The 135,000-nt window shown below is 42.0% G+C and overlaps 7 protein-coding genes across 16 annotated transcripts in view; 3 read left to right on the forward strand and 4 right to left on the reverse strand.

Moving 5' to 3' along the window:
• Window positions 1-17,607: 17,607 nt before the first annotated feature.
• On the reverse strand, window positions 17,608-19,665 carry c1ql2 (complement component 1, q subcomponent-like 2). The gene is made up of 2 exons (XM_048234891.1): window positions 18,741-19,665; window positions 17,608-18,234 (listed from the first exon to the last, which is right to left on the reverse strand). The coding sequence occupies exons 1-2, from the start codon at window positions 19,320-19,322 to the stop codon at window positions 18,055-18,057; spliced, it is 762 nt and encodes a 253-aa protein (XP_048090848.1). The 5' UTR covers window positions 19,323-19,665; the 3' UTR covers window positions 17,608-18,054.
• Window positions 19,666-31,172: 11,507 nt separating this feature from the next.
• Window positions 31,173-44,058, forward strand: steap3 (STEAP family member 3, metalloreductase). Its single transcript, XM_048234635.1, is given in 6 exon segments — window positions 31,173-31,397; window positions 31,687-32,245; window positions 32,508-33,035; window positions 35,204-35,368; window positions 43,434-43,565; window positions 43,567-44,058. Coding segments are annotated over 5 exon segments (1,464 nt in total). The 5' UTR covers window positions 31,173-31,397; window positions 31,687-31,759; the 3' UTR covers window positions 43,720-44,058.
• Window positions 44,059-45,965: 1,907 nt separating this feature from the next.
• On the forward strand, window positions 45,966-48,309 carry dbi (diazepam binding inhibitor (GABA receptor modulator, acyl-CoA binding protein)). The gene is made up of 4 exons (XM_048234636.1): window positions 45,966-46,063; window positions 46,449-46,566; window positions 47,140-47,202; window positions 47,303-48,309. The coding sequence occupies exons 1-4, from the start codon at window positions 46,055-46,057 to the stop codon at window positions 47,380-47,382; spliced, it is 270 nt and encodes an 89-aa protein (XP_048090593.1). The 5' UTR covers window positions 45,966-46,054; the 3' UTR covers window positions 47,383-48,309.
• Window positions 48,310-48,920: 611 nt separating this feature from the next.
• On the reverse strand, window positions 48,921-58,797 carry LOC125288820 (secretin receptor). 2 transcript variants are annotated; one of them, XM_048235478.1, is made up of 14 exons: window positions 58,263-58,797; window positions 58,070-58,166; window positions 57,802-57,897; window positions 57,147-57,253; window positions 55,236-55,345; window positions 54,978-55,110; window positions 54,480-54,633; window positions 54,252-54,312; window positions 54,096-54,165; window positions 53,875-53,966; window positions 53,018-53,156; window positions 52,887-52,928; window positions 52,270-52,460; window positions 48,921-48,962 (listed from the first exon to the last, which is right to left on the reverse strand). In XM_048235478.1, the coding sequence occupies exons 1-13, from the start codon at window positions 58,308-58,310 to the stop codon at window positions 52,296-52,298; spliced, it is 1,314 nt and encodes a 437-aa protein (XP_048091435.1). In that variant the 5' UTR covers window positions 58,311-58,797; the 3' UTR covers window positions 48,921-48,962; window positions 52,270-52,295. The 2 variants fall into 2 exon arrangements, with proteins under 2 accessions (XP_048091435.1, XP_048091434.1); XM_048235477.1 differs by lacking the exon at window positions 48,921-48,962 and having other exon boundaries at window positions 50,529-52,460.
• Window positions 58,791-83,738, forward strand: cfap221 (cilia and flagella associated protein 221). 5 transcript variants are annotated; one of them, XM_048235473.1, is made up of 24 exons: window positions 58,791-58,822; window positions 59,189-59,358; window positions 59,495-59,595; window positions 59,711-59,797; window positions 59,923-60,018; window positions 60,294-60,394; window positions 61,346-61,449; window positions 62,371-62,530; window positions 64,451-64,562; window positions 64,788-64,908; window positions 65,153-65,261; window positions 65,368-65,455; window positions 66,130-66,219; window positions 66,540-66,635; window positions 67,087-67,183; window positions 74,116-74,207; window positions 74,366-74,527; window positions 78,047-78,337; window positions 78,681-78,839; window positions 79,622-79,722; window positions 80,674-80,769; window positions 81,099-81,200; window positions 82,465-82,521; window positions 83,357-83,738. In XM_048235473.1, exons 2-24 carry the CDS (start codon window positions 59,226-59,228, stop codon window positions 83,481-83,483), a joined length of 2,682 nt encoding a protein of 893 aa, XP_048091430.1. In that variant the 5' UTR covers window positions 58,791-58,822; window positions 59,189-59,225; the 3' UTR covers window positions 83,484-83,738. The 5 variants fall into 5 exon arrangements, with proteins under 5 accessions (XP_048091430.1, XP_048091431.1, XP_048091429.1 ...); XM_048235474.1 differs by lacking the exon at window positions 58,791-58,822 and adding an exon at window positions 58,831-59,078; XM_048235472.1 differs by lacking the exon at window positions 58,791-58,822 and adding an exon at window positions 58,831-59,043.
• Window positions 83,739-85,791: 2,053 nt separating this feature from the next.
• Window positions 85,792-89,043, reverse strand: LOC125288674 (GTPase IMAP family member 8-like). Of its 2 annotated transcripts, none has more exons than XM_048235222.1 (5): window positions 88,884-89,043; window positions 87,800-88,489; window positions 87,178-87,497; window positions 86,703-86,863; window positions 85,792-86,336 (listed from the first exon to the last, which is right to left on the reverse strand). In XM_048235222.1, exons 1-5 carry the CDS (start codon window positions 88,912-88,914, stop codon window positions 86,072-86,074), a joined length of 1,467 nt encoding a protein of 488 aa, XP_048091179.1. In that variant the 5' UTR covers window positions 88,915-89,043; the 3' UTR covers window positions 85,792-86,071. The 2 variants fall into 2 exon arrangements, with proteins under 2 accessions (XP_048091179.1, XP_048091178.1); XM_048235221.1 differs by having other exon boundaries at window positions 87,800-88,492.
• An 18,135-nt stretch (window positions 89,044-107,178) lies between these two features.
• The window catches only part of LOC125288407 (gamma-aminobutyric acid receptor subunit gamma-3-like), a 47,870-nt gene continuing 20,048 nt past the window's right edge, over window positions 107,179-135,000 (reverse strand). Inside the window, exons 3-9 of one of the 4 annotated variants that reach the window (XM_048234750.1) lie at window positions 133,653-133,720; window positions 126,403-126,623; window positions 124,185-124,267; window positions 117,743-117,880; window positions 114,178-114,330; window positions 109,983-110,185; window positions 107,179-108,800 (exon numbers count right to left, since the gene is read on the reverse strand). In XM_048234750.1, the coding sequence (XP_048090707.1) occupies window positions 108,510-108,800; window positions 109,983-110,185; window positions 114,178-114,330; window positions 117,743-117,880; window positions 124,185-124,267; window positions 126,403-126,623; window positions 133,653-133,720 (1,157 nt within the window). In that variant the 3' untranslated portion in view covers window positions 107,179-108,509. Of the gene's footprint in view, window positions 108,801-109,943; window positions 110,186-114,177; window positions 114,331-117,742; window positions 117,881-124,184; window positions 124,268-126,402; window positions 126,624-132,966; window positions 133,033-133,652; window positions 133,721-135,000 lie in introns of those variants that run through there. The other 3 variants (XM_048234749.1, XM_048234752.1, XM_048234751.1) reach the window with 3 other exon arrangements.

Raw genomic sequence — 135,000 nt, forward strand, 5'->3', positions numbered from 1 at the left:
GGATGAAAGATCGGCACCTTCAGCTTAATCTCTCAAAAACAGAGTTTTTGGTGTTTCCAGCTAAAACAGCTATTCCCCAACAGATTAACATCCAGCTTGACTCAACTTCACTGACCCCAACTAGATCGGCACGAAACTTGGGCGTTGTAATTGATGACCGACTTAACTTCTCTGAGCATATAGCTTCTATTGCAAAATCATGTCGGTTTATGCTTTACAACATTAGGAAGAACAGACCTTATCTGACACAAGATTCCACACAACTTCTTGTTCAGACCATGGTCATCTCTAAGATGGACTATTGTAATTCACTATTAGCTGGCTTACCCGCTTGTGTAACAAGATCATTACAGCTGATTCAAAATGCTGGAGCACGCCTGGTCTTCAATCAGCCAAAGAGGACACATGAAACTCCTCTCCTAGTTACTCTCCATTGGCTCCCTATAGTAGCCAGAATTAAATTTAAATCTCTCACTTTGGCCTATAGGACACTAACTAGATCTGCTCCTAGTTATTTTAATTCAATAATCAAGCCTTACATCCCCAACCGCCCACTGCGGTCTTCTGGTGAGCGTATGTTGTGGGACCAGTCATGAAAACTGGGTCTAATTCCAGACTCTTTTCTTCAGTGGTTCCATGTTGGTGGAATGAACTGCCCAGTGCTCTCCGTTCCTGTGGTAGTTTTGGGTCGTTTAAGAGGGTCTAAAGACATTCCTATTCAACATATACTTAGTTGTTTAAGCTTATGTGTTATGGTTTATATAATGTTGTTTTATTTTAATTGGGCTGTTAATTAATTTGACATTATTGTTTTATTATTGATATTCTCCTTAATGTAGTCTTAGCATGTCATTGTTTTTTATATTATTGATTGAATTGACATTATTGTTTTATTATTGCCTTTCCCCTTTTTTACATTGCTTTTTATTAGGCTATTGCTTGAATTGATATTATTGTGTACTACAACTATTCTCCTTACTATATTTGACCTACATTTTAATCTGTTCCCTGTTCAATTTTAAATATTATTATGTTGTTTTGTATTTATGTGTCGCTTTGGACAAAGGCGTCTGCTAAATCCATAACCATAACCATAACCATAACCATAAGTGGTTTATGTAAGTCAAATTGTATGTGATTGCAGTGGATATTGAAATTGATATATTTGGTTAATATTAATATTAATTTGACTTTGATTGATATTTAATTTGACATTTTAGAAAGGTCTGCACTGTGGCATAAACTCACAAGGCTCACAGATAAGATGATTATCAGATAAGATGCCAATGTGGAAATGAAGCAAAGCAGCACCTCACTGTCTCTAAGGTTACCTCTCTGTGTTTGGAGTGGGAATGACTAACCACCCCTTTGCCGCTCGCTATCAGATCCCATCCGTCACTCTCCCACCACGCCATGAGCTTGGGCACGTTTGTGGTGCCTCTCCCCTGACCTGGGGTGACAGCGTTTGACCTGGATTGAGCTGGGTCTTAGGCGCACCAATCATGGCATTGGCAGCGCTCCTCTCCGTCTCTCTCTCTCTCTCTCTCTCTCTCTCTCTCTCTCTCTCTCTGTGTGTGGCAGGTTCGGGCTGGGCCACGCTTCTCTCTCCAGCTGCCTGCCCAGGGGCCCAGGTCTGTCAGGCCACTGTTATCTCCCTCTCGCCCCCATCACACCGAGCAAGCTGACCCTCTTCTGGACACTCCCCTGCCGGTGCTGTCTGCTTCCTCCCGAGAACCCTGACTGTTTTGCAAAAATCGGCACAGTAATGATCACCTATGGTGAGAGAAGCTATATGTTATCAACTGTTGTTGTATGCCCCTTTTTGACAGTGTTACAGTATATACGTATATTCAGTATAATGTTGTTTTAGATGAGGACATTGAATAGATAACACTTCAAACATGGTTCATAAAAATGTAGAATAGAATAGCCCTGAAAAATTAGTTCCTAAAGCACTATAAATATATTAAATATTAAAAGTGGCGGTCTCCACTGAGAGCTTATGCTGGTCAGTGGTCAGTGATTCCAGCGGAGAGGAGGAGAGGCTAAGTGGAGATTATTTAACTCTTTCCCTTAGCAGCTCTTTAGGAAAACAGGCACGGCTCTCTGTCAAGGTGCTGGCCAATATTAGTGTATTGCATTAGCGCTAATAAAAAGCAAAATCCTCTGTCCACAGATGCAGATGTCTGGCCTCAGCAAACAGTGGGAAAGGGAGGGTGGGGGGTGGCAAAGACAAAGGGACTGTTTGGACAGTGCAGTGGCCAAGCTTCTGTGGCTTAGCGGGGCCCAGTCTAGTATGCATTTGAGATGGTGGGGTGGATAAGCCGAAGGAGAGGGGAAGGGAAGAGAGGCTGGAACTGCATCATGTACCCTGGGGAGAGAGGATGAGAGGGACAGGGAAAGAGTGAGAGAGAGAGAGAGAGAAAAGAGAGAGATGGACAGACAGAGACAGAGGGAGTTGTGATAGAGTGAAAGACAAAGCAGACCAGAGGAAAGGCGAAAAAGACACAGAGAGAAAACCAGTGGGAGAGTGAGTGTGTGTGTGTGTGTGTGTGTGTGTGTGTGTGTGTGTGTGTGTGTGTGTGTCTGACAGGGAGAGAGAGAGAGATCGCGAGTAAGAGGGAGGGGGTGTCAGAAGGCACAGCTGGCAGATGAGAGGGTGAAGATATGAGCTCCCTCTTCTCTCTATTTCCTCTTTTTTCATTCTCTCCCTCTCACACAATTTAAAGCCATATTGGCAATATTGGATTATGCAGATACCCATATATAGGTCCACATATATACTACAAAGCATAGATATCTCTCCTCTGTCCACTCTATCAGAGGGATGCTGCTTATCCATCCCCTTCTGAGCCTCTGGTGGGCTCAGTGGATGTCTGTCCCTGGAGGGTGGGCTGTCTAAAGTGCCAAAGGCCCCTGGAGGCTTGTCCACCCAGGGACTGCTCAGTGCAGTATGTGTGGACTGTCCACTCATTGTGTTTACAGAGTTTAGAGTGTTATTTACAGTTTGACCAGGCCTGCCGCCACAAGGCATTGTTTACTGCCATAGAGAGCATTTAAGTGTGTTGTTCATTATGAAGTACTGTAATACTGTCAGGGAGGAGCTCTTGTTTTCTGATAAACAACAAGAACAAAAACAGTGCAAATAAATAAACAGGGTTTGAGGTCAGGGTTTGTTTCTGTCCAGCAAATCTAAACTTGGTGATCAAATTAGTACATGGCTGCATGTAACAGATAAGAGATTGCAAGATATCGAGAGGGATCAGAACAACCAAGAAATCAATGGAAGTTCTGCATGTCCTGGACATTATTACATAACGTGGCTGTTTGGAGAGGCCACTCAGAGGATTGAAGGTCATTTAGTGTCTGACTTTGTTAGCTCTGTGGCAAGAGCCAGAACATGATTTAGAGTGACAATTTGGCTGAATTCGCAACTCCATACGCCCATATTGAAAAAAAAAAAACATGCTAGATTCATCTGTGTGCTAAAAGTAACTGGCGCCCTGAATTTTATCACGAACCTGGTCACATCTGTGGCTGTGGTAATTTGCACTGCCAGTGGGTTGGGGGAATTATTATTATTTATTTATTTTTTTTAAGCTTGTGCTCAGTACGTTTATAAACAAAACATTAACAGCATTCCAGGCAGTGTCAATCAAATTGACCCAGTTGCTCTAGCCAGCAGTGAAGAAGCTGGGGTGTTTTGTTTGTGTGTTCTGTTGGGGCTTGATCATGCTTGTAGCCCCTTCAGCCCGCTTACATTCGTAACACTTACATGTTAAAATGTAGCAGATTGTTTACCACAAATGCCAGTGAAAGATTGTTTTTACACCCCTTTTTGTGCTTGGAAAATGTCATTTTCAGGTAGCTAATTAATAGAATTATAGAATATTCGATAAAGGTATGATCAGCATCAGGTTTTATCGGCTTTTTGAAGGACCTCTGACTTTCTGTCTCTCTCTCTCTCTCTTTCTCTCCCTCTCTCTCTCTTCCTCCTTCTCTCTCTCCCTCTCCTTTTCTCTCTCTCTCTCCCTCCCTCTCTCTCTCTCTCTGTCTCTCTCTCTCTCTTTGCATCTCAGTGGTCATCTCCATTCAGGCGTGCAGCGTGAAAACTTGTGCTGCTGTAATTGGTTGCTTCTAATCAAACATATTTTGCTCTTTGCAGCTCTCCCCATTAGTGGCCGGGGGAGCAGGAAGGCTACTCATCTCCTATGCAGTGTGGAGTCACTAACCTTTTCCCTCTGCCCCCTCGGGATCAGGACCCTCATTTGTATACAAAGAGTGTCAATCGCAGTGTTAAAGGGCGGCTAAACACTATTTGTGTCGACGGGAGTTTTGGGCGAATAAAAAAAGAGGAGGGGTATTTCAAAACATACCTAGTGATTAAATTGATGTCAATCAAGTGATACATTACTGTGTATAGGATTCAAGTTGTGACTGAAGTCACAATGAATGTATCAACAATTTGAGTTGTGTCGGGAAAAGGCGTTTTGTAGTTTATGGTGGATGAGCTGGTTTTTGAGGATAGCTTCTAATCCAAATGTTTTTCACTTTTTTGTCTTTCATATGTCTCAAAAAGATGACAGATTGTCACATTTCCTGAAAATGAATTCTGTATTCTGTGATGTGCTCCATCTTCAGTATTTATGTATTGTGAAATGACACAGTTGTTGTGAAAAGAATGTTGTCATTGCTTATTTTAGACATCCCTCTCATTGTCTCTCTCTCTCTCTCTCTTTGTTTCCTCTCTCTCTCCCTCCCTCTCCCTCTCTTTCTCCATACCCTTCCCTCTGTCTGTCTATCTTGTTCTATTATAGTATAGCTGCCTTAAGGCATTGTCCTGCGCTATCCTCTGTGTCACACTTTTAGAAGCTTATTGTCCTGTGCTTTCATGTGTTAACCATCAGATTTAGGTAAATCATGTTCAAACATAGCCTGTGTAAAGATGCCTATATCTTCAAATACGCCTATACTGCCCTCCAGCATGCCCTGCTCTATTGTGACGACCTTCAAATGTCAATTTGTGTTTTCTTGTCTATGTCTGACAGCAGAGGCATAGTGATAGATGTGGTGATTTGGCTGAATAGGTAATCAGTGTGACTAGAATGACTGCTTAGTCATAATCATCATTCTCCCATTGCATGGCAATCTAGGTTCACATTGCCCCTTGACTAATTATAGCAGCTTTCTTCTACCAGGACCAGGCCAGACTCCTGACACTGGGTGAGAGACAAGGACCATCGTCATCATCTCCAGAAAAACTTGTGTTGGAGAGAGAGAGGCTTGAGTCAGAAGGGCCCGCAATGATTATGTGTCACAGGGAGTGTGAGAGATGCTAGAGAGAGAAATAGAGATGAAAAAGGTGTTGCCACAATTTCATATATTTATTCTGTACAGTATATATATATATATGTACTGTATATATATATATATATATATATATATATATATATATATATATATATATATATATATATATATATTTAGAGAGAGAGAGAGAGGGAGAAAAAAGCTAAGAGACAGATGGGAAGGAAGGACAGGTAAAGAGAGAGGGCATTCACGCGAAAAATGCATACTGGACTGATAGCAGCTTCCTGATATCACCACAGGTGTGTGTGTGTGTGTGTGTGTGTGTGTGTGTGTGTGTGTTGTGTGTGTGTGTGTGTGTGTGTGTGTGTGTGTGTGTGTGTGTGCATACTTTCTGGGAGAGGTGTTCGGCCTTCATGATGGATTAGTGCATCGCCTCTGAGTCGCTCATTATGCACGCCGCTCCCTGAATGGAGATGTAGCGCACTTCTGACAGGAGCGCTCGGGCCTCAGCCATTCCTGCGTCCGTGAATCACTTGATCACCATTCCAAATCGGGCCACGGCGCCCAGATATGAGGGCATAATTCAGCCGTGGGCGCACATCTCTGCCCCGCTGTCCGACTCGGGAAATGGAATTATTTCCCGGGCCGGAGTGTGACAGTAGGGTTTGATGAGTGTCCTGCATGTGAAGAGGTTCCCCTGGAATGCTAATGTACGGTGATGTGGAGGATAAGGGGGTGGGAATGGGGGCTTCTTCACTGGAAACAATGGGAACCCATGCCACGGCCCAGGGGCTTGGACATGGATGTGGTCAGGTTGAGAGGTCAGTGAGTCAGAGTCCAATGGCTCATCGCTGATTTCGTTTTTTTCCCTTTCTGTTTCTATATTCTTTCTTTTCTTTTTTGTGTTAGCAAGCAGCTGTCAGCATGTGGAATTACACACTGTCATGTTCCTGTGCCATCTGAATACATTTTTCATTTGGTATTCAAATCAACAAGGATAGTCTTGTGTTCCCTATTTCAGTTGAATTGTTTGTTTGTACAAATGCATAATAAATCACGCAGAAGTATTACTAGGAGAGCTTCTCCGCTTGTGTATTTATAGTTCATTGTTTTTAGGGTCAGGTGCTTGATGTACATAGCTAAAAATGTTTCCACGTCTAGATTAGTTGTGGAGTCAGCACTGGTACGACAGTCTACTCAGAACTCATTTCTCTTCACAGTCACATCCACGGTCATTTGTATTTCATTTAAGTGCATTGTCTTTGTTTAACAGCTACTGCAATTCTGTGTTCAATTTACAAGTGCCAACAAGTGAAATGGCTTTCTAAGTCTCGTCCTTTGAAGTCCTTCAAACAGTAACAGTATGGGTCTGCATGCTCAGATATGACAGGCAGACATCAGGCTGCATTTGAATGCCCGTCAGTGAGCCTGGGACTTGACTAGCATGACTTTTCAATCAGAGCACAAGCTTGCCTTGTGAAATGAGTGGAAAGGATGAAATGCTTTGTTACACTAAGAAAGGGTTGAACATGAAAATGAAAGAGACACTCATAGACTCAGAATGGATAGACACTGCAGCCCTAAAGAGGGATTCGATAATAGAGGTTTGAAACTGCCATTACCTGACTTTGAAAAGCATTAAATGTCAATAATGAATGAAGTTTTGCGACTCTGTGTGCCATTTATCAGGACACCAGGAGAGAAGGTAATAAAAAAGGTTGCCGATAAAGACCCTGCTCTACTTCTTTCAGTTCAGGTTGTTCAGGTGCGGAAATATTTATAGGAAAACCTGGGGCAAGATTTCATATTCTCCAAGATTGAGACCCCAGGCCCACAGGGTGCACTTTAGTTGAAAGTGAAATCTCCAACGTGTCCCCAGCATCTCCGTTTTGCCAAAAAGCATGTATTAAAAGTAAGTGGACAAGCATTTGAGGGGATTAAAACAGTCTAGAAAATTAATGTGGACAGTGAATTACTGTCCATGGTTGGCATAATTCACACCCTACAAGCAAAGTCGCACACACCCCAAATGAAGGAAGTCTGTTTTAAGAATTTAGCAGTTGAATCCTCAGATGTAACCCCATTCGACACATCATCATGCATCAGTGCAGCAAAGCCTCTTGGTTGGCTGATGTCAAACTGTCATAGTGGACACAAGTCCTTCGGACATCAAAGACTATTTATCTTCAGAGCAAGTTGTTTGCAGCTCAGCAGGCAATTATCCATGACATGATTAGTGATGTTACTGTGAATGGTGCAATCCAATCAAGTCCAAGGCTAAACGAGGCTTACAGACTTCTGCCCATCATACAGACCAAGGAGTCATTTTTATATCAAGCCATCAAAATGTGATAAATCACATTCAACACAAGGCAACAGGTTACAAATTGACACTCTGATACAAAGCTTGTGAAGTGCGATGAGTAAGATAATAGTTGAAAATCATCTTCATCTCTACATTTGCTCTTTGTTAAAACATGTATTTCCACTGACACTCTCTGATGACAGCTGCATGGGATGGAGGAACATGTTATTTCTTTTTGTTGTTCACAAAGCTACTGTATTTGAAACACGCAAAGGCTTATGATGGGAAATTTGGAAATTCCGACTTCACTCTTCAGTTCTGAGCTCCTCAATTCTGGAGCCATTCTGAGGGTGAAATATACTGTGCTTAGTTAAGAACTGCTTTGCCATGAAGAGAGAGAGGTCAAGACTCTGACACACACACACACACACACACACACACACACACACACACCAACTCGTCTTGGGATGTGGTTGGATCTAATTGAGATCTAATTATTCAGTGGAGCTGTTCCTCTCTTACAATGCTGCAGGTCAACAGTGCTGGTTCACAGGGTCGCGCAGGGCAGAGCCTCTGGCACATGCTAATGCAGGTGGCTCCATTTCTATGGTGACACACATTACTGGGCACACAGCCGGTATGTGTGTGTGTGTGTGTGTGTGTGTGTGTGCGAGAGAGAGACAGAGAGAGACAGAGAGATAGTGCTTACTTTTGCTAATTATAATGTTTATGTTCTGTATGAAAATATTAATCATTTCTCCATCTCTCTTTCTCTTTTCCCACTCTTATTCACACGTTGTAGTCATTTTAATGAGATTCTGATTTAAGTATTCATAATGAAATGGCCTTTTGCTCGTGGACCAATGTACTGTTTGATGCAAAACTGTGGGCTATAAATGTGAAATTAAAACAGCACGTCCAAAACAATTTGTGACTTTGCATATGAGATAAGGCACATCATCATGTTGTGTTTTCTGACAGCACCCATAAAGCAATTTAAAAAGCAATCTGATCATACTTGTGTATGCTCTTAGATGCTCAATTATGACTAACTAAATGATTGGCTGAATCTGCCCAAACAATGCTCTTCTTTGCTTGCTTAAAAGGCTTTGTTTCTCTTATCACAATGAATCTGCCTTTTGAACGAAGCTAAAAGATGACTAGTACTGCAAAGCTTCTCTTAATCATGAGAATGAACCTGAAATTAGACGTATGTGGCAAACTGTGGAATTTTCCCCTTCCATGGCTACCATATCTATTTAGACATCTTTTAATTTACTACATTACAGAGCAGCACACAGCATGTCAGCACCATGTCTAAGAGTAGATCTCTGCCTTTAGGCTGTGTCATCACTTCTCTAATTCCAATTTAAGCTGTCTTCATTGTAGTATAAATTAATCTATGCACACTGTGTGTCCTTAGGGTAATTTAAAGATATGTAAAGCTTTTCACATCACTCTACGCCAGTGGTTCTCAACCCGTGTACAGAGACTTACTGGTGTGCTGTGAAGCAAAGTGAGGCATGCCGTGGGATTTTTAGGGAACCCAATGTGTTTTTATGAAGCTCATGAAATAGACTAAAGGGGCATTTTAAAATGCATCAATGACAGCATCTTAATCATTAAAATGCTTTTAGGCAGGCAGAGTTTTTTTTATTCAAACAAGTCTTTAGTCGGCTACCATTCTCAGTTTGATTTCATTGTGTGAAGCTGAGATCCATCTCATAACTTCTTGTAGGCAAGCGCATCACAATATTTTATTAGCTACGGTTGTTAGGATATGTTGCAACTTACATGAGTCTCCCATATGACATTCAAATCTCATCTTTTCACTTTAAAAGACATTTCATTATACAGTTCCTGCAGAATGCTACAGTATCAGTAGCATAAGGAGAACTAGCGTGCTAGCATGGCTGGTCTGTGTTGTCGTGAGTCTGTATTTTCACCTGCAGCATCACCCAGAGATTATTGGCATACACGCAGTAGGTGGAGTTGGATGCGGACTCCTTGGCACCTAAATGGAGGGGTCAGGGGCCCAAGCAAGTGCTGTGGCTCGCTTAATGAGTGCTGTCAGTGGACACTCCATGTGTGGGCACTTCCCCATTCCATTTGGTGCTGCGCTGATTGAATTAATCATGAGCCGCTCACCCATTAACCCGACACCTCTGCTCTGTCCCACCCCACCCACACACAGACACACACACACACACACACACACACACACACACACACACACCCCTCCAGTCAGATGTCTCACCACCAGTCGCTAGACGGACCACAGACATTAGCTCCTAATGATCTCGATGGGTGTGTGTGTGTGTGTGTGTGTGTGTGTGTGTGTGTGTGTGTCTTTGCATCTTGCAAGTGTAGGTACGACTAGGAAAGTGAAAGAAAAAAAAGGAAATCAGTATATTCAAGGCATGTTTGTATGCATGTGTATGACTATTATGTATAATTAGAAATCATAATTAGAATGGGGAGAGAAAGAGGACATCACTGTGTTCAAGGTGTGTGAGAGTGTATGTGTGTGTGTGTGTGTGTGTGTGTGTGTGTGTGTGTGTGTGTGTGTGTGTGTTGTAGTAAGACATTTTGGCCTTAAAGGTGTCTCACCATATAAGTGTGTGTTATATTTAACCATTTACCCTTTTGGTATGGTCTGTGCAAATGTTAAAGAAAGAGACGCTGCTGTAAGCAGAAAGTGAAGGAGAGATTTATGAGGTAACAACTGTGGAATTTCATGTTCAAGGTGTTACGCAGCCATGCTGTGTGTGTGTGTGTGTGTTCAATGCTGAGTGTATGTGTGCTGTGTGTGTGTGTGCCATACGGTATGTGTGTCCTCCAAGGAGGCTGGGTAGGCCTAGTTCGACGAGCTGGCGCCCCTAAGACCTTATTTACTGTCTTGGGGTCAATCTTGACTGGATTCCATGGGCCTTGGTTGTTATGGGATACAGCCTTAAAGATATGGTTGACTCTGGGGTAACTATGTCGTAAACACGTCTGCGTACCATTAATGGAGATGTCATGTCTTGTCTATACTGTCAGTAGGGTATAAAAAGTGTTTCCTTGTTTGTAACATCAGACTGCGTCTGTTAGCAACACGACGTAAGTCTCCGAATTCGTGAATAAAGCTCTCTGAGATTTCTGACTTCACTCCTGGCTGACTGAGACTTCATTTCTGAGACAATTTCTGTTCCTACAGTGTGTGTGTGTATACATGTCAGCTTAATAATTTTAACATGATTGTAGGTCCATGGATTCTGCTCTACCCTCCTCACACACACAGAGCCTCATCTGGAGGAAGTATAACCTACTTAATGTAAATGTCAAACATGTCTTTAACACTTGATCAAGGGGGGCCTTCACTCATCTCTCTCCCCTTTCCTCCTCAAGCAATAACACTGTCTGTCTCCTCTTCCTCTTACATGTTGCCCAAACACTCAATCTGTCTTCACATGAAATTGGTTGTTTTAATGAGGCTTCCATGACTTGGGGCTAACTGATAGCTTTAGTCTGAGTGTGTCTTCCTTTTGTTCGATTTTTATTAAATTTCCTAATTACTCAGACCTATGCAGTCAAGGGAACGCCAGGCTTATTTGGTGAAGCAAGGCTCCCTGCTTTATTCACAGCTTGGGATCCAAGGTCTCTTATAAAAAAAAAAACGATGAAGAAAACATTTATTAGTATTTGTCTGTGGGTATGGCATCAACAACAAGTGTATTGTTTGTCTTTGCAAGTGTATTGTTTGTCTAATGGGTCCCTAATTAGTAGTCTTTGAGATACTTTCATAAAGGCCTCAAAATGGTTTATGTAATAATAGTCACTCTTTATATCAATTTACTGTGGGTCAGCCTATCAAGCAGTAATTTATTAGCTGTACTCTCAACTTGTGGTCAGCTGTGGGCGGTGATAGCGTAGTGGGTAAGGAACTGGGTTAGCATGTAGTAGCCTGAGAAGTTGTGGGTTCAATTCCCGGCTTCACCATTGTGCCCTTGAGCAAGGCACTTAACCCCAAGTTGCTCTGGGGACAATTGCCCTTGTAATGAAATAGACATATGTAAGTCACTTTGGATAACAGCGTCTGAAATGAATAAATGTAAATGATGTGACCTGACCACAACCCAGACATGTATCCCAGAGAACAAGACTTCCATTTTTGAATTCTACAGTAACATGAAGTTCAAAAAGATGTGTTTTGGACGCACCATGGGGTATTAAATACACAGAGACCCAATGGTATGGCATTATGTAAATGATAAACAACCATAATGTGTGGGGTTAATGTGAATCACCTCTATTAAAAAGGAATGGAGGAATTATACATGTACTGACCTAAAAGAAGATGTCAATGTTTCTTGAACATGTTTACTGTATTTTTACCGGAGGGCTATGGTAAAGTTGTGCACAGCCATTAAGTAGCATACACTTATATCATACTACTTGTAATATCAATCCAAGAAAAAAACTGAGTTAATAGCTCACAGAAATCTCGGATTGGGATGTTGAGACACTCCATGTTTGTTGTGACATTGCTGCGGGTCACAGGTAAGCGAAGTGGTTGTGGGCAATGGGCAGGGCAGATTATTTATTCGGGAGACTGCAGCGACATGACTGAATGGGCCTCAATGTGAGTGGCAATCAGGGAAACAGACACTGACACCACTCCCAAAAATAAGTCAGAGTGACAAATGAGACATGGGGGCTTTTTGTGCTCTCTCTCTCTCTCTCATTCTCTCTCTCTCTCATTCCCTCTCTCTTTATCTCTCCATTTCAGCCCAAAGCCAGAGATTGGAGGCAGGAAACAAAGTACACAGTTGTTAAAAGTAAATAGACAAGGCATTGCTTTTCACTACATTTCCGATTTTGAATGCGAGTAGATAGAAAACAAACAACTGTTTCCCGCTGACACTAATCAGCACTGACAACAAGGTATTACTTGATACTATAAGCATTGTTCTGCACACCACCTGCACAAGAAGAGGACAAAGTAAGGCAAATAGGAATTTGCATTCTTTGGAGTGACAATGTCCTGAGGTGGAAGGAGGATTTCCCTTGACAATTGCATTTATATAAATATGCATTGGAAAAACAGCATAGGGACATGCATCCATGTGGATGTGAGAGATTAATAAACAATTCTGAGTTTCTGCCTAATTATAGATCATAGATGCCATTATAATAACACATTTGACTTGACACTCACATACTCTTTAAGTTAAGTTGAGGAGAGTTACAGTATGTTAAAAATTATTTGTTTTTGTAGAACTATTGCCACCATGATATCTCTTTCTGTGGTGACAGGTCACCATCGCCATTCCTTGTCCACTATTTGTAGAAATCAGCAGTGAAGCAAGCCTGCATTGTGCTCACTTGGTGCAGCAGGTATTGCAGTAAAAGTCAAACAGTGGGCCTGAACTTCAGTCTAGGGCTACAGAGAGTCACAGAGAGAGAGAGAGCCGATGACGGCGGATTGTGAATACGAGCGACTCTAATTGCCGCTGCACACCGTCAGTAAGTCACCTGTCACCATGAATCTCGTCCCCGGCACGGAGCCAGCCTCCGACCCTCCCAACATCTATCCCGCAGTCTGCGGCGCGTCCTGTCAACCTTCCCATCTCTCACTCGTCTCCTTCGGCTCGCTCATATGGCTCAATCTGCACTCCCGACTCACCGCGGCTGACACCTGGGATTGTTGATGGCGCAGCGTAAGTGCCAGGTATCCTTGTTCACCCATGCAGAGTTTGCTCTGGAATAAGCCATCATCCGCAACAGAACTTCTAAAAGATTTCTTCAATTGATAATGTTATAAATGTGTCTTAAGTTTAAGGTCATAGCACAATCAGAAATACTTAGCATACAAATGACATATAATTTTATTTCAATACTGGCAAGTGATTTGTATGTAGATTCATGATTGTTTTTCTATTTCCACAAAGGAGGGACTGTCTCAGTGTTGCTCTTGATGTGAAAGATACTGCAAGGCATTAGCAACAAATACTGTGTGTGGATTGTTTGGCGATGAAGGGAGGCTAATATCAGCATTCGCCCAGTTGTGTGTCTCATTAGGCTGTCTGGAGCTTGGTGTTGTGGGCTGTCTCCCTGCCATCGCTTCCGGTCAGGTTCCAGAATCTGATCAATGCACCTTATGACCACTCATGCACATGGGATTCATCTCTCTCTGTCTCTCGCTATCTTCTTTCTCCCATACTTTTCTTGCACACCACCTCAATTTGCTTTAAAAGACCAAATCAAAACCTCCAAAAATAATTAGCTGGGGAAATTAAAACTCACTGATATTCCCTTATCTGTATACTAGGAAAGGCTGATTGTACATTGAATAATAGTCTAATGATTAAATTAACCCTAATGTTCAGATCATAACTATTTCCATTGTCATTGTATTTAACTGAGCTGAAGATCACCTAAATATAGCACACCCTGTGTTGTCCTTAGCACTCTTCTTTTCCACCTTCATTTCTCTCGCATCCCTTAGCTTTGGGTCAGAAGAAGCAGGAGTGGATTTGGGTGTCCTCAGGTTGGCCACATTGTTATGTAAGAGGATAGCCTGGGTGCCAGCCGAAGGCTAGTAAGATGAGGGGTGGAGGAACATTTTTTGCATTTGTAGAAATGTCCGAAATGTCAATTTCACACACCTCAACTTTATACTTTTTGTGTGTGTGTGCGTGTGTGTGTGTGTGTGTGTGTGTGTTTGTGTGTACTTGTATAAAATGTGTTCTTGTGTGCATTATGTAAAACAGGTTCCAGAACCAGACAGTTCTCCAGGCCTCCATACTGTTAGTTAGTTCAGTGTAATTTGTTGTCTATGCGCAATAGTTCTCTCCCCAAACATTGCTATTTCATTTTTAGTGTATATTGTGAGATACAAGAGGCTATCACACATTTGCTCCATGAGGAGAGACTGTGTGACACACACACACACACACACACACACACACACACACACACACACACACACACACACAAACCCATAGAGAGAGAGAGAAAGCAATTATAGCAATTATCTAAACTAGCTTGTGCAGTTGCCCATAACTTCTGTTTGTATTTCAGACTATTTGAAATGTGTAGCTCCATTACCAGTGGGGAGAGCCTGGGTGGCCACTCCCTAAATAGGTTCCTTGTATGTAATTGCAGCTTTAGTTTGAAATATCTGTTTGTTAGAAAAAAAAGAGAGAGGATATGATTATTGCTTACAGTTGTTGAATTGGACTGAAACAATATTGGTGGTCTAGTTCTAGTAATGTGTTGTAAAGTAGAGCTGCTCAGCCAGAGAGCTTTATTGGAAATAGATAGAGCGCAAAGTTTAGGCACTGTGATAAAAATGCAGCGTTTCTTTCAAGTATCATTTAAAGGGCTGGTTCAGGATTTTGGACATAGGATAGCCTGGCAACCACCCTGAACCACCCCTTTAATATAAACCATCCTCCTGTGACATTAGTTAGCAAACCTCCTGTAATATAGTATCAACAAGGAGAACAAGGGAAGAGGGTGTGTTCTGAATTGGCAAATATATCTCATGATTTGTGTGGTGATAGCTGTACATATCCAAGAAAATGTGACCTTTCGGGAAATTATATTGACCACAATGGGAAGGTTTAGATAATGACCCACTTGTCTTGTTTATGTCCGTTGTCTTCTTAGAAATAAACAGATTTCGCAGAAGAGGAGATAGGTGGAGAGTATTCATTTCCACTGGAATTAAACCTCCGTACCTTGAACTGTCAGCCCATTTTGTATTAAACAGTCTGCATGACGAGAGAATAAAGTTGTGCTTATCTTTCTATGTCAGCAATTGATGGCCTCCTTATTCCCCTATCAGCCATCATTGTCATGCGGAGGTGGCGGGGTCAGTGGTATTTTTAAATAATAGCGGAAGACATGGCTGTCTGTGGGTCGCTATCCTGTTGCCTTTCCTGTCTCCCCTCCCAGCGACACTGTCATGTCACCTGAACACCAGGTATCGTACTCCCTCTTGTGCAGCGTAATTCTCAGAGGAAACTGTGATGTCACATGAAAAATCAACTCTCTTTTCTTCCCCCTCATCACCATGTCATCTTTCTTTCTTTCTTTCTTTCTTTCTTTCTTTCTTTCTTTCTTTCTTTCATCCTCTCTCTGTCTTTTCTTCTCCCCTTGTCTGTTCTTCGCCCGCCTGCTTCACCTGCTAAAGGATGACAGGGGGTTAGGGGAAGTGTTTGTGTTTGTGTGTGGGTGTGAGGATGGGTGTTGGAGCCGAGGAGGCGGTTGGTGGGGGTGGGGTGGGTGGGGGTTGCAGACTGTCATGTCTCTCCTTGTCGCTGGCTAAGCTGTTTCTCCCCAGCACATGTTGCCATTGTCTGTTTGTCTCCTGTCATTTGTGTGACCCCTGCTCATTTCCCCTAGGATGGCAGAAGACATTTCCACAATGTTAAAAAAATATATATAATGTAATAATAGTCCCATAACCATAACCATAACCAATATATAGTCTTACAATCTTTATTTACAAATGCTTGTGACTCATCCATATAAGCATTGTAAAGTGCACTATTACAAGAGATTATTTTTAATAAAGCCAGAAAAAAACAGGGGTAATTGTGAGCAACAACTAGCTCTTCGAAACGCCTTCCCAAGATGGAAATTACACTTTTGCATCCGGACGTGGGACCAAAGCAGAAATGGGGAACTTAGAAGTGTTTAACAGTTCAAGCTAATATTGGCTTTGCTTGATTGCTGTTTAGTTGATGTGTCTCAACAAACAGCTGGCCAATCACACAGCAGCTGGATCTTGAGAATGAAACAGACAATTTATTGGGCACTGGAAAAAAGAACGGCGTGCTGTGTTGACATTGCAATGCAACCTATCCGGGACCATCCACACATTATTTGCATTGCTTGTATTTGCTTTAGATTTTCACTGCCCGTCATAAATCAAAACATCTTCTCCTCATTCACCAACATGACCTCATATAATCCTCCAAGGGTAAGCACTATGCCCACATCTCATGGTAAGTTGGATGCAAACAGGCTTGCTATAGATCAGTGTGACCATGGTCAGGCTTTCCTGGAAAGGTGGAATACATTATGATTTATGTAAACAAAGATCCAAATCTGTCAAGAACATCAGATTTACATCTCAGTAGATGTGGACCTGTCTCCATGGTTAGGCTTTCAATGACCGCCAAATGCTGTGGGAACTTTTTTGAAAGGTGGCAAAGCAGCAGGCTGCTCCCCCGTACAGAAACTAACAACGTGGGCACGCATAGATCACAGCCGGATGGGGCCTGCCATCCCTGGCCCCTTCCAGCCTTAAAATCCTCATCAATCCATCATCCACTTTAGCCCCTGATGTCTCCTCTTGACAAGTGGAGCAGTGGAGGAATGAGGGCTGAGTGGTGCGGTGGGGTGGTGACAACGACAGGGAATACAGATGACACTGAGGGTGGGAGGGAGGCTCTCATTTGTACACTTTATGGTCAGAAGCTGTCTCGCCAGTGGGCGACAATTAGGGAAGTTTGGTGGGGTCTGGATATGGCTTTGTGTGTGTGTGTGTGTGTGTGTGTGTGTGTGTGTGTGTGTGTGTGTGTGTGTGTGTGTGTGTGTGTGTGTGTGTGTGTGTGTGTGCGCATACGTGCACGAGTGTGTTTGTGCTGGTTTTGGTGAGACTGTGTGTTTTGTGTGCTTGGCCTTGTTTTTGGTATGTCTCTGCTTGTGCATGTGTGTGTGTGTGAGAGAGAGAGAGAGAGAGAGAGAGAGAGAGAGAGAATGTGCTGCTTTAAAAAATAAAAATCCAGGTGAAAAGTATAAAAACATGAAGGTTCTTGAATTAGCCCCATGACAGACTACACAGGGCCTGAGCCCATTTGACAGCTGTCGCTGAGTCATGGAGCCTACTGTAGTTAAGGGCCAGTAGAAGTATGCTGTTTAGGAATACAGCATGAGTAATACACAGAATTCACCATTAATCAATTCAGCCATTGGTCAAATAACTCAACACAAGATACAAAAACAGTGTTTATTGATGTACATACTTGGTTAATATAGTTATAATTTCATATGAAAGCATTAAAAACATAATATATTCTCTGGGGGACATCACACATGGTTTTCTTTTCCTCACAAATATTGTAGCTTACATATAATTGTATATCACATATAACTATTCATAGAGACATATTTCTTCTGATTACAACACAGAGGTCACATTCAAACGAAATAAGCAGCTATGTCTCCTCATGAACTACAGTGAACAGTGGGGTAAATTTAGACTTGGCCTGTGAGCTCTCTGGTCTTCACAACGTAAAATCAATAACAATATCACAAAAATAAATAACAAGCAATAAAAAATAAATCCTAGGACGTTAACCGTAGGGTACTTTGGAGTTCTGAAGCATTTCTTTCCAAAGCAGGGAGAGTCACGGGTGTTTGGCGACGCTCTTTGCGGCGAGTTAATCGGGGTATAAAATGAATCCAGAGAAAGTGCTGTATTTGTTGTTGTTGCCCCCATGAGCTTTGCCGCCGTCCAACTTGACGTAAATTTCATCGCCCGAATCCAGATGCAGCACGACACTGTTACTTGCGTAATCGTAGTTTTGGTCTGCGTCTTGGGCTATTGCGCTTGCACGGACCTGTAGATTCAAACGGAAGCCGTTCAATAATTTTGTGTATCTGATGAGTTCATCATAATATTGTTTGTTTGCATTTTATCTATATTATATGCACTAAGGAGTAAGGTAGTTATAACATTAAACTCGTTTTTAAAAAACTATAAAATATAGTGCGCTCTACTCCACTTAGCCTATCCTGTGATCAACACAAAATATCCGATGTTGCATGGTATAATCTTCCAAAATGTCAAAGATCGCAAATATGCCTGTCTTTAACACTGGTAAATCCAGTAATCTCATTATTTAGCAGACTGAACTGGCAGACTTATTTTAAGAACAGAGGAGCAGATGCTCTTACACTCTGCGCACCCGTACACTGAAGTTATGACTTGTGAATTTTTCTTTCAAACTTTTCCAGGCTGTGTTCGGATTAAAATGTCGGGAGGACGCCCCATTAAGTACCTAACAACACCACCTGCAATAACAAATCGTTCTGAATTAATCCAGATGAGGAATGAAGATATTACCTGTCCGTTTTTGCAAAGATCGGCCCACATACTTGTCCCGTCTCCTCCACGCATTAGTACATGGTAGGTGAAGAAATAGATTCCGGAAACCTGACAGGTGAACTTGCCCGTAGATGGATCGTAATGGTTCCCCAAGTTCGTGACCACATCGTCGAACTTTAGTACTTCATATCCTTCATGTGGGTTCTTCAGTCCAACATAGAATGCTATTTTAGAGCTCCCGATAGCCGCGCCGACCTCTCCCGTTTCGGTCTGCGCTGTGCCTGACGTTAAGGAAGGGAACCCGGGCCTCCCAGAAATGCCTTTGTCCCCGGGAGGTCCTTTGGGACCGGGTGGTCCCGGCTCCCCCGGTGGACCTCTCGGTCCTGGTTTCCCAGGCCTCCCCGGTTCCCCTCTAGTCCCTTGCACAAACGGCGGAGACGGAATCGCGCTTAGGTCCTGCATAACCTCCATGGCGGTGGCACTTGCTTTCGGACTGTACGGATCGCAAATCATCCGGCAAGTGCCCATCATCTCGTAGTGCGCAGAAGTCTTGGAACTTTGCACAAGCAGTGGTATGGCGATAATCAGTGCTAACACCATGACGATGCCGACAACAGCAGCAACTAGTCGCTTCCTCTGGAGAGCCCGAGAAGCCAGCGATAGAAAGTCGGGGGGGCTTTGAGAAGTAATCGTGAAAGGCTTTTTTTGTGGTGCGTTCCGAAAAGAAAAAAACTTGGTTCCGAAGCCGAGAGGGTGCACAGGAGGAATGGCAGTTTTTTCAACGCCACCGTTCTGTCGTGAGTGAAAAGCCTTAGGCGGTCATGCCAGTATCACAACGCTTCAGAGAGCAGACAGAGGGGACGCATGCTGGCATGGCTGGACGGGCAGTCGCTTCTCAGGACTGAGCGTGAAGCGCTCCAAGCAATCTCAGCCCCTCGCCCCTCTGCGCGCTGAAGAGAGAGAGAGAGAGAGAGAGAGAAAGGAGAACGCTTTTCTGACGTAACTCCTTGAGAGACAAAGCCTGTTGAAATTTGGATTATGGTCGAAAACAATAATCGTGCAATCTTTATGTATGATTTACAAATCCCATTTCACAATGGGAGGAATATTGAATTACAAAACAGACCTCTAATACTTGTCAGGTGTAGGACTGATGATCCGTGCATCGCCGCCACAATATTTTAGAAGGATTTTCAAGAGTGTTTTCTTCGTGACACAACTCCCGAATCACTGGAAAGCGACACTGGGTAGAGTTTTTTTTTGCCACCGCGCCACCTTGCTGCGCTTTATGAACGGGCGCTGTCCTTTCAGCACCACCGTTTGGAGATGTTAGTCCACTCAGTTATGCGTTACCGACTTTAAGCGTTTCTATTTTCATAATGTCCTTGCTGTATGGAAATACAAAAGTATTTGGTATAAGAGTACGAGATGGGTCTGATCCATTCTTTCATTAGAAATGTGATGAAGAGTATTGAGTGGCCTAACCTGTTATTGATGTCTATTATTGTGCATCATGGACATTACACTAGGCTCTTGGCAAACATAAGGTCACTCTATCATTTATTGTCAAGTATCATGCTTATATCTGTTACCAACTAACCAAGCAAAATCACCATTTCACACTGTGTACTCCCCTAATCTCTCATAAAGTGATGATTTCACATCTGAAACAAATCTGATAATCCTTGTCTTCTGGTGCAGAAGGTTTAACTTTTCACACCCCATCCTCTCAGTTAAGCTACCAGTTATAAAAAAAACCTTGCCATTCTTTCCCTGGGTTTGTGACATTGTAGGCCTATCTCAACAATTGTCATCCAAAAACACACATTTTGCGCAAATTATGGGGGATTGGGGGACTGAAATGCCACAGACTGAATTGGAAATATGTCCATGACAAGCTACATCCATTTAAGAGGTGCAAATTAGAAGGAATATCCGTGCTCAATAACCTGAAATGTTTTTGGGCAGTGCGTAGTTTGAAGACTTGGTATTCTTGACATTTTTAAGCATATTTAATCTTCTGCATGGGGCCTCAACTGTAGACGAGTACTATCGAGTGTACATGGCTGATTTAATGTGTGTCTATTTTTTCCTAGCAGGAAAGCTTTTTCTATGGATCTTGCCATGATCTGATTCACCTGCACCAGGTGTGTTTTCCATCTATTCCACATATCCATCCATCTACATCAGTGTTTTTCAAAGTGTGGTCCGGGGACCACTGGTGGTCCGCAAGCTATCCCAATTGGTCCGTGAGCAGACGTGGTAAAATATAATATAGATGAGTTGTTTGCAATATTGAACCAACTTGTATGTAAATCCAAACAGTACTGCAACACTGCCATGTAAGCGATGCCAGTTTGAATCCTCTGACACAATAAGCAAGGTGCAAAGACAATAAGCAAGGTGGTTCAGTGAGTAGGCCTATTGTGCTAAAGTACTTTTTTTTAGGTCTAAAGTTTGAGAAACACTGATCTACATGACATTCCCACAATAAATGTTCATGAGAGAGATCTCATATGAACAAACAATATCAAAACATGAGGTGTATTGTTAAAAACACAGAGAGGAAAACAAAGTGTGATATTACACCCAATTTAAAGTCTCACTGCACTGTCAGTTTGCTATTAAAGGATAATTCCGGTGTGATATTGACCTAAAGTGTATTGAAACATGATACCGAGTGTGAACGTATGTCTCATAGCCCATCTCGGCTTGTCCCCTGCACTCCAAAAAATCTGGCTAGTTAGCCGATGCTACCAACAGCTTTTTCAATAGTGGTGCTTCGCATCGGGCTAGCCATGCAAATAAATCACTGTTTTACACCCATTTACGAGGGCTCAATGTATCTCCACACTTCATTGGTAGACTTCTGAGGGCCCTGACATTTAAAGCGAGACATTGAGAACTTTGAAAAAGCACTGGTAGTTTACTTACAAGGCGATTTATACAGACAGTATCTTCCGCGAAGTTTAGCGTTTGCAGCCATCTTGAATTTAGTCACGATAAAGTCGAAAGCAACGAGTAAGAATGAACAGGTATGATAAGGGATCAGATTCCAAAAAATAATTCAGTGGAAATGCATGGATTCCAGTTGCTGCTACTGGAAGAAACTGGAATCCATGCATTTCCACTGAATTATTTTTGGAATCTGATCCCTTATTGAAAAAGCTGTTGGTAGCATCGGCTAACTAGCACCAGATTTTGGAGTGCAGGGGACAAGCCGAGATGGGCTATGAGACATACGTTCACACTCGGTATCATGTTGCAATACACTTTAGGTCAATATCACACCGGAATTCTCCTTTAAGTTGTGACAGATAATGGGATGGGTGAGATTCTTAGAGGTAGGTGTTGTGAATAATCACAGGTCTTGCATTACAGCACTACAATCTCACATCCTCACAGTTTATGTAATCTGTTGTCACATATATTCTGTGTGACATTTTGGAGTATAAGGAGATGGGGCCATTAATATGCATGTTTTGGGACTTTTCATTTATTGTTTCTGGATCCTGATGATCGTTACCAGAGTGATGAAGCATCTAGGCTGGTAACATCAGCCTTAAGGCATCTGAAGAATGGAAGAGGTTGTCCGATACAGGCTACCATGGCTAGATGCATTCTTTTGTCACTGTATCAAACACTGGTTTCAACTGTTCGATTCTGGAAGATTGCTATGTGAGCAGGTAATGCTTAGAAGGGTCGTATAATGGAGGCTGCAACCCATTTGTCTTGGGATTCTGATGGTGTGACTGCCTGCCCAAGTTCCACTACCTCCAAATGACTCTGGCTGTTTGATTTATTGTTTAACAAAGTGTTAGACAAAAAATTGCATGACAATGTGCGCATTACTGTTTGCATATGTAGTCATTTCAACATCCCATAAATGTAGCCATGCAGATGCAATTGATTATTATATTAATAACCGTTTGCTTAAACTGACAGCCCAGTTGATAAATTAAATGAGGGGTACGCTTCATCCACACAGCTTATGTAATACATAAACACACATAAACACACACACACACACACACACACACACAAATGCACTCACACAAAAGCGCACACACATGGGACACCACAGACTTAATGCTGCAGCCGATTGACAAACAAGTGGAAGATATGAGATCATGGCTGTGGTTGACACCCTGTCAGATCCAGGCTTATCCCCACGGGTGTGGGTGGGTGGACTGCAGCGGAGAGATGCCGCCTTTATCTGCAGCGTCGGCCAGCGCAGGCTGTGTGTCAGAGCCCCTGCGGAGCTGCATGTCCCATCATTAAACCACAGTAATCTGCAGTTGAACAGGTCACAGAAAACAGAGCGTCATATTCGCAAGGCATCTGAGTGGATTATCCAGAATCTCTCTGTGGGCTTGCATGTTGCTCATGGCTTACAGTGAAATATGTCATTTTAAGGGTTTAACATTCAGATTAGAAGAGCTATATTAATTTGCTTAGCAGTTTTAGTGTCCACACGCATACAGATCATGTGTTACCTTAGACAGGTAAGTGTCTTGATGTGGGGGTAAAACATATTTGAAACATTACACTAGCAAGTCTGTTTGAATATAGTAAGGAATGGTGGTTGTGGATCATGTATAATGTGATGTATATAAATTATGTATTGCTAGGCTTTGTAAGAAGAATGAACTCATATAGTTTAATGCTTCATAATCATTATTCCTGATCAAAAATGAGCTTTATATGTGGAATTGTGAATGTGTCAGATACTGCATGTGATAACCTCCTGCATACACGCTAATATATACCGTGTATACATTCTGATATTGGGATTCTGATATTGCTCCAAGTTATTGAATCTTATATCAAAGGTTCCTTATGACAAAACTTTGTGTCTACCTCAGTAGTCTGAGCATAAAAGGTCAATTTCATCTGAGAGTTCATGCATGGCTTCAGAGTGAAATGTACATTCACCGCAAGGTTACTTTACTTCAACGAAAGCACCTGTTATACGACGACACATAAAGAGTGGCCACAGGATTGGGGGCTTCTGTGACATTTCAGCCAGTTGTCACAATGAACAAGGGCGATAAACACACAGCATCCGTTTCCGCTGGAATTCAGGTCAAGGTGTCCTGTGCTTGCTGTCACATCGGCTGAAGTTTCAACTCTTACCTTGTGCCACCTGACCCGCAGCACACTGTAGCCAGGGCTTTTGTGTCGAGCGTCAGCATAAAACTAGTGCCGCCACCACCGCTTCTCAGTTCGCATGCATTCACTCACACGGATGGCAGAGGTGACCTTTTCTGTGGAATTTGCACACCTTGGGGCTGTGTCAAATGGGGAAGGTCACGCGCCAGCCTCGCCTGTGTGTGTGTGTGTGTGTGTGTGTGTGTGTGTGTGTGTGTGTGTGTGTGTGTGTGTGTGTGTGTGTGTGTGTGTGTGTGTGTGTGTGTGTGTGTGTGTGTGTGTGTGTGTGTGTGTGTGTGTGTTTATTTGTGTGTGTGTGTGTGTGTGTGTGTGTGTTTTTGTGTGTGTGTGTGTGCGTGTGTGTGTGTGTGTGTGCGTGTGTGTGTGTGTTTGTGTGTGTGCGTGTGCGTGTGTGTGTGTGGACTTGGACGTGGACCGCAGCGCATCAGAGACACGCCAGTCAGGGGCTTATCCAATGACACAGCCCCAGAGGATGGGATGGAAGCCTGCAGGGCACACATGGTAAGACAAAAGCAGGAAGTCATGGCACGGAGAGAAAAATCAATACCCATACTTGCATGCATGGCTTGATGTACAGTATGTCCCTACAGCCCTATAGTGATTTGTCACAGTCATGAATCACAAATTGAACTGAATTAGGACTAAAAAAAAGCAATGTCTAATCAGCTGTTGCCAATTAGCTGGACCATACCACAAAAATAAACAGATGATGTTATAATCATCCAGATGTCAAATCTCATGTCGTATCACACAGTCACGTCACAGCAGTCTTGTCAATGCATGACTGCAATGGTGTGAAACATTTCAGTCACAAAATGCAATGCAAAATGTGATGTGCTGTGGTAAACAAACAACTGTCCAATCCAGTGTGAAAAACAACCTTTGATGCCATTTAGGACACTCGTCCAGAGCCATCTGAGCCTCTCACCAGCGAGCGTAGTCTTCCTCGGGGGCGTCCGACCTACCGATGACCCCCACAGTTCCAGTCCCCTGGGAACCGAGCGTGGCCGTGCTGTACGTCGTGATTCGGTGACATAACAAACAATCAGCCGCATTTCCTCTATGATGTGTCAGGCTGTTTCCCACGTCAAGGACATTCTCACCCCCGAAGACAGCTCTGCCCACGGGCTGTGGAAACACCTCCCCAACCCCACCCCTCTTGCCCCCATGCCCCCCACAAGCCCCCATCCCCACCCCAACAGCTGATTATCATCCTAAACAAGTGACCGAGGGAGGGGGGGTGGGGGTAGAGAGTTTGAGTCTGGGGGGTAGAGGAGCGTGAATGTTTGCGTCGCCATCCGTCAACAAGCCCCATGACTGACAGCTGAGAGCAGGGGAGAGAACGAGACTCCATTGTGATGGGGAGGAGTGAGAACAACACGGGGGCTTCGTCCTCGTGGACGATTCGGACTCGGCGGCACGCGGGCACGCACGTGAGCTGGCATATAAAAAGGTCAAATTAAAAGATTCTGACACCAGCAGCAGAGGCGGGCATGGCTGAGGACAGCTCTTTGGAAATAAATAAAGGCATCTTCGGGGCCTTTTATGACTCTGTTTGGGAGTGGGGGGTGGAGGGTGAGGGTGAGCTTGTCCTATCTTGTCTCTCTGCCTTTCGCTTGTCTTTGTGGATAAGATCAATAGAATTTGCAATGGTGTAATGTGACGGAGAATGGACTAATCATAAATTCCTCACTTATCTGACACATCATCATGGTGGTGCAGAAATGAAATGGTCTTGGTGGATTTTTTTTTGCTTTGGTGTTGTTCTGACAATAATATTTTACACAAATGTCAATGTCTGACAATGATAAAAAAAAATGTGAATACAATCTTAGGACTTCAACAGCCTATAAATGCGTCCTGTGCTCTCGTAAATTAAAGTGTAAACAATACACTTGTAATAAACAACTATTTAGGAGAGCAGGATTCTCAAGACCATCCTCCAGACTGATTATAAGTGCTCTGCATGGTCTCCCTCCACACCAGAAACAGTGGTGGGTGAGATGTGTGGGGTTGGTGGCTAGCTGCTGCCCTTCATCATAAGCTTGTTGTCTATTCACTGTCTGGCTTGACCTATATGTTTGTTTATTTGTGTGTGTGTGTGTGTGTGTGTCTGGGAGTCTGTTAGCTCCATCAGCTGAGTCACAGGCCCTGGGCTGTGTGAGTGTATGTGTGCCGTGCCTTTGTGTAGTGACACATCTTAACTTCGCCAGACAGATTTGGGCTCGCTACTGAAGGTTCCTTCACTATATGTTAGGGCAGTGCGCCGGGCCCACTTGCGTCAGTCCGTGAGGGGAGACCAGACAGAGGTGACCCACATCGCGCCTAGGCTATGTCTAACGCTGTGTTGAGGTGGTTTGGAGGTTAGAAAATGTATTTATGAAAGATATTTAAATATGATAAAAGCTTGCTTGATTGGTGAGAATGAGAACCGTGTTACTACTACCTCACTGTGTTAATAGTCATAATGACTTCATTTTTCCATCATTTATCTAAAATGCTGTGAAATAAATAAATAAGAGAAGAGAAGTGTTAGAAAATAAATACTGGTCTGCAGTGTGCTTTCCCAGTCGTTTACTTTATATTTGGCAGCAAAAGACTGAAGGTGAATCTTTAAATATGTGCTTTGTTTTCGGGCAGCTAATGGTCACCTTCTCACAGAGGGCATCCCGGATCACTTAGAGGATTGTCTGTGCCATAGATGAGTGACTAAATCAATGCACACAGTCCTGTTTCTAAAACAGAAAATATGTGACAATTTTGTTGATTAAGTAATGTCTGTGATGCATGCACTTTGATTTTCACTTCACACAATTAACATTGTGAGCTCATTCATAGCAAGAACACATTTGCTTGATGGCACACAGTATTTTCACAGCCACATTAGACATACTGAGACCACCACAACACTTGCCTCAGTTGGCAGCATGCGACAGAAGCAGTGCACACAAGCAGCGGAGCTGCTCATTTACTCCCTAATGCAGTGTGGCTTGTCACTTCAGCTTACAGAAGTGTGAACAGTGGCTTGGGAGCAGAAGCCTCAGACTATGGAGTCTCACTACAGCCACCTTATCCGAACCAAGGATGCCATCAAGGTTATGCTAATGCGGACAAGCAACTTGTGGGAGTGAAGTGGACAGGGGGTACAAGTGACAAGTGGGGGGATTTTTTTTATTATTATTACTTATTTTTTGGATGGACACGTTTGGCATTCAGTGCAAGCTGAGGCAGAGCTGTTGGCTGGGATGAGGGTGGATGAGAGTTCAATGGTGCAGCACGCACATCCAAATCGTTGAGTACTGGGTGCTGGACAGGAAAGCACAAGCATGTAAAAGAACGTTGAGTCCGCACAGAATCTGCCTATTCTGCAGATTCTGGTGTGCGGACTCAACATCCTTTTACATGGGATGAGGGTGGAGCCGCGATATAACACGAAACCCAAGGCAGACTCGCCAGTGAGAGGCCTCACGCAAATGAATGCAGCTTCAGTGAGCTTGTGGCAGTGACACATCCATATCCACATTCCAGTCCATCCAATTCTATTCTATTCCATTCTATTCCAATCAAGTCACTAATACGACAGGACTAATCTGTGGATGTCTCCCCACAAAAAAAATAGTGCTGTGTCTGACCATGATACTGTTCAAGGGCAAAGAGAAAAGACAACATTGCAAATTTGAAAAGAGTGGGAAAAGCCTGAGAACTGCCTAACAGCACATTTGGACCCATGAGCATCTTTCCAGCTACTAGTGGGGGTGACCAATAAGATGCTGGTGGTCCAGCCATGCACATGTCCACCTTTGAGACACAACATAAAGGGTTTAACCAGATGGAGCGCCTCCCTCCCAGCAAAGGCAGCCTGATGTAGTGGTGATGACAGCCTCTAACCTGCGGTCAAAGTCCAACTTTGGCATGTTTTCCAGTCACTCTCTCAGCCTAGGATTTTGACTAACCTACATTAAAATGTGAATAAAATACATCATCCTTATTTTAATGGTGTGCTGAAAGAAAAATAAATAAATAAATACCATTACATTTGTCATTATTGGGTGAATCTCCAACTACAGGCACTTTTGTGTCCTTTTGGTTGTTTTTGTGGAAAAATATAATTTTGTTTCAGTCGTGTCAATTTGCAAAGGCCAGATCACCAGCATCCTATAAAAAATTAATCAGGCCTATATATTCTTATTTACTGCTCTTAGAGGGGCTTTTATCAGTGGATTTGGCTGTTTTGAGCTTGTCCCCAACCCAGACTTGTAACCTTTAACTGTTAAAATACACTAAAGACAAATTAACCCTAGATGATTTTGTACCATGTTTGTTGCAAGAAAGAGTTAAATAAACACATACCATTTCAATTTCTAATACAAATAATATATGTATACTATTTTTTAGGGAAAACATCAGTGTCCCCAGGTTTTCCATCATTTCCACCACACAAACTATTTCTAAGTAATTTCTTACTAAGTAATATATACTTTTTTACCTAAAAATGTTTATTTGTTTACCAGGGGAAAACATAGTGTTACTAAAGAAGAAAGGTTGATGGCAAATATCAGAGACATATGGTGATCAGAAACTGAAGAAAAATCATTGTAACCATCACTTGAGAATAGAGTATTTTTATTCGACGTCATTTCCACCACAGCTGTAACTTTGTCAAAATATGCAAAAGAAGTGAAAAAAAAAGCATAGTTGTGTGTATTTTGGATACATTGTGCCCTATCTCCAAAAGTATCTGGGTATGGCAATGGAATGTGATTATATATGGCTGAAAACTGTGAGAATGTCATTTCCATCACAGTCATTTCCACCACAAATTGAGGTCATTTCCACCACAAAGTCAGCTGTCTTAGTGATGCAATGTCATTTCCACCACAGTACCCACAGTCATTTCCACCACGAAATGACCATCACAACATATGTTTTAAGGGAATAAAACATAATTCCAGGTGACATAGACTTATACTATTTTCAGAAACTATAATCCATACTTCATTATTAATAGAAAAACATATGAGTGACTAAATAAAGAGTATTTTTGATTATGAAAAACATAATTCATTGTACCGAGCAACTTCAAGCAATATACATTTAGTTCACAAAGTCTTAGGATTTGTTATGTGGTATGATTAGGTAGTCATAGACATGGTAACTGATATATAATGTAACATAATGAATTATATTGTATAATCTGCAAATAAAGGACATAATTTGAGGTGTGGTGGAAATGACATTTTTTTTGGACATAATTTGAGGTGTGGTGGAAATGACATTTTTCCCTTACGATTTAGAAAACTGATAAAAAATAACAATATTCCATGTCATGCAATTGTGCCCAGTATCATACTTTGTTTCAAGCAATATTGATGAGTGTATCAATGATTTTGAATGTGTGTTTGGAGATAATTATTTTTCTAAAAGTTGAAAGGCCAAAAGTGCCCGGAGTTGAAGAAACACCCTATTACGAAAATGTGCCATTCTATTATATGTACGAAGACATGGGGTGATATGTTTATATGTTTTCTTTTAAACAATAATGTCTATTATTCCACTGCTTGGTTGAATTTCCCATTGTCCTACGTAATTTAGAACGACCATTAACCGTATGTTATTTGCACACCTATGAAGTAGGGGAGACCGGGTATGGTTGTAACATGGAGTTGTAACATCACCAATTCCACCAATCAGGGATAGGATATGAGCCATGTGACAGTTTCTGACTGCTCAGACTTCCTTAACGATCACACATGGACATTTTCAAGTTGTTAGTGCCATTTATCCCGGAGTAAGGAGAAAAATTCAACATCTGAGGTAAGAAAGTAACTTTTTTTTTATTATTATTTTTTTCTAGTGCTTTTACCATTGTAGATACAGTTGTATGAGTTACATCAGGTCAAACTATAGTTTCTCTAGTAAAGAATGGTGTAGCTCTCTCTTGCTAATGTCAAAGCACCATGCTAATACAGCTAGCTAAACAATGGATGACAGTGGTGGGGTAGGTTGTAACACAATTTTTGAATATGTTACAACCTGTGGAATGGGGCTAGTAGACCCATTTAATGTCTGTTTAATTTCATCTTTGTGTGTGTGACTGTTCAGCCCTCTCTCTCTTTCCATGAGAGACACAAATACATACACACACAAAAGTATAAACGCTGTGTTTTTTATATTTAGTTTAAAACGTTAATATGATCTTCATTCTCTATGTGAAGAACGGATTGTATGGTATACAATATGTTGGTGAATCTATTTTCACACCCTGTGTACCCTGTTTATGCAATAAATCAGTACATCAAATGGAATTCCATTGTTTTTCTGCATTTTTTTGTACCTGTTACAATCTACCCCAGTAGTGGGGTAGGTTGTAACAAAGGTACACACTGTATTTGTCATAATCTCACAAATTCTGTAATATAGTTGAAGAGATTTAAATGGTTGCCACTTGTAGTAGACAAATGTGGTTACTTTGCCAAAAAAGTTCCAGAACTGTAGCTTTAAAAGAAATGGTAGTTTTAGGTGCTGAAGAAAAATGTGTTACAACCATACCCGATCCATTTTGTTGGCCGTATCACACTTTTATATTAATTCGCCGAACTCATTGTGAAGTTTAAATGAACTGTCACGTTGCATCTGAGCTGTAAAATGCGAGAATGCAGACGTTCAGAACATGGCAACAGTGTTGCATATGACGGAGATGGCTTTTAGCTAGATGGATGACAGCAGGCTAAGTAAAATAGCGATGTTTCAAAGTTAGAAATTAAAGCACTTACAGTACCGCTTCGCGTCGGGGCCGTTTTACAACCTCGACCGTGCATTAACTTCTGTGAACAGACCACCGTGTCGTCCATTATCCCTTACATAATACTGTTTTTCTCATTGGTATTTCATAATTCCATGGTATTCTGCAACTTTCTCCTGGCAGGTTTCACTTCACTTACTGAGATCATCTCACCACTCCCTTTATCTGTCAGATATTTAACCATTTAGCATACAATTTTCCAGTTTCTAACAAGTGATTATTTTGCACAACAGTGAGTGAAAGCCTACTACTGTAGCCTAAATTACATTAAATGTATCTCTTGTTCGTTTCTTTATTTATCAGTAGTCAGAGGACAACAACTGACTTGTGTATTGGACCAATATGCAGTGTAGATAGACCTGTAGAGAGAGAAGACTTGAAGGCTCAACCAGTCCCAAGTTCTCGTGGAACTTTTTATCTCCTGCACACAGAACGATGAAGGGCGGGGTTTGTTCGTGAAACGTCACGGTGTGAAAGTTACACAGAGCGGAGGAAGCGGAGCTGGCAGACAGGCAGGTTGAAAGGGAACCAAGGCGAAAAGTCAACTTAGTGTAAAAAGTTAAATAGGTAAATTATGTAGCTGTAGTGGGTGTTTTCCCTCATTATATGTTAACTATACTGTACACATGTGTTAAGTCATTTGGTGTCAGTTTCATAAGCGTAAATATTGTCCGACTCTGAGAGATCAATCAAGGACGTGGGTGAGTTGCTGCTAACTGAATTAGCTGAACGTTGATCATGCTGACATACAGTTAGCCTAGTTGCTGACATTAACACTACAGTACAGCTGTAACGTGAAATACTATGTCGACGGGCCTATTTGACTTTTGGGTTACAAAATCATTAACAGTTACCATGATGAAGACCTGTTTTATGAATATGTTCATACAGCACCATATTTAGTAGCCGATCTGAAATTGGCATGTGTCTAATGTTTTGGGTCCGTAAGCGAAGCATTCCACTTACTTACAGACCTGCTTTGTTGAATAGGCTACATTTGGGGCATTTACGCTACAGGACGAAGAAGGGAAACAGTACAGCATACCCAGACTCTTCCACAGTCATGCCTCAGGGAGATATGAAACAACCTCTTCTGAGATCTTCACGGCGCCCGCAAGGCCCCCTATCTGACGTTGGTACTGACGCTCCTCTGGTGGGTATACTTGGCACGGGGGATTTCTCTCGTTCTTTGGCACAGCGGTTGGTGGCATCCGGCTACCGGGTGGTGGTCGGAAGCCGCACTCCCAAACGTTCCTCTGGGCTCTTCCCTGAAGAGGCGGATGTGACAACCCAACAGGAGGCCGCTTCACAGGCCGACCTGGTGTTCGTTGGGCTGTTTGTGGAACACTATTCGACGCTAAGTGAACTTAAAGAGTCTCTAGCAGGGAAAACATTGGTGGATGTTAGCAATGGTATGCGCATTAATCACGACGGGCCCTCCAACGCGGAGCAGCTCGCAACACTCTTCCCTGACAGTGTGGTGGTGAAGGGCTTCAACGTCATCTCCGCCTGGACTTTGCAGACTGGGCCAAGAGACGGCAGTAGACAGGTGTGTGCCAAAAGATGTTAATATCATGTTCTGCTATTAGATTCAAGATATTCTGTTTATTTGTACACGTAGGTACAGACAGTACAGTGCATAGTAATTGTTGTGCAAAGCTCCGAGAGTCAGCATTTAGAAAAGAGATAAGAGTAAATAATGAATGGAGAATACATAGACTCATTTCTAAAAACATAAAAGCCCATATATCTGGACTAGTTATTATGTTTTGTACATAATGTTATTATTATGTTATTATTACATTCTGCAGGTGCTACTGTGTGGTGACAACGTGGCGGCCAAGACCTCTGTGGCCCAGCTGTGCCGGGACATGGGTTTCATACCTGTGGACCTGGGCCGCCTCAGTTCGGCGCGAGATATCGAGAACGCCCCTCTGCGCCTCTTCCCCACATGGACGACACCCGTGGTCTGCGCCCTCTCCCTCTTCTTCTTCTTCTACTTCTTCAACTTCCTGCATGATGTCCTCCACCCTTACGTCGTCAACGGCAAGAACGTCTTCTACAAGCTGCCCATCGACACTGTCAACGTCACGCTCCCCGCCGTCGCCATGGTGATGCTGGCGCTGGTGTACCTGCCGGGTCTGCTGGCGGCGTTCCTCCAGCTGAGGCTCGGCACCAAATACCGGCGCTTCCCCGACTGGCTGGACCGCTGGCTGCAGGCGCGCAAGCAGATGGGCCTGCTGGCGTTCCTGTGCGCCGCACTGCACGCCATCTACAGCCTGTGTCTGCCCATGCGCAGGTCGGCCCGCTATAAGATGCTCAACACCGCATACAAGCAGGTGAGTGAGAAATAAATAGTGTCCTTAAATAGTGTGGGCCTCAGAGGTATTTATTTACTGAAATGATGATGTGTGTTGAATTGATCTGCTTGATTATACTGTATGAACCAAAATAACACTCAAAAACACAAGGCTGGTCTATCCAGCTGTGCATGAAATCCAGTGAAATCATATTGAAGACAACTGTTGTACTATCATACACAGTACTGTCATCAAGTGTCATTGTTGATGGGCTAACACAGGTACAGGTAATAAAATGGTAATGGTAAGAAACTGACCCAATCAATTGAATGAATTTGAATTTGAATTGAATGTATAAACCTAACTAGGCTCAAGCATGCCAGATCTACATGGCCTATTTGTTTTCTATCCTCTATACACCATTTGACCTTTGGATTCTTCTAGAATATTCATTTCTGAAGGTCGAGAATCCGCTCAGACATTCAGCTTGTCTCCTGACGTGATGGCGTCAGGCTTTTTCCCTCTCTCTCTGCTCAGCTCCTGTTCCTGCCACATCCTCTTTCCCTCGTGTCGTCTTTGTCATACATCTGTGCCCCCACACTTTGGCGCCAAAAAAGGGCCTGGGGCCTGGCACTGGTGTTCAGCTGCTGTCTGCTGTCCCCCGCCGTCCTCCAACACCCTCCCCCCCCGCCCCCCACCCTGTCCCACTCTCCAAACCCCCTCCAACCCCCGACCCCACCCGCCTCCATCTCTCCCTGTGATAATGCTGAACTCTACCGCACTGCCAGTGGTTCCCTGCTGCCCCCCCCGACTAATGACACCCAATGCACGCGGGTGGTGTGAGGTTGCGCTAATCAACACCCCAATGGAGGCTACTGCGTTAGTCTGAGTGATAAGCTACCCACTGTTGCGATGAATGTTAAGGAGTGTTGCTTGATTGGAGATTACACAGATGTTATTACAGCAATTAGCTTTGTGCATCCCATGCTGTATCGGTGGGCTATTTGTGACCTATGACGCAAGACTATATCGCACACACACACACACACACACACGCACACACACTGCACACACTTGGAGATTTATTCTCTTTTATGAGAATTATTACTGTCAACATTTGTCGTCACACACACTTGTTCACTCTTTCTCTCTCACATACACACACATACATGGACACACAGCAGCCTTTTCGTGTTTGATGCAGACCCCAGATAAGTTATCTACCCCTCACTCCTGCATTCCCTGTCTCTCTAAAGCTCTCTCTCACACACACACAAACACACACACCATGTCATTCTGGATGTGGGAGAGACGGCAGGGTAAACATAGGATCCTCACCCCCATCCCTCCCCGGTCTCCTTGGGAACTGAGAAGAGGCGCTGCATGGCAATCACATCCTTGCTAATTAGCAGCACACGCCGCTTAGAGCCCCTGTCACACACACACACACACACACACACACACACACACACACACACACACCACACACACACCCTGCCCCAAATCTGTGCCTCACTCACCCCCTCTAGGTGTCAGTAATACTGCCTGTGCTTCTCCTGAGGCCTATAGGTGGACAGACCCACATTCAAGTGAATGATAAGTGAACACATGTTGTGCAGCAGCTGAAATGTGTCACCCCAGCTACTCCTCCATGAAGGAGGCTTTCTCCAGTGTGTGATAGTTTCCACTTATCTAACCGATTAGACAAGGAATGGAAAAAAGTTTTGTACTTTATTTTGTATTTCATTCAATTACTAAGCCCAACCTGTTCATTAGGTATTACAGTATTTGCACTTGTAAGGTATGAAAGGTCATGGAAATTTCATTTAAGGTTAGAAAAGTCATTGAAAAGTTTTTTGAAAGGTTGACAATAAAATCGGTGGGGACCCTATGGTATACATTTGTAGAGTGTCTGTCTGTATGAAACTGCATTAGTCATTTGTCATTTATTTCCCCAGTTCTAACAGTTTGTTTTCCCTTTGCCACTAATTTCTTCTTCTTAGCATTCTTTGCTCTGAACTCTCTATGAACTCAACATGGTATGTACTGTAGGCCTGTGGTGGCTGTACTGAACAATGTCACATGTATAGTGTTGGTGTCAATGTATGTTTTTCCTCATCATGCTAATGTATATGAGTGTGTGTGTGTGTGTGTGTGTGTGTGTGTGTGTGTGTGTGTGTGTGTGTGTTGTGTGTGTGTGTGTGTAGGTGAAGGATGGTCCGGCTGAAGTGTGGGATGATGAGCAGGTGTGGAGGATGGAGTTGTACATCTCGGTGGGCATCCTGGCCCTGGGGCTGCTCTCGCTGCTGGCTGTGGCCTCTCTGCCCTCTGTGGGCAACTCCCTCAACTGGAGAGAGTTCACCTTTATACAGGTGAGCCTGCCAATACTGTAGAGCCTGCAATGTGTGTGTGTGTGTGTTTGTGTGTGTGTTTGTAAAATGCAGTGTCATACAAAGTCTGTGAGCAGCTCATGCTTTGTGTACGTGTGTGTGTACATACAGTGGTGGCCAAAATATTGAAATTCACTGTTTAAATGATGAAATAATATAAATCAGTATAATAAGACTATTACTCCACTACTAGCCTGCCAGTGGTTTGGTTGCAGCTGCAATGCAGTTCAGTTCTTCATTTTACAATGCTGAGAATTGTGTGAATGGTCATGTGATTTGTGTGAATGGTCATGTGATATGTGCTTCAGGGGTTCAGTGTTCTGAATGGCAAACATGCATCTGGACATAGATATTAGAAAGCTAGATACCGCATTGGGCTCGAGTTCTATTAGGAGGCATTGGGGGTGTGAATCTGTCATGTAAAAGACGATCCGATTCACATCTAGATACATGGGCACGATTCGATACAAGAAAAGATACATGTTCATAAAAAACGATTCAGTACGATTCGATGCGATGCGATTCGATGCAATTCGATGCAGTTCAAGAATGGAAAGCATTCTGAAAGATTTATCATTTGCTCAAGGTGAACATTAATTTTATGTTATTAATTATCATGGTCATGGTTGTCAATTAGACAAAAAATTGACTATCTTTATCAATTGAATATGATTATCTAAACTGAGGTTTGTATCATATACTGTATTGAAATGAAAAAAATAATAGTCATTTCAGTCAAACACAGCAGCCAAATACAACATAAAAATACATTTTTATAGACATTATAGATTGTATAGAGTTATATCTCATTGTTTTCAAGGAGTTGTAGCCTATTGTTAAGGTAAGACAATACCGAAATAAAATAAAACAGTGCTTAAGACACTGTGGGCATTTTCTCATAGCCTACAAGAATAAAATAGGCCTACATATCAATGAACTCTCTGGGCTTATTTTGTTCCAACGGTAGACCTAATATGCAGAAACCAGAAACTCAGTGCCACAAGTCAAGAGTGAATATGAACAAAATTATAATAATTTGTGCATCATTTTAGCAGCAAGGGCCAAATTATTCTTTAACATTAAGGAAATCCCTTCAACAAAAAACGTAAGGCTACTCAGACTATCGTTTTCGTGCTGGATTTTGAAAAACAGTGCGAGTTGTCACATGCTTAAGTTGCAGTAGATGTATGGGTAATGAGGTCCTTTGACAACTTTCGGCAATGAATGTAGCCCAAAACAAACTGCATTAGCCACAAATTCGTGCCACGTGTAGTTTCAAAACCGGAAGTGGGATGAACGCGCTGCCTGCAACGTAAATGAGAGTCTGAGCGAGGAGAAAAGGTTATGAACCGATTCGTAACAAGTAAATCGATATAACGACCGGTTCATTTCAGTTTTATTCCGATGCATCTGCAGTGAGAGAGTGTGGATGTAGCCTCAGTATTTTGTAGAATTCACAGTTTGTGGACAGGGAGGGAACACATGGCATGTTGTCTTAATACTTTTGGCCACCACTGTGCATACTGCATGCATGTACTTCATACACATCATTTAAAGTACGTCTGCAAGCTTTCAATCTTGTCCATTTGTTTAGTGTTGAATGCTGGTCAGACCAACTCAGCTCGTTGACCTTCTCTGTTCGTTTATGAATCCAACGGAGTCTTGACGGACAGAGTGTATGCTAGGGTGGAGTTTAGAGATAACACGCGCAGCTTTGTGAGGTCTCTGTGTTCCAGTGAAGTATGTAGTTGTTTTATCTCCTCAGCCTGGGTGAACAGTTGTGTTCAGTTGAGGTCACCATCCTCTCTGCGTCTGTCTTTCTGTCTCGCGTGCCTGGTCTCTCACTCTGTTGCGCTCTCTCTCTCTCTCTCTCTCTCTCTCTCTCTCTCTCTCTTTCTGTCTCGCGTGCCTGGTCTCTCACACTGTTGCTCTCTCTCTCTCTCTCTCTCTCTCTCTCTTTCTTTCTCTATCTCTCTCCCCCTCTCTCTTTTTTCTCACCCTGTCTCTGTCCCTCACTTCCGCTGTCTTCCTCGCTCTTTTCCTCTCTTGTGGCCCCCACACGAACAGCCGCTCTCCTCGCTCTTCTGTCTCCGTCTCGTGTGTCCCTGGAAACGCACAGAGGTGAAACCCGCCATAATGCTTTCATTTAGCGGGGATTTGTCATTCTCTGCCTCAGATGTTGACGCTGTTGCGCTGTTTGAACTCTCTCTCTCTTCCTTTCCCTCTCTCTCTCTCTCTCTCTCTCTCTCTTTCTCTTTCTCTCTCTCTCTCTCTCTCTCTTTCTCTTTCTCTCTCTTTTGCTCCTTCATGTTTATGTTAAGCTGATCCAGACGGCATGAGATTAGTCACATGCAGCTAGATCCTGGGATAAAACTCGGGCTCTCTCTCTCTCTCTCTCTCTCTCTCTCTCTCTCTCTGTCCCCTTTCGGTTTTCTGTTTCTGTTTCTCTTTGTCTCACACTCTCTCTTTCTTTTGCTCTCTCTTCCTCTCTCTCAATCTCAATCCCTCTGTCTCTTGCCCCCCCCCCCCTTCTTCCTCCCTCTGTCTTCTGCCTTGTCAGACCTCCTAAGGCGTTAGGAAATATCTCGACACAATTCCTCGGGTCACATTGGGTCCGTCAGGTCCTCATAAGCCTGCGCTGAGGATTGCGTGACAGCTGTCCGGTCTCAGGCTACTGGACGTAACATTGAAGAAATCATGGTTGTTGCCATGGAAGTAGTTTCCAAACAGATATAACAATACACTGGCAACGTAGTAATGTAACACAGTGTATGGATCCGTACTTACAGCTTCCATGATGAAAGATGAGAGTGAGGTTTTTGCAGACCAGTTTCTTATTACAAGGATAGCCCCACACATATGTTGCATATCTCTCTTTCATTTATTCATGTCACAGGGCGAAAAGAAGCGCCGATATCTCAGCACCAGACATTGTCAAGATTTTTTTTTTTGCCCAGCATATTTGGACCATACTGCTCACACACATTAAAGCTCAAAGCTAAAGTCCTCCCTCCTCCTCCTCCGTCTCTGTCTCTAAAAAGCCACGTCATGTGATCTGGTGCCTGGAGCCCACAGACTCACCAGGGGTTGTAATGGAAGGAACAAGCCACTCCCCTCTCCACCCTCCCCCTCGTTAAGCATTAGGCTGGTGGGTTGGGGGCACAAATAATTACCTGCTCCTGTGCGGTCTGAGCGTGCTCGGTGTCGTCACGAGTGTGAAGCTGGAGGGGTCTCATTAGAGGAGAGAGTTCGGCCCCAGCGAGGTCACTGCAGCCTCCGCCTCCCCCGGGCCCCGATTGTGTGGTCCTGCACGTAGGTGACCTGAGGTCAGTACAGTACACGCCACAGCCAGGGAAACCCGCATCGAAGAGTGTGTGCTTGCTTGAGTTTGTTTTTAAGTGTGTGTGTGTGTGTGTGTGTGTGTGTGTGTGTGAGAGAGTAGTAGTTCAGTAGTTGTGACAGTGAGAAGTCACAGTATTCTGTGTTAAGGAGTTTAAAGCCTACAGGTGGTTGAATTCCAAAATTCAAGGGTATGTCAGGGTTACTGTATGCTGGGCAGTAATGTACAGTACATCATGGACGATATATAATATATATCATTTAAATCATAAATATATCATATATATTTATATATATATATATATATATATGAGTGGAATAATTGCGTTTGTGGGGCAGTTAAGCACAAAAATGGATAACTCTGTGATAAAAGCATCACATTTGGTATAAAACCTCACAAAGGGGGTCTGATCAGATTTAGAATCGTAGGTGCCTCGGATTTGGCCCCTGGGGGCTATAGATATACTGACTAGATGTGGCCTTGGGCTCTCAGCATGCGTGAACACTGTCGCCATCTTAGATCGGGGATCTGAAGCTCTAAACTAGTTCTCCCGTGTACTCCAGTATTACCAGTTTAGCAACTCTTGGCCATCCCCAGCAACAGAAAATCTTATCTAGCGACAAATTTGGTGACTTCTCGCAATGATGGCAAACTCTGTTTCGTTGTTGAAATGTCAGAACTACTTTTCATTTGTGAATTAAGCTACATTACATTCACCCAAAGCGTTGCCCCATGATTATGAAAATAATGACTTGCCTATGGATCAGACCATGTTATTGCATGGAAGTAGATTCTCTATAGATCTAACAGCTCAGCTGCAGCAACTTCTGGTGAGATTACAACCAGATCAACGAGACGAGAGGTAGCCTCCATCAGAGCCTGTCTACGGGGAGCCTGTTCACTCCCATTTTATCGAAACCGGTTGCAGTTCACCCATAGTTCCCATAAGGGCAGTCACGAGTGAGTGCAGAATGAATGAGTGAAAATATGGAGTATATAGAGTTTATGGGGATAGACGGCCACATTTCTTTTTCTTCACTTGCTTATCGCATTCTCTGCCTCAGTGTTGTTAGTGCAGGACAAACAGACTGAGGAAGCCGGCTGAGGAAAACAAATAGATATATTCTGTCACTGTGTCTGAGTGGAATAGATCTATATTGCGCTGGGTAGCCCTTGCATCACATTGTATTGCATGTATTAAGAATCAGTCCAAAATAAACATTTACATTTAGTCATTTAGCTGATGCTTGTATCCAAAGCCACTGACAGAGCTTTCAATTAATTACAATTTAATCAATAGGCCAAAATCATATATGTGTTTTTTACAATATCTTTGCCTGAGGTTCCTAATTCAAGTCCAGTGCAGAACTGAACAAGAGAATAATTAAGGCTATGTTATCATGAGGTTCCAGTATGTGAGAAACTAGATGTGCCCAAATATCTTCAACCTCAAGTAGTGATGCACGATATATCGGCCGCCGATATAATATCGGCCGATATGGTCATTTTTTTACACATCGGTATCGGTCCGATGTCAAAATAGGGCCGATGTGAACATGCCGATAATCATTCCTGTGTATTTGACGTGTGTGTAGTGCAAGTCCAAGCGTGTTATCTGTCTACACTGAATCCAGTTAAATATGCCCTTCTATTGCATCATATTTCTTATTTAAAATAGCAGGGCAACAAGACTGACAGAAAGAAGACACTGGGCATCTGACAAAAGTTCTTTCAAAGCGTTGCGTTGTATCGCTGCTTTCGCATTGCTTGCAGTCAAGTTGATGGCTGGCTTTGCATGTCATGTCACGCCTTGCACTACATCTCGCGGTAGGCTAAATATAACTGTGTATCAGGCAGAATGTAGTTATATGGTCGTAATAGGAATTTAATAGGGCTGTAACCATATGCGATTCAAAACTGAAATCGCAACACTCATATCCACAAACCTGTGTTGCGGTGTGAAAAGGCAGAACCGACACACCCTTTCTAGTGTCTAGCAGTGCTTTGCAGCTTACGCGGCCGCATAAACAACACACATCTCCCGCTTTACTTGGCGGTAGCCTACGTTGCTTTCATTGTAGACTTTACCAAACAGTATAAACCCCCTGTTAACCTTTCCTGCTTTGTTTCAGACCGTAGTCAGAAACGCAGGGGAGATTCGTTATTCGAGGGCCGATGTTAAGATAAAATAACGTCGGGTCACGGGTCCCATTTCGATGAGCAAAATACACGAGCTGAACTTTATGGAGTTTTATTTCGGACAGTAACACCGCTCACACTGTGTACAGACTCCAACTTGAACTTCCACACTCTCTGCTCCAGTCGCATGCATACACTTCCTCACTCTATCTCCCTCCTTCCCAGCTTCCCCCACACACACACACACACGGAGCTCTCTTAAAGGAGCCGCAACACCATTTTACAACACCCCTCTCTTTGCCCCGCTCTCTCTCGCTCACTCAATGGACACGCCACACTTCGCCAACGCAATCCAAATAAAACATTACAATCGTGAAAGCAAGGACTCATAGAAGACGACTAGCTAAATTACTATTAAATCTGCTTAGCAACATTAGCATGCTGCACATATTTGTTTAAAACTCTTGGTTTCAAGTTGACTGATCATCTCAATACCAATGTTTCCCAAAAGTGCCTGTACCAAGGAGAACAAATATTACCTTTAAACTTAAACACACATGGGGAAACTGAACAGTCCAATCAGTAGACTATGATAAGCTAGCCAACTATGCTACTATGCTACTTTGTTTACAATATTTCCAGGCTTCAACCACACAGCTGAATTAAAGAGGGAGAGTTGTAAAATAAATAGTAGGCCTATAGTGTGCCATACCTACCTAGGCTAATCTGCATAAAGTGCTGTCATAAATATCAGACATTCAGTATTCTCTCTTTTTATATCAGGATATAAAATAATACAGATATATTCTATTATATTGTAATCCTCTGGTGTTCTAAGGTAGGCTATTGAAACGTTATTTTAAAAAATGCATTTTGGAAAATAGCTCTTTATTTGATTATCATAAGAATGTGTTTTCTAAACAGATATATCGACATCGGTAAATATCGGTATCGGCCATAACAGCAAAATTAATATCGGTTATCGTATCGGCCACAATTTTCACATCGGTGCATCACTAACCTCAAGTATGCAGCTAATCAGGATAGAATTTACCATCTATTGATGTCATTGTGGTTCATTGAGATATCTGTAATTATGTTTCCATTAAAGACTGGCATAGAGGCAGTAGAACTGGTTGCCTTTGTCGGTGCCCTTATTTCTTTGAACACAGATAAACTTGCTTGTCTTTACTAGGAGGGCTTCACACCAGGGCTGAAGCAACAGCAGTAACTAAAATATTGTGAGCTTCATTGAGCATGGCACTTCTCACAACAACTGTTGCCTAATTACCAATTATACTACACTTGTGTGTAGTATTTACTATTTTACCAGTGTGCCCACACTCACATCTACATCTTACAGTCTGTATTGTGTATATATTTGTATATACTGTATGTATTTGGGCTCTTATGTTTATGTTATGTTATGTTTTTTTGCATTTAATTTGATAAGATAGTGGAGAAAGTGACAAGAAGCAAGTGGGAGAGAGAGATAGGGTGGAATCGGAAAAATGACCACAGGTCAGATTTAAACCTGGGTCCCCTAAGTGTGTTATGAGCACTATAGCCAGCTGCGCCACAACGCCCCCGATAAATATACAATTCAACACCAATATCAAAATAACCTGTTTCTTTCGACTTCTTTTTAAAACATGAATTTGATTGATTTATGGTAAAATATGAAACTGTATTAGTTGTTAGTTTCTGTTTTCTATTATTTTCCACCAAATAGAATCCATATTTGTCGGCCCAGAGGCCAAATCCGAGATGCGTACGATCCTAAGTCTGATCAAATCCCCTCTCTTTCTCTTCCAAATTTGATGCATTTATCATAAAATGATAAATTGTTATGAAAATTTGAGTTGAACCACTCCACTATGTTTGGGAAAAAAAGAGAATACCAGTAAGTGTGTGCGTGTGTGTGTGTGTGTGTGTGTGTGTGTGTGTGTGTGTGTGTGTGTGTGTGTGTGTGTGTAAAAAGAAAAATGTAGTCTCCATCCCTGTGAGGCAACAACAGTCTGGGCCATTTTGAGTCTCGAGTCTGCTGCATCTCATGCCCTCTGGTTGTGCATTCGGCCTCTACTCTTCTCTTCAGGAATGTTCCGGATTATGTGTCTGAGCTCCACCGAGTTCAAGAAGTCATAAAACCATACTTGTCTTCATAAGTGTGTGTGCAGCTCCAGATCATGCATAAAACATCTCTCTCTCTCCCACCCTCTCCATTTCCTTTTGCCCTCTTTTTCTCCTCCATAGTCATCCCCTTCTCCTTCCTTCTCTCCCTTTACCTCTACTCTCATTCCTTTTTTTACCTCTTCTGTTCTGCCTCTCTCTGTCCCACCCCTTCCTTTCTTCTGCCTCTCCAATTATGATATCATAACCCCAGCCCCCCCCCACCACACACAGACACACACACACTCCCTCAACTTACCTCTCTCTCTTTTCTGATCCCTCCTTCCCTCTCTCCTTCCATCTTATTCCTCCCCTCTCCTCAGTTATGTCCTCCCCTCGTCTCTGACCCCTCTGGAGCTCCACCCTAACCCCCGTCCTCTTTGTCTCTCTCCTCTCCAGTCGCGGTTGGGTTACGCCGCCTTGGTGATGGCCACGCTCCACACGCTGCTGTTTGGCTGGGACCGGGCCTTCACGGCGTCCCAGTACCACTTCTACCTGCCGCCCACCTTCGTGCTGGCGCTGGCGTTGCCATGCGCTGGTGCTGCTGGGCCGCCTGGCGCTGTCCGTGCCCTGCGTGGCGCTCCGCCTGGCCCGCATCCGCCGCGGCTGGGAGCAGGAACGCTGCATCCGCTTCCAGCTGCCCGAGGAGGCGGGGAATGGAGTCGAGCACATCAGTGACGTCTGAGACCTGTGTGTGTGCGTGTGTGTGAGGGAGTGTGTGTGTGTGTGTGTGTGTGTGTGTGTATCTGTCTGTGTAAGAGACATAAGAAGAGAGCAAAGTAAAACTGGACATTGGTGTATGTTGAGATATTACATAGCGATATATATAATGTAGTATTTTTGAGACAGAGGTACTGGTATTTTCATATCCTTCACCGCACTGGCACAGTTCCTGTAGGAGTTTGGTCAGTTACTTCCTTTTTTGTCCAAGCCCCAAATAGCCCTCTTGTGGCGTCTACTGGTGTTATTTTAGCTGCTGTAGGAGGATTTTTCTGAATGATAAAAAAAACCTGTTGTGGGACAATGAATCACTTGTTGTCGGAAAGAACACAGTGTTTAAAAACAATTATGATTTTTTTTGTGTAAACGTTCAATCATTCAAGACCCATACTGCACACAGTGCCTTGTCTAAACCTGCAGCACAGCCAGTGAACGCATTGGACAAATGCGTACCAAATTCCATAACCATAACCATGACCATTTAATTGGGCACTTTTGACACTTTTGCTCATATTAATGAGTTTCAGTATGTCAGAGACTAGAGACTTCTGTGATCATCAAAGGTAGCTTGGCAAAAACTTCACTACAAGTAAACGACAGTCATCCAAAGAAATGAGGAAATGACACACTTGCTATAATAACTATTATAAGTGCCTATCTAAAAATAGCAAGGATGAAGTTGTTTTTTCAGATTGTTATTTATTACTGATGCCAAAAGCTCACCGTGTTGGGTTGTGTAAGAACAAATGATTGTATTTTAGGCCTTATATCCTAATCACCAGAATATCTGAGATTCATTAAGAACAACTTGCTGTGCTGCTGTTAGTGTAGCTATATGATGTTGTACACGGCCAGGTCTCACTGTCCAACTGCTGCACGTGGCTTCTGCTCCACATCAGGAGACTAGCAAGTGCCGGCCCTCCAGCCGTGCCCGTAGCCGGACTAGGCCGTGGTCAGTCGTGCGGTCCTGGGGTTATTTGAGGACTGAAGCGTGGCGTGAGAGCGATAGCCATCCTCACCAGAGCCTCGGACTATCTGCATTGTGAGAGGGGGTTCGTTTCGAAGCACCAGCTCTGCATCGGTGGCCTCGGCGCAGTCGCCCGCCGCGGTCACATCTGTCGGTTCCCATCGCTCCAAGTGAGAGGTCAACGCAGAGCACTGACTTTGCTGAGGGGATGGAAACTATACCAAGGAGGCGTGTTGTGATGTCACATGGGAGACCTACAATCCAGTGTAGAATTTGATTGACTAGCTCCCCTTCTCCACATTTTGATTCACGTGGGTCACCTATCTAATGCTGTCATATGTCACATGCAGGTCACAGGTTCTAGGCTACCCATGTCTAGGCTAACCATATCAGGGATGTAGTGGAGGCTAAACGCAAGTAAACAGTTTATCCACCTCTGAAATTTCAGAAATAGAGTTTATCCAGCTCTCAAAAGAGTTTATTCACCAATTGCAACTTTTAACATTCAAAAATTACACTGCATTATCTGCATTCACAATATGTACACTCTAGGAACCATTTAAAACCACTGGTATTGTTATAAACATTGGACTATAACCTCCACCATCAACAAATATGTTCTGAATGCCTTTTTAAAAAATCTGATACCGCATGCCATGGCGCAGTCCACCTCACTGTGATCACAGAAATCATAGTTTACCCACCTCTTATTTTACCACTACATCCCTGGTTGGCATGGTGATTTATCTGGGACAGTTGTTGGGGAAACTCCAGTAGGCCAGTCTACTAGTCAGTTACATTTAGTTTTGAAATATGTCCTTGGATTTAAATGATGAATAGTTTACTGTTAAACTGTTAGCCTAACGCAATGCCAAACCTGTTCCTGCACTATCTGTTCCAATCAAAGTGAAGCTTTTGTAAATTTGCCTACTTCTAGGGCTTACCTGCTGTTATATTTCTTACGTCTTTGGTGCAGACATGAAATGCTTTGATTACATATGATTTACTATTGTATACTATTGAATTGAATGTTTCTGCTATTAATGTATATGATTTGTAAAAAAAAAAATCTACATAACAATGATATGCTTTCCTAGTCTTTGCACTTTACCATTCAAACAATGCTTGTGAAGTTTCTGATTTATGCTTGCCTAATTCACATCATAGTATTCGTTCGTGTCAATCGTGAAAAATAAAGTTAGTATCTCCTGCCCTCGAGTGGTTGGTCTGCGGTACTTCACCCATTGCACTTCCTTCTCCCCTCCCATTTGCATTTATTGCCACTTCCTGATTCCTTGCATGTGGTTTTGAAAGAAGCGTTGGACACGGCAACATGTCTCAAGTGAGTCACATCTGCAAATAACCTGATTTGTTTGACGTTAGGTCTCATTTAGGACAGTGTAGCTACTAATTTGGCGTATAATTTATTGTAGATCTAAGTTCAACACAATATTATAAAGCTTTATGTAGTCGAATAACGTAAACGTTACCGGTCTGAGAATGAGAACGTTAGTTAGGCCTAGCATGCATGATCTCAGCTAGATAACGTTTCGTCCACTGTCATTTACAGTATCTAACAGATTATTAGACCGCCAATTATGTAAAAATTATGCAAAACAATATGAATAGCTTTAATAAATCGCCAGTGTAGCTTACGTTAACTTATTCGACTAACACATTTGTATACGCAGAATGCTATTACATTTTTTTGTTGTATGATCTACTAGGAAGATTTCAATCAGGCCGCGGAGCTGGTGAAGAAGCTGAAAACACAGCCTGACAATAGCGAACTTCTGCAGATCTATTCATTGTACAAGCAAGCCACAGTGGGGGATGTGAACACAAGTAAGTTTGCATGACATGAGAGAGCATTTTGCATGAGCCCGTACATGATCGTTGTTGGATTCTTCTGTCAGCGGGGGTCGTGGTAAACGTGTCGAGTGAGATTGTTATTATCAACTTTAATGGGAAATATGAACATTTAACCTTTAAAATATACAAAGTCATTATCAGAATAAGGCCAATTCGATTTCAGTCTAATGACCCTCTTTCGCAATGCAAAAACTAGGGCATAGGTTGCCTATTCTTACCAAGGGGAGTAGCGACGCGATTGGATGCATTCCAGTATTGGGTCACTGCAAAGTTATAGGATACTAAATACGATCAGAAGTTGGTTGGTGTGATACATTTCAAGACGCGGTTACAGTGTTGATTTAAACGAACACAGTTTATATTATAGCGAATATTGTCTTAAGAGATTCTGTGTTTTCTAGGCTGGTTGTATTTCTTAGATTGTATTGAAATCTTACACAATGATGCACTGATCTGGCGTCATAGTCTGTTCTTACCACTAGAATGCCAGAAATGCCTTATCTGATTGACTTTATGTGGACATAACCTGTTTGATCATTATTACAGGCCGTCCAGGAATGTTAGACTTCGCAGGGAAGTCTAAATGGGATGCCTGGGAAACCAAGAAAGGTTAATACTTACTTTGGAGTAATGCGTTGGTATTAATTGCATTATGTTAATGAATTAGAGTGATTTCCTGTATTGGCTATGCTGCTCCTTTGATTTACAGGGATGAGCAAAGAAGATGCTATGAAGGCCTACATTGCCTTGGTAGAGGAGATGAAGACCAAGTATGGGTTGGCCGAATGAATGAAAGCTGTCCGCCTACGCCACCATGGTCCCTCCGGTGCGCCACATCAAGGGCTAGATTTTATTGAAGAAGTCTTGCATTTCAAAAACACAAGACTCCTCAGGTAGCCATGTAGATTCTGATAATTCAGACTAAAATAGCAATTGCAATTTACCGGTATCTATCAGTTTATTTGTAATCATGAAGTTATCACAATGCCAGTCTAAAATCGGATACATTGGTGCTTTACTTTGTTTTGTGCATCAATGTGTGTATTGTGCATCTGTATGTTTTTAATGCTGGCTTACTTTGACATTGCGAAAGAACTTAACTTGGTTAGTCAAGAGGGCTCTAACGGTAGTCTAAAAGAGAAGCCACATTGTTCCACCACAACATCAGTTTATTCTGGTCACAGAACGGTCACAAAACCCCATTGTTTAACAGCATGCACATTTTTCTGAATGACTTGCGCTATCAACAACGTAGGTTTCGTATAGTGCCTAAACTGAGGAATGAAAAAATGGGGCAAAAAAACAGGCAAATTGTGAGTGTCCCCATGTGATTTCTCTTTTGTATTACATCAGTGAGATGACACTAAGTAAGAGCTCTGCTTTGACATTTTTATACATTCCAACATGTCAACATTCAGTGCCTGAGAGTCTCACCTTTTAGAAAATAATAATCAATAGTGTAAGCAATAGGCCTATACAATCACAAACATGCTATTTTTTTTTTTTTTTTTTTTATTGTTGCTAATACTTAAGCTGTACTTAAAAACAATTAACAAAATGCCATCGAACAAAATGTGATACCTAGAAAATGTGATTTATGTAATATTGAAATAGTTAGAATAAAATTCATGGCTCTGTCTCTTGGCAAAATTTCACTTTGTGAAAGTGGGTGCGAAGATGTCTGAATTTGTAGGCAATAAAAGACTGGTTCTCCAATAATTTCTTCAGTGCACTTTCTAAGCAGTATCTTGCATCTATTTGAAAGCAGCAATGCATGATATATCATCATTATCAATCAAGAGCTAGTGTCTGGATTATTTTTTGTTTTTAATGAAGCGGTTTGACCTGGAGGACTCTAGCCATTTTGCTGTTTAGTTTCTTAATTCACAAAGGTCTTTCATGAACACTCCAAAGTTGCATTTGCTGGTGCTTCATGTAGGTTGTTTTTTTGCCACTGCTTAATCTTCCCAAAGTGTGTCTGGTGGCACATACTCAAACCAGTGACTGACTATTAAATATACCAAAGGGTAATCCAAGTGATGACACTGGAGATGACTATCATAAGGCCTAGCGTACCTAGCGTTCATGGGCTTCGGAAAAACCTTTTTCCGAGTGAAAACATAATCATTCCGCGTCATTCACGTCACGTAATGTGTGAGTCAGAGGTCGGGAACTGGGGCTAGATTTTGCCAGAGAATGTCTAATAAGGGGAGAACTGCCACTCTCGGAAAACTTCCGGTTTCTGAACTGGATGCAGTTCCTTCTGTAGTTCCACATGAGGGCGCTCGTCCACGAGTGCAGAATGCATGGAGGTATATGGAGCTGTACCCCTCAAAATCCACTCAGGGTTCCTACGCAGTATGGAAAACCTGGAAAAGTATGGAATTTGATTTTAGTTATTTCCAGGTCTGGATGAGTATGGAAAAAAGAAACAAGGGTATGGAGAAATATTTGTGTTTCCAGACTATTGCATTTGCAGTACTAATCACTTCACTCAGGTCATAATGAACCATTACTACTGTTGTGTAGTGTAACTGTCAGTCCCCATCATCAAGATACAACTAAAAATGACCCAGCTAAATGGACGAATATTAAGTGTCATTTTTTAATTCACTTCAGTTGTCCATACCTTTGTTTTCACCGAGTTATCCCAAACCAGAAGTGGCCGCAATGTCGAATATGGTCAGAATTTTTTTTGAAATTTGAGTATGGAAAAAGTATGGAATTTTGAAATGGAAAATGTGTAGGAATTCAAGTCATTTGAATATTGTATTCGAATGGGGAGGCAAAGAAAATACACTTGGTCGAGTATTATATTTTTTAAAGTCACTTATTTGTTCTAAAAAGCCTTTCAAACGTGTCAATGACGTCACTCATTAACACAATGCTAGCGTGTTATGGGCAACAACGACCCAACCTGTAAGAAAACAAAAGGACATAAGTACTCGTTCATTCAACTTTTGACCTATAACCCATATTGAAGTTATACAAACTACAATCAAATCTGAGATTTGTCAACGACAATCAGGTGAAAGAGACAAATTTAGCCGTCTAGCTCCTTTGACTCCCATTCATTCTGCACTCATGGCGATCGCCCCCAGTGGAAATCTGGTGGAACTGCAACCAAATTCGGTACAATGGGCTCTCCGTAGACGGGCTCTGATTTTGCTAACAGAGTTGCCCAGTTAGGGGCTCGTCATCACTTTTGTCGTCACGTTGTAGTTCGTTTGTAGTCCATGTGGCCTTTCATGTCCAGCAGTTTTAATGTGAACTTGGGAATTTGCCGTTTTTGTCACTTGAAAGCTGCATATCTTTCTTTCACAAGCGTCTTACACTATATTTTAAGCAAATACAGTTGTTTGTTTAGGAGTGTAGCCTATGTTTTAACCTTTGTTGTGGCATCCGTGTTTGTCACACATTCCGACGGCAAAGCACATGAACACTTGCTGTCGGGAAAAACAAAGTAGCCACGGGGGCGGTCCTTGTCATTTCGAAGTGCCCTGAATGCACCATTAGCCATGGTATCTTATAGGCCTACTTTGATCAATGGTATTCTGCTAGGTGATTGGTCGTGGTCCTGTAGGTGGCACTAGTGTTGAGATCTTGGTGGTTATTGCTAACCTGACCCTAGCCAGATGAATGTCGTTCCGCTTAGCTCCGCCTAGCTTCACTCACATCCATCTGGGACCTCTTCCATTGAGAGTGATTTCTCCAACCAACTTTATGGTTTAGCCAATCAGGACGCAGGGCGGGAGTTTCATAGATGTGACATAGCGTAGAAGCGACTGTGAGTCTGTTATTAGCATCACGGGTTGGCTTCGATGTGAGTGGTTGAAGTAGCACGTCAATAGATGACGGACAAGTGGCTTATTCAATCATATGCAAGCATTTTTTGATTAGGCCCAGCCTTCTGAAGCAACACTTCAATGGATCGGTTCCAGATGGATGAGTGGAGCTAGGCGGAGCGAAATTCATCTGGCTATTGCCAGGTTAGGTTATTGCACCCAAGTGACGTGATCTGAATGTCACTTTTGTAAAGTCACTGGTTGCATTCGGTTTGTATTTTTGGCTTAGAGTAAGCAGTGCAAACCCTAGAACAATCCGATAAGGGTCACTACCAACTTCCCTCAGTTGATGCTAGTACTTTTTCAAAGACAAAGTAAAAAAGACATGCATTTATAATTCGGCTGTGTCCACAAAATATTCAAATTTGATAATATTGATCCCACAGATACTTGTTGCAAACTTGATTTTTGTTACTTCTCAGCATCCAAATACACTACTTCACCAAAAGAAGTTACCAACTACCAACCATCTTTCATCCAGTATTGTTTTCCAGCCCTGTCCCTTGCATACAGAGATTTGTCTAGATTCTCGGAATGTAATTGTAATGATATTCTTTACAATACATGACAACCCCAATTTTTTTGTAAAATACGTTGAGGACCTTTTTCCTAAATTGTTCCATTTTTGCCACACAGTACAATACCTGCTCATCTTTACTTATGAGCTTTGAAGATCATTTGAGACAGCATCCAAACTTTTTTGGAAAAAGGATTATAATACAAAAATAACGATAAACCAAATAATGTTTCTTTTTTTTGTAACAGAATGGCGAGCTAGCGGATCGTGAGGAGATATTTGTTGAATATGACAAAAAAGTGTCACTGATTACAAATTGCTTAGAATGATGGATGGTACCTTTGAATAAGTGTAATTGGCATGCATAAAAAAATAAATAATTTTGATGAATAGTCATGGATAGCATGGAATGCCATGGATAACACTGGCAGTCTGGATTATTTCAGGATGTTTCATGATGTTTCAAATTCCAGGTTGACAATGCCAGGAACCATTTGCCTCAGACTGTGAAGAATGGATCAGGGAGAATGAAGAATCATCTCCACAGATAAATTGCATTCGAATATGCAAAGTATCTCATTAACTATGCGCAATACAAAAATGTCCCAAGCAGAAATTAATTCTACATGAAAAAGTACTTTAGAAACAACTAAGAAAAGTTTGGTAGTGCCCATTATCGGACTGTTATAGGTTTTGCCCTGTCTAGAAAGGTTCCTACAGAGCATGAATGACACGCACTATTAAGTAATCTTAAAAACTCTTCAGATTCTCTAAATGTTTGTAGGTGCTTTAATGCTTCATTTCACATCTCCTTTTGTATAGGGTACGTTGAAGCATCCTTTAAGAAAGGAAAGGTGATAGTGACTGCCAACAATTCTCTGTACCAGGTAACAAAAAAACGATCAAGGTGGAATACGTCAATAAGACTCACCTTATGTACTGTAAGTAGAGTCAGATTCTTTTAAAGCAAAACTCTCACCAAAATGCAACCTAGGGTCTCTTTTTGTACTGTAGACACAAAGTTTACTAAAAAGAAAGGTTTTGAACAACTCACTACTTGACTGGCAAGATGGCGGCGAGCGGAAAAAACAACAGATTTGACTAAAATATGGTCAATCTTAAAGGTGGCGCTTACGTCATAATTATGCTTTTAGACACTAGGTTGCATTTTGGCGAGAGTTTTGCTTTGAAACAGTAGTTGTTTTTTCCTAAATCCTCTTGATTCATCCTCATATCCTTTCTTTGACCTCATGAACATCTCATTGAAATCAAAGGAAAATTAGTGAAAAAAAATGCTAGGATAGAAAATCCGACCGTGCTGGCATGTTCTGGGCGGGGGGTCACACCAGGCTGAGCTGCTGGCTGGCTGAACTCCTGGGCAGCAGGGCCACCTGTGTGAGTGGACACCCGCTCTGGCTTATGGAGCCGTGGTGCAGGCCAGGAGTGCCGTTGAACTTCTGCTTCAGTCTCCACCGGCGCCACTTCCTCTGGATCTCATACTGTACCTGTGGAGTCATAGGAAATGAACAGAGTATGCACCACTTTTTCACATTCTCAATTACTAAGCCATTACGTAATGCAACCTTATGCTTTACTGCTTTTTCACATTCTCTGACCGTTATGAGTATGTGCTGCAGCAAAGTGTTTGCCATTTTGTTAATCTTACTATAACACAATTGTTATTGACTTTAGTGCTTTGGAGCTGTTTCGGAGGCTGAACAGTCCAGTTATGTATGGTTTCAGGTGATGTAATTGACTGTTCAGAGGAGTCTTACACTGTATGCCAGTATAACTACTGCATAAAATTAAAATAAACAACCGTCATTGTCATGTCAAGAGCAAACTACAAACAAGAAAAATGGAAAATACTTAACTTATATTTAAGTTATAAATAGTTTCGAACACATTTCAGACACCTTTATAAAACATACCTCTCCATTCAGGAAACAGTAGAGAACTGCCACTACAAAGCCCTTGAAGAGAAAAGCGGAAAAATATTGAGGTGTGTAAGCATTTGAAGTGTTAGAAAGGTTGGAAGGAAGGAACTGTTAGCTGTCATTACCTGTGTTGAGGCGAGTGCCAATTCTGTGAAGTTCCATATTATGTAAATTAAACCGTCTACTTTGTGTGGTAGGAATGCAAAGAGAATATAATACAGTCCAAAGAGGGCCACCAGGAGAAATGTGGACTTGGCAAGCCTCCTAGAAAACACATAAACACGAAGGTCCATAAACATTACATTCAATACATTCATAAACAACAGATGTCGGAAAGACATAGATAAAAGGAGAAGAACTTACTGCAATTTTGCAATTCACCAAGAGATGCATTTTTATAGCAGCATCTTATATAGCATTTTGACATTCCAAGTATTAAAATCCCCTGTTATACAATTCAATTATTACTTATTTTCAGTTATTAAGATTAGTTGTATTTTGTTATAACATTTTATATGTTGGTTAAGATTACAATGGTGGCATAAAATGCAGCACAAAAGAATGGCATAAAATAATACTCTTGTGTTCTATTTATTAATTTCTGATTGGACGAGAGGCATTCCATGAGTCATCATGACACGAGTGGCCATGTGACAGGACATCCCCACTTAAGACTTTTTACCGCTAGTAATCACTCCACATATTGCATTGAATTATCCAACATGAACATTCCATTCATTCAAAGCGAGAGAACAGCGATTTCATAACGTCACCCTTGAGTGAGAAAAATGCAAAGTAGGTGGCTAGCAGATAGGTCGTACATGAGCTTTTTTGGTTACAAAACCTGAGCTTGGAATGTAATTGCCTCGTACCTACAGCCGAAATACAGCTGTGGCGATGTCCTTCACCAACCCCACTCCCACCCGTGTTGTATTGCTTAAATATATCACAACGATGTGGTGAACAGACTTAATGAACTTACTTGTACTGACTGAATTCATTTCCGTGAACATCAGACATCCTCAATTTGCCAACCAGTATTCTTATGATGTTCAGGAAAAAGAACAGGTTTGCCTGTAGATTGAACAGGTTATACTCATTTATGGGGACACAACAGATTTATCAACACAAGCGTGGATACAAATCCAATGCTTATGTAATTGAGGCAGTATATGCCCATAATACCATTGCAACATTACTTACTACAATAAATAGGAGGACGGGAACTCTGAGAATCCACCATATCCAGTCACTATCCCTGGTCTCCCAACACCTTTCATATAAAGATAGAGTTTTGTAAATTACCAGTACTACATTTAGATTAGTAATATGTGGTTGGTGTTCTTTATTTCAACTTACCCTTCGTTCTCATAAAAATACTTTGCCAAGCCCCAGGTTCCTACTATAACTACTGGTATACCTATCAAAACAAGAACAGATCAATTTCAAGGTATGTGTCTATATAGCTTTCTACATTCCCATCAAGTGGTCATAATCAAACTCTGAACTTGATTCAAAGGGTTTCGATGGAGAAAGAGGATAAGCATTTAACTTAAATAGTACACAGGGCCACCATTTTGTACTCACCCCACCCAAGGAAAACATAACACCAGAAGTACTTCCTCCCGGAGAAGAAGGACACGCTGACCAGGGTGTGGAGGTAGTGTCCCTCCACGAGTAGCCAGCTGTAGTTAGCCATGATGCAGTAGTGTGAAACCAACAGCACCAGCTTGCACGGTAACTGAGAGGAGAGAGGTACTAGATAAGGCTGCTTTTGTGGTGGTTAGTAAATGTAGCTAGCTGTTATTTAACACCCATTGATGTCCAGACAATATTGGAAATATTTTGGTACACATGTCAAACAATTTGATGGTGCAAAGTGGACAAAATATGTTGGAGATGGTGAATTGGATGGTGTTATGTGTAACAGATGACCAAGAGATTGGCATAAAAATAGTACTTTTAAAGAGGAATTCCATCAGATTTTGGCAAGATAGTTTGCTTACTGTAGGCTTGCCAATGTCTGTTTTAAAAAGACAATGTGTCAATGCATTTTGTAAATTGTATGTAGTAGACACAGCGTACTGAATAGGAGCCACATTGGTAGATGGCTTCACTGGAGAAGAGCACGGAATCTTTGATGAAAATAAAGGCTGCTCGGAAGATGAAGGAGAAAAAGAGTTGGATGTGGATGTAGTTCCTGGTGCAGTGCAGTTTCCTGAGAGAGAGAGAGAGAGAGAGAGGAAATTATGATGAGAGAAGGTATCTGCGTGTGTGTGTGTGAGTGAGTTTAGAGTATAGAAAGTAACAATGACGTCATACATATGAAAAATGCTAACTCACGGGAACAGACAGAGGATGGCAATGGCGATGACTAAACAGATGAGAGAGACCGCATAGCCAGCGGTGTACATGGCCTTCACATAGGGCAGATATGAATGGAACTGTGGAGTCTACGGAGGAGGAGGAGGCAATTAATATCAGGTCAGCAGCTGCAGCTATGATGCAGTGTTATTCACATGTACAACTGCATGTGTCTTCATGCGTATGCAAAGACAAAGAGACAGAGAGCGTCTATCAAACCAATTTTTAATCACAAGGGCGTGTGTAAGTGTAAGTCAGAACATAATTGTTATATTGACCAAGGGCAAGTTGTTGACGTGACCTTTTGCATTACACTTTTCTCCAGGTCATTTCTTCAGGTATCACTATACAGGCCATTACTCTATCCAAAAACATTCCTGTTGATGCAGTAGTTGTGCAATACTGTTGCATTTCGAAACAGGGAAAGAGCAGTGAGTTTAAAAATCCCCACAATCAGAACCATTGGAGACATTCAAAACAGCGATCAATTATTATTATTATTATTATTATTTTGTTTCTTTTGTTTCCTTCTTTATTGTGACAAGCCACATCTGCAATCAGTTTGTACAACTACCTGTTCAACTTGCCATTGTCCTTCAAATCTTCAGTTAACTACAGTAACTCCACTCCTGTTTGGGGCTCATGTCTGACACACAGTCTACCACAACCATCTGATTAGTGCAAGATCCACAAGCTCCCAACTGTTTTTTTTTTTTTCAGTTTTTCAGTTCTATTTGAAATGTAACAACTGTATAAATGAGCTCATAATACATTTTTAGGATCCTTGAGAACCATGAAACAGTTTAACGAGTTCACTTAAATGTTGCAGGTTAAGCCCTCTGTTGGACTGCTACCAGAATGAGACCATCAATCAAGGTAAGAAGCCAGATTGAATTTTAGTGGCATTTTTTAGATAGCTAGCTTGAGTATATGGCTTAATGGGGGCTTGTTGGTATAACCACTATGCAAGTGGTGTGATCCTAGGAATGTCACCGTTCTCTCAAAGTCCTGCTCGCCTCATCTAGAACATCTAGCGATCGTCTGTTGACCCTTCTACCTGCCCCTTGTAGTACTCTGCAGAGAGTAGTGCGCTCAGCTGAACGTACTATAAGAACTCAACTCCCTGCTCTACAAGATGTCTATTCCAGAAGACTACTCCTAAGAGCCCAAAAGATTCTGAAGGACTCTTCTCATCCTAACAATGGATTATTCCTACCGCTGAAATCAAGAAGACGCCTATGTAGTCACAAAGCCAGAACTGAGAGACTCAGGAGAAGTCACACACACACATGACTTTACAGACCTTTTTTATTTACATCCCTCTCCTATGCTACATTATTTTGATTTTTATTTATTTTCTTTTTTTTCATCACATCCCCAAAAAACACACACACACACACATCTGACTTTCTCCAACTTTTGCACATCTCCATAGAACTTTTTATTTATTATTTTTGATTTCTCCTCCATCTATCTACCCATGTCCATTATTTTGATTGCCTAGCCATATTCTGTGTTGGTGTCATCCCCCCCCAATCCCAATAGCCCTTGAGCCGTGGATCCCCACCTTGGTAAGGGTGTTTCTTGTTGCAGCCCCCCCCAATCCCAATCCTCCCCACCTTTCTTATGCAGCCCTAATCTACTAAACCCCTCTTCTACTGCACTTTTTACCCCACCCCCATAAATGCACAAATAGGCTGACACCAGACATAATTTCACTGCATTTATTACTTCCAGTAACTATATGCATGTGACAATAAACTTCCTGTATCCTTGTATCCTTGTATGTTAATGAATTGCATAGATAAATTATTTGTTATCATTTATTTGTCCTTTATGAAAGATTGTTACCACACACATATACATGCCAAACTCTCAGTAAAGATTTACCTCACTGAAGAAGGTAAAGGACTCATTCATGGATATGTCACAAGCAAGTTCGTGCGGAGGAAAGGCCTCGGACCATCCCTGCTCGGTGCAGTTCCTGTAGATAATCCCTAGAGCAACAAGTCAGCAACGATACAAGACCGTTCCAGTGTGTGTCAATTACGGCATGAACAAAAATAAACAAAGATTTGTATAATAAGTTATCAATCCAAATACTCCAGGGTCCCATGAGACCACTTCACCACATAATATACCCAAATAAGGAAGATTCTGCATCTAAATTAGATTACCCTTATTTTCCCATTTAAGAAGTCTATGAGACTGCTAACCACACCATCAATCTCTTTAAGAGTGTTTTGAAAGCAGTAGGCCTGCACAGAACATGAACAACTCAAATATGTCCTTAGTGTGTCTTCTTCAAAGTCCTTCTCTGAGATGCTGACATCAACTGAACTCTTATTTTCAATGAGACTTGCTGCCACCAATATGTTTGTGCAAAATGTGCATGTCGAGCCCAGAGTGGCAACCAGTCTTGTAGCTCCCATGTCTAAATAGGCATAAATACTGTGCTGCACATGTCAAACAATTCTTGGTGAAGTGGTGTGAGACTCTGGCAGTCAACCAGACAGTGATATTTGTTTTGAGGAGAATTTCTTACCCTGTGTTTTGAGGAATGCTGGACAAGGTTGTGATATAGTCTGACCAATCTGAGATGGTGGCCAACAGTTCAGGTCATCCCACCAAACTGGGCAATCTAGTGGACACCAAAATAATAGATAAAGAAGAGATAAAAAAGATGCCATCCTGATTTCTATTTTATATGTACTGATGAGTTTATCAGCTCACAAATGGCAATATTTGTCATGGTAAAAAAATAGAGAAAGTTTTTTTTTTGTGCAAATTAATTATATTTCTATCTAAGCTACCTGGTTGAATTCCTGTCAGGTTAAATGCAAGCAAGTCATTGCAGGTTTCCTCTTCTTTTATGTGGACGTCCGGAGGCTCACATTCAAATGTATGGATCTTGATACCAAACAAAACATTACTTTTCACATAGTTAATAGGCCTACAAAATACCCTTAATATTTTGATTAAATTTAATAAAACATCATTGCTTACCTTAATTGTGAAAAGGGCAAATACAATTCCAAGTAATATGACTCTCATTTTTTATTTCAAATCAGACTATGCATGCATGAATGCTATATGGCTCACATCTTTGGTGTTTTAACAGTAGATCCATGGTAAATTTCAAAAGGAAGATTTTTGGAAATGCATTGAAATGCAAATGTATTTTCTTAACCTACATCGTTGCAATAAATCCGGATAAGAGGCTAAGAAAATGCATGCTTTCAATTTTTAAAGCCTACTCCAAAACGAATAATTCGGATGCAAGGACCACGCTTGTTTTCTTCAGATGCTTTCAGAATGTAGATAAATGACAATATTCCAAGATGCAAAAAAAATCCTGAAATGGTATTTTCAGATATGAGTGGCAGAATGCGTAACAGTTTCACATTTTGCCAGTTAGTTTTTCTGACTTGTGCCGCACTTCAGAAGACCTGTCATTACATGATCGCTCCTCCTACATGTTGATCGGACTGCCCTCTTTTACCCACCCTCGAGCAACGCGGTCACCATGGAGACGAGAGTGTTTGCGGGATAAGTGCAGGGAAGAGGTAGGTGTAGAAATCTGCAGTGTCTAAAGTCACAATTTGGACGGTTATTACTGATAGCAAAATCGAAACATCAACGAATTCTTATCATTCGCTTCTTATGCTTACAAACGTTAGTTAAACATGACTTTTTTAAATTAATTTTAAGTCGAATTTAATAGAGAGGTTAACGCTAAGCTGGCCTTATGTTAGCCATCAGTTCTCTTGACATCAACCTTGCATAGGTCAGTGTTCCATCGCCCATCCATTTAACGTTAAGGTACCGAGCTACTGTGACATTCCTCTGCCTGTCAAAGTATGGTCAGTAGCCTATTATCACGACATTAACCAATAACCATACATTCATATCTAACTTGTTTCATTTGGTAGACATGAAGGACACTTTCAATGGATCACAGTGGCTCTGATGATGGAGGTGGTACAGTCTGCCCCTGAGAGTTTCACCAACACGTTTAGGAAGAAGACTCCCCTTCCTCTGGTCCAGCTGGTCGAGGAAGTCAGGAGGAATACAAATGTTCCACATCATCTTTTGGAGACCAGTAGGCTAAACAAACCCATTTACCTGTACAAAAACACTTAAAGCACGATCTGTTATCTAAGCTAGCTAGATTGTTATGATGGAATATCATAGCCTAACGTTACTCAGGTAATGTTCCTATTGTGTCTGTTTTACAGAGATCTTTAACAAACTCAAAAACAACAGTTTAATTCAAGCAGAGCCCTCAGAAGTACATTTTAGTGGGTTTGAATTGGGGAAGGATTACAAGCAGGTGTTGGTAAGTGACCTTTAAATTAAATAGATGCACATAATTCAGCCTATTGTTATATAGGAAAGTTCCAATGCTATTTCTAAGCATTTTTCACTGCAGTAAGACAATTCTCTCTTGGCAGAAAGTTATCAACATTTCCTCTGAAGTCATAGATATTCACATCATTCCAACTCAAACAAAATATTTTCAGACAGCGTACACAAAACAGGTACTGTGATATCCATACTGCTCCAGTAGTCATTGTGTTCATGTATCTGTGGCACAGTCATTGTTACTTTTCAGAAATATTGTTTAGCATGTCTTTTCTTTACTTAATGTATATTTTTTTTCCAGTATCGCTTGGTTCCGGGGCTTTCCTATACAATAAAGCTTAACTTCTTCCCCGATGAGTGGCGGTACTTCTACGACTGCATTCGCATTCACTGCAAGGTCAGAATTGAATTCTTAGTTGAGGCTTTGTCGAACATCTGTCTTTGTGTTACTGTAAGTTACAAGGCTAATTTCCAGGCTGATTGTGGTGTTGATTTTGTTGAAATGTGCTGATTGTATTGTTGATCCTCACAGATTTTGTTATCTTGTTTAAACATCTGTAACCCATATTATACACTTGTGTCGTTAGTAGTTGGTTTCAATTCCAGTAGGCTATGCTTCTCTGTTTTCATGATATAGATTCAGACCCTTATGCAGATAGGTATTTTTTCCAGAATGAAGAAAATGTACTGGTACCTGTCCATGCCTATCCTGTGATTGATGACCTGGACATCCCATCATATATCAGCCTGCCAGCTGTACCCCTGGGCCAAAGGTGAGGACATTCTCACCTGTGTGTGTGTGTGTTAGATGGGAGAGAGAGAGATGCATAGATAGACAGATAGAGAGAAAGAAAAGGTTGAGAGAGAGGTTGAATAGTGACTGTGTATGTATACAATTTGCAGATTATGTTTCATGTTCTTCAAACAGGTTATTGTATTTTGTATGATTTAGTTAAGCGAAGGATTCATCCAATTTATTGTGCTGGTTTGGAAAGTCAAGGACGCCTGTGTCTAGCATGATTGCGTTATGGTCAGGCTCAATCTGATTTATCATGTAGTTTGTGGGGATAAACACGCCAGTGTGCTGTGCCTGCAGACAGATATTTTGTATTACTAGATCTACACAGTCACCTACACTGTGTGTGCTTTGCACATTGTGTTTATATAACACATTATGAAGGCCATTAGGTGAATTGTTGCCATCCTGTGCCAAGCATAATTTAAGATACAGCAAAGCTTGGAGATGATGTTTTATTTTTATAATGCTGAATGATCATAAATATACCGTTATTTCCTGTGGAGCTTTATTCTCCGAGCTTGACGTTTCACAATGTAAACTTGATATACGGATAGTCACACAAGCAACAATGTTTTTTCCAGGTAACAGGCTGTGAATATCTCTTGCTAATAATCTTTGATAATGCTAGCGGTTCCGTTGTTGAGTACTGTCATGTCTATTCAGGCAACATTTAATTGTAAAATACTATCTCACATGTTATGTGTTATTGTTATGTACTTCATGTAAAACCATATATTGTATACACGTTGTAACCCAACTGCAGCTTTAGGCAACTGCATTTGAAAGTTTAACCTAAGTGTTGATAATGTTGTGTTTTTGTTTTGACTTTTGGGGTTGTCTTGTGACATACGGTATTTATCGCATGTTGTCTTGACTTTGTCTCGTGTCCTAAAGCTGTGTTTTTGTCTTTTGTCTGTTTCTCCAGTGTAGACCATGTGATCCCACTTAGCTGCAGCTGCCCAGTTGACTTTGAGTTCCAGGTCTACTGTCTCCAGCCCAGTGGGGCTTTCTCCATACAGCCTCTCTCAGGTAGCCTAGCGAGCCAGACCCACATTAAAATGTAGGGTCTGGGCACTCACCGTTCGCAGTGCTCAGTCCGAGGGGCGGGATAATCAGTTGTCTTTCAAATTCCCTCTGCACGCAATAGGACACAATAGGATATTTGTTTTCAAGTACCAGGGAATTCAAGCCAAACCGTTGCAACTCTGCCATCAATCATTATGTTAAGCCCACCAAACGGCTCTATACACGATTTCAATGTCCTGATTAAGTTTCGATTTCTGGAGCTCACAAGCCAACGGAGACTTGCTAGACTAGCCCTGGCAGCAAATGTAATTTGCTGCCACTAGGGGCGCGTCTAGATTTCTAGGCTATCTCTCAGGTGCACAACAGCACGATCATAGTTTTGTAATGTTAGGTACATATTTTACACCAAACAGTCTAAACAGATTAATTCTTTAATTCCATCAGACAGTTGCTTATTGGTAGGACTAATGTGTCTGCTGTCTGCTGTGTGGCTGTCAGAATTTCATATCCATACTGGTTCTAAATATCTGTGCAACATGTGGCCCTCCAAAAAAAAAAAACATTGTAACAGTTGTCACCTCTGTACTCTTGAAGCAGTTATTTAGAGAAGTGAAAGAATTTTCCAAATGCTCAACTGACATGCTGATACAAAGCAGTTCTTTGCTTTTAGAGCTTCCTGGAAAAAGGATGCTCTCTGCCACAGATTTTTCTCAGGCTGAATTTCTTTTCCATGTGGATAAATGCTAATTTAAGCCTGTGTTTATGGTAGTCCCCTGTCTTTCAGTATTTCACATTGAGTATCTGTGACAGCCTACCCTGCAGTGGTGTAGTGTTTGCCTGCATTGCTACAGCTGAAATAGAAGTGTAGTGTAAATATGATTATATCTGTGTGTGTGTGTGTGTGTGTGTGTGTGTTTACTGAAGGAGTCATCCCAGCCAGAGGCGTAGCCGATGTAACTGTGACATTCACACCTTTCCAGTATGGCACAGCCCAGGTCACTGTTCAGGTGGTCATCTCCCAGTTCAACTCCAGGCCTTACGTGTTCACCCTCAGTGGCCGCTGTCTGCCCAACCTGGCTCTCAGGTGAGCGTCTGTTAGCTCAAGGAGATGTTTTTACAAAATGGAGCCTCCATACTTTCATGTCATAACAACTCCGCTCCATTACAGCCTGTAGTCTGTAAACTGTTTTGATGAGGGAGTCTTCCTATGTGACTTTGACATCCTGTCCCCATGATAACATGACAGCACAGCTTTACATTACAGACGGCTGAGGCTTAGGGTTTAAAATTGGCACCTGCCGCTCGCCAAATGTGAGTAAAAATCTGCATTGGCAAGTGAAATAGATTACATCATTCTTTAGGCAGTTTGCTGACTGACTGTCAGCACCGCCACAGAGTTCATACAGACTTTGTCTATATGACATAAGTTGGTAAACTACGTTTTGCAGTGAGACTGAAGTGTAAAAGGGAAGGCCAAGTCAAAATCTGCCGAGAGTTATTGGGTGTAGATCTGCACTATGGGAGATTATTGGACCACATGTGACCTCGCAAGTATGTTTCTCTTATCTGATCAACCACTAACCACTAACCACATGCTGTCAGTGTTTGCTGTAAACTCGGGACGAACAGGGCAAAGCTGTGGTTGGCGTCCGACGTGAAACAAAGGCGAAACGATTTTTGAGTGCTTGAAATCCCGCTGTTCCCCTGGAAAGCAAACACAGGCAGCGATAAAGTGGATTGCAAACAATGTCAGAGATTGTAAGACAATCAATCTCTCGAAAGCACATCCGTGTATGTCTGTATGTCTTGAAATGACACAAGGAATAAGAATGTACAATTAATATGTCTAGGAGGTTGGTTTCAAAACAGGATGTGTTCAAAGCTTGATGTGTTCAAAAAAGGATTGTTGGCTGTCTTATTTACACTTTGTGCTTACTAGAAATGACTAGCAAAATATGACAGACTCCAGGCTCCAGTCCTCTCGTTTCTTTACATGCCATCAAAAGTCGCAGTTGAGTGTAGACACAATGAAATCAATATTATCTGCATTACTTCAAAACCGTCATGTAATATCTGTGGAGACCATTTTTGGAATCCGTTTATCCTTAGATAAGGTGATACGTGTACGACAATGTGAGACATGCCACGTAAGGATATATCAACATCACTGTTAGGACATGAAATCAAAGCAGCCAAACAAGAGAAAAAATCATTTGTTTATTGTGGCCTCTATCTTGAGTTACATTCTCTAGTAAAAGCCCATTAACATGTCAAGTTGTCCCAATGTTTTCTCACTTACATAAATTCACAAGCATAAATAAAATTGCCAATTAAGCAATGTTGGCAGCATAGCATTCTTCCCATGAGAACATTTCAAACCACGGTGATGGATGATCCATTATAATGAGGAAAGTCCCAGTCTGCTTCCTCCCTGCAGCCTAACAAGGAAGTTAATGTGTTACCCATGATTTGACTATCAACTGATATCAAAGTGATGCCCATGCATGGAAACCTAAAAATGCCGGAATCTTTTTTTTTTTTTTTTTTTAAATGCTCATAAATGCTTTAGATGTGCAGGGTACAACTGGCAAGTAAATGGGGGTATGATTTATTGATAATTCAAGCCAGATACACAGCATCAATCTAGGGTGCTTTACTTTGGCAGCCTGACCTGCGAAATGGCCAATAAAAGTTGATAAGCAATAAACTGCTGCTGTTGGAAGTATGTTATACAGTGATGAGGGACTATTAATGTCTATGCATGAATCAATTCATGGCATTGTTAGAGAGTACAGTATATCACTGTGTTCATAGTACTACCAGCTTAGATGTCATTTTTGTTTTCAAAATTCAAAACTGTAGCGCAGATGTGTCTTGCACATAACCGTACTGATTTCCACACCTTGTGATTTTGTAAAGAAAACATAGAACAGTTCATTTGAGAGAATGTGTTGAATCATAATTGAGGTTAAAATTAAGATCTCGTCTTTCCGTGTTGCCCCAGTCAACAGAACAGCCATGGTGATGAGCCGCCGTATGATCCGAAAGGCCCCACTTGTTTATCAATGGCCACCAGGCCTAAACTCAGAGCAACCCGTCCCCAGGTGAAAATTAAGGTACACGTATATATTGTATAATACTTTATTCATATTTTCTTTTGTATCCACGTTATCTGTATAGTGGCTTGGGTACAGTGTTTTGGATTCAATATCTGTATTCACTCAGTTATAGTATTATAGAGAGTCATTTTTATTATTTGTATTATTAATGAATGGCTTTGTATAAAAACATTGTATTTATTATTTGCTTGTTAATTTGCTTGTGTATTTGCATTTTTTTAGGAACAGAAGAAAGCTGAGGCTCCATATCAGAAGAGTCCGATAGATGTCCGGACACCTGCAGGAGTAGCCAAGCTGCTCATGAAACCGCAAGATAAACTGACCGCCAAAGAGCTCCGAGAAGGTCTGGTTTGTTAACAATTTTTTAGTAGAAGATAAATCAGTGAATGCTATAGACTAGAGTTCATATTGTATTGCATTGAAATACTTTATTACCTCAAGTTGTACAGTATGTGACATTTAGTTTGAAGTGTTTAATGTGAGGAGTATATTGTAAATGGGGCTTCAGAAAATGTTTTGTTTATTTAACATGTCACAGTTTTCTTATATGCAGTGGTGAGTTACAGTTTGCTTTGCTTTTTTTCCAGCCATGTCTTACACAAGAGTGGAACACAAGAGCCGACAGGTGAAAGAGGCTCTCTTTGAGAACCAAATCAAACAGGATGTGCAGGAGGAAAGAGCCAATCGTCTGAGATGGTTTGTGAATAGTAACACATTCATAAAACATACTGATGCTTGCATATCTGCTTTCTGATTTATTGCTGTTGGTTTGTTGGTAATGCTAATGGCATTACTTACACAGGCAAGTTCATCTCGGGAAGGATCCACTTTCAACAGAGGCCAGGGTTAAGATTCTGGAAGAGAGGAAGTGTGCAGCAAGCGAATACAAGGTAAAAAAAAAAGGTTACTTCTGTCTCCAAAGATAACCCACTTTTGTATGGTGATTCAGATCTTAATGGGAAGATGCACTGTATCTATCGCAGAGTTGTTTATCTAAACATAAAAGGCATATTTTCCCGCACAAACCAAATCAGTGGGTTATTCTTGTAGGCCTACTTAAAAACCATTAGTGATAACCAGTTACGTTCACATCAGTGCCACCATCTGCTCTAGATTGTACTCTCCGATAAGTCTCAGCTCGGCCTGAAGTTTTTCATGAGTGATTTATTCCCACTGAATCCTGTTGCTTCCCTTTTTGTTTATTACCTTCTGAAAAGTCTGTCAGCGAACTAGGAATGGTGCATTGTTTTTTGTGTGGTCGTTGCGCAAGCCGGTAGACGTTTGACAGGCTGTTCACGGGAACACTCGCCAGCACTTCCTCTCCTGAGTCCTGTTCTCTGTCTGTTTATCTTGTACATTTACTCACTTCATATTTTATGAGAAGCCATTCTGTTTTTTTTTTTTTCTGTTTTTGTTTTTGGTGAGATGCTCAGCCAGACGTTGCGCCATTGAACAAACTTATCCTGAGGAGATTTGCTTTCTGCGGAATCGGAATCCTGGGGTGCAGCCAAACCCCCAACCCGCAGCACACGCTTACAACTGTTTCTCTGTCCCCGTTGTGTAGATCAAGAAGGGAGAGCTGAATGACCCGGACAACTTCGCCAGGACTCAGACGAAAGTCTCCACGAGGCGGGCGGTTCGCAACGTTGGCCAGGTAGAGGAAGTGTGGTATTGTTCCTGTCCCCATGTCACCTCCATCCCCTGGTCAGTGACAGTCTGACCATGAGAGTGTCTGATGATCAAATAAATGGCGAGCTCTACCACTGCGGGGACTCTTGGGCCTTTTTTAGTGAACCCCAAGCTAACCTCTACCTCTCTGATGGCATTTTGAGATCATAGTTCACATCATAAGGGAATTTGTATGAACTTTTGTACCAGAGATAATATCTGTTCCTAAGTGAGTTTAGTGTGTATGTATGGCTGTCATACCTGGATACCACATATCACTAAAAATCTATATGTACTTCATTCCAGCTGCCAGACTGTGTTCCCAAATTCCACACATTCTTTGGGAGCCATCTTGAGATCAGGCAGAGAGCTCTTAGAACCTTCCAGCAGGCAGCCCGCAAGGTATGTCCACACTAGGCTGCACCATTTCATCACCAGGCCAAGGTAGGCCCACACTAGGGTGCACCATTTCATCACCAGGCCAAGGTAGGCCCACACTAGGCTGCACCATTTCATCACCAGGCCAAGGTATGCCCACACTAGGCTGCACCATTTCATCACCAGGCCAGACATCTCAGTTCTGCATCGTTTGATGATGTGTATGTATTGAGGAGATTACATTGGAAGAAAATGAATGAATACATTGAATTAGAATAATTAATTAATAGAATACCAGATAATGTCTAGAAATTACCTCCAAATAATCTTGATTCATCGTCAAACTTATCCGTAGTAGTTGTGGGCCTATATATTTGGTTAGCTACTGTAGATAGTAATTTGCATAGGCATGAATGTGTGAATGTGAATGTTGAATGAATGTTATTTGTTATATCATTGCTTCCCATACTTTTAGATTACCTTACGTTGCAGAATGGACAGAAGGCTTGCATGTATAAGGCAACCGATGGAGAGCATGGATAACCCATCTAAAGGATCAATCAATCTGAACGGTAAGACTAAATTAGAGCCAGTGACTGGGAAGGCCTCAGTAGCTACAGTAGGGGAAACTAGATGTACCGCATAGCGGTACAAAATATGACCGCCGCTCAGTCCTGTACATCCGTTCCACGAAAAATAAATCACACTTCAATTTGTCTCCATATTTTACTCCATCCCCCACTCTTGAAACTTTTGTGTATGCTTGTTTGGCATGCCTGAGTGTGTGTGTGCGGCTGCACAGAAAGTACCCTACTGGTGCTGAAAAGGTGAATAGATTGTAGAATAGCCAAAGAAGATGTAGAATTGTTATAAAACCTTTAAAATCTCTAAACAATCACAAGTAGGGCAGTTCATCACAGTTCATCCATTGCAACTGGATTGATGAAAGGTCACTTACACCTGTAGGCTACATTGTATTTGGGAAAAGCAAAAGGTATCAGCATAATGTTATTTATTTATTTATTTTTTTATGTATTTATAAACAAAAACATCTCTGTCAGATCCATGCCGTTTTCAACAGCTATCAAAACAAAGGTCATTTTTTGGATGGATGGATTTTTGTGAATGTTTCTTCTTCTACATAAGATTTTAGTCATCTTTAGTTCATGTAATACTTTATTGTCAATGCACAAATTAAGTAACAGTAGTCTGAAACGCTATTGTTAATGCACAAATTAAGTAACAGTAGCCTAGTCTGAAACGAAGTGCTGTTTTACATCTAACCAGTGGTGCAAATAACTGACATGTCCAAATGGGCCTTGATGAAATGCGTCCGCTAGACTGTTCATACACATTTTAACGGGCCAACGTTGAAGAGCTTTTGTCCGTTATTGTTAGTGCAAATATAGGCTGATTCATGTTCCCTTGCATTGTTTAACTGAGGTCCATGGCTAGTCTGGCTTTCATCAGACCAAGCTCAATCTTTTTAAGAAATCAAAAAAATAAATAGCGGGCAGATCAGGCTGGGTTCACCCAGCCTAGTCCATAGGCACCGATATTGTTTAATTTTTTCGATTGAGATATACACGCTCTGGCTATTCTAAATGCAAAAATGCATCAGGGAGTTATGACAAAGCGGTAACTAACAAACTAGATCCTAATAGAAAGTTGTTAGCTTCCCTAAGCTACAGGTAGGATTATAAGGTAGGCCTATTGACAACATAAATTGTCAATAGGCTATGCTAACGACACAAATAAAATCTCCTTTGAAACCAATGGCTTACGCCTTACAGTATCAAGCCGGACTTAAACTGTCATATCGCGGGCGAAAAGTTGTAATAACATTCACGCAGCTCCATGAGTCAATGAGTTTCAAATGAAGTAGCCACTTCTAAATGGGACCTACTACACAGTAGCTTAAGGTGTTTTGCTAAAACAGCCATAATGAAATGAAGGTGTCATTGTTTGGATACTTCACACACACGTGCTTTTAATTTCACAGACTACAACTACCAAGCTGTAATCAAAGCACATCGATTCCCCTCTCACACCCTGCACGCACTTAAAACAAAATAAACAGGCGTCTCAGTCTCACGCATGTATAGGCAAAACTGCATCAGACCGGTGTAACGTTGGTAAATCTTCCATTGCACAGAATGATTTTTGTAGCACGTGCAATAAATGACAGTCGAAAGATACAAACAGTGCTGCTATACATTTGCTTGGTATAACCGCATTTATAGTTTTCTACAATAAATCAAAAATGAGTGATTATGAGCCAGGTTTATGTGGGCCCTTGAGACCAACATACCATAAAAGATTCACAGAGAACTGTGTCTGCCCTACCCTCCTTTCGGGGTCCAGTCCAGCCGGGGGCTGCAGATGAAAACGAAAATGACGGTTCCATGCTATCCATATGGGGGGTACATGCTCACCAAGTTTTGTGTACCCGGTCTTTCAGTGTCCAGGAATCCTTTGTTGGTGTCGTCACTAAATGTACACATAAATTATTTTATTGTAAAGCCCCCCATGAACGAAAGTACACAAAACTTGGCATGCATTCAGAGGGTGTCATAATGATCCTACACTTTTAATTTTGTGCAGTTTTGACCTTGTCAGCCAGAGATATTGAGATGAAAAAACACCTAATTTTATGCTTTTAATTTTTTAACTAGGTGGCGCTATACATGAAATAAGTGGTAATGGGATGGGTTGACATGCCCCCTTAAGACCAACATAAAAAAAAAGGTGGACCTCCTAGGCCCCTACGGTTCTCGAGATATTCACAGAAAACTGTCTCCGGCCACCTACAGGCCAGTTGGTGTATAGTAACATAAATTAATTTATTGTGTGGCCCCCCATGAACGGAATTCCACAAAACTTGGCGTGCATACAGAGGGTGTCATAATGATTCTACACTTCCAATTTTGTGCAGTTTTGACTATGTTAGGTCACAGATACCTTCAATTACACCACCTCATTTTACTTTTTGTGTTTAACTAGGTGGCGCTATACATGAAATGAGTGGTTATGGAATGCGTTGACATGGCCCCTTGAGATCAACATACAAAAATAATGGTCCTCCTAAACCTTACGGTTCTCGAGATATTCACAGAAAACTGTGTCTGCCCTACCCTCCTTTGAGGGGGGTGCAGTCCAGCGTGGGGGCTACAGATCAAAACGAAAAACGATGGTTCCATGCTATCCATATGGGGTTACATGCCCACCAAGTTTTGTCTACCCGGTCTTTCAGTGTCCCGGGAATCATTGACGGAAATTTGGACATGAAAAAAAAAAAAAAAAAAAAAAAAAAAAAAAAAATCTGACTAAACCTATATGACTGGCCGCTTCGCTGCGCGGGCGGTCATAATAAGTATTGACCTCATCAACATCTTCTTCAGTAAATATGCTATTCACATAATGTCACCAGACATTATAAACTCACAAGTGGAGCATAGCGGAGCATAGTTCAGACAGGCCACGGAATCACGCCCAGCAACTTGGCTAACTGCTCAGCTGATTGATCAGCTGATCACTCGCTCTTATATTGGTGGACATCATTCAGGATGCCCTTATTAATCTGCTGTAGCCTGCTTACTCTGCTGCTTTCTCTGCAAGATAGATAGATAGATAGATAGATAGATAGATAGATACTTTATTGATCCCCAGGGGAAATTCAAGGTCACAGTAGCATACAGACAACATACACACATATTCACTAACAGCAGAAAAAGTAATTAAAAGTATATAATATAAAAAACACAAATAAGCAATAAGGACTGTAGAAGATAAGGAATATACTAAATATACTAAAATACAAATTATACTAAATAAAACTTAATTTAAATCAATTCTAAAAAACAGTATCCACATAGTGGGTGATTGATCAATCAGGTGCGCTTGTAATGACTGAAGCAGGGACTGAGCCTGTGGTCCTCTGTGCATAAGGTAAGGTAAGGTGCTCTTTGTGAATGAGTGTCATGGTGATGGTGCAAACGAGTAAGTCAAACAGGGCAACAGTGCAAGAATAAAGTCTATATATCTATGTATAAATAACTATATTAAGAAAGGTATAAGTGTGGTCACAGTTCGGCTGTGGCATGGAGGGAGGGGTTGTGCATATGTGCTAATAAAGCACGCAAACAGTGAGGCAGAAGACAATGGTAAAGTGGCTAGTGGACAGACAGTTCAAGACATGGAGGTGGTGAAGAGGCAGACAGACTATGCGGAGAAGTCTATTTCTCCTCTTCCCTTAAGTGATGCATTGAACAGTTCAATGGCCCTGGGGATGAATGACTTCCTCAGTCTGTCTGTTGTGCAAGGCAGTGAGCGAAGTCTCCTGCAGGCTCTTCTGCTTAACAATAGTGCTGTGGAGTGGATGACACTCATTATCCAAGATGTTGATCAGTTTGTTCTGGGTCCTTTTGTCAGATATTGAAGTGATGCACTCCAGTTCAGCTCCCACTACAGAGCCAACTTTCCTTACCAGCCTGTCAAGTCGTCCCGCATCCTTCTTCTTTGTGCTTCCTCCCCAGCAGCTACCACTGCATAGAAGAGGACGCTGGCAACAGACTGGTAGCGGAGTGGGCTTAGACCTGCGGAAATCCACCACCATCTCCTTGGTCTTTGAAGTGTTGAGTTGGAGATGATTGAGTTTGCACCATTGCACAAAGTCCTCCACCAGGCTTCTATACCCCTCCTCCTGCCCGTTCCTGATACACCCCACAATTGCAGTATCATCAGAAAACTTCTGCATGTGGCATGACTCGGTGTTGTAGCAGAAGTCAGATGTGTACAGGGTGAACAGGACTGAGAGAGCACAGTTCCCTGTGGCTCGGTGCTGCTAATCACAGTGTCAGAGAGACAGTTCTTCAGTCTGACCGAACTGTGGTAAGCTCCGTCAGGTAATCTGTGATCCAGGTTACCAGGTGAGTCCCACACCCATCTGCAAGAGCTTGTCTCCCAGTCTGAGGGTTGGATGGTGTTAAAAGCACTTGAGAAATCAAAGAACATGATTCTCTGGCGCTTTTCCTCTTGTCCAGGTGAGAATGTGTCCTGTGTAGAAGATAAGTGATGGCATCGTCCCGCCCACTTTCTCCTGGTATGCAAACTGTAACGGGTCTAGTGCATGGCTTACCTGGGGTCTGAGCATACCTAAGACGAGTCGCTCCATTGTCTTCATCACATGTGATGTTAGAGCGACAGGTCTGTAGTCATTAAGCTCACCAGGATGTGGCTTTTTAGGGACAGGGGTGAGACATGATGTCTTCCACTTAGATTGAAGATGTGCTTCAGTGGCTCCCCCAGCTCAGCAGCACAGGCCTTGAGTAGCCTTGGACACAGTCTGTCAGGCCCCGCTGCCTTTCTCGTGTTCAGTTTCTTTAATTTAGCGCTCTTGTTTTCCTGTGATGATGGGGGGGTGTAAGGGGAGGGGAGGGGGAGGGGTGCATCTGGGATCTGTGTGTCTGATAGCTGTTGACTGAGGTCGTTGTCGCCTCATTGTTCGTGATCGCTGTCTGGGGGAGGGGTGCAATATCTAGTGATGGTGGGGGTACGATAGCCTGTGATGGTGGAGGTGAGTGTTGCACTGGTATTGAGGGGGTGTGGGGGTGGGGGCTTGGTGATGACCACCTCCTTGATGTCCCTGTCAAGGCTGCCAGTCGTGGACGCCTCAGCAGGCACAGGCAAGGAGGCGTCAGGCGGGGGCAGGTTTAGGTCGTTGAGTGTCACCAGGATGCAGAGCTGGAGAGACTGGGAGGCTGGGAGGTGGGGATAGGGCAGGCACGCAAACAAGAGCAGTGTCTGAGTCAGCAGGGGGTGGTGGACAGACCACTCCTATTGGAGCTGGAGCAGGGCAGTCAAACCTGTTGTAGAATTGGTTCAACTGGTTCGCCCTGTCCAGGTCCCCCTCCACAGAGCTTCTGCTCTTCTTCAGGTCAGTTATAATTTTCATGCCGTCCCATGACTCCTTCCTGTTGTTTTCCTGCAACTTCTGTTCCACCTTCCTTCTGTAGTCCTTCAAGCCTTTTTGCAACCCACCTCCACCCCATCTCCTCCTCATACATCTGACTTATCAATGTCTAGTTTTTGACATTGATGTCTGGTCTATTCTGTACCCTATGGGTGGGGTTTATCTTGCTGCTCTCTCTGCCCAATGCTTTCCATGTTTGCTCAGGGGGCTCCCAGAACAGAACCATACCACCAAATGAAACATTATGCATTACGAATAGCAATCAACCTTCTTGACAAAGTGGTCCTGACTGAAATATAAAGAATTCACAACATTAAAGTCCACAAGTTCAGTTATGTGCAATAAAGTGAAATGAGACAGGAAAAAAAGTGTTAAACACACTAAGAAAAAGCAGTACACCAAGGCAAGAAAGGGCAGAAATCTTCCAGTTAGCACCATTGGGGCCATTATCCACGAGTGGAAAGAAACATCACTCCATCATCAACTGGCCACATGCAGAAGGTCTTCGCAAGATTTCTGACCAGTGAGTCAGAAGGATAGTCAGAAGAGTAGCCCAAGAGCCAAGGACCACACACTCCAGAAAAGCTCCAGAAAGACTTGGAGACAGCAGGTACAATTGTTACATATAAAAAAAATAGGCAATGCACAACACTGCCATGGCCTGCACGCTCACCCCACCAGACTCCATTACTGAAGAAAAGGCATGTCGAAGCTCATTTAAAGTTTGCTACACAACATTTGGACATTTGGACATCAGAAATGGCACTGCACTGACCTTTTTGAAGAAGAAATGGCACTGCACATCACCCTAAAAATACTATATCATTAGTGAGGTTTGGAGATGGAAGCATCGTGGTGTGGGGCTGTTTTTCATCTCATGGTACTGGCAGACTTCATACAGTTGTAGGAACGGACATTTTTTTGCGGGAGATTCTTGCCATCCACCAGGATGATTAGAATGAGACGTACTGTAGGTGGACCTTCCAGCAGGACAACAATCCAAAGCATATAGCTAAGGACACTCTCAATTGGTTTCAGAGAAAGAAAGGCCCTGACTTAAATCCAATGGAACATTTGTGGAAGGAACTAAAGATCAGGATTCCACAAGAGGGTACCCCCAAGATTTAAAGACAATTTGTTTAGAAAAATGGGCCAAATTCGCACCTGAATACTGCCACTGATTAGTTTATTCATACATGAAATGTCTTGAAGCTGTCATTACAAACAAAGTCTTTTCCACAAAATATTTAAGAAATTTCAGTTCAATACTTTTCTCCTGTGTCATTCCACTTTATTACACATAACTTTATTTATGGACTTTAATGTTTGGATTACTTTATATGTGTGGATTTCTTGAATTAATACCAAAGTCTGGTGAAAATTGAATGTGAATAGCCTTATTGGAAATATATTTACTGAAAGAAATGTTGACACTTACATATTTCCCCCACTGTAATTCTGCAACTGATTAAATAATTATTCTAACAGCAACCCCAAGCTCACAGTGACTTGTCTGGTGTTTATTTGTCTCAGAGATGGAGGATATGTCCAGTCCTGAGAAGATGACCTCAGACATGGACCTGGCAGCCCCCTCACCCGGAGACCAGGAGACCACAGATGACCTTGTAAGTGCTTACACAGATCACAGAGATACTCAAAAGATGAGGACAGATGATATTAATATTAATGTTTGGTTAATTGGCCTTGATCAGCTTAATGTGCGCTTGATATGATCTGTTCCAAAACCATTCTGTGGTAATGTGTTTCCCCTCATCTGCCACAGAATGTGAGTACAAATGGACCAGTTCCTGTAAAGGTGTCAGAGGTCAAGATTACGACACAGTTTCAGTTTACAAAGGCAGAGGTTTCTAAGCAGAATGAGCATGTCCCACGCTTGGAGACTGCGGTCAGTGACATTCCCCTAGCGCTTACCAAACCTGCCAAGGTGACTTTCTCTCTCTCTCTTTCTATCCCTCTCTCTCTCTCTCCTTTCCTCTCTGTCCTCCATAAACACGCAGACAAACACACACACACACACACACACACATGGACGCACGCATGTGCACATATTAGATAAACTAAAGGGTAAACTTGCAGTGAACAAACTGATACAAACTGAGTACAAATACTCTGTGTACTTTATTTTTTCTTCTTCAGTTACACAGATGAGGGATGAATGTAGATAATGTACTTGTAATGTAATTACAGAATTACTGTATCAGGATATTACAGTTTATCACAATTGCTAAAACTAAACCTCATTCTTTGAAGTACAGCACTACATGTAGCACATGCTACAAAAAAATCAGTCTGTGCCATTGATGATTTATCAACTGAGCACCAGTTAAGAGTGTAGCCTAAAGATGAGATGTTTGTAACTACATACCGATGCTAGAGATTTTGTAGATTGTGCTACAAAACTATGAACCTCTGTAGCACTAATGTTATGAGCAAAAAACGTTAGCGTACAACCCTGCCTGAACCAAATGCTGTATTGATTTATTGATCACTGTTTTGGCAGAACCATAAACCAGTTTTCACACTTGCTGATCTCATTTAGTCTGTTTGCAAAACTCTAAACACATTTTCATGCAATAAAACACATTTTGCACTGTGATGCACTTGTGATGCATAATAGTAACCACATGTGGCAAAAGTAAACACGAAGAAAGCACAGATGGCATAAGTTAAACATGACTCTAAATGATCACACTTGTTTAAATGATGTGACACGACCAACCAACAGTTCAGAGTGCAAACAAGTTGCTGAACACTCCAAGTGAGAAACATTCGGTGGGGCGTTTAGAGCACATTGTAGGCTGTAGACTGTAATTTTCCTCTCATTTAAATTAGATTTGATTAGATTAGATTAGATTCAACGTTATTGTCATTGTGCAGAGTACAAGTACAGAGACAACTAAATGCAGTTTGTGTCTAACCAGAAGTGCAAAAAAGCAGAAAAAGTGCAATGTGATATACAAAGTAGGTGGAGCATAGACAGGACTGAAAGTACTGAAAATTGTATTTTCCTTTTACAATACTTTATTTTTTGTGAATGTGCAGTGTGGCTCTCACGTTATGTTAACCTAGAAGCTATGTTAACATCTGTAACATAAGATCTGCAACATCTGTAAAACAGCGAACACGAACACAGCCTGTCACTTGAGTTGCAAGACACAATAACTTTAGGGAAAACTACATTTTATTTTAAGGGGGCCCTAAATCGGATTTTAAGGGAAATCTTAACTTAATGTGTTTTGTGCAGGCACCAACATAGCTGAACAGGCACCAGCTGTTTAGCTAGCTGTTAACGTTAGCAGCTGTACGCTGACTAAATTGACTTATTTATACAGTCTATGAAATTAAAAACGGCACTGCACATCAAAACCGATAATAAATCGTTCTGGCTAGTTGTTATTACTTACCTATCCATTTAATCCAGTGTCTTCCATGTCGTTAATCCTGCTAGTCATAGACCACTTGACTGAACTGAACTAGGGAAAACAGCGTCGGAAAGATTCAGTTGCTATCAGTTGATAACAGACATGTTGTACAACACTGCCATCTGCTGGTTGTTCAGTGGAGGGTGTCTTCGCATTCAAATCTAGTGGTATTTATTTGTGGATCTTGGTGTGCAGTAGGAATGTCTCAAAATTACGTCATCGACATAAAAGCAAAAAGGAGATTCACAAATGCAGATTCCACATACAAAGTCAAGCATATTTATTTTCAAATCTCGAAAATATATTTACAAAGACACGTTTATTTATGTAAATTTGTTTATTTATTTGTATGTCACATTTTTATATTTGTATTTTGTATTTGGATATTTATAAATGTATGTATATGTATATATATATATATATCCTTTTATATTTAAATCATTTTGAGACAATTCTCACTCCAAATGTGAAGACATTGTTTGGTTTTGAGCACAGGTAAAACTTGAGGTTTTGAGGTGATTGTTTGATTTTTGTGTCAGGTTTTGTGAGTGTAGTTTGAGAATGAGGGTTTGTGTTGGAAAATATTGGAAGGTTCCAAAAAAAGTGAAAAAAAAAAAAAATCGTGACACGGGATGTTAACAGCTCTGCATTGCTCAGGCAGTCAGCCTCCGGTATGGATCTGACCTGGATGAGCTACTGTAGAATAACAGCTAGCAGTCGATAGGTGAAAGCAAATGGTGAGGAGGCTCCAAAAAATGTGTTCCAAAATGTTTAGTGTGAACGTAACGTTCAAGTTAGAACTGCTGCATAGAGAAGATTGAGAGGACCCAAAACATATCCTACTTGTTTGATCAATATCGCATTATTATCTAGGGTTTTCATGAATGATCAAAATAAAAACTATGAATCGATTCTGCGTTATTTGTTCTTTTTTATAATGGCGTACGCCTAGTATCATGTGAGATCTAGGGCTGACAAAAAAACATCCGGGGCTATAGCTCTGAACGCCCAGGCCTAACGGTGCTATTGCGAATCCTCACAACTCTACTCAGACCAGACTCAGACATGCCATGAGTTACAGAATTGTTACAGGTCAAATCAAAACATTTGAATCCAGTCTGCATCGCTCTGTGGAAACAGAAGCCTGGCTTGGTGTAACTGTTTAGCATTTCACAATATGGGATTTCTAAGCAGCTGGCGCTCACATTGTTCCCTGGTGACCCCATTACCCCTTGAGCTTCTGCGATCGGCCTTTGAACGGCACAGTCCAGTCCCAGAGCGGTCTGTCGTCTGTGTGGGATCCAGCAAAGCGTGCTCAGACAGTTAAGTCAGCTATCTTTAACTCAATGTGTTTATGCAATTCCTCTTTTATTCACTTTCCCATCGGTGACAGCCATAAATATTCCATCTCTGCCGAGTTCAAGGTCCCCACTTTAATGACCGTTGCATAAACACAACTCATTTTAAAGAGCTGTCTTCCGTCTGTCTCCTACGGCCGCGGTCATTGTCTCTTAGCTACCAGGGAGATGAGCGTGTTGCCGCCTTGCCTCAATCACCCGTAGGCCTACTCAGTAGCAGGAATGTGGAGAAGAGATTGAAGTTTTATTGTCATCCTTAGCCATATGGCCTCCCGAAACGCAGTGTAAACATGAGTAAATGTGTAAAGTAAATGTGCATCGTGAAAGTTGATGTCCACTCACGGTTCACCACTTTCCCCAGCAAAGTGCTAGGATGGTCTGACCGCAGTTGTACTTAACTTTGCGGAGATGGCCATTGAGTGCTCCGTGTCACTTGTTGAGTTGACAGATTGTTGTCGTTAAAAGTTCCTAACAGTTAAGTGGCCGATTATTTATTTATTTATTTTGAGTGTTGCAGAGTTGTCTAATGTCGGACATGTAATTGGAGATGTGTAGTGCGTAATGTTGAAGGCCCTGAGCCAAGAAGATAGCCAGGCTTTCAAAGGGACATTTGTTTGGTTGTTTAGCTTCCATTACGTCCAAACGTGCTTCACCTTCCCATAGGAGGACAAGCGGCCTCCAGTGGACCCCAGACGCCCCCCCTCCTGCCCCGAGCCCGACTCGGAGGAGGAGAGGGAGAAGGAGCGGAGGAGGCGAGAGGAGAAGAGGAAGAGGCGCGAGGAGAGGAAGAGGCGGCAGAGGAGGAGAGAGGAGAAGAAGAGAGAGGAGGAGAACAGAGAAGAGAAGAGGAATGAGGAAGAGAAGGGCGAAGCGATGGCTGACATCATCCATCTGTCCTTCGCAGCCCCGGGTGGCCTGATGAAACCCCCTCCTGCTCACCCCCTCCGCATCTTTGTAAGGCACATGAGCACCATAGGACATCTTTATTACATTTAATGTAAATACATACATTCCACAGTAGTAGTAACAGTACACATTGTTGGTGTATTATATAGTGTTTGGCATTAGCGTGACTTTTGTTCATTGCCTCACACATATTTGAAATATGTTTTGAAATACGTTTTTTATGCCACTTTTTTTTTCATTATGTTTTTTGGGAAGTGATCCATTGTCTATGTAATATTGTCTGATTTTCATGTATCTGAAAATAATTTTAAAGCGTCATTCACTGCATCATGGGATAGGATGGACATTGTGTTAACGTCCAGCCCCTGTGCCGTCCCCTCCCTCTGTGTAGAACCCCTGCCCTGGTCTGCATGCCTACCGGCCGAGCCTGAACTATATGGAGAATGACCTGGAGTTCCACCTCTGCCCGCTGCCCAGGTACACCGTCTCCAAAGGCAACGTCCCAGGCGTCCACACGGTGGGAACTCAGAAGGAGTTTCTGGATCGGACGGTGAGCTGCCTTCACAGGTCATACATCTGCTCCAGCGAGAGGCCATAAAATACTAACAGCAACTGTCACTGTAGTAACAACAACTGTGGCTATGACTGTGTTGATATGATAGAGTTAGTTTAACTCGTAAATTTCAGTGACCCAAATACAATAAACAATAAGACAATAAATTTCAATGTTTTTGGTCACCAGAAGTTTAGTTCTAACCAAGTAATTTCATATCCATCCAGATGTATTTCACTATAAAGTCAGTGAAACTAATTTCACTCAATTGTATTAATTTATGTTCAGTTTTATAGCATTGTGCTATCCGGTTGTTACTGTAAGTGCGACATCACAGGCCCAGAAGCTTTTTCGTCAAAAAATGTTTACTGGCGCAGCCAGCCGGTTTTCACAACCTGTAAACCTTGTCACCATCACCTCCATTTTAGTGAGGGTAAAACAGAATTGCTTGGCTCTAACAGAGCAGTTACTGTAGCTGTGCAGCCAGATGATATAATCAAGTGAAACACCCAAGCCTCCGTAAAGTAATAGGATTTTATTAGGTGGAGCGGCTCTGAGAGCAGTTGGACACAGACAAACAATTATCAGCACATTATTGCATCATGACTGAACAACAGGATTGCAAATGACTTAGTGTCTCTAATGCTCTCCAAGAAAGCCCTCCAACTTTTGATGACAACACACAATGCATTAAATTACAATACAGACAACACATTTGTACTTGACAGTACTCAACTCACATTTTTACAATAACTGAGATTTGTTTTTTTTAATTGCAGAATGTTATCCGCGGGGTCATGACCTGGAAGAAGTTCTCTGGAACAGCCTTGTCTATCCTGTCCAGCAGCTCAACCCTCACCAGCAACTGGGCTCCTCACATGTAAGGCTAGCTAACTGAGAATAACATAGCCAATCTGAAGCCCTGGGGGGGGTATTCCAAGTATGTGGTTTAGTGACAAATCTGGGGAAGTTAATTCAGAGTAAGTGGTAAACCTCCTAATAGCAGAGCTGGATGGCTTCATGCACCTAACAAAATAATGCCATAGGGCTATTGTTGTAGGAAGTTTGCAACTTACTCAGAGTTAACTTACCCAGGTTTGTCACTAAACCACGTATGTTGTATGTGCACTACCAAAGCTGTCCAATACTTCAGGGTGTCGTGTCTTTACTTACGCCACTGTTACCATGCTGTGGCCATGCCCAGTGTCACTTCACACAGTAAATCCTCTGGGGGTGGGAGGGAATGTTTCTGTAACTGAGCTGAGCTGAGCTGAGGAAGGCACTAGCAGTGGCCAGAACGCCCCCTACCCCCCCCCCCCCCCAATGGCATGGTGTCCCAGGTGGCACAGATGTGTATGTTTAATGTTCCACTTGTAAAGTGCTATGAATGTAAGCAATTGATGAAAGGTCATGGTAAAAGTGCTTCTGTTATCCCTAAGAGGTTGTCACGAACTTACGAACACTCACAAACACTTAACTTTCTGAAGGTCACCTTTACGTCATTCCTAGTTATGGGCCAGAAGGTTGAGTCAAGAGGCTAATGGTGGACTAATGGTTTTAGTGCTGCATATTGAACTGGTCACTTTAGTTCTTCACTTGGCCAAAGAAGTGAGGGTTTAGATTCAGTCAGCCCAGACACCACTCCCTCAGTGGAAAATTGTCTTTCATATCTGTGTGTGCCTATAAGCACCTCCATGCTATACATCAATTTTATCATGACACAGGTTGCGTACAATGTCAGTATATGGTGGAGGTTGCATTGTATATTGCCTGCTAGAGACTGGCAACTGCTGAGGGAGTTGTTGAGAGCATGTTTGTTTTCCACTTAAAGGTCAGACCCCTTGAACGATGCCCTTTTGCCACCCCAAGCTCCATCATCTCTTAACGACCTCCCTGAGGAGATAAGGGCAGAAGTCCAGGATGGACAGTAAGCACACATCCATGTGTCATATTCAGTGTATGATTGTTGACCCTTGACCCTTGACCATTGATTAAGTTCTTAAGACAGATAAGTGTGTGAGGTGTGTGTGTTTGTGTTGTGTGTTTGTACACCCTATAGATAGCATGCACATTAATACATTAATACATTAATACATTAATACGGCCTTGAAATGGTCTTTGAGATGAGACTCCTCAGTGCCTCTTCATCCTCTTATCTGTTGTGTATGGATATGTGTGTTTGTGTGTAAGAGTGTGTGTGTGTGTGTATAAGTTTGTGAACGTGTTATCTATAACTGTCCATGATGTGTTTCTCAGAACCGAAGGTGAGGAGGTGACCCTCACCCCCGACATGGTGCGTGCCCAGTTTCCCCTCCTGGAGAGCCAGGACGCTGCTAAAGAGGGTGCCAGAGCGGACAGGTACAGTAGGCCCCCCGTCAAGCGGTACTGGGTGGGGTGACCACTGATTCTGCAGAGACCATGGAGGCCCATGGAGGTCCACTACATCACTCCCACTTAAGAAAAGGGAATTCTCCTGTGCGAAGCTTGGGATGAATTTTGAGATGCAAAACTGGGCTGGCAAGTGTTCCTGATAGATAACCATTTGCTTATGGTCAAGGAGTAATGGAATGGAAGGCTTTGGTTTTGAACAAGATCAAGTGAGTTCAGTTAAGCTTTTGTTACCCTTTCTAGCGTTCAAAACACATAAAATGTTTGAGGTTGAGGGTAGAGATGCACCGATTAATCGGCTGGTGACCGGAATTGGCCGATTTTCATGTGATCGGCCATGACCGGTGACTGGACAGTTAGTCTGATATATGCCGATATTTATGCCGGTCAAATGCACTCGTGCGCCACACTTGAAACAGTATCACCCAGCTGAGTTTGCAGAGTTTGAAGAAGTTAGCAAAGGCCAACACTCAGGGCTGGATGTATAAAGAGGCAAGTTTTTCAATGCGCAGAAAGCAAACGCTGTACTTTACCATATTGTGTGGAATTTACTAAGATGTCACTTCATTATGTAAACAATGCTCATTACTGCCCTCCCCTACCCCCTCTGCAACGCTAATTGTGTGCCCACAGCTGAACCACAGCGCAGTTGAATGGAGTTAACCAATTGCGACATTAAAGAGAATCAAAGTGTAGTGATCATACATGATAATAAAATGTCAGCAAGCAGCGACATACAGAGTAGGCCTAGTAGTTCTATTAAAAAAAAAACAATTTACTGCACGTAGACTAGGGCTATGACTTAATACCCTAGTGTAGCAGATTGGGAACATGACAGATGTGAAAGTGAACATATGATATTAGAAAGACAAACAAAAGTTAAAGTTGCTTTTGACGTAACCTGCCCTACAATGAAGAAAACTGATGCTCTGAATACTGATTCAGCTGTCTCTGAAAGTTTCTCTAATTGACGCATTTAACTGGAATTTGGATTACACCTGCTTTTAACAGGTGTCCGTTTTTCACCGCGAAATAGACATGCACTGTTTTCATACATATAAGTAACTAATCAATTGCTAGTAGCACTTCTCCCCTGTGTTTGTGTGATACTCCCACTCCCCTTGCCCTCCCATTAATGAATATGAAAATATGGCAAAATATGTTCCATTTTTTTTTAGTTGGATATTGGGGTGGTTTTTACTTTTACAACTGGGCTGTCTCTCTGTTCTCTCAGCTGTCAGAGTGAAAACAGGACTCAGAGCATGCCGTCGTCCATGGTCCCAATATCCAGGTAACTGCACCAAACTTTAACAACCCAAGGTTTCTATCAATGCCAGTCAGTTCCCCTGTATTCTAATACATGCAGGTTGCAGCTGTTATACACTGCACCAAACTTTTACCAACCCAAGGTTTCTATCAATGTTATCAGTCCAGTTCATGGTCTCCTGCAAATCCACCAGCCTCAAGCTACTGTATTCACTAAGAACAGCATGTCTTTTTTCCATGTACACAAAAGTATATAAGTATATATACTCTTTTGATCCCGTTAGGGAAATTTGGTCTCTGCATTTATCCCAATCCGTGAATTAGTGAAACACACTCAGCACACACACACAGTGAAGCACACACTAATCCCGGACTAGTGAGCTGCCTGCAACAATATGACAGTGGTACTGTCTATGGTCAAATCCCAGGGGAGCAGTGAGGGTTAGGCACTTCAGCCGCTTCCTACTGGTCAGGGTTGAACCAGCAACCCTCCGGTTCCAAGTCTAAATATGACAAAGACTAAAAAGGACAGCTAAGCTAACCAGTAGGCCACGGCTGCCGAGCAGTGAGGGGTTTTTTTCTTCTCTGTCATTTCTGACAGAGGTGACTCAGAGGTCTCTTATGCTGCTGCGCGTTGAAAAATGCTGTCTTTCCATACAACTCTGAGAACATATCTGCGTGAGATGGCTTGGCAAGGCTTTGTTCTGAGAGGCTGCTTATTTATCAGTCAATTAGCTTAAAAGCATCAACTGGACTAGTTATCTTTGATCTATAGAGGAAGGTTAGAGAAAAGTCATCTTTCGTTTTTTTTTTGTTTTGTTTTGAGAGAATGTTGCTCAGTGTTGCTTGTGTGTTGACAGACAACTGTGGGAGCAGCTGCTGTGTTGTTCTGCGCGGTCTCAGTCCAATCAGCTGGGCCGTAAGGTGAGGTCCCGCCTCAGCCACCTCCAGACCAAGAACTCCTCCAGCGCCCCGGAGGACAAATAGCCCCGCTTTGTGCCCTTAATGTACCTCCATGAGTGGAGCAGATGCCCCAAGCACTGCACTAGATTAAATTACATTTGCTTTTGTAAAGACGCTCACTTAGATTATTCATGATTCAAATGGTTAGAGCATCATTCACAGTGGGAATATCATTCAAGAGAGGAGCGGTGGGTGAGTTAGGTTGGATTAACAACAGTTTTAGGACGTCCAAACACTCTCATATGCACATACTATCAACCAATAAATGTTTGAAAGATATGGTGTTTTTGCATTATTGAGTATGTTCAACTGAAGACTTAGCATGTCTGGACCACTCGGTGGTTCAGTAGAGACTATGGAGTACAACACTTGTTCTGCCCCGACAGTGTGCTCACTGTTTCTCCAATTGCAGATTAAGAAATTCTTATTGATAGACTGACACCAGACTGACAAATCTGATCGATTATTTCCACCTTTGTTTGCCAGTAGTCATGATGTATGTGAGGTACACAACAAAACAACATGGTTAAAAGAATACATTAATTAGAGTGCATGAAAATGTAATCTACTGTTATCCGATTTCTTCTTCTTATTCTTCTTCTAACGCTTTTTCCGCGTTTAATGCGGCTTCAACCGTTTAACGTAGAAACTTCATTCAAACTGCGTTACGTAGGTCTTACTTAGGACAGGTGTGGAATGTTTTTTTTCATATTTGTAACTATTAATTAAAAACTATTAAAAATTTCCCCATAGACTTAACATTGGCGATTATGGCATCACAATAGGGAACTTGGAATCCTATGCCAAGTGTTCCAGCCAGAGCCATATGGTTCCGACCACCTCCAGCAACTGTCTGTCTCAGGCTTTAAGCATACAATCTGGCTCTCTTAAGACTACAGATCCTGTTCAACTGTTTCCTCTGCCCACAACTGTTTCAAAATAAAAGTCTCCACTACAATAATTCCATATTAAATAATTTAACCATTTAAACTATCCAACTATTTAACTGTTCAACTATTCCAACTGTCAGTTATCATCATCTATGCCTCTAGCCTACTATATTAAACCACCACCTACCTAGCAACCAATTTAGCAACCATTGAAATTAAGCATCTATGTCAGTTTCCATAGCAACCAAGATGATTATACTTGCAAACCACTGTAGTAACTCCTTTATTTCTGATAGTAGCCACCATGGACACCCTAGCAACAACCTAGCAACCACATTCACAGTTAAAACCTAGCAACCAACATCATTAACCTAGCAACCAGCATAGCAACCACCATAACTACTGTAGCAACAGTCAGTTGTCATTAACTTTGACTCCCGTCAACTGTTTCCTCTACCCACAACTGTTTCGAAATAAAACTCCTCACTACAATAATTCCTTTTTAAATAATTTAACCATTTTAACTATCCAACTATTTAAATGTTCAGCCATTCCAACTGTCAGTCGTCATCAACTATGACTCCCGCCAACTGTTTCCTCTGCCCACAACTGTTTCAAAATAAAAGTACTCAGTACAATAATTCGCTATAAAATAATTTAACTATTTAAACTACTCAACTATTTAACTGTTGGGCCATTCCAACTGTCAGTTGTCATCAACTATGACTCCCCGCCAGCTTTTTTCTCTATCTGACCTCCATCTTTTTACCTAGATTATATTTTAGACAATATTCAACAATATTTCATTCAGCAGCCATTTTTAAAATGAAATGCACTCATAACTCCCTGGAATTATATTCTCTAGTTAAATGATCAAATTTAGTCATTTATCATTCAAAAAACTCAATGTCTGTATCATGTCCATGAGTAGTTCCCACATTCCAGTTTAAAATGTACTTCTTTATTGTCTCCAGAGTCGTTAATCAAAGAAGACTTATAGGTAAACCAACCAGCCTTTGCTTTAGTGGATTCTAAAAATACACCACACTCTCTCCCTCCCTCATACACACTATTCCCCATCCACACACTCCACCCAGCCCCACCCACACACACCTCCATGACACCATGTACTAGTGACTGCAGCACATGAATGTAGATAAGTGTCCAGGGCCCTAGGGCATGCACATGAGTCCGTGCAGCTGCATTGGCACAGTCACACACACTACTGCAGGCATGTACTGTACTCGCACTCCCTGTCCTGGGATTACGCAAGAACTCCACCTTCTGGTGATCGTTGGTATTTTGTTTATTCTATCAAGTTGTCAGACCCAGACTGTACCAGACTTTGCCATAAAAACTATAGATTTTACAGATTTAGTTTTGTTATTTTATATTTGGAACATGCTACTGTTTGCTCAAAAAAACTACCATAAATCCACTCACACTGAGAAAAGGGGGCTTTTGTTTAATGGTAACATTTGCTTTTGGAAAAAAGGTTGGAAAAGGCTTTTCATCCTTTCCACCAAGACTAACCGAAACGTTACCTAGGAAGCATATTAATATGTCGGTTTCTTACAAGATACATACAGTCACTTAAAACTGCACAGATACACAATGCTCATAACTGACTTGGGAAAATGGTGACCCTTTTCCCTTTTAACCCCACGCTATTCATCACAGTAACTCTCAGCCCTTTGCCAGTGCTTGCCAGTCGAGTCCCCTCTAGTTAACGGCCTCCTCACTGTCCTGGCTGAGCAGCTCCATCTCCTGCGCGTGGCCCTCGATCATCTCCTCCATCTGCAGGAGGGCTCTCTGCTGCGAGGCGCACAGCGCCCTGAGCTGCGCATTGCTCTCCTCACTCCGCTCCAACGCCTCCAGCAGCAGCTCACGGTCCCAGCCCACCACCATCTCCTCCACCTTCTCCAGCAGCTCCACCACCTGAGCCTGGTCCTGCCCCACAGGCTGATCCACGTCCAGCACATGGTACCTGGGCAAGAGACATGCACTTTGTTTTTCTGTTTTAAGGGTCCGTATTTATGAAACTTGAGATTTTTGTGAATTTCGATATCATTGGAAATTTGAAAGCAGAATTGTAAGACAATAAGATATTCTTTGCAATATTCCTGTGAACTGCCAAATCTTGTTGGTATTCTTAAAAGGTTTCAATCAGCTATTTTATGTACCACACTTGTATTATCAAATCATGTAAATCACAAGAACAAGGGCAAATGTCTTTTCTTCATTCTTTCAAAAAAGCGTTATTGGTTTGAAACTATTTTTATTTTCAAGGTCCAACAATTGCCCAGTTTTACATCATCCATTCCTTGGACACTTGGCCACTGCCCAAACGCACCTGTTCCCACACATGTCCACTACCCAGCGCAGCGCCCTCCAGCTCTCTGTGTGTTCCTCCACGCTGACCTCGTTGAATTCGTAGCCCTCTCCCATCACAAACAGCACCAGCGCTCTCTGCCACGGCTCCTTACCCAGAAGCTCCAGGTTCTGCACCAGGGCCTGTGAGCCAGATGACAAGTGGGAGGAAAACTGTCCCCTTACAGAACACAGAGATGGACAAAGTCTGGATTCAGAAAGTGAAAGTCCTGCCCCGCCTTCCTTCTACCTGTGCCTTTAATTAACATAGATGAGATAACTAATTAGCTAATCTACCTGGCTGAAGAGTTGTAGTGTGGAGCAGCTGGATTGAATAGTTTGAACAAATACTGCATGTGGTAGGACTTTTACTTTCTGAAGCGACAGTGTCCACCTCAGTATGGAAGTAATAATGATTGGTTGATGCCGGTCAGATAACGTAACTCTTGGTCCTTTACCTGTCTGTCGTTCTCCGTCATGCCCAAGGGGCTGGGGAAGACGAGGAGGAAGGCCACTGGGCCCGGGCCGCGAAGGCTCAGACTGCGGAGTAGCTCCTGCCGCACGGACTCTGACGTGTCCTCCAGGGAGCGCCAGTCCCAACCCACTGTGTCGATGACGGTGAGGCGACGGCCGGCGACTGTCACGCATGCCCGCTGGCACGCACATGTCTCCTGGCCGAACTCCTCACGGCCCAGGAGGGTGTTAGCAGCTGAACTCTTTCCCGCATATTTGCCCGCCAGGAGGAAGAGATTTAAGTCGGATGGTCTCTGGGCTACTCCTGGGTGGGGCAAAGAAATATAATATAATATAATATAATATAATATAATACATGTGTTTTGTTCAAACGGATTGTCAAATACAGTGAGGGTTGAAGATTTTTGTCGGACCGAACCTTCTACCTTGAGCTTGAGGCAACGTCGACTTACAAATGAGGAATCCCGTTTTTGTTAGAGAACATTGCCACATCCGTAGCCACTGTTATCCTGTCAAGATGCTTCTACTGTGACATGATGTGGACTTTTGAGTGTACATATGTGTGTGTGTGTGTGTGTGTGTGTGTGTGTGTGTGTGTGTACTCACCTGCGAGAAGCCCTTGGAGTGTTTTCCTCCTTTTTCCTGCTCTTTGCAGCCGTCTCCTCGCTCTCTCCCCCACCTCTCTACTCCTCCTTTCCAAGTCTCGTGAGATCTCCTCGCTCACCTCAAAGCACCTCCCGTCCTGAGCAGCAACCATCTCCTCTATCTTCTCCAGCAGATCCTCCACCTGGTGGCCGCGGCCCCAGCTCTTGTTGTCCATCACATGGTACCTGTTCCCACACCGTCTGATGATCTCCCGGACCTCCTTGTCGATAAGGGTCTCGATATTGGTGTCTTCCAATGCGTCTCCCCCCGTGATGAGCACGATGGTGTGGCCCCAGATGCTCTCGATGGGGTACTCTAGAAGCTCCTCGACCAGCCACTCTTTGCCCCGGATAGTCTCGAGCGGGATGACCATAAGCAGTGCATGGGGCCCGGGCAGGCACAGGGACAGGTTGGCCTCCAGACGCCTCCGAGTGGTCTCCAGGGACTCCAGGGCAAAATAGCGCCCCCTCCAGGCAGGGACCTCCACCACGGTGACCTTCCGGCCGAAGACGACGCCCTCCTGGCTCACGCACTCCTCGGTTGTGTCTCTGAACGCCTCGCGGCCCAAGATGGTGTTTCCTGTAGAGCTCTTGCCAGAGTATCGGCTGCCCAGGAGGACGATCCTGACCTCTGACAGGACACTACTGCGCCCTGCTGGCAAACCAGAACAGCATCAGAATAATGTGAGCTTCCATGAATGCATTCCGAATGTTGTCAGTCAGAACAATAGAATGGTAGAGTATAGTGGGGTATAGGTGATGACAACAACTATTACGTCACACTTACATTCAGACATTACATTTAAAAAAAGAATATACATATATTTTTTTAAATGCATTTTTTTTTAAAGTTACTAGTATGTGTATTGCAGAAACCCTTTTTACTAATTTGCTATCCTTGGCTGGTGTTTTACAAATGCAATGGCCAAACCAAATGGTAATATTACCTAGTTGAAATATGACCTTTACATCTTACAGTAACATTCTAATTAATCATTGCCTCTGTCAACTTACCTCAAAGGTGAGTTAAACATCAGTGGACTTACCATGAGTTGCATGATTTGCAGTGTCGGTCATTGCAGGACCGCTTCCTTTGACCGCAATGAGGAAAACTCACTTCCTATTCAAGTCCCCACAAGTGGCATACATACCTTGACATGCATACCTTGATCATGCATGTTTTGGGACATGGCGTTGCCACCATGTTTGGCCTCCAATAGCGTACTGACCTTGGCTTTCATGCTGGCATGTTGGGTGGGAGAGGCATTTATGCGTTTATGGCTGCTGGAGTTTGCTCCTGCACGTCGAGGCACTGGGCCAACTCCATTCAATTCCTTCTCCTGAGCAAACACCCAGGCGAGCTTTTTAATCAAGTCTGGTATCAAGAGCCCCCCGCCTTTGTGCTCCACAGTAAATGCCACAAACACGCCTGGCTCTCATTGATTTAAAAAAAATGAGTCAATCAGATGCCACCAGATGAGCTACAAGCATAGTCCACACTCCTCTTGTGCGTCCTATGTTTTCAATGCATCATTTGTAGTGTGAATATGACCCAACATTACAGTGGTAACTGAACTCTCACACATTGAGCTCTAATTGGTACGACCTGCAATGCAGTAGGTAATGCGCATGATCTAATGAACTAATTAAATGATACGCCAAAATCGTGCTGATTTAATATTATGTGTGTGTGTGTGTGTAACCCTTATCCTGCTTTCTACACATTCAAAGGTGGGTCAGCACTCGCATGCGTCCATACACAAACAATCAAGATCCTTTTAAATTAATTCCTGAAAAGCCACATCACTTTCCTGAAACTTTTTTTTTTTTAAATAACAATGAGATTCAACATCCATTATGTTCTGGAAGCTCTCACCTCATTAAGGCTTGATTGCACCATGCGCTGTGTCAATAAATGAGCAAATACATTACCACCTGTTCCCAGTGAGTGGTTTCCACAGCACCAAAGCCTGTTCACATTGTGTTGTGGTTTCCAATTAGTCCTTAGAAGTTCCATGTCATTTACAACATAATTAGTGCTGATACACTGAATCACTCTGAAACTCTCTCTCTCTCTCTGTCTGTCTCTCTCTCTCTCACACACACACACACACACATGTATATGCACTTACAAATAGAAAGAGAGAAATGTATATACACACACAAAGGATGTACACAGTCACAGAATAATACCCTTGATATCTGAATTGAATTTGCCATAAATGACCCAATCCTTAAAACAATGACAACATAGACTGATAAGCTCCTCAAATCGATTACCGATTACCTCCAAGGTTTATGCAAAACGGGTAAGAAAAGTCCCACAACCGTCGTCACAATTTTTTTGTTTGTTATCAATGCTACGGATCGTCATCATGTAGTAATATTCAGCCAGATTAATGCAGTGTAATTACAGAACCACAACTGAAATAGCAAAGCAATATAGAGAAACCACTGTATCGTGTGATGAGTTAGATATACTATCAGTCTTTTATTTGGAGTCAATGAATAAAACTGAGTCAATGAGTCTGATACTTTGACACAGTGACTGGGCAGTATAAGATGGACGATGGCTGGTGTTGTAGTGAGAGTGAGAGCCCCTGGTGTTCAGTCGTGTGGTACTCGCTGGCCCATCGCCTGGACAGGAGGGCACTGCTCCTCGTGGTTGTGTAACGGCGCTTGGTCGGGATTAATGCAGCTCAAACACCCGGTCTAATCTAGCAGCTGTGAAGGGCTGGGGGGTTCCAGGAAGACACAGACGTTTTTTTCTTCTTTTCGTGTATGTCACTCTCTCTCACTCTCTCTCTTTCTTTCTCTCTCTCTGTATCTTTTTGCCCTCACACCCTTTTCTTTAAATCTTGCCATGTGGTTGTGCAGGGGAACAGGAAGGAGATCCCTGGAGTGTCCAGTTGGCAGATTGCTGTGAGATGCTGTGAGATGTGGAGCCCTGTGATGTTGATTTAATAAACTGGAGGAATGAAGACCCACATCACTGAAACCCTCAAATAGCTCTCCAGGACCCTCTCTCTGGCACCCGCCATAAAATCACTATTCACCTTTTGACACATTTTGATTGTATCAATCATAGGTTGTGTTTGACTTTAGAGTATACTACTAAAATAGTGTGTGGCAACAACAATATTCAGTCACCATCATGTTGTAGGACCCCTGAAGATAGTACAGGCCTCCCATTCATTTGGATTTGACAGCATATCGAAGGGAGAAACTCGGTCAAAAAAGACTGAGATTTTCTGTGACTTAGATGACCCCAACTGTGACACTGACTGGAATATAGTCTTAGATCCATGTGTCATCATCCTCATCGTAAACATCATCATCATCATATCAACCACAATAACAGGGTGATGTCACTGAGGCCCACTGAATTGTTTGGAATGAGCGGCATTCCCTCCAAAACAAAATGTGGATTAGGCTTTTGGATAATCCTCCAGCTCCACATTGTAAGCCCTTTGTCTGATATTAACATGCTCTGGAATTGCTTTAGGATTGGACAAGGGCCTAAAAGCATCAGCAAGATAGCTATGTTGACCAATTCAATTAGATTTGGATGTTTGCCACACCCACCCACACACACATAGAGAAAAAAAAGAACTTAAAACAATGAATGCCATGGGGATAATACAGTGCTACTTTCTTAGTGTAAGATGGCAGTGGAATACATTAGGAGGGCTGTCACTGCACAATGTGACATTGTTTGAGTTTTAGTGACGTGTGGTCCTGTTGTAATATCTTTACTTTAGTAAACCTAAAAGACTCACCAATTATCCAATGGCTGAAAAAGAAGGACACTGAGAACAATGCTGAATATAATGAAAAGAAATAAGGAACAAGTGGGAATCTACTTTAGAAAATGACTCCAAAGTACAAAAACGTTGACAGTAGAGAGGACATAGGCATTATGTGGGTCTTTTTAGACCCAACAGCCACAGGCCAGTCCATCTGCAGTCAGAACAAGAACATGATGTCATCTCTGCTGATGCTGTTTGTATCCTCCGCCTGCTGGCCAGTTCTCGTGTGGCGTCAGGGTGAGCTGGACGGAACAGTTTTCAATTAAAAAAACACGTCTCCTTCAGACGTCAGGGATTGGAGTTCCGGCACTAGCCTTGCTGTGGGCTTCGCCTGCAGCCACTGTGTGTGTGTGTGTGTGTGTGTGTGTGCCGAGAGGGGATTAAGCGCGCAGACCTGCTTAATCTTGGCCTCAGATTAAACGCATTCTCTGCGAGCATACAGGCACACCCAGGGCCAGCCAGTGCCAACAAGTAGCTGGGCGCTGGATAAAAAAAAAGAAAAAGCAAAACGTAGAAAAGAATGCTGGTTGGTTATTTGTGATTTGGCCTGTGATTACACTGCTATTTGAAGAGGTAAGCATGTATTTGTAAGGATGTATTTTTTGACAAAGTACAAATTTATAAATAGAATCTCTTTACATCTTCCCTTCTGCCACCCTTTCTGGATGGTTTATTTTTAGTTCAATATCCATGGTGCTATTTTTCCCCTATGAACATCACAAATCTGTAAATTAACTTTTTATATGGCATCACTATACTTCCTGATATGTTGTATTATTTTCATACGTCCAAACTGTGTCATTTTGACAGTAAGAAGGGACTGATCGCTGTTAGTCCACCATTTTCTGGCGAGGGCACTTATCCTGCTCCGGGGGGAGTGCGCTGATACTGGATCAGATAGCTTAGCCGCATGTTAATCTCCATCATTTTGACCTCGTAGAGCAGAACTGATCTCAGATACACTCACATCAGAGAAACTTCAGCTGCGTCCTGTGGGATTCCCCCTTTTGCTCTCAAAGCTTGCAGTATTTACAGCACCGGAGGACCATAAACAAAGTCACGTTTTCAAACAGTCTTAGCCACAGGGTCAGGGGTGTGTGTGTGTGTGTGTGTGTGTGTGTGTGTGTGTGTGTGTGTGTGTGTGTGTGTGTGTGTGTGTGTGTGTGTGTGTGTGTGTGTGTGTGTGCGCGCATATGCGTGTGGGAGGAGTGACTTTCATGTCTTTCTGCCCTTTTACAGGGCATTTTTATCTGAACATAAAAAGGCACCATCTGATATTAAGTGCACAAAAGACACGCTGACACACTGCTCAGTCATAGTCATAGACTACCTGAGAGCCTGTAATCTACGACCTCTCTCAGAGCATAAGGTCCCCGTCAGGGACCACAGGCCTCTCATTCAGTGTGGTTTATGCACCGAGTGACAGAAGCCTTTATTATGGTACAGGAGTGAGCCGTAAATTACCCTGCTACACCTTGACCTGCCCAGCACTAGGCAGAGAGGCCCTGCTTTAAAACACTGGCTGCCCTTACCACTGTCCTAAAGGTGTGGGCAGTAAGGACACTTATTCTATCAATGTGCATCAGAGAGACATGGATCTCTGCTCATGTCGCTTTTCTTTGCATCTGTGATGCAGTCTTTATTGGCCCTGAAATGGACTTCTTTTGTCTTTTTACTGAAGATGTGACCCACCCAAACACAATTCCACTTCCAGCCCACCTTCTGGAACATTCTCCAGACCAGATTTTCTGTAGAATATCCCAACACATCCATTCTAGAAGCTTGTAATGCCTGTAGTGTGTGTGTGTGTGTGTGTGTGTGTGTGTGTGTGTGTGTGTGTGTGTGTGCCTGTAACCTGAGTCCCTGCTTCCCTGCTCCATATTCTCAATGATTCACTGTTTTTTTTTTTAAAGGCTGTGATCTCAGACTTCTCTTTTCTATATCCATGTATTACATAAAGTATATGAATGTATTGTAATATTTTGATGCTTTAAAAATGTTGCTTGTGGTATATGTAAGATTCACTGAGCAGATGTAGGTCAGCTTGGCCAATATGTTTCAGTATGTTTGCATTCGCCTTCATCTCTTCAGGGGCAGGAACTTGAAGTGGAGGTTGAGCACACGCAAACACACACACACACACACACACACGCGCGCACACACACACGTGGGGACGCATGGGACTCGGACGCAGCAGGACTGGCATGGGAAGCGTGTTTGTGTATGCGGTGTGTTGTTTACCTGAGTCAAGATGCTTCTGGCTCGGCATAGGCCCATGTGTAGAGGAGGGAACCCCCTGGAGAGTGTGTGAGTGTGTGTGTGTGTGTGGGGGCACATGAGCTCATGTTCAAATTAACACACCTACACACACACCCTCCTACATGCCTTCAGAGTTCTGCTCTTCTCACTACATCTGTCTGGAATGTGTTTGTTTTCTCTATGCATGCATTCTCTCTCTCTCCCTCTCTCTTTTTCTCTGTCTCCCCCTTTCTCTCCCTCTCTCTTTCTCTCTAATATTGCAATATGTTGATGCAAAGCCATGCAATGTAGAACTTTCCAGATCTTTCCATAGGGAAGCTATTGGTAGAGCCATGTTGCTCGTCGTGGTATATTCCACACGTACGAAACCGATCTTTTTTTCCTCCGTCTTCCCTGAAACCGCATCAAGAATATTTGCGTCCAAACGGATCCATCTCAACACGACTCAACACGTTACTTCATACCCCAGGCCTATAGGTGGCACTGTTTCTTTACAGAAATTGACCAAAGTTTGTGCTTTACAAACAGACAGAATAAGCTATGACAAAATGGCTAGTGCAAGGAAACCAGAATTGTTTGTGTGGACTGATGGTGAACTGTCAACTGTAGTCAACTGTAAAACTAATAAACTTTATTTTACGGTTTGTGAAGGGTGCAGTCCCGTCCTTTATTTGGCTAAGGCAGGTAGGCCTACTAATCACCTTTACTTTCTTTGGTTGTAGGATAGTCCGTGATTCACATTAGTTTTGGGTATCACCGCAATTAGGCTACTAAACGCAAGGCTTACCCAAGTTCTAGACTATTCTGTCGCCACATTTATAATATTGCTATAAAACCTTCGTTAGTAACAATACGGTTGCCTGCATCAAATCAAATCGCGCATTTGCATTCAGTGTGCTACCATCGGCTTAACGTGAGTTCTAAGCGTCTTTGTATGCTTATATCTGATTTCACTCGACTGTGAATGCATGTATATATGTTGTAAGACATGTAAAATAAATGAATGACACTGGCACTACGCACAAATTAATGTAGCCTAAACTTACAGCGCACTTTCCTAATAACTTAAGTTCTCTCGCGTCATTGACAGTAGCTAGAATGCATTAAAAAACACCGGGAAAAAACAGTGTTCAGTCCACCAAGTCATAAGCTATCGGCGCTGCGCAGCACCAGTTGTGATATTTATCTTCCGGAGTGTAATCCTAGGTAATGTCATGTATGAAAACTAGTATTGTTAGGCAATACTATAAGTGCAAGTCCAGGGCAGCTGAGGTGTGGCGATGACATCATCGATACGCAAGCAGGATGTGCGGTGTCGCTGTCTAAACGAATTCAAACGGGCTACGGTTTCAGATTTCTCCACTCTGGGACCAGGTTTCAGAAAAGTGCGGTTTCGGGCAGTGCGTTTACAGGATTCGTTTGGACGCTCGGCCAAGACGAAGCAAAACCTCTGCGTTTAACCTAAAAAGCGTCTCCGTGTGGACAGGTGTGGATAGTTAAGACTCACTGAGGAGATGTAGGTCCACACACACACACACACACACACCCATGGATTTAAGGTAAAACATACTGTGTACCACAGTATACTGTGAAGGTATACATTTGACTTTGTTCCTTGGGATAACCCCCACACATGCACATAGACTCACTTAACGTAAATCTCATCCAGGACTGTGTTTATGTGAAATAATGGAGCGGCCAGGCATGAAGCTCACACATATATTACAATGACTTAAAGGGGTGATTCAGGATTTTGGACATAGGACCTCATTTCCAAGTAAGCAAGTGTGATATTTATCAGTGGAGACCGTTTTCAACACGTTTCATCCAGTCCTTCTAATTGCAGAGTTCGCAGGTGCTAGGCTAGCGCAAGTCAACGGTATGTGCTAGCCTGCCACTAAAAACAGTCTTACCTACTCCAAAGAACACTCGAGGCAAATTCCAGACAATCGATGTAAATGTCTGTGTTGATAGAATAGTGTAAGAAATACAACTACCCTCGCATCGCGTTGCAATAGTTATACTTTGTTCCCTGAAGTTGGTAGTAGTCATTTTGCATCTCAGTGGCGGACTGATATTACCAAGGCTACTACTAGGTATCCCCATTGGAGTGTGCGCTTTACTGTTTACTTTTTGGCGCAGTACTACTAACTGGAGCAAGTATAATTCCGCCGCTGCTAAGACACTAGTCCCTCAAAATGTAATGCGATCGTTGAAATGCAAGGATAGAATAATGTTAGAAATAAAACTATCGATACAGACATTTACATCGATAGTCTGGCGTTATAATTTATTTGCCTTGGGTGTACTTTGGAGTGGGTAAGACTGTTTTTAGTGGCAGGCTAGCACATACCGTTGACTTGCGCTAGCCTAGCACCTGCTTAACTCTGCAATTAGAAGGACTGGATGAAACGTGTTGAAAACGGTCTCCACTGATAAATATCACACTTGCTTACTTGGAAATGAGGTCCTATGTCCAAAATCCTGAACCACCCCTTTAAGAGATCTGCTAATCTGGATCACTTGTCCAATCCCCTGTGGAAATGGAGCCCTAATGAAGCCTCATTCCCTGCCCAGAGCCAGCCACTATAGCTGCCTCAGGGTCATGAGTGTGGGCCTATTTCAGATGGCCACTACTTGGCAGAGTGAGCAGAGTGACCGTTATGTCACCTATCACTATGCTGACACTATTCCCCAATATAATGCTCACAGTTGAAACTGTGTTTCTCTATTGTGTCTATTTTCTCCCCAACTGAAGTCTTATTTAGTCACATTATTTGCTTCAATAATTACTTTTGACTTCTGGATAAAGACCAAGCAAGTGGCTTAACTCTTCCATAGCCTATGTGGAACATGGACTCACCCAAATTGTCTGCTTAAAAAATGGTCCATGTGCAGTGACATTTACACTAGACGAGGCCCGTAAACCTCTTGAACCGAATTCAAATGATATGAAACAGCTTTATTCTTGTGTATATAGTTGCCCAACTTGCCTTCCTGCTCTATCTCCCTCTTACATTACGCAACTCCGTGTAGGCTATCATCTTTCCCTCTCCATTCCATTATCTCCCCTCTAGAGGGCGCTCTGTACTCTACGGTCGCCTTTGCTTCGCCTGGTTCCACCACCTTGCAGTCACGACTGAGTTGTTGTATGGGCCTCTGGGCGTCTAGGAAATTGCCTCTGTACCTCGGCACTCAGCGTGTGGAATGAACTGTGCTCACATGCCAATGCCATTGTGTCAGAGAAAGCGGATTTTGTGGCTTTATGTGCCTTACAAGAGTAAGCAGCGAGCGAGGGCTTCCTCCTCTGAAGAAAGCCTGACCTGGATCGCTGCCAGAGGGCCTGTGATTTGCAGCTCCGCCGAGTCGAGTCGTAACAAAAGCAGGCAATTAACACCATCTCAGTCGCTCTTTAATTAATTTTATGCTTTCTTTATTCTGTTTGCCTGAAATAGATCTAAATATGCTGCTAACTGCACACCCGCTCATTACCACAATGAGCATTTTGCAACTTCTATTCCGACGAGATTTAGCCCCCTGAAAGGGTCATTATGTGGATTACACTTGGTTTATGTACCCGCCTGGCTCCTCCAGTATGTCACATGCGTTTGTTTAGTGTGTGTGTGTGTGTGTGAGAGAGAGAGAGAGAGAGGGGGGGGGGCGGGAGAGAAAGAGAGAATGTTTGTATGTGTAGGCTACATGTGTTTTATAGACAGAGATGTGTGTGTGAACCGGGAGAGAGTGAGCGAGAGTGTGCCTTCAGTTCTAAATTCTTCACTGTTTTATTTCCATGGCAGCCACAGACAAACCCCCTTTAGTGACATACATCCACTTCATTCAAATTGATCCAGATCTGTTCAGATGGCCTAAACTCTATTTAATTCACTCCAATCCAGACAAAAATCTATTCAATTTCATTTGTCGGCTATTTTAGGGAGAAACTAATTTGGGATTATTCAAGGTCCTTTAAAACACACCAGCCCTTTCAAGTCCTCTCTGTCCATTGACACAATTGTAGCAGCACAGGCCTCAAAGCAAAGCCATTTATTGACGTGTGGCTGATTCGCATGCTTGAATGTTACTGGGTCTTAAACCGTCGGCTCCATCCATGCATAAATATCATTAACATGAAATGTTAACCCAAAAAGAGCACGACAGAGGCAACCCTCAGGACACCCAGCAGCCCCTTTTCACTGAATATCTGCAGTTTACAGAAAATAGAGTATTTACAGTATACTGGACCTCCATTATCCATAAGACTATATGTGTGTAAGACAAGATATTTAGGCTACAGGTCTTTGCTGCATATACGGCACATGCTTGAATAGACATTTTTTTCATGACTGTTGCTGACTGACAGTCTTACTAACATGTGCACACTTGCCTGGATGTGAATGAAATGCTACAAAATGCCAACAGCAATGTGTTTTATATCCACTTCATAATGCGGTGTATAGGCTCACAAATGCCACATGCAGCTGGATCACCATCTCTGGATCTCCGTCATGCTTGTGAAGCCACTGGCAATGCCTGATGCAAGTTCACTATAACGCTCATCAACCACAAAATAATGGTTCTAAAGAGACATGCTGGACAGCTTTGTGGCGCTGTGTTTCACTGCCATTACCGTCTTTTGTTTGGGTTCTGTCTTCCGTTCCCAGCAATACCTGCTATGCCATCATCTGAGGTTTTTCATACTCTTTTGATGCTTTCTCTCAAGGCCATCCCATTCTTCTGTTTGGGTTCCATCTTCAGTTCCCATGGCGCAATAATATAATACTATACTGTGCCTTCACACAGAGGTAAGAACCGACAGGCTGTCATTTGCATTATTTTCCACCCATGAGACTTTCATATATCACATCAAGACTATGGAGCTCAGCTGTCAGTCTCTGCTGCAGCCTGCTCTAATTCACCTCATGGCTATATGGACCTTTGCCCACAGGAGCAGATATATAGAGCTGATTAAATGAAGATATGAAGAGTTTGGTTCCAAAACGCTATATCTCCCTTTTTTAAAAATGTTCAAAGCTTATGTTATTTAATTGTGTATTTCAGGTAATATCAATCTAATTGAAGTCATGTTGTTTTGATTGACCAGAGATAAATCAAATAACAATACCCAATTACACGTCTACTGAAATTACATGGAAAACAAAATGTAAAAAAAAAAAGATTTATGAAAATTCATTAAAATGGAGGATATACTGTAGCGTTTTGGAACCAAACTCTTCATATGTAATGTAATATAAACGTAACATTGACATGTTGTTCAATCAAAGAATCATGGGTTGTGATTTCATGTTATATTATGACTCCATTATAACATTCAAAGGTCGAAAACTAGCAGAGTGTATTCCAAGAGCAGAGAGCCATCCAGTGTGAGAGGTTCTAGATAGAGTGTGTACCCTGCTCCTGTCCAGTACTTCCTGGCTTCTAGATGCTTCTATAAATGGGCCTTTTGCTCTTGGTTTGCTGTGCCATTTATGAATGGGGCGCAGTTGCTGCTCTGGCGCATGGGATCTATCAGGGCTGGAAAATGGAGTAGCCTAGAGTACACTCTACACACACACACACACACACACACACACACACCACCCCACCGACACACACACACACACACACCGCCCCAAACGTACAAGCTGTGCATTAGCTCAAAGGAGTGTGCCATCTTGGAACTAAATTGCGGTGGGAGCCTCCTCCACCTAGAGCCTGAAAAACCTTTCAAAACAGGCCACATTTATTATTTAAACCCTTACGGCCAAAGAGATTGCACAGAGCCAAGAACTTTGCCATATTTTGTCATACCTCAAAGGGATAGTGACAGTGATAACCTATGGTTTTGGGCCATCCACTATATCAAAAAGGGTTTTTACAGGCCGCATATGGGTTGAAGATTGTTGGGATATACATTTTTTATAGGCCGATACTCTCCATAATCCAGTTAACATGCAACCTGGAGGTAAATCTCTGCACACATAAAATTGATAGAACATAGAGCATGCCTCCATCCATCCCAAGCGTTTTGTTCAGTATCATAGACTGGTGGTACCCCATTCTCTCAGTAAAGATATTCATGGAAATATTTCCAGAGGCAAAGATATATACAGTCTATGTTCAGTATACATCCCATAACCAAGGGATGTGCATTTAGGTGAATGCTGCTCCCATTATGTAACAAAGCCAAACAAAAAATAAGCACCTCAGTAACATCTCCAAATCGGGTACTACAAGACCCACAACTATTATCTCAACAACTCCACTAATAGCTATTTCACCACAAACCTATTTGTTTGATGGATTTTCAGGACACCAGCAAAACAAAAAGACACATTGATGTTTTGTACAGCCTGCACCTCAGGAAGCCTTACGGCCCAAATTAACCAGGCAGCTTTCCCTGGGAGACCTCCTAACAAGTTTAAACCAATTAACTGGAGATGGGCCACTTTGGCTTCTCAGTGCGTCCTCCGATGCAGCAGCTCTGCTGGAGCAGCCTCTGATTTGAATGTGTCAATCTGATAACCTAGCAAAGCCTTCTGCAGTAATTGTTAATAACATTTTTTTTCTCTTTTCTCTGTGTGTGTGTGTGTGTGTGTGTGTTATTCATTTTTATCTCCACTGTTGAGATCACCGCTTGTCTCGGTTCTATGTCCCCTGGGGTGAAGTGTGTGTGTGTGTTGTGTATGTGTGTGTGTGTATGTGCGTGTGTGTGTGTTTGTTATGTCTGATGATGACTGCAATAATAGAATTATTCATTTTTAAAGCACATTTGCAAAGTAGCTTTGTGATAAGCAAAGGGTTGTGTTTTCTATGCTTTCCTGAAATATACAAATTGTGGCCATAGAAGAAAGTTAGTTTGCGCTGAGGAACTGTCTTATTTCATAAAGAAGTGTGTGGTAGAATTTGGAAATGCTATGATTAATTTCTTTTTCAGGTTGATGAAATGCTTGTCACCTAACCCAGCTGACAGGATAATGATCGTTTAGAGGTCTAACACTGTGATTCTTGGCAATGTTTTGTTTGAAACTTGGAACAGTCTCTCTGACAAACACCCTTTTACTAATTGCTCTTGTTTGCTCTCAGTCTAGATAGAAATAATAGAAGCTACAGCATGTAGCTTCTAGTGGTGAGGTTGCTGAATCACAAACAACTGAACAACACCCAATTTCCAAAGGAGAAATAGGCCTACTTTATGATCGTCATCAAATTGTATACAAATGGGAAAGGTGCTCCCCAGAGCTAGGGTTTTGATCTGTTCTTTCTTTCTTGGTTACTGTAGCCAGATGGTGCAACATCGCAGGCAACATTATCAAGACTCATTCTAAACATAAAAAGCTATTTGTATTTACAGGACAATAAACACTACTGAAAACATCATTTTGAATACTATATTCAATTTCTGCGAATAGATGGTCTTAAATTCTAGGCTATTCTAGGTTTAATGAATATATAAAACAAATGCAAAAGAAAGAGAGAAAGGAAAGATAGCAAAAGAAGGAAGAAATCAACTTCATCAGTCTCAGATGGATGATCCATCAGATGTAAAATAGACATTAGGTCCATCAGACTGCCAGTGGTGATTTTGAATGATAGATACACCAGAGGAAGGCGTGGACCCCATTGATCCCTTCACTGAGCAGACAGCACTGTTACTACAATTAAGGCCAATCTGTTTTTTTTATTCATTACTCATCACATAATGAATTCATTATTCAGCATTGCAGATTAATACAGGCTGTTTAAAGGACACCAGGAGGCATAGTGCATCCTCTGATATTGCACTTGTATGTGTGCTAGTTTGTATTTTAATGATTAGTTATTGTTCCTCTGTGTTATTTTCTTCCAGACCATTCACATCTTAATGAGCAAATGGAGTTTGGTCTAGACACGTATGATTGAATAAAGTTCAGGGCGAGTTCATATCTAACACATTTTAGAGACAGGAACAGATGGATGAGAATGTATTTAGTTTATTACTCATAATCTGCCATTGCAGACTTCAACAGCCATCGTTATGGGGAACACCAGAATAGTGTGTGCAACAGTTGCTTAGGAACAGTTGAAATTAGATTTACATATCAGCTAATGTCTAATAATGCAATTTGGTGGTGAATTTGATGAACTACCATGTATCTGAGCTATATGTTTTGATCTTGGGTCTAAAATCAGATAGAGACTTCACAATAAGATAAGACTGTCTAGGTGCTGACAATATCTGGAACTGTTTGAATGACTTGGTTATTGCCAGTCATAAGTCATGTTTCTTAATTCTTTATACACTCCTCATTGTTGCCCCATTGAAGTATTTAGTGTTTACGCTTGAAGCTTGCCAGAGAGATAAATGCAACGCATATTGTTTTGATATATTTTACTGTGGAACAATCTGTCCTGTGATTTTGTTTGCCCCACTAACGAATGTTTCGTGTTGTGTGAGCAGTCACAGCAAGGCAACGCAAACGTCCTAATTTGACGTGCCTGGCTCCAAGCGAAGCAATGAATGCTTTATAGCGTTCTCTGTGTAAAAGATGTCCCAGAGGGCAACTCCTCTCACAGTGTTCTCCGGTCCCTTCATGACGAGCCAGGCACTGTAGAAGGCTCCAGAGAGGAGTCGCCTCACTCTCCCCACTCACGGAGGCTTCCGGAACTCAGCTGGAGAGAGAACAAGGGACAAAAATATTTGGGAAAAAAAGCATGACGCCACAGACGAATGTATCATGATGGTAATATTCATATTTTATGAGGCATGAATATATTCAGAGTGAACTCTGGTAAAAGACTGGTTAACTCATTGTTCAAGGGTGTGAAGTAAGCACTGCCCAGGTTGTCATAGCTATATAAGTAACCCATAATGTTGGAGTAAGTTAAGGTAGAACTATACTGTATTCTGTTGTCCTCTTGCCTGCTCCAAACTAAGGGAAGATTATACGTATTGGTGTATCCTTTATAATAGTCCTGTTTCACACATAGGATTCTCTCTTCCCTGTTTCTTTTGTAACCAAGCTGCCATCTTGTCTGAAAGAGACTCTGCTGTGTGTATCATCATCTCTTTGGCTTCCCTGGCTGCCCCTCCCCTGTCTTCTCTGGGTTGTGTTGCCTGACATATAATTGATTGAACGCCAGCGGAATTCATAGGGAGATAGTAAACATTTGGAACAATTTCCTCAATGTCACCCTTCCTTTTCAATTTAATTTCCAGCCACCTTCTGATTCATCCTGTTTTGTCTGTGACTACAAATCGCCCCAAGTCCACAGTTTTATTGCTTTCTCTGTGCCGTAGACCACCACCATGGTTTATGATGTCGTATTTTACCAGGAGGTCAGTTATTTCCTCTTTTCACCAGCATGACAGGTGAGCTCTGTCATATGGTCTAATATTGAATATGCTGCTCATTTTAGTGACCCTATGAATGGCTGTGTCAAGTGCCATGGACAATCAAGGGAGGAGGGCCAAAAACATCCATCATTACTTTTGACTCACTAGACAGAGCTACAAAGAGTTATCGTCTGTAGGCATTGACCTCGAATGCACGGAGCATCTTTTTGTCAGACACTTTAAATCACTCCATAGACATACATTGCGAGGTCCCAGGCTTAGAGCTTGAGTGATACCATTAGAACAATAAAACAATAAGGGTAAGATGGCTTTCTCAACCTCAAGACATATTTATCAAAGGCTAATCTCAATTTCAACCTCAAGCCTGATCTATTAATGCTTTGTTTGGTCACACTATGCCACACTTAAATTCAAAAGACAAATTCCAAAGCACGATTGATTGGCTTTGATGATGACTCAGTGACTACTTTTCAAATTTGGCTGTTTTTACTTCAAAGTATTTTTTTGTCTGATTGCTTATACTGCATCCACTTAGCATGATATTACAATCCACAGCTTAATAGTTGTTGTGAAGTCAATGCCAAAATTAGGATTATTTTTATTTAATCGACATGAGTTTGATTAACATTTTAGATTATTTCAGTGCATGAATTTTGCATCAGTTGCTTCCCTAAAAATCGCATGTTGATGAATTATTACATTTCCCAACAAGTCAATTGGGGACAGAGTGCATCCCTTAAAAGGCACCATCAGATCAAGCGTTTTGCCCATTTCCTCCAGTCCTGTCAACAGCCTGACCGCAAACATGTAGGAATAGCCCTTTAACAACCAATGAGTTTGGAAATATTTGGAGTATTCTGGAGACCATCAACTGATGATATGGCTCCATAAGCTTCTTTTGCAGAGCCAAACCTTATTCAAAGACGTCTCTTCGGTATTTCCGTTTATGACTGCAGCAGATTGTATATTATTATCAAAGTTACATTTCTCCCATTTCAATTGTCTGTAACTTGACAACTGTACAACTTGACAGCATAACCCCACAATGTCAAGTCTGAGAAATGGCGCTAACCTTGCCATTAGAAAGAAACCCTGATATATGAAGGCCCATCATGGGTCCACTCACATAGCACACCTGCTTCAGTGGGGACTCTGACTCAGAGCTCGTTTGAGTCCGATCCTGGATCAATGAAGCGGAGGTCCCAGTGGAGCTCTCACGCTGGCAACCCGCCACGGCCAATCACAACATTTTGGGCCCGAGAAAAAAACAACTGTGCCGCGGTCCCTGCTGCCGACTCCCACTGGAGCCGTACCAACAAATTGCTCCTATCGTGGCACCGGTGCCCCCTGGATTTGTGGTGATAAGATGCTGGGCATCTCAGGCTCCTTCCCCAGCTCATCCTGCAGATCACCAGGCAATTGACCCCGGTGTGACGGAACCGACTGGCCCGCTTGCACATGTGATGAGTTTTCCTCCACCAGTGCCGCTCAGGGCTTTAAGAGAACTTCTATGTCGAGAACTGAACTTCACACTGAACCCTGCAATTTGTGCTGTAATGCAACACTATAGGCTCAATTATATATATATATATATATATATATATATATATATAGCAGGCTATAGACTAATGTCCTGGTAAGTATACATTTCCATTTGTTGTTGTGATTGTTTTGATGTCTTGAGCAGGAATAAAACTAATGTATGTGTTCCAGTGTTGCATCTATGTATAATGCATTTCCGTGGGCTGTTTGAATCCATCTGGTTTCCTTTCTTCAATATGTTTGTTTGTCTTTCAGGTGTACTTGTGGACAGCTGTAAAACATTCAGGTATGAAACACCTGACATAACATTTCACACCTCAACATTCTGAAGAGGGTTTATAGACTACAGCACATTTGTTCTCATATCCTCCTTTGAAACGTTCCTGTTGCTTTTTGTTTCGTCTCTCTTTTTTAATTTCATTTCATCTTACCTCAACAACCGTTAACAGCTCCAAGCGCCTCTCCTCTCTGAAACAGGTGACGGTTGTTGTGCCTGCGCCGTCGTTTGAGCTCCCGATTCACCAGCATCATAGGCTCATATGTGGGCCAGCGCCAGGTAAACAAACCTCTCCGGTGAGTAATTGAATACATATTTTAGCGTTTGTCCCCCTTCCACTGAAGCTGACGCTGTTTACAGAGTTGTTTTTCATTGGCACCAAATCTCCTGTGATTTCCGAGCTCGATCTGCGTTAGTCTGCATCTCCCAGAGTAAGAAAGAAGGAAGCATGAATACACGTCTGATTGGTTATAAATAGTCTCAGCGGGGGTCTTTGCCTCTTAAAATATATCTGGAATAAGAGTGGGGTGGAAAAACAGTGTTGCAGAGAATGTCAGAGTTAACTCTGTTGTGTGTTTTTTTTTCAGGGCATATTTCCCTAAGAAGGCATTATTTCGACAGTAGAGGAGCAGCTTAGGTTTGAGGGCTTTCACAACATGACAGCACCAATGTCCATCCAGACACAGGCCGCAAGGGTTGTCAAGGCTGGGGAATTGTCCAAGTTTGGGTCCTGCATCACAGCCCCTGGAGACAGTAACCTAACAGATATTGGATAACGGATGGCCTTTCCATAATTTGATACATGTTCAACATTTGATGCTAAGCCAGACTATCTCTTCTTTCTGCAGGATATACATTGCAAAAAATACTGTATAGCTACAGCTGTTTGAACAGGCACATTATACACCTTAACAGCTTAATGAAATATGTCAGTGAGCTTTGTAATTAACTCATAATGACAAAGGTGATAATTACTTTTAGACATTTGACATGTTTGTACGCCATGCCTCCTCTACTAATTACAATCGAGCGTCCTTTTAACCTTGCCTCGGATTCTTTTTGCCCACATCAGGAGAGATGGAGCAGACATCAGGATTCCAATTCCTCTGGGAAACTTCCGGAAGGTGAGCTCAGCAGCTGGGCAACGTGCTGGGATCACCTTTAATATGGAGTCCGGAGCTTCAGAGGCAAAGACAGCAGATGGTTGGCTAATTGATCATTTTTCATTCTTTCTATGTCCGGTATTGACATATGGGATTGGGTCATTGGGAGATAATGTGATAGGAGAGTGCGCTCAGCAGAGCTCAGGGAGATTGAATCAGAGTGGACATTGCTTGTGTCGAGACGTCTCAACAGCCAAGCGTCAGCCGCTGCTCGTGCGGTCATCAGTCAACACAAGGCTCACCCCAACATGACCCTTTGCTGTCGGGTTGCCGTCAGAATGCTTGTAAACAGGTCTGACCACCACGGTCCAGTTGTGCTTTTGTGTTTGGGTGGACATTTTGGATTCATCCCTGCCGGCAGTTAAATGGCATTTTGAAGTTCGTATTACATCCACTGATTTTGTTTGTCTCGAAGCAGCAAGGCAGAAGATCCAGTAAGTGACAGTCGTGCAGAATTGGCTTCATGGAACACCCTCTTCAGTCCAAATGGATTGGCCTTCACTCAGACAAGAGCTGCTGCTAAGAATGTACACATCGTCTGTGTGGAATTTGTATGTATTGATTGGAATGAGTCTAACATTTGTTTGCCAAGTAACTCAAATGTTAGGCCATGTTACTCTTTCTAAACATTGAAGTGTGTGTGTGTGTGTGTTTCTCTCTCTCTCTCTCTCTCTCAGTAGCCACACATGAATACATCCTAATTTGTTTCAACCAGACTCATATGTCAAACATCCAAGCCTCTTTTCTCTGACCCTAACCCAAAACACAAGGAATATAAGGAACTATTCAGGATACAGCAGAAACCGGTGTTGTACTTTCAGTCTGAAATAAGCCCATTACAAATGCATATTGTCAATAACGAACACATTATAACACATTACTATAGTCACATAATAAAGCACTTGTTTACTGGAACAAGACTACAGTTTATTTACATGTGAATAGAAATTCAACAGCTCTTGCACATCAATCTCTAAAAACATACACCTCATACAGTTATATCCTCTTGTCTTCTGTAACAAAACAAGATAAGCATTGTCTACTTATAAAACACTGGATTTATTATAAACACACTAAAATCTGACACTTATAAAGTGTAACATCATTTACTGATACTGTAAAAAGGTGAAAAAAATACCTCTGTTATAAACCTACAGTAAGTATATCTGTCATGATTGTTGTCATGTAGCATTATTGTAAATAGACTACTGTAGGAAACTGTCTTATCGTATTTCTTATTTTCTCTCTCAGTTTAAGAATAAAATATTTAAACTCTTTTTACTACAACTTTAAACATAGCAATATATTATTTTTCTGACCAGGACATCAGAAAGAAAAAGACACAAAAAACATGTTGACTAGTCACAAAGTCACTTAGAACCATGTTTCCTTGAATTGGTCGACTTATTCAGTGAGAAAAAGAGTGAAGTGCCAAGTAAATGCTATGAAAACTGGATGTCTGTAGAAAGCAGTGTTCTTACACTAGATTGCACTGGGTGATCTGGATCATACTGTTGTGGAAATGATGAAGATCTCCAACTAATACAAGATTTCTAAGGACCTTTTACTTTTGCATATTACAATGAACACAACCCATCATTACCATTGAAAGTTACATAATTGCTCATTAGTGCAGGTAATCAAAGAACAAACAATTATCTTTCTGGACGTAGTAACTACACCGTGGGAGACAGAGAAGGATATGATTGCTAAAAGAGCGGTCTATGATCAGAGTGGCAGACACGCTCAGTGTGTACCTTTAAGCATTGACATGTCACTCTCAGTTCACATCGGACTCTGGCGTCCTTCTGAGACCGTTACCAACCTGTTACACTAATATTCAGAGTCCAGTTCCATCTCCTGATACGTAAGTCAGCTCCTTGAAGAAGGCACTATGCATTTTGCAGAGATAAATGTGTGTTGAGTGAAGCAGATGTTTGAGAGACAAGTGGGTGAGAACCTTGCCCCCGACTAGGTGTTGACAGAGACGACAGATGTGGGAGGTGGAGGGGTGGGCTTCTTACTAAGAGATAATTTTCTCAACAGTCACAGGAATGGTGTAGGGGTAAGGTCTACACCAATAGGTAATCCGGGTACCCAGGATCTCATATCAAGGTCTGGTTTGAGAAATCTAGTTACAAATAAATAAATAAATAACACTTTGAATAAATAAAGAGTACGCTCAGGTTTCATGGGTCCTCAGTGGGATCACAGTTTCTTCCTTTTTGAAGTCCAAATCAATACGGGTGTGTGTGTGTGTGGGGGTTGTTGAAATCATTATCTAGTCTCTAAAGATAGAGGTAACCCACCCAGTAGACAATATTGAACAGTATAAATGAGGTGGGGAAGAAGACGCGGGAGTAGGAGTCAAGCTCGTTGATGTCGATGTGGATGCGTCCCTTGCGCCAGTCCCCGTCCTTGCACTCCTCATAGCAGCAGAAGAAGCTCTTGCAGTCCTTACCGTCCAGGCACTCGTAAAGGCAGGTGTCATCATACTCCTGCCAGTACATGGAGTTGTTAAGGGTGATGACCGTCGGCGAACAACTCAGGGATGGGTTGAGGCTGAGCGAAGAGTAGGCCTGGGAACAGTAAATGTGAAGTTTATTTAGTCTTATCTGTTATGGAGAAGCCATTATGTTATGGGGGAAGTTGTCTTTGCTTTATGAGCAGAAAATTCAGTAGGCTTGTTGACTGGAAATGTAATAATGAGCCTTATCTGTTATAGAGAAGCCATTATGTTATGGAGAAGTTGTCTTTGCCTTAAGAGCAGAAAATATAAAAGACGAAGGGGGGAAAAAAAATGTTATTACATCTTCTATATCCGTGTCATTATATTGTCATTACCAGATAATTTCACAGCTATTTAAGAATGCACTTCTCTGTTTTATCAGCATTCATCCTCTCTGAACCATTTGTGAGTTCTTGTATTTGTCTTTACAGGCCCCTCTCTCTATAAATATGTATAATGCTGGTCAGAGTTGCTTCTCATTTGCGAAGAAAGATCCTATATGGATTGAACCTTTACAGTGAAAACGTTCTTTCTATGACTGCAGCCTCTGGGGATTACACCTGTGACCTCTGAACCCTTTCAACACCAGGAGCCTCCTGGAGGTGCGAGCGGACGAGATCAAGCGCCGAGACGGGAGGCGAGGAACGCTGTCATGCATTAAATCTTTGCGGCATGCAAAATCCCATCCGTAGCCCAGCGGGGAGCTGTCTACCACACATCCCGCGAACGATACCATCTGCCATGTGTTCTCTCATCCACTCAAAGTGATCCGAGAAGAAATGTGTGCATGAATGTGTGTGTGTGTGTGTGTGTGTCTGGGGGGGTGTATAAAATTTCACTTTCTGCTTTTCCACAGCTGAGTAAAGTGAGGAGGGTTCCTTTTTGCCGTTAGAGCCATCACTCTTCCAAACCAAGTGAGCCACCCAGCCATCTTACCCCAATGTATCTTTCCACACATGCCCCGAAAAAAAAACCCTGGTGGTGTCACATGTCCCCAAATTTACGATGAGGCTAATCTGAGATGAGCTAAACATCTCCTACTATCTGGTGCTCTTCTCTCTTTTTGAAAAAAAGAGAGTGTACATGCATGTGTGTGTGTGTGTGTGTACAGTATGTGGAGGGGAAAATATTTAGCATATCCTTTTTTTAAATGAATGCATCCTTGAAGATTTCAGACTCAGTGTGTGTGATGACTGCATGTGTGAAGACTAACATCTAGGCTTCTTTTGGAGCTCAGTGCTTCCTCGCTCACCGGCCTCTCAGACTTGGTTCCTAACTTTGGCTTCTGGGCGCGGTAGCAGTAGTAGTTGAGGAAGGCGTACTCCATCAGCGAGGCGAACACAAACAGGAAGCAGACGGTCACAAAGAGGTCCATGGCCGTGACGTAGGAGACACGGGGAAGGGACGTCCTCGCCACTGTGCTCAATGTCGTCATGGTCAGTACAGTAGTGATTCCTGTCAAAATGTAATAGAAAAAATGTTAGCGCTACCGCAGATTTCGGCAACACTTTATGTTAGCGAACACATGTTAGCCATTAATACATAACTAATATGTGTATGTATTATTGCCCAATAAGGTCTGTATTAAGCACCTAATTAATGTGTAGGCTACCAACGCTGAATACAGACCTTATTGAGCACTAATACATGCATGCACATATTAGTTATGTATTAATGGATAACGTGTTCGTGTTAACCCAGATGTCATTATATTGGTGATTGTACTGTTTGTCAGTTTCAACATATGGGTGTATGTGTCAGACACATATCATATATCAGACACATTCTGTTTTTATTTACATTTTACACAACATCCCAACTTTTATGGAAATGGGGGTGTAACAGTTATGGTATTCCTTTGCAGAAATTATTGTCATGACCCTTCCCAATGCATCACACAGACATCTTCTCATAATATGCTGTTGTCTGAGTTGCAACCTGATGATTTGTAGAACACACACACACACACATACTGGGTAAGGGTTTGAAAGCAAACACTGGGATCTAACTGTGAATGTTACAAGTGTGTTATTATGCAGATGCTGCTGAAGAACATTTAATCGGCATGGCTTTTTGGGATGTCTTAGACTCTCTCAAACACTCTCTTAGAAAACCCCACACATTCAATCGGTGGGGTTATGTCACTGTCAGATTGCATGTTTACAACAAGATCCGGCTTTGATTGACAATGTAGTTTACTTGAAACGTCTTTCTTCCTTCATTTTCACAACATTTTTTTCCTTCATGGCTTCTTACTGGGTGACTGGAAGGCTATGATTTAAACAAGTCTACCCATCACCACAGTCCCATCTTACAGCAATTTTTGTCAATCATGAAATATGCGACAGCACACACACTTGGAAACAATTTGAGGCTCCAAAAGCTTTCAAAAAAGTCTTGAGATTCAGTTTACAGATCACTAACCATGTAGTAGAAGTCGAAACATATCTAGGGAGGTAATAACATTAGTCATTATTCCAGAGCTCTGTATTGTGACAAATCTCATGTAAGCTGTTTGGCTCTTTGAAGATTTCTCATCAAAGAGTTGTGTTCTGTGAACCCTTCTCATGTTTGTGTACTGTATTGATCTATTCCTTCCAAAATAGATTAATTGTAACTTTTTGCTCCAATTGCCCAACCATTTAAGAAAATGAGATTTGTGCACTTAAAAGTGAGTTTTTTGATACCTCACTAAGATATGCTACATGCAGGGAAACACTTTGATCTCATCCTGTGCACTATAGTTGGATATTGAGTGACCCACTTTGACTCATAATCATATACTGCTACTAGGTCAGGGTGTGCCAAGTATAAACTCTCACAGTTATTCTTCACCATTGGTCACTTCCTAAGTCTCAAAACAAAAGACTGATTTGGCTTAACTGATCTTCCCTGATCTCTTCCTTCCTTCCTTCCTTCCTTTCTTCCCTCCTTCCTTCATCCCCCTTTCCTTCCTCTTTCACTTGTGTTTATTTCTCCAAGGCTGATTTGAACTTTCTCTTATATCTCAATAGCTGAACAACATACACTAGTACATACATGAATGTCCTTAAATGTTCTCTTGTATCATTGCTGTATAGCTGAAGTTTAAACTATGTAGTCACAAACTCACAGTTTTGCCTAAAATAGGTGCACTGCAATATGAGAACACAACAGTTATGTGGTCAATAGTGTCAATGTGAAAAATAAAGTAATAACTTATATATCACAGCTCCTGGTAAGTAACTAGTGGGCCTTGAAATCTACCAGTGGCTATGTGAATATTTTTCTCAAATCCCTTGCTGCTTTCTTTTTTTCCCTCAACCTCTGACAGTGGTTTCTGTCACAAAGATACATCATTTTGTGGAATGAAGAGGAAGGGAGAAAAAGACTACTGGTGGCAGGAAGGAGGGCTTGGATGAACGATTATTAAACAAAAGTTGCCAGGGCAGCAGATATAGCCGGTCAGTGATCAACGGGGTGTCAGTACGGGTGAGGCGGAGGTGGGCCGGCCCTGCGACATTTCTTAACTCTCGCTTGAACAGCAGCCCCCAAACCCCCAACACATGATTTAGGGGTGGGGTAGGTTGGGGTAGGATGGGGTAGGATGGGAGGGGGGCTGCTTGTGAATAGAGAAATGTGCAAATCCTGACGTCCGCCCACATGAGCACAATTTATTGAACATCTCATAGATGCCTCTCAGGAGACGGTCGAAACGAGAAGATGTTTTCCAGTGGGTTGCCATGGAGACTAGCGGGACAAGTCTATTTCGAGCCAGGGCGTTTCACACTCAATTCCCCCCTCTCTCTATCCCTCTCTCCCTCTCTCTCTCTCTCTTTTTTCCCCTCAGACTGCTGGACCGAAGTCATTACTCTCACCTGTTTGCCTGCTTTGGTCTGATACTTTTGACAGGACTCACTCAGACGGAGTTTCTGACGTAAACAGTAAACTCTGGACGGCAAGGCCAAAGCGGACACGTCGGCTAGCCTGCACAGCACGAGCTGAACATAACGTCCAGTGACTTCGATGGGATATGAAAGATGGACTGTAATGGATGGACAGTAATGTCAAACACCATGACATTGCACAGGAGACCATCTGGGTACCCCCCACACACACACACACACAGTTGTCTCCTGAGGTATTTCAGGTGTAGGTGGTACAGGTGTGTTTATACAGAGTTTTGGTCAGTTTTCACAAAAGTGTCTTTTGAACTCTATCACATAAATGTATCCTTTGTGACAGTTATAGTCAGCAAAATGGACCAGTTTATGACCTTTCCCTTTTAGTCCATTATTTGCAGGCTACACTTGAGCAAAATAGCAAAATGGCTCTCATCTTAAACAAATTCTGTGATATCATTTGATAGAAAGAGCACCAAGACGTTTTCCTGTGAAAAACAGAGCACTGTGATTTCCTTCACTATCTAGAATGCCTCTTATCTCGAGGTTTGCACTCGTTTGGTGACCACAGAGGTCTGCACAGCAAAGCTCTTTATTTGAGACCATAACACTTTTCTCAGAGAATAATGGTTTATCTTTGCCCCACTTCAGAAAGCGGGAGTTTGTTGACTGTTTTCAGGGGTGTCAAGTGTGTTAAAGGCAAGCTCTATTTGCATACATAAATACTGTTAAATATATCTCTCTAAAATAATAATAATAAAAAAAACAAAATAGAAAAATAGACCCACACTAACTATATAAATATGACAGAGGGGGGGGGGGGGTGTATGTGTTGTTGGTGTCGAGTAGCACCTTGGTATGACACATCTTCATTGATGTGGCACTTTGCTGTAGAGCAGTGTTACACTTGCTCAAATTCTGTATTTATTTATTAGCATTTATCTCAAGTCAATGCCACTCCTGTTAAGGGAAAAGACAATTGGATGAATTGTGTATGCAGAGATTTGACATTTACTTACCCCTGCTGTCGATGATTGTGCTGGTTTACATGGACAAAAATGAATTTGCATGCAATGTAGTGGAGAAGTAGCATGGAAATAAATAATACAAAAAAAGAATAATTTAATGAAAATTTCTGGCATTCTTAAAATCATTGAATAAATGCACACATACATCATGACATCAAATCATAATGCCTTGAGCATAAACAAGACAATTATGAGTGTGAGTGTTGGAGTCCTCAATAAACAGACCCCAAACCACTTCCATCCTATCTTGGTGAAATCATCATTAATACTCTAACATGGAACAAATCAAGGACAGCAGTTGTTCTGCTTTTAAAACCCGTGGAACAGTCATCATAGAAGATCGCCTTAATCCATTTTCTCAAACTGATATCTTTGATATTTTCAACTGTCATAATGAGTTGAACTAAATCCCACTCCTGCTGCAAGCCCACCTAATTGAACACTGGAGAAAACAGTCTTTGAACATGCAACGCGTGTGTGCATTTTTTTTTTTCGTCGTCAGACTCGGGAGGAGATGGTAAAATTAGCTGTTCCTTACCCAGGGCTGTTCTTGCGGGAGCGGCGTCCTTATTGATCCAGAAGGACACCCAGGAGAGGACGACCGTTAGGATGCAGGGAATGTAGGTCTGGATGGTAAAGTAGCCCATGCGTCGACTCAGCTCAAAGTAGACTGTCATCACCACATAATCGCCTGGACACAGTGCAGAGACAGAAATGGGGAACGCTGAATCCTTAAATGACTCAAAAACAGGCACAAGGCCTGATTTATTAAGACAACACACTTGGGATAATTTAAGGTATTTTAAAAGGCAATATGTTATGTGGTTTTGACATGCCAGCTGGTGGAATTACAAAATAAGGCTACCTAATATAATCCTATATTTCCTTGAAGGACACTGGTTTATATTTCACTGTTGGTACTAGCATTGTGTACATATTTTCCCAAGATGAATGATAAGTAACTCCACCAAAAAACATGCCATTAATAATAGATAATAAAGAATTAATATGTAGTTTATTGAACCAACTATTGTATCGCTGTAAATATAAAAAAAATGATACATTAAAGATCTTTTAGTGTGCACCTGAAATCATAGTAATATTCAAATGAAAAGAAGTGCACAGTAGAATTTGCAGGAACTTCATGTTTACATAAAAAAGTCATCTCAGGCATGTCAACTGACAGATGAAGGCTTGTCTACATGGGTGACCAGTGGTCTAGATCCACGTCCTCAGTGTTCTACTTTCCTTGGAAACCAAATGTCACTTTCCCCCACTAGTGTGCAGTACCAAGGCACACGAGGATGTTTTTAAATGGTTATAAACACTAAACAAGAGCTACAACATTGAAACTAGAGCATCAACTAGACCATTCTAAATAATAATCCCCATACTTTATATCACCAATGTTGACAGAGTGTGATTCCTCTTCCACTTCCACAGTGCTGTCACACACTGCTTAATTCTATGCATGTATAAAACTGGGTAGGATGGCCTAACACGAAGCAAGCAACTTGAAAGGGAAGTGAGAGAGCATTCCATTGCAACAAATTGTGCATACTGTACAAAGAGATTCACTTAGCACACAAAACTGTCATGATTACTGTATACTAGTATGTGCAGAAACTAGATGAAACAATGCAAACCTACAGAATCTGTCTCGTCAGAAGTCAAAGAAATGCAAATTAATTACAGATATTTTTAGATCAAGACATAATCATCATGCAGAAGAGCTTGCTGAAACTCTCCTTCCCTTCCACCCCCCTCCATCCCTCCCTCCTTTCCTCTCTCTCCCCTCTCTCCTCCCTCCCAAACAGTTTGCCTTGCACACAAATCTGGGTCTAGCTCTTCAACGTGCACTCAACATTAACAATACAGTCTATCGCTGCTTTTGAACTTCAAGGTTTAGATCTGGACTGGGTAGAAGAGAGCAAGTGAGCATGAGAGTTCAAAAAGTGAACCCTAATAAAGCTCTGTCAATGTCACATAGAGTATGCTTCTTGAAAATAAGGTTAACTGAGGCTAATTACACCTCTAGGTAGATTAATACATAATGCAATCGTGAGCACTTTTCAAAACTTCATTAATTTTGAAAGGTGGTGGCAAACACATTAAAATGTATTACAGAAGTCATTTGAAGACTAGTTACTGGAGGAGCAATAGAAAGATTTGTCAAGAGACAAATAACCATGTGATTTCTTACATTGGTGTACAACCGTGACCAATTTTAGATGATAATGTCCATGCATTAATCTCAGTTTATTTTTCTATTTTCTATTTGTATATGCACAAATGGGTAGTTGGGATCAAGAGAAATTGAATATGTAATTTATCATACATTAATCTCTTGTCAGACACCCCAAATGCAGTCACTGCACATTATTAAGCAAATTGCTCTGAAATGACCTTCATTGACACTGACATGAATATACATAAGCTATGACTAAAGCTAAAACATGCCAAAGTATCACACTTTACGCTGCAACAAACAGCGGTGTACAACCCCAAATCAGAAAAAGTTGGGACGTTGTGTAAAATGCGAATAAAAACAGAATGTAATAATCTGCAAATCTCTTATTGCAAAACTCATATTTAGTTGCAAAAAGGACACAGACAACATATTAGATGTTGAAAATGACAAATTTGACTATTTCATGGAAAATAATGTTAATTTTGATACCAGCAACATGTATCAAAAAACGTTGGGACGGGGTAACAAAATGCTGGAAAAAGTTATGATATAGTAAAAAAAGGAGGAATGTTTCACAACTAATGAGGGCAACTGGCAACATGATTGGATATGAAAATGACCATTTCAGAGAGGCAGGGTCTCTTAGAAGTAAAGATGTAGGGGTATTCATCACTCTGTGTAAACCTGTGCACAAATGTAATTTGAATGCTTCTTAACATGAAATTGTGAAGTATTTGGGAGTTCATCATCTACAGGACATAATATAATTAAAACATTCAGAGAATCCAGATAAATCTTTGCAAACAAGGGATAGAGCTGAAAAACAATATTAGATGGCTGTGGTCTTTTGGACCTCAGGTGGCACTGCATCAAAACCAGACCTCTTTCTGTAAAGAAAAGGAGAGGAGAGGGCCCATCCAAGTATCCAACCTATCCAACTTGTTTGACAGTAGTGCTCAGTTCGAAACCCAACATCTATGACGGTGTGGAGTTAAATGAACTAATTAGTTAAATGAGGTGAAGCAGCACAGTGGTAAATATTCCCTCTCCCAACTTTTTTGAAACATGTTGCTGGCATCAAAATGAAAATGAAAATATATCTCAACTTTTTCTGATGTGGGGTTGTATGTAGGCCATTCTTAAACGACATCATTGGTATTTCAAACTGAATCCAGATCAGTTTGTATGCTCGGCTGGTGCAATTATTCAAATTTCATCCACTGGAGTGAAGTGGACATGACCAACTTTGAGAAGTGGATTCCTTTTGCCTGTGGTTGGCCACAGCTGATTCGCTTAGCAATTAGCTTGGTTGAGGCTCGACTTCCTGTCCAGACAGCAGATGTACAACCTGCTGTCGCTTGGCTACAGTGGTGAGGAGCCTGTCACGAGGCGATTCATTCACATCAAACTGAGAAAAGTGGCTTTCTCCAGATTCAGAGTGCCTCTGGCAGTTGTTATCATTCTCACAGTTGTGTCCAATCATTTTGTTTTTGGTCACTGCATCAAATTTAGCAAACTGTCTTTCAGACCAAAGAGGTTCTGACTGAGATAGAGAGATGTAAGGTAATAGACAAAATAATCATAAATGCTAATTTAAGACATGGTAAGAATTTGCTTTTACCTGTAATTGTAAGGCACTTTTTGGAAAATGCAAATAACGCAGAAGAATCATTCATTGCAGTTACTAACCGGAAATCATGAGAGCACATCTTTTAACAAGTCAGGCAAACTACATTGTATGATTTTGTGTATGATGAAGTGTAAATAAATCAATGCAATAAAATAAGAAATTGTGACATTCATGCCATTTTTATATTGACTGCAAACTACTTTCAACTTACATTACAGTACACTTTGATAATTCTAAAGGAGGAGATTTACATAAACAAACATTCAACAGAAGTAGGCCTACCTGCTGTTGTTGTCATGATGTCTGATGTGTTCCTGAGGCCTGTGAAATCAAACTGGTAGAGGCGCCAGGACTTCTGGTCAGAGAGCTCAATTGAGTTCCTCTTCCATTTGTAAATCACCTCCTCTCGAGGGTAACCGTCTGTAATTACAGAGACGGGTGAGCCAGTAACCCCCCCTAGCACCCAACTAATGAAATATGACCCAGCCTCTGATGTTCATGAGTTTAAAGAGAGCACCATTTATCATGTGCTGCAGGGATATTAATAAAGGGGGCCAAGGAAAATATTGAAGGTTTAATTATAATAATGATGAGAAAATATTAGAAATACATGGGGAAAATAAATAAATAATGATTGAAAAAATGACAAGCACTTACACAGATGTTTTGTAATTGTCATCTTAAATAATCTCTGATGAAACTGGCCCTAAGGGCCTAACGTGTTGAATTGGTATAATCTAATACGTCAACATCTAAATCAGAATCAGCAATGCAATAGGGCAGGGCAGAGCAAAATGCTAACTGTTAGCTATGTGGCTAACTAGCATGCTGTTGACTTCTTCATAGTAAAAAACGCTGCACAGTTATGTTTAATGTTTAATGTGGGAGTGGAGTGGCCTGACATGTCATGTTGAGAGGTTCATTACTCAGTCAAACTTATCTCTTGGGCCATTACTGCTAATAGGCTCAAGTGAAGTGTAACAAATTAGCCTGCGGTGCTCACACTGTACTATGTTGTTAGCAACGCACAGCCAAAAAAAATAAAATAAAGGACAGCACACTCATTCAACCACATTCGTAGGCATACACACCCCTCCCCAACACACACACAGCTGATGATTTGGCAAATCACTTTGACAGAGCAGGCTGAGATAACAACCCTAAAGAACAAATGCTTAGGCTATGTCTTCACACCGGCTTACATGGGAGTCACTCAGTTCATCACTCTCTGTGAGAACAAACTAAGCAGAGGGCTTTTTTCTCCTCACACATTGCCACAGTAAAGACAGACACATACAGAATCTCTTGATAACTGTACTACAAAATGCTAACATTTTCTCTTACTCATACTGGACTGTGATGCAAAGCTTCAAGTCTGCCTCCAGTTTGGTTTTAAACACAGTTATGCAATCGTCATTTGAATTTACTAATAGTTTTATATCCACTGGCTGTCACGACTGGTGATTTAGGTTGCACTGTGTGCGGTGGTTCCAGTTTAGTGTTTGAGCCCGACAGACACATGGCATATCTTTGATACTGTAGACACAGCACAGGGCAATTACATCTCTCTAACCTCCCACACACTTGCCATTATATCCACATATAAAGACTTGCGTCTCTCTCTCTCTCTCTCTCTTTCGCTCGCTCTCTCTGAGGTTCTTACTAATGGGTTAGATGTTATCCTCACCTTGAAGTGTTCTGTGTCCTGTATAGGGCTATTTCATCTCCTTATGTGACAGACATTACTGTATATGAGGCACTGGAGGTCGTTCTGCTATTCTTTACTGCACGCTCGGACAGTAAAGGATGAAGAAAGTACACAATTTATGTTTTTGTTTGTACTTTTTGGCCTCTTCCTCTGAGAGAATTCATCTAAAACATGCTGCTTTGATCGATCACAATGAAAAGATAAAAAAAAATACCCTCACCATTATTGACCACAATTACTGTAGTGGACTGGATTGATTTATTAAGTTGCTTGTTTGTTGTTCAGGTAGCTTGTACAGTATATTGACTCCATTCTGCAGTGTGCAGATACAGTAGATGTCTGTACTCCATCACAGCAGCTCTGGCTTCCCTGGTGCGGTCTGGCTGAGGCTGGGGATAGCCCAGGGCTTCGCCTTACAGTAATTATGCACCTTTAGCCCCCATTTCTCTGCACTGATGCTGGAGCCACGCTGAGCTGGGATTTCTCTATAACACACTGGCAACCTCCATCACCTTCAACACAGCCTCCCCTCTGCCTGCATGTCTCAAACTAATGAACAACTTTCTCTCTCTCTTTCCTCTACTATCTATCTGTCTCTGTGCACCTTCCACTCCTCTATCTTCCACTCCTCCACTCTCCTTTTCTCCCTGTCTGTCTGTTTTTTTCTCTCTCATCTGGCTCTGATGTCTGTTATGCTCTCTCCCTCTTCTCTCTTCCTCCCTCCCTCCTGCTCCTCCCTCCATTTCTCCTGTCACTGCACTATATAGTGGACGGAGTTGATTTTCACTCTGCTGTGGCACTGAGGCTCATTAGGTACTAAATGTGTGTTGTGCATTTCTGATTAACTATGTGCCATGTTTTCTATGCTGACTCACAGCACACACACACACACACACACACACACACACACACACACACAGAGAGAGAGAGAGAGAGAGAAGAGAGAAAGACACCACATACAGTAACTGACATTGCATTGTACTCCATGGGTGACCACTGGTTTCCTGTGTGTGTGTGTGTGTGTGTGTGTGTGTGTGTGTGTGTGTGTGTGTGTGTGTGTGTGTGTGTGTGTGTGTGTGTGTGTGTGTGTGTGTGTGCATCCATCCATAGGAGAGCTCCTCGTTCTCTGCAAAGGTGTAGGTGTGTGTGCGCGTGTGAGGGAGAGACAGAGCAAGCAGGGACATGTAGAGAGAGAGAGAGAGAGAGAGAGAGAGAACCACTGTGCATACAGCTTATGTGTGGGTGGTTTTGTTTGTGTTCTCACCACTACCTCTGGACTCACACCCTATCTGTTAAACAGCTGAACGCTAATTCTCAATGCACTCATGAAACAGTTTTGAGCAGGTACTAATGCCAATACATATGTTTTGTTACATGTTTACCTGTCACTATTATGGTATTAACCCTGGAAAGTAAGGTTTCTGAGTGAGGTTTGAGTTTTTGATGCATAAAATACTAACAGAGTATCTATAATCCAGTATCACAGTATGGCTCGGAGTTCATTTTAATTCAAAACTCTACAGGGCTTTGACCTATGCTTCTTGTTCTGCTCTGTCATGAGAAGATAAACTATTTATAATGTTAGATAATTAATGTCAAGTGTGGGCAGAAGCCAAACTGTTGTCAGCAGACTGCACATAATATGCCATATGCTGTTGGACAAAGGTCATTATTATTTTACTAAATTATTCATGAAAATGGAATCAGATTTGTCATCGTTCAGTTGTATTACTTAATAATAATTCCATATTTACATTACAGTGTGTCCTACATTATGCGTTTTAAATCAGACTTGATTAATTATAAAATCTTGTTTTATGGCCTTTCTCTAACAGATTGCATCTACTTAGCTTTGCTAAACAGTCCTCGTTGAGCTGATGCATGGCCATCTGTTATTAAGATAAATAATGAAATATTTAATTAGGGAATTTGTGCATACTGTATGTCAATACTCTTACCAATGGACATAATTCTGGGGCAAAGGATTTTTCTTATTCACTTATTCACTTAATTTAACAAAACACAAACAAATGTGTGCACATTTGTCAACAGTACCTCTGGAGAAGGCATACACGTTCAGTAAATGTTGGCATTTAGTGAAAATGAATTAAATATATGCTCAGAAAGGTTGCAGGCAGGGATGAAACCTGGTACAGCTATTTCTGGAGTCCAGTTCTGAAGCATGTTGTTTTGATATTCTGTGTCTGTTTTCTCTCTCTATTTTATTATTTTCTCAATCTTCTTTTGTTGACCGACATTGCATCTCACCCACTCCATGAATGAGTTAAATCACTACTGTACAGAACATTTGAAGGATTCTGGCATGCTGCTCATTGTCAGCCATAATCAAATTTTATAGATTTTATCCCATGAACAAAGAGAGGAGAAAAGACAGGGGGTAAATAAATAAATAAGTAAACATCTATCTCCATGGGAACGCAGGAGTGGCCCAATGCTACATCACAGCGTGAATCAGTCATCTTTTGACAGATACACAGTCTTACTGCAAGCCTGGAACTATAACTGAGCGAATTAATCCTTTAATTTGGAAAAAAAACTAAGTAATTAGTTTAGTGACATATAAGCACAAAAGCATAGAAAGATGCAGAAAAATACAGAGGAGGCAGAAAACCAGACTAAGTAAGTGCCACATATTTCTATATGTTCAATATTTCTCTCTGTGTCCTTCCACCAGACTCAGAGGCCTTTAACATTCCATGTTAGGGTTGTATGTTGCAGGCGTCATCACTTTTCTTGATAAGAGGTCAGAGCGACCTCTTTTCTAAAAAGCAGAGACTCTGTGCCATAAATTGATTAAAAGTTTGGTCAGCACCAGAAGGAGAGTTTACTATTTACGAGTTCACATCATCATTTCTCCTTTCCATATCAAAAGGGGAAGAGCTGAATCAAGCTTATTTCACCTTCAACATTTGGATATCAGACAGTTGAATAAATACATTCCTTTTCTCTCACCTGGACTGGCTCGGCGTATGGCTGAAGCCGCAGAGCTTTGCTGGATTTTATTAATGAGGAGACCTCGTTTTTTTGAAGGGGTGCATTAGTGCATATCAGCACTGAGTATGCAGATTATTTGGAAGGCTGCTTATTTGAAAATGCACTTGAGATTATGATTAGCATTTCAAGACCAGAGCCAAAAAAGCAAAGAAAACCACTCGTTTTCCACCTCACTGCAGCCCTCTCAGGCTGCTGATTAACAATGCATTAGTAAAATGTCTGTGTGATGGCTGGTGAGTGATCCCCTGGCATAGACACACACATACACATACCCGTGACATACTGTATGGCTCAAAGGTTTTCCTTCTCATTGCAACAGGTAAAGAAACCCTGCAACTAGGAGAAAAGGTAGCAATTTAGAGTTGCGTTTTGGCAGTCTTGTCTGTATAGCCACCTACATTTCAAAGCAGGCCAAAGGTGAGGGGAAGTAAGCTGTTGTTGAAAACACTGGTCTCTACTTTCAGGGAATAACCTTTAGAGAGACATTGGAGCTGAGAAAACAGACGAACAGAAAACAGACCAAGTGCAAACCACCCGTGTCTGATGGGAACATCAACACCCACAACCTTAAATTAGACAGAGCCGAGACGTGTGAAAGTTGCATATCTGCTGTGCTCCACAATTGTAATATTAGTGAAAAATAGCAGAGTAAAAATGAGAACCATTCAAACACGATTCCACTTTAGCCACCCACCTACCCGCAAGCAGGCTTAAGAGTACTCAGTCAAAATGATACTTTGTTACATCAGGGGGGGAAATCAGAGAAACAACACAAGGTGGAAATCAGCCAAACATATTCACTTGGGGTCCTCTACACCAGCTGTAACCTTAAGCTGTCTTTCAAGTCTTTCAAGAGCAACAGAAACGGCTGGTCCCAGAACAGCCTTGGAGGCTACAAAACCAGTCAGCCTTAGTGCTTTGATATCAGGTATACCACCCACAATCCTAGTTTACAGAATGAGTCTTTAAAAGGAAACAGTGACTGCTGGCACTGGTATAGTGGGCATAGCATGGGCATAGCATGGGCAGGATGGACAGCTATGCATTTGAGCCAAACCGAAGAAGGTTAGGTTAAGTGCTTTGAGAATGCAGGCAATGAAACACATTACGGTTCTCATGGTGATACCGTAACAGCAGTCAAACAGAATGTTAGCAGTTTTAGTTCAAACATAACTGACCATAACTGTAGCCTAAGCAATTTTTATCATCACAATAAGTAAATGACACTGTTTTGAGAACATATTATCATTTAAAGCTGCAGTTGACAAGATTTGTTTGATCATATTCACTGAAACCGACACTACGCTCCGACAGAACAACATAAATCAGCCGGTTTTAGAAAAAAACCCACACTTCTACCTCCACCTAGAGCCTGTTATTTGTTTTGCAAAAATCCACAGCTCCCGGTTCTTCTGGTCCAATCAGAGCAGGGCTGTGTGAGATCTGACTGTCAATCACAGTCTGGTGCAGCCTGGTGCGCTCTGACAAGCACAAATTCGATGAGAGGGCCTCGGTGGTAGTGGGGGAGGGGCATGAGATTGTAAGTAAACATTCAAAATTTTGACTCCCCTCAATCTGTCAGCCAACTGCAGCTTTAAACCCATCTAAAATAATGATTCCTGGTTGTCTTTAGTGATGGGGGTATTAGTAGTTTCATAACTGTCCAAAACTACACCACTGGTATGGTAATACTGGTTAATGCCTGATCTATTGTGTCAAATATAGCCAATAGCCATGACAAATAGCATGACTGAGACAGATTTGAAACCAAATCAGACATGTGGAAGACTATCACAGACCCACATCTTTAAAAATAAAGCAGAATACAATATATTTATTTTGTTGCTGTTGCTATACTGAAAAGTGAAAGCCAAAAGTGCATTCCAGGCAAGCACACTGATACACTTTCAGGTTCACCACCTGCAATCCCCCACATTAAGACCCCACTGTTAGGGAAAAAAAAGACCACTGCTCTTGGATCTGTTTCACTTGGCTACTCACAGCTGGAGAAGCTGAGGGGGCAGGAGTGCTCGTCCATGGGGAAGTTGTGCAGCTGCAGCTGGCATTCCGCATTGATGGTCATCCTGCAGAACAGCGAGAGTCAAAGAGTCGGGAGTTAGAGTTGGCGAGGCACAGCACCGTGCTGCGCTGTGCTGCTGTGAGCTCTGCCTCGGGCCTGGGGTATATCCAGATTAAACCCCCCTGGCTCAAGGGGCCTTGCCTCGCCTCAACACAGCTAATTAGCAGCAAAGCGAAGTGCATCAGCCAAAAATACATCCACGTCGAACAGGAGGGGTGCTGTTGACCAGCATAGCGACGGTTGCTAATCCCTAGCAACAGAGCTTACCTTTTTTGTTGCAAGCACGACAGGTGAGTCTATTCTAGCAGCACTGCTGTGATGTTGTAGCCAGAGTTGTCTTCATGTTTAAAGTCCGTTTTGCTTACAGTGACCACATAAATTAGTTTATTTTCACTTTAGGAGTAACCAGGTTAAATAATCTATTTATGTTCTGGGTATTCACCTTATTCTACCACGCCCATTTTATAACTTTATTTTCATTCTCTTTGTGTGCAAACTTCCGGTCGGTTATGGCTAAGCTTCATTGGATAACACGGCAGTAGAAGATGGAGAGTCTAACTTGAGAGGAAACAAAAAATGGCATCAGGAGGTCCGATGGCAAAATTGTACTTCGCCACACAAGGCTATTCACCTCTATGGAGTGAGTAGATGATATGCAGCAGTAGCCTCCCGTATCGTATGGAGCTATATTTTAGAGAAGGACTGGCCATTCTCAGCACAGTATGTCAATACATAATTGTCATAATTCTTATATTCTTGTAAAGTGCTTTCTTTCTTTTTACCCAAAACCCAATGCATTATGTACTGTCTAAAATGCTAAAAACCAAAACACTTAATGCGGAGCCGTTGGCTATTACAGAAACTTCCTGATTCGCAAATCCTATCTTATCTGTTTGGTAACTATGTTTAGGCTCTGATTTAAGGAAAAAAGTCAGTGTTCTAATCCTAACTTCAGGTGTATTACAGAAATGTCTTTAGTCACCAAAAATAAACATTCCTAACTTTAGGATGACCCATACATATGATGCCAGTCATCTCGATAGAACTCTGCTATCTCAATGTATCGCAATGGATACTGCTCAATGGGAAGTTCAAACACAAAGTGGACAAAGATGGCGGACCCCCCCTTCCTCCTCTGTTTGTGCACGGAATAAGGTAAATACAAGAGCCAAATTACACTCTAACTTGAGATTTAGTTTGTGAAATCACTTTGCCACAATGTAAATGGACTCAGTACTGAGTACTAAAAAGGACTCTGAGTGGTCAAATGGAGCTGGCCAGCTACAGCACAGCTGTACAGCTCAGGTCAGTCAGTTCCATGTCAGAGAGTGTCCTGCAAATTGATTAAAACCCCTCAGCTACTGGGAGCGGCTTGGGGACTGGCTCTCTCAGTCCCTAAAAGTATATAGGTCAGCCTGTGCTCCCTATGTCCCAGAATCAGTCACAAATTTGCTCCAGTTCCACTTCACCACCAGCTCCTCCTCCCCTTCCTCCTCCTCCTCTTCCTCCACTTCGCTCCATCATCTCCTCCCTCAGTCCTGAGAGAATGTCAGTGGTGTTTGCGGTGGCTCTGTGCGGTTACGGGGGGATGAATGGAAATTGAAGCTGACACGTCTGCATGCCCTCAACCCCCCACTCGCTCGTTGTCACTCCGCGTTCAGGTGCCCAAGCCCGCCTCAGAAATGCGCGCTGGCTCTGCCCCACCCGGTCACTAGGATTTGCCTGCTTGCGTTCATAACAAATTAGGCTGTTCCATCTCGTACCGGGAATCAAGCACAGAATACAGACACCCCTTTAACAGAGTGGAGAAGTGGCCTGAGCTGACTCCTGCTACTTACTGTCCAGGGGGCCAAAAGACCCATATCACCATGGCTACTCTATGATGTCCTCTATTTTTATGACATACTGTATATCGCAAGACAGGTACACACATTAAGGAGTGACACATTTCATAACCAGTAGAGACACAAGCTATTGCTTGCAGTAGCTACTGGCAGCACAAATACAGCAAAGAAACCCTTTCAAAATAAACTCTTTTATGAAAGCTCTCCAAACCGACCAAAACTCAAAACTACATATGGTCAAGAGCTGTGGTCAGGCATCTTGCTGAGCAGAGGAGAACCAGTTGTGTTTATTTACCTCAGTGTGTACAGTATCCGACCATCGTTTGATATCCTTAAGAGTTGATTGGGAGTGGTGATCCAGTGAGCTTCAGCGCGTTTGGAGTTGCGGAAGATGGTGTCCGGTATCCATATAAGTCCGACCATGTTGCTGGTGAGGGTCAGTAGTTTCATGGTGCTGTTGTACCTCAAACGCGTGTCTGTCCACGCCTGGGCGAATATGATGTCAATTTGGTACTCCTGTAACCCAAAGTCAATTATATTTAAACATCTTTTAGGCTAGAATACAACAAGAATAAAATGATCAGGAGACATACAGTACACGGAAAGATTAATATCATTAGAATTTAGTAATTAGAAGAATTGATTTAACCATTTACAACAGTTGGCCTTTTGATGTACTGCACCCTGCAGTTACTGCACACATCATTATTTCATCTGCAGGGACCTCCTAGGGTTGAACCACGTATGCTCATTTTAAAAATAAATAAATAACAACACAAAAAAACAAGTGTATTGTTATTAATAGCTAATTGCTTAAAGCATCCCAAATGACCCCTTTAGCTGTTATCCTCTACCCATTTTCTCTCAAAAAAGTTTTGTGCACCATGTTCCCATAGGGATGAACATTCAACTAAGACATAACCTCCCGGTATAACCTTGTTTAGAAGTTTCAAAACATTCTCGACTGAACCTTTAAATCTATAACAAACCTTTTCTCAGGTGCAAAGTGCCTCTAGAACATGTACACAATAGTTACATAAAGTGTCCACACATTTCTGAATGAAAAAAGACATTCAGCTCTTCTGTCACCGGGCCTGACTGCAGCCTGACCTTTTCCTAACTCTCTTGGCTAGCATGTGACAGAGAAGTGCATCATACAGGTCCAATTAGAGACCAGATGTCCACAAGAGCGCTCACTTAGTAGCCCTGACCTTTAGCTGTAGACACGAGGGTGAATCACGGAGCAGCAGAGTGCATTATTGCACTGCCAGTCTAACCGCAATCAAGGAGGACAGGGCTCTCGTAAATGTGTTGATTAAAAGGTCAAATGTTTGGGACAAATGCTCCAACATTTTCCCCTTTGGCCGGAAAAAGCACAGGGAAGACTCAAAGGGTATAGCCATAAAATAAATGATTAAATATTATTCTATGTATTGTATACAATTAAAGCCTTTACTATACTTTAAGTTATGAATATCCAACATTTACATTTTATTTAGAAAAGCTCCTACAGTTGTCTCAATAAATATAGGGCATGGCATCGTAGTTCAGGTGCTAAAGACTTTTTACTGTAATCTGGGGTCATCCAGTAGCAATGGCACTTAGGGACAGAGTTGACCCACATACCGGAAACTACATTCAATTACAGATCAGCTCTATGGTAACCAACAGACACAAGAGAAAGCTGTCTGAGTCACAAAGCTTCATCCACAGTGGAGAGAGCTTATCCACAGCTATCTAACAGACCAACTCTGCATGTAGTGTGGTAAGAGTTAGCATGGGCTTTAGGGAATAAAGCCCTAATGCATTTTGCATTGGACGTGCTAACTGTAATAATGAGAAACCTGATTAAACACTATTATCTGGACATTGTCTAGGTGCCAATTTCTAAGCTGCTGAGTGATAATGATAATGATTGGTAGTTAGGTATGGGTGTGTTCCACTGCATGATTAAGGTCATTTGAGGCTCTGGTAGGAAATAAACTCTCTATGCCTTCTTTCTCACTGTCTTTTCTTAGTTGTTTCTCCTCCACAGTTTAACATTTGAAAAGGAGCATGGGCAGTGCTGGAGGTTAACCAAGTGTGTGTGTGTGTGTGTGTGTGAGAGAGAGAGAGAGAGTGAGAGAGAGAGTGAGAGTGTGTGTGAGGGGTGTGTGTGTGTGTGTGTGTGTGTGTGTGTGTGTGAGAGAGAGAGAGAGAGTGAGAGAGAGAGTGTGAGAGTGTGTGTGTGTGTGTGTGTGTGTGTGTGTGTGTGTGTGTGTATGTGTGTGTGCAAACCAACTCCAACTTTAGCTTGAGACCTCCACACGACGGCACAAATTAATTGTTCCTGACTTGAGCAGGGCGAGCGAGACGACAGAGATTGTGAAAAATGGCCAGACATAAAAGCCATTTGAATTATGAACCATTAAAGGTGTCTCTGGGAGACAAAAAAATCAGGGTTATATGAAGCTGTCTTGATGGGTTCGAGACACTTAGATGGTCTCTTTATTGCTATGATGTCTCCTACCTTTCTTTCAATGAGACCCGACACTTCAGTGAGAGAAGATGCCAAAAATGAGGCGAAAAGAAACACTAGTGTCACATTCAATTTATTGTGTTTACACGGGGCACTCTGATAAGAATACAACATAGGCTATAAAAGAGTATAATGTTAATTGAACACATTACAATCGAAAGAAACATATGGGTGAGATGTCTCTGCTTAAATCATCTGCATTGACATCCTTTACTTATTGTCTTTAAAAAAACAATGTTCAACCTCAATCAAACTCACAGACACCAGTATTTTTGGGGAGATTGAAACTCCATCTTTGAATTATGACTATTTGAAATGGCACATAATGTCAAGCCAAGGGTGAGCGAACAGCTCGGGGTGCCAAGAAACCAGAAATTGCATTTGTCAGCTTGCCATGCCACCAAATCACTACCAGCTTTGGTGCCTGGACCAAACTGTATGTGAGAGAGTGCAAATATGCAGATGGGTGACCAACTGAATTTTGCCAGTTTTTTTGTATAACATGCCACCACACTGGATGTGGTGTGCAGGAGGGATTGATTTCAGAACAAAGATCTGATCTGAGCGTGGGACGGAAAACAGATAGCATTGTGCTAACAGTGAACACCACTTCTGTGACTTATGAGTGCATTCAAAACACCTTACCATGCAGTCTGAAGCAGGATACAATCTGCTATGAATACAATCTCTTTCAAAGGCGATCCATTAGTAGCTAAAAAAATAAAACGTTTTCAAAGCTCATCTACTGAAAGAAGTGTTACTTGTGTGGGTTGGTCTTGTCAGACCACCCATTCTAAGGATATTTTATCTATTATCAAATACATGACTTTCGAAGATTAGTGCCTCACACTTCCAAATTGCTTCATTAGCATAGGGGTGTACGAATGGATCCTGCTTGCCTGCGCTGTAGACTCCTGCATGACCCCTGTGAAGCACTTCATTGACCTGGCTAGAGACCTCTGCAAACATGCCTTTTGCCTGCTCCTTGTGTCACAAATTTGGAATATGAACTTGTGAACTCGAAAACCAGAAGTGTTTGCAAGGAGTGCATCTAGGGTGTACGGCCTGGTGTCCCTCTGTTGATCTTCAGTGTAGGGATCCTAACAGCTAAAACAATGTTGCAAAGACCTGAAGCACTCAAGCGGGTGACATATTTCAACATAAACACATTCTGAGATTTACTTCATTTCACAAACATAAACACTCGTCAACTGAAAAAGAACACAATAATTGTCTTCCTTGGATAAATGCAACCATCAAATAAATAGTATAAAGGCTATAATGCTCCCCACTAACGTGTGCTGTTGTCTACCCTTTGTAAGTGCATTCCGTCTCATTAAAGTGATTGTTTGAGGCACTCTCCAACCGAACTTCCTGGTGAGGGTGTCAATGGTGTGACACACAGATGTTGCCATCTACACATCTGATGCCTCGGGCCACCGCAGAAACTCTTTTCAGAGTGTCTGACGCTGCACAATCTGTTGAATAATTCATTAATTTAAAGCAATGCTATATAGCTTACCACAGGGACTCCAGAGCCTATATACATTTGCTCATGATTAAAAAACACACAGCGATGCATCAGAGAGAGACAGAGACAGAGAGAGAGAGAGAGCGAGAGAGAAAAATGAAATGAGATGCACTACCTCTACAAGAAACAGCCAAGACTACCATTTATGGGGTATTACATTGAATGTGTTTTTCCGGCAGCAAATAGCTGCAAGTGGTTTTTATTATAGGGAAACATTGAGAGATTTCCCAAAGAGACAGTGAATGGTTGTATGTTTATATATATATATATGTGTGTGTGTGTGTGTGCGTGTGTGTGTGTGTGTGTGTGTGCTTGTGTGTGTGTGTGTGTGTGTGTGTGTGTGTGTGTGTGCATGTGTGTGCGTTGTTTGTCTGAAGTTCACACATTCCCTTTGGTTATATGGTATCTCTGTCAGGCTCCACAGTTCATCCACACTGACAAAAACACACCCAAGGTTGTTTGGGAAAATCAGACTGGCTACTAAATTGTAGCTTTCCAAAATCAAACAAGCAGTCAAACTCAACATGTTTTGTTATAAATCTATAACAAAGTTCCACTTCATGATTTATTAAATCATGAGGCCATTTTGCAATTTTACTTTGCCTAAACCCAACTCTGTATCATGCCCCTATTTGCAGAAGCTTTTAGAGGGTCACTGTGAATTATTGAAATGTTGAGTGCTATAGTGTTCTAACCATGGCATCCAGTGTACTAACTGTGCTGGTTGGTACTTCATTCAAAAATCCCCTTTCTTTCAAATGGAGGGGAAAAAACATCTCATGCCTTATACTACCTGCATTATGCAGCAAGGAAACAACATACATATTAGAGTTCTCTAGAAACTTATGCAGTAAGGATCATGTGTGGTTTTTGATACCTGGTGACATGAACAGTTGCTCAGGGCAGTATCTTGTGAGAGTGTTTGCAAAAAAATAAATAAAATAAATAACATTGGAATATTTGTTCCAAATGAGTTTGGTTCCAAAACGCTATATCTCCATTTTTAAAAACATTAAAAAGTCATGTAATTTAATTGTGTATTTCAGGTCATATCAATAAAATTGCAATTATGTTGTTTTGATTGAAACATGATTTATGAAAATGCATTAAAATGGAGGATATAGCTTTTTGGAACCAAACTCTTCATTTGCTACCTTGATTTGCGCATATCAGTTTTCTATTGTCCATTTGCACCTCACATCAATGATATATCATGTCACCGTGTGGGGTGGTGTGGGAGCCCTCTCTGTTTTGTGCAGGCGCTGGATGGAGTTCACCTGGGGCATCATATAAGCCAGAACCACTACTGGTGAGGACACAGCAAACATAATGGGTCCCAAGCAGGTTCTACTGGGAGTGTGAAGTCAGGGACTGAGAGAGATTATGAGACACTTCACAGCAATGAAGACAAATGCTACTGTCTCTGTGCTGTGGAACTCAAAGTCTTCAGCAAGCTGATTAAAACCATCAGTCATCCACACAAAAAGTGACAAACTGTTCAGCGAGATTAGCCCACTGAAAATGTAAACACTACTGCTGCTGCTACAGCAGCAGCAACAACTACAAAAGAATGAATATTTGCATGGAGAATGGGTGCCGTATTACATAACCATGGAAACTCAAAGAACTCCTTTCATTCAACTAGTTTAGGCAACAGCTCAGGCCACAGGTTGCTGGGTAGATCTGAATCACTTTGGTACATGAGCTTTCAGAACGGAACAAAAAGCTAAACACAAGGCCTGCGATACAAACAAGGTCCCTGTACATAATTGATGTGCACTTCTAGCCTCCGTCATTTGGAGGCAGGCAGGCAGCCTGCTTTTGCTTGCTCGTTCTTCCAGAATTGGAACAAAAATGGACATGCATGAACCGGAAAGGTGCTGTGACTTCATCGCTCAGAGGATGGAACGCTGCGCGAAGATCCATGTAAGTTAGAGAGGAGGCCTCGCAGTTATGCCAGCCCAGTGATGAAATGACATTTTTCCACCTTTCCAGCGTTTTCTATGTAAGTCTATGTAAGGGATGATATTTTTTTCTTCGCCTTGTGGGAGTCCATCCCCTGTTTCCATTTAGTTACCATAACAAGACCACAAATGTTTGAATTACTCAGAAATAAGAAGAACTCAGATTTTGGCAATCTTTGGTAAACTTTGGTATTCACCCTAGCTTCTTAGCTTCACAAAAAATAATTAATATTTGTTAAGACTATTACCGGTAAGTATTTGCTGAAATAAGATTGCAACATATTGACTGAAAATGTACTGCACTTAACTAAATAATTATAATCCTGACAATTTTACACTGTTACTGATATGGTCTTAATATGTTAGCGCAAATGCAATATTTCCAGTTGCAATATGTATGAGTGAGGGGATTTAGGGACTCTCCTATATTATATTGACAGGCATCTATGGAGTTGTTAATGTACGCCTGGAGATGTAATTTGGTGGTGGTCTGAGACACAGCCACTGGTTAACTGCCCAGACGCCCACACACAGTCATCCTCATTAACCAACCGAGCCTGCTGCACTTCCTCAGAGCAGCACACATCCATGCAGTGCTCTCAGTGTGTGTGTGTGTGCGCGTGGGTTTGTTTGATTGTGGCTTACGCCTCTGCATGATGTCCCTGCTCTCCTGACCCTGTGTGACCTTTTGGTGAACTCGGACGGTCAGGAGTGCAGACTCGCTCAGTATGGTGCATCAAATCTAACAGGGTTAAATGAAAAGAGATCGCTGTGCAGAAAGACATGTTTATGTTCACATCAGTGTGTCTTTGTGTCTGTCTGTTAGAGAGAGAGAGAGATACTCACCATATCAATTGATGAAACTGGTCCTATACTGTTCACATATATGTCAACATCAACCATTGTTGGCTTACCTATGGCAAGAGAAACAGAAATTTACATTCACTGACAATCTGATACAACAACACACATGCCCAGAAATAGCATTATACAGGATTTTTGGCAACAATAGACACATAAATCCCATGATTGATATTCTTTTTGGAAAGGCTATGTGTGCATTTGGCCTTTCACTGCAAAAGAACGGTAAGGACAGGAAATGAGCGGGAGAGAGATGGGATCCCTGTGTTGGCACTTAGACCGAATATGGTATGGATGCTGCGCCTGTAGCAAAGCTCCCCGGTTCATACTCTTCTTTAACCGCTTTTTATGAAGTCAAGTCATAACAAGTGCAAACATGTGCAGTCCTTGCCAGAGTGCTTGTCTTTGCTTGTGTCAGTATGAGTGTGTGTGTGTGTGCTGCGTGGGTTTGTTTGATTGTGGCTTACGCCTCTGCATGATGTCCCTGCTCTCCTGACCCTGTGTGACCTTTTGGTGAACTTTCGGACGGTCAGGAGTGCAGACTCGCTCAGTATGGTGCATCAAATCTAACAGGGTTAAATGAAAAGAGATCGGCTGTGCAGAAAGACATGTTTATGTTCACATCAGTGTGTCTTTGTGTCTGTCTGTTAGAGAGAGAGAGAGATACTCACCATATCAATTGATGAAACTGGTCCTATACTGTTCACATATATGTCAACATCAACCATTGTTGGCTTACCTATGGCAAGAGAAACAGAAATTTACATTCACTGACAATCTGATACAACAACACACATGCCCAGAAATAGCATTATACAGGATTTTTGGCAACAATAGACACATAAATCCCATGATTGATATTCTTTTTGGAAAGGCTATGTGTGCATTTGGCCTTTCACTGCAAAAGAACGGTAAGGACAGGAAATGAGCGGGAGAGAGATGGGATCCCTGTGTTGGCACTTAGACCGAATATGGTATGGATGCTGCCGCCTGCGCCAAAGCTCCCCCGGTTCATACTCTTCTTAACCGCTTTTTATGAAGTCAAGTCATAACAAGTGCAAACATGTGCAGTCCTTGCCAGAGTGCTTGTCTTTGCTTGTGTCAGTATGAAATAGAGTTAGTGATCAGGCACTTAAATTACACGTGGCGCCCACAGATTTACAGTTCTCTTTCTCTCAGCTGTTTGCCCTTGCCTTGCCTCTATATAGTCCTTGGCAGAGGCATCAGCCACTTAAACTGTCATGGGAGCCTGCAATGGATAGCATCGCAGCCAGCCCTACATGTCACAACACGTCAGCTCCCTGGGCATGAATAATTCCACTGGACTCGCATAATTAACAGCACTCAGAGAGAATCCCTGGCATACATATTTGGGGGATTCTTCGCTTTTTATCTTGCAGATTTAAAGGGTCTGCTAGATTCCTTGAGTTATTACCGACATGCGTGTGTCTATTTTTTGAAAAGACACATCACACGTAGGGCTTTATGAAAGTTTCACTGCCATATATTTTATAAATGCTTTGTGTGTGTGTGTGTGTGTGTGTGTGTGTGTGTGTGTGTGTGTGTGTGTGTGTACAGGCACAATGTAGGATTTATTGACAAAGTATTGCAGATCTTTTAAATGAGCAATGTGACTTTAATTATCATGCTTTTAAGCTATATGTTCATTACATGGTGTCAAATGTCTTAAAGTTGATGTTAGTTTAATGTATAAATGTAACATGATGACATGTTCCCCATACAATGAATAGGGGAATGTGATTGCTGTGTTAATGCTGATATTTCAGTGATGGCCTGCTTGGTTGCACTGTGGTATCGTGTCTGAAGCAGATGGAAGACAAAGTAAAACATTTCCATTGATGAGGATCCAGTGAAAGAAATGTCTGAGAGTTTTTGAGAGCTGTATGAGGCATCGGCACATCAACTTTCACTGTCGGACCCCCAACGGTGAAGGCAGAAACTCGACCAGAGCATCAAGCGCACATCTCCAGAAAACACAAAAACAAATAAAATCATGCT

This window comes from Alosa alosa, chromosome 23, assembly GCF_017589495.1.
Source record: "Alosa alosa isolate M-15738 ecotype Scorff River chromosome 23, AALO_Geno_1.1, whole genome shotgun sequence".
Taxonomy (NCBI): Eukaryota; Metazoa; Chordata; class Actinopteri; order Clupeiformes; family Clupeidae; genus Alosa; species Alosa alosa.

Coding starts and splice junctions, on each gene's coding strand:
- cfap221 (XM_048235473.1), top strand. CDS start 59,226: ATGATGGAGGTGGTACAGTCTGCCCCTGAGAGTTTCACCAACACGTTT. Junction 61,450..62,370: donor CTCCATACAGCCTCTCTCAG/GTAGCCTAGCGA, acceptor TGTTTACTGAAG/GAGTCATCCCAGCCAGAGGC. Junction 66,636..67,086: donor TCCAGCAGGCAGCCCGCAAG/GTATGTCCACAC, acceptor CCATACTTTTAG/ATTACCTTACGTTGCAGAAT.
- LOC125288674 (XM_048235221.1), bottom strand. CDS start 88,914: ATGACCGACACTGCAAATCATGCAACTCATG. Junction 88,493..88,883: donor TGCAAATCATGCAACTCATG/GTAAGTCCACTG, acceptor CTGGTTTGCCAG/CAGGGCGCAGTAGTGTCCTG. Junction 86,864..87,177: donor TGACGGAGAACGACAGACAG/GTAAAGGACCAA, acceptor TCTGGCTCACAG/GCCCTGGTGCAGAACCTGGA.
- LOC125288820 (XM_048235478.1), bottom strand. CDS start 58,310: ATGAGAGTCATATTACTTGGAATTGTATTTGCCCTTTTCACAATTAAG. Junction 54,313..54,479: donor TTATGTTTTCCTTGGGTGGG/GTGAGTACAAAA, acceptor TTGTTTTGATAG/GTATACCAGTAGTTATAGTA. Junction 53,967..54,095: donor CCGTCCTCCTATTTATTGTA/GTAAGTAATGTT, acceptor TTCAATCTACAG/GCAAACCTGTTCTTTTTCCT.
- dbi (XM_048234636.1), top strand. Junction 46,567..47,139: donor AGTGGGGGATGTGAACACAA/GTAAGTTTGCAT, acceptor TCATTATTACAG/GCCGTCCAGGAATGTTAGAC. Junction 47,203..47,302: donor TGCCTGGGAAACCAAGAAAG/GTTAATACTTAC, acceptor TTTGATTTACAG/GGATGAGCAAAGAAGATGCT.
- c1ql2 (XM_048234891.1), bottom strand. CDS start 19,322: ATGGTGTTAGCACTGATTATCGCCATACCACTGCTTGTGCAAAGTTCC. Junction 18,235..18,740: donor ATCTTTGCAAAAACGGACAG/GTAATATCTTCA, acceptor TTGAATCTACAG/GTCCGTGCAAGCGCAATAGC.